The sequence below is a fragment of the Lethenteron reissneri genome, chromosome 43 (assembly GCF_015708825.2).
Source record: "Lethenteron reissneri isolate LAM-NWPU_2019-01 chromosome 43, ASM1570882v1, whole genome shotgun sequence".
Classification (NCBI taxonomy): Eukaryota; Metazoa; Chordata; class Hyperoartia; order Petromyzontiformes; family Petromyzontidae; genus Lethenteron; species Lethenteron reissneri.
Window position 1 is genome coordinate 2254218 of NC_083821.1, and position 144179 is coordinate 2398396.

General features: G+C 51.3%; 3 protein-coding genes and 1 long non-coding RNA gene across 6 annotated transcripts; 2 read left to right on the forward strand and 2 right to left on the reverse strand.

Moving 5' to 3' along the window:
• The first annotated feature begins 2579 nt into the window (after positions 1-2579).
• Positions 2580-14599, forward strand: LOC133353386 (uncharacterized). Its single transcript, XR_009756370.1, has 2 exons — positions 2580-2632; positions 9214-14599. It is a non-coding gene; the product is annotated as an uncharacterized LOC133353386 (long non-coding RNA).
• LOC133353385 (2-iminobutanoate/2-iminopropanoate deaminase-like) lies at positions 14352-21150 on the reverse strand. 2 transcript variants are annotated; one of them, XM_061569599.1, is made up of 7 exons: positions 20995-21150; positions 20096-20162; positions 18998-19103; positions 17859-17913; positions 16626-16694; positions 15712-15767; positions 14352-14706 (listed from the first exon to the last, which is right to left on the reverse strand). In XM_061569599.1, exons 2-7 carry the CDS (start codon positions 20149-20151, stop codon positions 14650-14652), a joined length of 399 nt encoding a protein of 132 aa, XP_061425583.1. In that variant the 5' UTR covers positions 20152-20162; positions 20995-21150; the 3' UTR covers positions 14352-14649. The 2 variants fall into 2 exon arrangements, with proteins under 2 accessions (XP_061425583.1, XP_061425584.1); XM_061569600.1 differs by lacking the exon at positions 20995-21150 and having other exon boundaries at positions 20096-20957.
• Positions 21151-22169: 1019 nt separating this feature from the next.
• LOC133353209 (NIPA-like protein 2) lies at positions 22170-54040 on the reverse strand. The gene is made up of 11 exons (XM_061569277.1): positions 53794-54040; positions 46337-46405; positions 44834-45005; positions 41054-41113; positions 39610-39731; positions 36952-37048; positions 34560-34695; positions 31675-31763; positions 28703-28766; positions 28283-28368; positions 22170-27327 (listed from the first exon to the last, which is right to left on the reverse strand). Exons 1-11 carry the CDS (start codon positions 53845-53847, stop codon positions 27158-27160), a joined length of 1119 nt encoding a protein of 372 aa, XP_061425261.1. The 5' UTR covers positions 53848-54040; the 3' UTR covers positions 22170-27157.
• Positions 54041-65696: 11656 nt separating this feature from the next.
• LOC133353323 (potassium voltage-gated channel subfamily S member 3-like) lies at positions 65697-85177 on the forward strand. 2 transcript variants are annotated; one of them, XM_061569463.1, is made up of 5 exons: positions 65697-65797; positions 75488-76706; positions 77718-77927; positions 79719-80046; positions 81462-85177. In XM_061569463.1, exons 2-5 carry the CDS (start codon positions 75603-75605, stop codon positions 81581-81583), a joined length of 1764 nt encoding a protein of 587 aa, XP_061425447.1. In that variant the 5' UTR covers positions 65697-65797; positions 75488-75602; the 3' UTR covers positions 81584-85177. The 2 variants fall into 2 exon arrangements, with proteins under 2 accessions (XP_061425447.1, XP_061425448.1); XM_061569464.1 differs by having other exon boundaries at positions 77721-77927.
• Positions 85178-144179: the final 59002 nt, after the last annotated feature.

A 144179-nucleotide genomic window follows, 5' to 3' on the forward strand; every position in this document is an offset into this window, starting at 1 on the left:
AGAGACACAGAGAGAGAGACAGATAGAGATAGAGTGACAGACAGAGACAGAGAGACACAGAGAGAGAGACAGAGAGAGATAGAGTGACAGACAGAGATAGAGAGACACAGAGAGAGAGAGACAGAGACAAAGAGAGACACAGCGAGAGAGACAGAGAGAGCCACACAGCGAGAGAGACAGAGACACAGCGAGACAGAGACACAGCGAGACAGAGACACAGCGAGACAGAGACAGCCTGAGAGAGACACAGAGAGAGAGACAGAGAGAGAGACTGAGAGAGAGACAGACAGACAGAGATCTCCTCCGGGAAGTCGGACGCCTCCTCGTGTAGCCGACAGAACGGGCATCACCATCATCATCGTCGCCTTCTCACAGGAGGCGCTGCTACCCGTGGAGTCGGGGTCCCTTCTCGAGGCAACTTTCGCGTTGAGAGGGCAGCGACCCAGAGGGGCCAGCGACCCAGAGGGGGCAGCCGCACAGAAGCAGCAGCAGCAGCGTCGTCCTCCTCCTCCTCGTCGTCGTCGTCATGGGCTGCGCGAGCAGCAAATCGACCCGAGTCGCCGGCGCGCAGGAGAACGGAGAGGGCTGCAGCCAGAGCCGTCGTGAGGAGCACGAGAAAGGCGAGTCCCCGGGGTCACGGGGACGATGAACCACTGCGCTGCGTAGATTGCAAATTCGTTGTGTGTCCTCACGACTTGTGGAACGTCTCCCGTTGTGTCCAGCCTTGATGTCCCCCTCCCCACCCGCCGCACCTCCGATTAGCGCGGTTGAATACGTACGGTGCGAAAGAAGTTCAACACGTGTACATGCATAGCTGCCATCATAGCCTGCACCATAGATGGCTACAGACACCACGATAGCCAATGTTGGTGGCTACAGCAATTTCCGTGACCAGCGTGCATAGCTATAGACACTGCCATCGCTAATGTTCATAGCTACAGCTTCTGCCATAGCCGACATGCACAGCAACAGATATTGCCATAGCCGACATGCACAGCAACAGATATTGCCATAGCCGACATAAACAGCAACAGATATTGCCATAGCCGACATGCACAGCAACAGATATTGCCATAGCCGACATACACAGCAACATATATTGCCATAGCCGACATGCACAGCAACAGATATTGCCATAGCCGACATGCACAGCAACAGATATTGCCATAGCCGACATGCACAGCCACAGCTTCTGCCATAGCCGACATACACAGCAACAGCTTCTGCCATAGCCGACATGCACAGCTACAGATATTGCCATAGCCGACATACACAGCAACAGATATTGCCATAGCCGACATGCACAGCCACAGCTCCTGCCATAGCCGACATACACAGCAACAGCTTCTGCCATAGCCGACATGCACAGCAACAGATATTGCCATAGCCGACATGCACAGCAACAGATATTGCCATAGCCGACATGCACAGCAACAGATATTGCCATAGCCGACATGCACAGCAACAGATATTGCCATAGCCGACATACACAGCAACAGATATAGCCATAGCCGACACACAGCAACAGATATTGCCATAGCCGACATACACAGCAACAGATATTGCCATAGCCGACATGCACAGCAACAGATATTGCCATAGCCGACATACACAGCAACAGATATTGCCATAGCCGACATGCACAGCAATAGATATTGCCATAGCCGACATGCACAGCAACAGATATTGCCATAGCCGACATGCACAGCAACAGATATTGCCATAGCCGACATGCACAGCAACAGATATTGCCATAGCCGACATGCACAGCAACAGATATTGCCATAGCCGACATGCACAGCAACAGATATTGCCATAGCCGACATGCACAGCAACAGATATTGCCATAGCCGACATGCACAACAACAGATATTGCCATAGCCGACATGCACAGCAACAGATATTGCCATAGCCGACATGCACAGCAACAGATATTGCCATAGCCGACATGCACAGCAACAGATATTGCCATAGCCGACATGCACAGCAACAGATATTGCCATAGCCGACATACACAGCAACAGATATTGCCATAGCCGACATGCACAGCAACAGATATTGCCATAGCCGACATGCACAGCAACAGATATTGCCATAGCCGACATGCACAACAACAGATATTGCCATAGCCGACATGCACAGCAACAGATATTGCCATAGCCGACATACACAGCAACAGCTCCTGCCATAGCCGACATACACAGCAACAGCTCCTGCCATAGCCGACATACACAGCAACAGCTCATACCATAGCCGACACGCACAGCTACAGCGACTAACATAGCCAACATGAATATGTAGGTCTGTAGCTACCGTGGTAAAAGTGCTGTGTGTCTTTATGGTAAACGTGCTGTGTGTCTCTATGGTAAAAGTGCTGTGTGTCTCTATGGTAAAAGTGCTGTGTGTCTCTATGGTAAACGTGCTGTGTCTATGGTAAACGTGCTGTGTGTCTCTATGGTAAACGTGCTGTGTGTCTCTATGGTAAACGTGCTGTGTCTATGGTAAAGGTGCTGTGTGTCTCTATGGTAAAAGTGCTGTGTGTCTCTATGGTAAAAGTCGCTGTGTTTCTGTCTCTCGGCTCCAGATGCGACGGATGGAGAGGTGGTGACAGCCGGCGATGGGAACAATTCAGGTGAGGACGCCGACTCATGCACACAGCACCACCCTGCACACCCTGACGCAGTTTTCTTGGCTCGAATGCGAAATTAGTCGCCGATGCTCTGCATCCACACCGCGTGCCACACGACGAGAAAGAACGAGGCCACGCTTCGTTCACCCACCAAAGCCGCACTGAGGCTTGTGAGGGTCCTGCCAAGCTGCCACGGTTGGGGCCAAAGTTGCTGCTGCTGCTGCGGTGGTAGTGGTGGAGGCGCTACCGTGGCTAGGAGATATCAACTCCCTCGCCTGGTATACAGGAGGTCGTGGGTTCGATCCTGACCCTGGTGATACATGTTGTATATTTGGGGTTTGCGGTGTCTCTCTCTCTACCCGTGGATTTTTCTCCGGGCCTGCCGGTTTTCCAACTCCACGTTTATAATCAACATCACGCGTTTCGAGTATTTGGCCGCTATAAATGTCCACGTGATAAGCCACTTTGCTGAGCTATCATTTGTGCTTCTGGAAAAATAGCTATGGAGCTCAGAGGGCATTACCTGGCAAAAAATAAAACATCGTTAAGTTCATAGTTTTTTTGTTGTTCATAGTTTAGCAGCCTAATCCGAGCTGAGTCATTTACAGATAGTTTTTCAGCATCGGGTTACTTCTGTTGCCACGTAGTATCCCAGCAACCGGTCGCTGGGATTTACGGCTGAAAGAATGCGGCCTCTGCTAAGCATCCGTTTCAAACACCGCGGGTTGTCGATGGTTCAAGCGCCACGGTGCCGATTCAATAACCTCCACCGGACGCGTCTCAGCTCTTAGGGCAATCCACTGCTGGATGAGAGCCTCCCACAAGCACACGCAGATTCGTGGCGCGGTTATTTGACCATACTTCACCAAGGCGATCAGTGTGGGTCAGTGGTTATTCATTCTATAGATAGAAACACATTTTTTAAATAATTCGTGAAATGAGAAGTTTGATTTCTTGGCCGTGTCAGGAGACAATAAGAGACTGAATGTGAATTATCTTTCGACTGGAGACATTAGAGGTTACCACAGGAAGCCGTGGAGGACAGCGAATCGAGTTGCATGGGCAATGTGTACAATCCGGACGAAACTGGGGAACATCCGATGCACTGGTCTTGGGTAACTATCACGAACAGAGAGCTGCGTGGTGCGGGGAATACCTCGATTTCCGACGGCATTGAGAAAGGACGCGGTCAGGCAGAGAGAGAGAGACACGTGCCAGCTACGTAGCTCACTTCGCCTCTCATTTGTGAGCAGACGAAGATTCCGACTGCGCCACAATTGCCGCTAACTCTCGCCCCTCGGCGGTCGAGAATGTTGCCACTCTTCAGAGTTCTCGCTTTGTCTCACCTTCCCCGATGCCAACCGCATTCCAGTTTATCCCTCTGAATTGCCGTCTTCAATTCATTATATTCTTAAACTATTTTTTTATTTTACCAGGTAAGTTCCACTGAGCTACTATACTTACTTGGCGATCACAAATGATAGCTCAACGAAGTGGCTTGTCACGTAGAAATTCATCGGAGCCAAATACTCTAAAAACGCGTGATGATGTTGATTCTAAATGCGGAGGGGAAAACCAGAGGACCCGGGGAAAACCCCACGCGACCACGGGGAGAGAGAGCGACACGCAGATTCCAAATATACAACAGGGCCGGGATCGAACCGACGACCTTCTGCGTCCCAGGCGAGGTCGTTGTTCACCCAGTTGACTCTGCAGCTTGACTCCACCGACACTGCGGGGACCGAGGAGATGGAGCGATACAATCAGCTCGCGTGCAAGCAGCTGGGCGCACTGTTACGTCGCAGCGTCCAGTAGGGGAGGTCTTATTCATCCAGCAGTGGATTGACCATGGCTGATGGTGCTGGCGGTGGTGGCTAACCGAAGCAATGAGCTAGAGTAACACATTTCGAAAGTATGCTCCCTACTCAAAACGAGCGCTCACCTGGAGGAAATTCCACATTGCTATGGCCGGGGGGGGGGATAGGGGGCAGTTTATCCATAAAACAAGACGCGCTGTGGGCACGCCACCCACTAAGTGGAACATTGGGTATTGCATTCGCAATCCCCCCGCTAAGCCCACAGACGGTGGTAGAACATAAGTTGTCCCTGGGCAAGTCACAACGTGCCTCAATACCCCCGCAGACGCCTTAAATTAATTCAATTACTTGGTCTCTGCGGGGGGCATTGCGGAGGGAGGGGGTGCAAGCGGGGGAACGGAGGGGGAGGGAGGAGGGGGTCCACCACCCCGCCTTTGTCGATACGAGTTGGGGAGGTAGGCGATGATTCTGTGGAAACAAATAGATTATCACGCGTGCGGTGCGTGCATTGAATGGTGACTGTGTGTGTGTTGTCAAATCTATCATCATCGCCATCAGCAGGCGTGGCCAATCCACTGCTGGATGAAGGGGAGCAAGTGAGGGCTTCACGATTCTGGCGAATTGCCCGATGATGCTGGATGTATTTACCAGCGAAACGTCGCACTACTCAAAAATTGTCAATGTTGTGGATTCACTCTTCAACACACCGGTGGGCTAAAGCAGTGAACTATGTCTTTTGTCAACGTGACACTTTTTTGCTGATTGGCCGTGTCGAGTGGTGGGAGGGCTACGACACATTTATAAATAACGCGATCTAACCCAAAAAACGTTTATTATGAATAATATTGGTCGCGAAAGCCTACATGTGTTAAACTTATTGTGATTTATTATGAAGGCTTCCTCTCGCGGTGTGATTCCTCCACCGAGCAAAACCCGCGTGTGGAATCATGTTGGGTCGACGCGAATCGCATGCAAACGCGGTCGCTTTTGAACAACGGTCGGGACAAACGAGACGGAGCAAACGAAGCGCGCAGTACAGACGATGGCGAGACGGGCGTCACGGTACGGACGGGACGGACACAAAATAAACGAGACGAAGCTCAGTACAAATAAATAACAAAGTCGTGATGTCATCTTCTTGGTTCTTTCAGTAAAGTCACGTAGAAGGGAAATAATAAAATGATAAAAATAAAACATAATAAAATAATTATCTGTCTCGGGGAGACAGCGTCTGAATTCAGACGCTGTCTCCCCGAAACGTCGTCTGACAGACCTGGTCTTCACCTGAGGACGGCTGCTTGCGTTGTGGCCGAAACGTCGTGAGAATTATTTTATGTTTTATTTTTATTATTTTATTATTTACCTTCTACGTGACTTTACCGAAAGAACCAAGAAGATGAATCCTTGCAGTCACGAAAGCTTTAAATCTAAATTTAAAGTCGTGATGGGCAATGCACACGACACGTGAAGGTGCTTTATGTGAACCTCGTGCACGCGCTCCTGCCAGGGAACTGCGAACCTCTGAGTCGAGCCCTCTGTGTGTGTGTCGAGGTCGCGTCTCTGTAGGACGATGGGTGGTGGTGACACCCACGCTATGGAATTCACGTCCACTGGACGTTCGATCCGCTTCATTGAAATCGCGCCCAAAGACGCGACTTCGCTTTAAAGGATTTTTAAAAATGATTTCCTGAATCGTTTATTGTTGGGGTTGGATCTGATTTGGTGGGAGCTTGCGTGTCTGTGTGTCGGAGGTGGGGAGCGGTGGTGCAGCGGTTAGCGCTACAAACCCGGTGGCCTCAGATCGATTCCTGCTCACGGCCATCACCAGTGACAATTATCTGAACCGGTTCTGGGCCTCCCCTAGGTTGACTCTGCCTCAAATGAATACCAGGTGCGGTGTGTAAACATCGCCTCTGGGGAGACAAAGGCGGCCGGGCGTGGTGCTGCTGGCCACCCACCCCCTCGTGTACCGTTCCGGACTTCACTTGCCCCTGCAGCCTGTTACAGGCTACACGGGGTGGAGTCTTTGTCTTTGTCGTGTGTTTCACACAGCGCCTCGTGACCTCCGCGTGAAAGGCGCTTTAGAAGTGTCAACTATTATTCTTCGTCGTCTTCTCCGTTGTATCATCATCACCATTATGACTATTACTACATCACCACCATCATCATCACCATCATCATCACCATCACCACTACATCGACCAACCACGCCGGCCGGTCCCGCTCAACTCTCGCCGAGTCTGCGAAAGTTGCAAAGCCGAGAATCGACGGCGTATTCCGGGCGACTCGTCAGCCGCCGCCACCACCACCACCAAACTCAACAACCAACACCACCACCACCACCAAACCTCAACAACCAAAACCACCACCACCAAAACTCAACAACCAACACCACCAAACTCAACAACCACCACCACCAAACTCAACAACCAACACCACCACCACCAAACTCAACAACCACTACCAAACTCAACAACCACCACGGGGGGAGGGCGGGAGGGGGGGAGACTCAACCCCGCCACGGTGACAGACGTCGCGGCACGCGGTGACATCGGACCCGGGTGGCCGTGGGGGTGGTGGTGGGGGTGGCCGTGGTGGTGGGGGTGGTGGTGGGGGGGTGGTGGCCGTGGTGGTGGGGGTGGTGGGGGTGGCCGTGGTGGTGGGGGTGGTGGTGGGGGTGGCCGTGGTGGTGGGGGGGTGGTGGGGGGGTGGCCGTGGTGGTGGGGGGACGACGACGCCGAGGGGGTAACCCGACACGCGACGCGAGCGCGCAGTCACGACCCCCCCTCGACCCCCCCCCCCCCGCCACCACCACCGCCGCCACCACGAGGAGTCGCCACGCGCGCTTCGATTCGGCGGAACGAAACGGAGCGGGCAGAGGGCGACAGGGAGATGAGCCGTGTCCGTGGCGGCGGTGGTGGTGGGGGAAGCAGTTCGCGACACTGAGCTACACGGAGCGAGAACTACACTCTCGCCCGACCCGCCGAGGCAACCGCACGCACGCGTGCCAGCTCTATCCCTTGGCCCGAAACAACTTTGGTAACGGGACACTTCTAGGCCAACCCCTAACCAACCACACACTGGAACTCGCGACACCCTTAACCCGAACCAGCTAGAGAACCAGACGCTTGTACTAGCTCTCCCCTCTCATCTCACTCTACTCCGCACGTTCTGCAAATGTAGATGCCACTGGTTCTTCACGCTCTGCAGATGCAGATGCCACTGGTTCTTCACGTTCTGCAGATGTAGATGCCACTGGTTGTTCACGTTCTGCAGATGTAGATGCCACTGGTTCTTCACGCTCTGCAGATGTAGATGCCACTGGTTGTTCACGCTCTGCAGATGCAGATGCCACTGGTTCTTCACGTTCTGCAGATGTAGATGCCACTGGTTATTCACGCTTTGCATATGTAGACGCCACTGGTGTTCACGTTCTGCAGATGTAGACGCCACTGGTGTTCACGTTCTGCAGATGTAGATGCCACTGGTTTTTCACGTTCTGCAGATGCAGATGCCACTGGTTCTTCACGTTCTGCAGATGTAGATGCCACTGGTTGTTCACGCTCTGCAGATGTAGATGCCACTGGTTGTTCACGTTCTGCAGATGTAGATGCCACTGGTTGTTCACGTTCTGCAGATGTAGATGCCACTGGTTGTTCACGTTCTGCAGATGTAGATGCCACTGGTTGTTCACGTTCTGCAGATGTAGATGCCACTGGTTGTTCACGTTCTGCAGATGTAGATGCCACTGGTTGTTCACGTTCTGCAGATGTAGATGCCACTGGTTGTTCACGTTCTGCAGATGTAGATGCCACTGGTTGTTCACGTTCTGCAGATGTAGACGCCACTGGTGTTCACGTTCTGCAGATGTAGATGCCACTGGTTGTTCACGTTCTGCAGATGTAGATGCCACTGGTTGTTCACGCTCTGCAGATGTAGATGCCACTGGTTGTTCACGTTCTGCAGATGTAGATGCCACTGGTGTTCACGTTCTGCAGATGTAGATGCCACTGGTGTTCACGTTGTGTAGATGTAGATGCCACCACCGCAATCCATTGACGGCGGTTGAACTTACGCCTCTCGGTCCCAACAGGCAACTGGAGACACGGACCAGGTTTGTTCGTATCTCTGAAAGTTCGTAAGTCGAATGTTCATAGGTAGAGGAGTCGCTATCATCCCAGCGATGGCACTTCAGGGCCACGCGCGGACCTGGGGGCGGGGGGGGTTAGAGAGACGAGGGGTCTCTAATCCCTGAAGAGGTCACGTGCCCAGTGCGTGTTCCCATCGGTGCTCACCAACAGCACTTGTCCCCAACAGTGCGCATGGCTCCTTGGGGGAGCTTTGTATTTGTACTTACGCGTGGCTATGCACACACTGCGCCACGCACCCGGCCACCTGAGTTCAAGTTCGATAACGCGCCACAGCTATGTATGTATGTTGAACTTCCTTTGCACCGTACGTAGCCAGCCTTGCTCATAGGAGGTGCGGCTATGTGTATCCGGGTTGTTACCGAATTTACGCGCTGACAGCTTCCTCCAGGGACTGAAGTGAGCCACCTCCTGAAAAAGCTTCTGAAATGTGGAACGAAACGTCGGACACCGTGTCTAACTGATACACGGTACCGCCCGAAAACGCAGCGAACGTCTGTACAGCAACAACCGCGAAAGCTTCCTCGGTAAGACAAACAATAAAATGAATAAATCAATCAATAATAACAAATTCGTCGTATGTTTGTTCCCCCCCCCCTTTTTCTGTCCACCACCACAGCCCCATCGGCACCGGACGCTGAATAGGATGACGTCGAGCGGCGCTGGACACGGGGAAGGAAGCGAAGGCCGGGCATGACACCGCATCGCTGCCCGCAACGGACACCCACTGCGTTTCCAATCACGAGTTAGGAGATCACGTCGCTTTTATTTTTTTTTAACGCTCGTTGGCACGAACCGTCTGCGATTTGACGGTGTTTGCCACGTGCACCCCACCAACCTTCGCCTCCTTTTGTCGCTCGTCGCGTCACAAGGTCGCTGACGTTGCGGGGAGCGCGGCGATTCGATTCGTTTGGCTCCGTCACGTGGCAATGGCGCAGGAGCAGCAGGAGGAGGAGGAGGGTTACACGACACACATTTGGCCAGATCTATGTCACGTGGCCCCAACTCGAAATGCGCATCGCCTTGAATAGAATTAGAATGCGAATCGTGGAATCGGTGTGGGTACGGCGGCGGCTGGGGGAGGACGAATTTAGAATCTTGCACCGGGGAATAAAAAAATGTCGTAGTTAATTATCCTAACCGTTTTAGCGAAATAAAACAGCACTTAGTTTAACACGTCGGCTTTCGCGACCAACATCAGCGCTTCCGTTTCCTCCTACACACAAGCATTCAACAATTGGCCAAGTAACAACTTCATACATAGAGGACCGCAGAGCTTGGAGGGACGGACGGTGTGGGGGGGGAGGTAGCATTTGGCGCGTTCCAAGTTGAAATTATGATTATTGTTAACATTCGTCATTGGAACGCCAGTGAGTGTAAATTGCGGGTTGTACACGCAGTGTGTGTTTGTGTGTTCGCGTGTTCCATTTATACTGAACGCTCGCCATGAGTGACCGTAGTCTACGTGCGGGCAGTTACTCCGCGATGTGGATTTCATGTGAAGTCGTCCTCGTCATCCCATCGGCAGTGACTCCGCGTGTGGCGTTGAGGAATGGGTGAGTGGGCAGATGCTTTAACGAAACGCGTACAGTCTGGTACATCCCTGTCAACCCCTTGTCAGCGCCCTACCTTGTTAGAGACCAATTCAGACCGTATTGGTCACCCCGTGTGCCTTATACATCTCAACGTTCATCCTACAAAGTTCCATCACGAGGGAGAAACACAAACACATTTCTCTCAAATGTAGTTCTACCTGATGATGGTTGCTTGTGTTGCAATCGAAACGTCGTACTCTATTATTAAATTTATTTTCTTTCTACGTGACCTTACCAAAAGAACCAACGAGTAATTCCTGCAGTCACGAAAGATTCAAATCAAGTTACAAACAAATACATTATTTTTTTGCCTGTATTGAAACGGCTGTACACCGTATGGCCCTGAAATACTCAATTTTCCTGTACAAGAACACGGGGTGAACCGTGTGGGTTGACAGGTATGCTGGTATGTCAATCCACTGCTGGATGAGGGCATCCCCCCACGCCGTGCCGGGTCGTGGGGGCTGCATGACCATACTTCACCACACTGGTCTCTGGGGGTTGAAGGCGTGGGAGCGCAGATGTTGGAGCATGCTACAGTACAACAATCGATTTCACTGGTCAACACATTTTTTCTGGCATAAGGTATTCCAACGGTTTTAATGTAATTTTGGGGTGCTGATTCCAAATTTGGCATCAGTTTTTGTCTATCAAATATAGCATTTTCAATTAAAACTGCAGAAGAAAAATATTCAATAAATGTGGATATCTACATAAAATGATATTATAAACACACTATCCTAAAAATACAGCACCATATTATAACACTAAAGCAGTCACTGACTCGCAACAACTTGCAATCATAAGTGACAGAGTTAATTTCTGGTAAAATCTATGAAAATGGGGTATGCCGATAGCATAAAAATGAGATGTGATAGAGCAAATCTGAGATCAGATTTGGAATCAGCACCCTAAAATTAGTCTAAAACAGCTGCAAAAGTCCAGGCCAGAATTTTTTTTTCCCGCTGCCCACAATGTAGCCCCCCCCCCCAGCAAGCCTATAGCACCCGTTATGCATGGTGTTCGCCAATCCACGCATTAAGCAGGGAGGGAAAAAACCCCGACGAGATTGCGTGCATTAAACTCTCGCTTATTTTACCAGGTAAGGCCCCGACTGAGCTAAGCAGCCTGGCTGCCACAAATTGACAGCCCGACACAGAGGGCTTACCACGTGAACATTTATAGCAGCCAAATACTCTCAACGCGTGATGTTGATTCTCAATCATTTAGAGGGCAAAAATCGGATGGACACTGTAGAGAAACCACGCTACCACGGGGAGAGAGAAGTCAGGGTGGGGATCGAACCCCCGACCTCCTGAATACCAGGCGAGGTAGTGAACATTTCGCCACCGTGGCCAGATTTTATGAAGGCGAAACGCATCCAAGTCTCCCATAATGCAATTCTTAGAGGCCTAACAGCCAAAAGCTTTAAGTGAAATGCCAGTGAATGAAATGTAACATTTCTGATAGAAGTAATGAGCCATTCGTATCGATAGTATAGTAATATGAATGCAATTTTTCAAACTACTTTTCCCAGTTGAGTTTTTAAATCGGGTGCTCTCCCTGCATCTTAACTGCTGGTCAGTTTAACCAACGATCTGGGGGAGTGGTGGCGCCGTGGTTAGTGCACTGCACTATGAACCCGGCCACATGAGTTTGATTCCTGTTCCAAAGATAACGTCAATGGTAAGTGACATCGGTGCTAGTTCTAGGCTCCCCACTTCCCAAACCCGCAGTGACCAGTGTGGTGAAGTATGGTCAAACAACCCCCATGGCCGAAAGATTCGGAACAAGGGTCTTCATCCAGCAGTGGATTTATAAAGGACTGTAGATGGCTATTATTGTTATTTTTCAAACTTAATCCTGACCATTAACTCACACGTGTACGTATGGGGTTCTTTTTGTCTGCACGCAACGGCCGTCCAACTCACGCCAACGATAGATGTCCAAGTATAATCATGTCCATCTATGTGGAGGACGCTCGGACGATATAGTAGGGCAAACTTTGGGAACAGAACGTAGCAAGAAAGTTCCACGGACGTAATCAGGAGGAGGTTGTGATGGATGGATGGGGCACGTGTCCAGGGTGGAGGATAGGGTCATCAGCTTGGAGGCGGCGAATAGGTGGTGGCACCACAGCGTCGTAGATGTAATCACGAGGAGGATGAGGAGGTTGTGATGGATGGGACATGCGTGCAGGGTGGAGGAGACCAGGGAAAGCGAGGCGAGCGGTGGTGGAGCGGTTAGCGCGCTGCGCTGCGAACCCGGCGACCCGAGTTCGATTGCCGCTCACGGCCAACACCGGTGACGATTATCTGAACTCGTTCTGGGTCCTTCCCCAAGGTTGACTCAGCCTCAAGTTAGTACCTGGTGCTGTGTGTAAACATCGCTACTAGGGAGTCAAAGGCGGCCGGGCTTGGTGTTGGCAACCAATCATCTCGTGTGCCGTGCCGGCCTTCATAGGTGCTCGCTAACAGCACTTGTCCCAACAGTATGTTAAGGCTATACGGGAGATCTTTGTCTTTCGAGAGTAGTCTACCGAGATTGGACACTGGAGTGGCACCCAGAGGTCAGCTACCCAGGGGTCGGGAAGATCTAAAGCCAGACGCTGGTGGTGGTCATGCATGAGACTAGGAGGTCAAACTTTGGAGGTCAGCTGTGGGAAGTGACCGATGCGGGGAGTCCTCGCGCCGATGACAACTGGCCGAGACGACCTCTTGACTTCACAAGGGAAAGCCTCATCGGGTCTCAAAACCGCTTTCGGGAGGGTCCTGCCCCGAGACGTTTGGCCAAATCGCCGATTGTTGATTTGATTTGTTTGGGTGGCGTGTGCGTGGCTACGGGACGGCGTTGTCCCCGCTGCCTCGCCGCGTGAGGTGCGGTGGTGTGAGGGTCGACGCTCAAAATGTAAGCGGGGAACCTTCTCCGAATGACCGCTCTGGTGGGATTGGGAACCCAAGCGGAGGCCCCCGGGGAAATGATCTGGAATCGTTCTCGCGAGAAGTCAGTCCGCTGACGGTGCCGCGATTGGCACCCGTACGAACGTACGTCGCGCGGTTTTAAAAATAAGAAAAAAATATATTGTTTTATGATATGACTTCAATTTAACTTAAATGGCGATCGTTATTAATAGGTCGTGGTTGATCGGAAATTAAGAGTTGAGATTTTAACGCATTAGGCGATATATCAGAGTGTGTGTGTGTGTGTACGCGTGTCTTCAGCAGGCCCGGACAATCTGTTTAGATTTCATTGCATTGCGACACGCAACAGCTCGTGTCGACACCAAAAACTCTAGACTCTCTAGGAAGAATACCCCTAAAGTAACACCTCCGAATCACCCCCCGCCGTCAATACATTTGTACTGAGCTGATACAACATTGCACACTCTCACATGCGCGCGCGGGGTTTGGGGGATAACAAACATTTGGCCTTTGGGATATTTTCTCAGCATCACGCGGCGGCTTACGGATGCACTGAAAAGTACAAATTGTCATGAGTTTTGATTTAAAGCTTTCGTGACTGCAGGGATTCATCTTCTTGGTTCTTTCGGTAAAGTCACGTAGAAGGGAAAAAATAAAATAATAAAACATAATAAAAATAATAAAATAATAGAATAGAATAAAAGAATATAATAATAGAAGATAATAAAAAAATATAAGAATATAATGTTTTATTTTTATTATTTTATTATTTTTATTCTACGTGACTTTACCGAAAGAACCAAGAAGATTGTCATGAGTGTTTTGTCAAAGTCTCATTTCCATCGCACATCGTGGCACGGACGGAGGCCCGTTTTATTGAAGCTACGAAGGTGTCTAGCTCCACGGCTGGGGGTCGGAATAGAAGCAAATTGCAGGAGAAGTTACATCAGTCGAAGTTACATTTGTTCCTGGGCTAATGTGGCACCAAAGCGAGGTGTCTTGTCACAGCAGAGAGGATCGTCGTCGTCGTCATTACATAATCACTCGCAGTAAATACAACTAGCTTCATCAGGCGACAGCCCGATCTGGTGTGCTGTACTAGTGACGAATTGGCACGTTCTGTTTACGTGACAACCCTTACTAGTTGGCTGTGTCGGGTAGTGGCGGGTTTTAACGACACATTTATATATTTACGCGATTTAACCCAAAAAAAAAACTCTCATGGAGAAACAGCAGAGCCCTCGTCCCCGTCCACTCGTTGCTTTTATTCGCCAGGCCACAGAAATGTTCCATCAGCCACTCTCAGGACGACATCGTCGGCAGTTTAATCACAACTGGTGAGAGCACATCGTGATCCCGGGGTAATTATGCTAAAGCCCATGCAAGCGCGATAATGACTCATAATTGGCTCTCGCAGATGACACGGGTTGATTGATACAATCAGACTGTACAGGCTTGGAGATTTCATTAAAATATACGTGTTGTTGTTGCTGCTGTTGTTGTTGTTGCTGCTGTTGTTGTTGTTGATGTTGTTGCTGTTTAGGCTTCTGAGATGGGTCCCAACACGGCCACTGCCTCAATTTCCACACTCGCTCCCTGCACAGCGCAAACAGCGTCAGCCCAGCGTCATTTCATTTGAGATGAGGTCGCATTTAGACACTACGGTACACAAATCCACATTGCATTGTATAGACGAAGAGACCCAGAGACTCACGTACATACCTGTAGACTCACAGAAACCCATAGACTCACAAAGAGACAGACCCATAGGCTCACATACAGATGCATAGACTCACACAGAGACCAATAGACTCACACACATATCCATACATTCACAGAGACAGACCCATAGACTCACATAGCGACCCATCATAGACTCACACAGAGACCAATAGACTCACACACATATCCATAGACTCACATCGAGACCCACAGACTCACAAAGAGGCCTACAACTGAACACACAATAAACATCTCCGGCTGTACACAGCGCCGAGAGACGAGGCTATGAGCGCTGTAACTCCACGCTGTTGTTGTACGAACACGGATGAGGACACGTTCAAGCAAGCCTGGCACTGCTGATGAGTCGTCGTGCGTCAAAACCCGGTCCACGGTTTGCGTGCGCTGAATCGACGCCGCCGCTGAAACTACGCAATCGCTGAAGGCAGTCGGGCCGAAGGATTGTGTAAGAAAAGTACTTTTTGGGTGAGCCACGGGGCATTGTGTATATGACGCAGCCAATATACTGGTAGGAACCACCTGGTTCCACCAGCCCACAGGGGGTTATTGTGTCCGTCCGTCCGTCGTGCATCCAAAAATGGGAGGGGTGGGGCTGGGTGGAGAGGGGAGGGTGGGGAGGGGCTGGGTGGGGTGGGGCTGGGTGGGGAGGGGCTGGTCACCCCGTGGTGCCCTTATAAAACTCAACGTTTAACCTACTCACGCCGGCTTGTGCCCGCCCTCAGTCGGGCATATTTGTGGAATACACCACGCCGCCGTTGACCCTGGCCATTGACCGAGCAACCCAACGTTCCTACCAGCTCCCTCCGCAGGACAATGTGTTTGCCTGCCCAGCTACGTCGTATCTCATCATTGTCAACGTACCCGGGGCAGCGCCATCACTTGATAGGCAGCCCGGGCTGGGAATCTGGATGAGAAAACTGCGGACATGATCACACACGGCGGCGGGGGAGAGAGAAAGGGAGAGAGATTAACTCCATCACGAACGACACGTTCACGCAGACAGCCGCCGTGTCACTCCACTGCCGGATGAGTCGTTTGACCAGACCTCGCACCGGTCGCTGAAGGCGGCGGGGAGCATGGACGCGGGAGGATAGTACAGTACAACAAGTGATTTTGATGCAATGCCCCTGCTGCCCACCCTGTAACAACAACAATCAGTAATAACGTCAACTTGCAACACCGCTACACCCCTCGCACGGGATTGGCTGTGTCGGGTGGTGGCGGGTTTAACGACACATTTATATTTACGCGATCTAACCCAAAAACCTCTATTATGGGTAATATAGATGCATGTGTCTAAGTTTGGAGCCGGAGAACAAAAAATCCACGCAACCACGGCGAGAGACACACCGCAAACTCTAAATATACAGCAGCAGCAGGCGTCAGGGTTGGAATCGAACCCCCGACCTCCTGCAGACCAGGCGAGGCAGTTAACATCTCGCCCCTTCGATATAAACAAAGTCGAGTCCAGCCACGCAGGCCAGAGGTCGCAAACGGGTTTTGATTCCTTACCCGTACCCGGCCGCACCAGGGTCGCAAACGGGTACCCGTACCCGGCCGGGTACGGGTACCCGTTCCCTACCCGTACCCTACCCGAAATGAGTGACAAACAGTTACTCACCAGTGACTCACGGCCTACCCGTACCCGTACCCGGCCGCACCAGGGTCGCAAACGGCTACCCATACCCGGCCGGGTACGGGTAGCCGGGTATCGGGTAGGGTATGGGTATCGGGTACCCGGTTGCGACCTCTGACGCAGGCTCGCTGCCACTCACACTCGGCGTAGACTTCATTGACGGCGGAGAAGTCCTTCATGTCGGCGAGCAGCACGGTGGTCTTGACCACTGCAAACGAGAAGCGTCATCAAAGGTTTATCAGCGGCGGCAGACGTTCCCTATCCACTGCTGGACTGAAAGCTTCCCCGAGCCGTCGCCGACTCGCGCGGACCCGTTCCGGCTCCCGCACGCGAGCCGTTTGCGTCGCTCCATCTCCGCGTCGGACAGCCCTCTCTCGGGTTCGTTCCACTCCCTCTGGCTGCCATTCCATCGTGAGTCTCGACCCCCCCTCCCCCCCTTCCACAGATCTAGCCGTGACGAGCCCTGGCCCAGCCCGAGTCTGCTCTCTCATGCAGGTGTTCCTCTTTTTGTCTCGTGGTGTGATTTCTATAATCGATTAAAAAACTTTTTTTTTAAACCAAGTCAGCCCCACTGAGCTCTTCATCAGAAGCGACCTGGCCACAAATGGTAGATCAACGAAGTGGCCCATCACGTGGAAATGTATAGCAGCCAAATACTCTTGAACGCGTGTTTGTAAATGTGGAGGGGAAAACCGGGGGACCCGGAGAAAAATCCATGCGTGCGAGGGGACAACACTCAATCCCGGTGTTCTTCATTATTTTCAGACGAGGTGGTAGGGGGGGTGGGGAGCTTTCACCGACAAGGCATCATCAGTGTGAGGGCCGCCACACATTTGAATCAATTGGGGGTTTGACAGCAGCACGACGAAGATGATGATGATGGTGGAGGGTGATCACTTTATTTTGTGTATTGTCGGGGGGGCCGCATTAAAGGCCACCAAGGGCCCCCAGTGGCCCGCGGCCTTGCGATGAAGACCGCCGCTCTACCCCCCCGTGGGGGGCCATGGCACTGCACCGGTGGTCCATCAACCCCTCGCCGCTGCCTCCACGGGGGCTGGGTTACGAACAGCAGCCACGTGCAGCGGCGTAGCCACGTGCAGCGGCGTAGCCACGTGCAGCGGCGTAGCCACGTGCAGCGGCGTAGCCACGTGCAGCGGCGTAGCCACGTGCAGCGGCGTAGCCATGGCCGCTCGACTCACGACTCGGGGTGCAAACGGGACTGCACGTAGCCGCACACGTGATCACACACGTGATCACACGTGGTCACACACGTGGTCACACACGTCACACACGTGATCACACACGTAACACACGTGATCACACACGTCACACACGTGATCACACGTGTCACACAGGCCGCACACGTGGTCACCGTTTTTGTAGTCGCAATTTGCGCCTTTAAGGATCATCCCGATGTTCTTCAATGCCTGCGCACGTCACACACGTCACACACGTCGCACACGTCACACACAAAGACAAAGATACAGATCCCCCGTATAGCCTTGACGGACCGTCGGGGCAAGTGCTGTCGACGAGTGCCTATTAAGGCCGTCACGGAAAACGAGAGCGGTGGGTCGCCAGCAACCACGCCCGACCTCCTTTGTCTCCCACGTGGCGATGTTTACACGTCGCACCAGACGGTCACTTGAGGCTGAGTCTACCTAGGGGGTGCCCAGGGGCCGGCGCAGATAATCGCCCCTGGTGTTGGCCGTGAGACGGTATCGAACTCGGGTGGCCGGGCTAGTAGTGCAGTGCGCCACCCGCTACAAATTCAGAATCCTTTTTCAGACTGCAGCAGGAGGAATCCGATGAGCTACGAAGCTCTTTCCACAGATGTCCAGTAAGGACTAAAGGTGTAATTAAGTAAACATGTCATTGTGTTGTTATCTGTTGATGGTGCGTTTTCCCAGGAGGGTGCCCTTGGCGCCACCGGACGGAGGAATCCATTCAGGTTAGACAGAGCTGCCCGCAGAACTAGAAATTACAGAACTACTTCTGAGACCACCTCACAAGTGACCTTCTATCCACACGAGGGGGCAGCACCTCCGATTATCACGGTGACGCTACGTGCGGTGCGGAAGAAGTTTGAACATCCACATATATTTCCATGCACCCTGATGCAGTGAGTAACATCTTCGGCGCACGCCACTCGAACGGGGAGAGCCCTAATGCTCACCGGGGTGGGATTTCGCCACATCCTGCAAAACCCAATTGTAGTTTTTGTGCAGTCAGTGATGACCGGGCCGAGAACATCGATCGCCAAACTCGCCGCTTCGCTTGACATCCCGGTTTGACCACGGGCTCAGCGGAGAACCTGGAGTCGAACCCAGGTTCTCAGCGGCGCTGACCTCCGAGCCGCCTCAAATTACTTAAAAAAATAAAATATATATCCATTAAAATTGTAAAATGTAGTTACGGAAACATCAACGCAGATGTTGGGCGATCATATCACGACGGTGGGCACCGCGTACAAGCAGACACGAAGGCACGTGACGCACGCACGTGACGCACCTGCCGAGTTTGTGCGCCCGTCCCGCCTTGGACCAACAACCCCGAGCCGGGCTCCAACCCGACCTGGCCGGACACGTAGAGCGTGCGGCCGGCCTGCACCGCCTGGCTGTCGTTAGGGGGTGGGGTAGGAGGGGGGAGCACAACCACGCATTTGCCACCGCTCCTTCTCCTCTGCTGCTCCCATTGTCTAGGCCACTTTTCAGAATTTTTTTTTTCAAATTTTCTGAAAAGTTTCAAAATTTCAAATTTTCTTGCTGTGGATTTCACACCTGATCATGATTGCTTGTGTTGCAGTCGAAACGTCGTGAGAATTTTGATTGTCTTATATTTATATTATTTTATTATTTCCCTTCTACGTGACTTTACCGAAAGAATCAAGAAAAACAAGAATGGGGTTCACCCCTTCACGGCAATAGAACGGGTGGAGTGGCAGGTGGGTGGTGTGGGCTGAAAGGCGACGGGTAAGGAGAAGGCACGGACGGTGACGATGCTGGCAGCGACGTGAGCGTGTGGGGGTTGACGCGACGTTAAATCGGGCCGCGGTGTTGTTAATAATAAGAGGGACGACGTATCTGCGAAACGACGTGAAAAGATGGAGACGTACACCGCGGCGTTATTCTATTGCGATGGAGGTGAATGACCACTGCTCTCATCCAGAGGTCGGCAACAAAAAAACGACAAGAAGAAGAGCCACTTATTTATAATTCGGTGAAATACAGGGTGCTACGAAAAACACGTTAACACTTCTGAGAATTTGCAACAACGCCACGGGAAATGCGCCTCTGGAGACCACCTGGAGAAAATTCCAGGCACGCGTTGACAACGATGGCAAACAAGTAGAGACTCATTGACTTTTTGAAACTACTAACATACATTCGTTACCATGTTACAGCGTAGTATTATCCGTTCTTTTCCCATGAAAAACGTTAGTCCCGTATAAGTGTTAAAAACAAATTTTGTGAAGCACCCTGCATTTCAAGAGCCGCAATTGCACCGTGCTGGTGAATACGAGACGGCGAGCCCTTAATAAATGACGACACGAAAGCAGCTCCTTGATAAGGAGCCGATCAAGGTTTGGCCGACCGCGTGCTCTCTCACCTGTACGGCAGCGGGTTTGGGTACGCGTTGACGATCCGTCTCTCGATTGGATCCATGACACCGATGACTGCAGCAGAGATTGCGAACGTGACACAAAAAGAGGAGACGCTGCAAGCTTTTGCGGCTAAAAACAGCTGCGTTTGGTAGGATGCGGTCAACTTAGCGCGCTATCAGCTGGGCGATTGACACACAACGTGGACAGAGGGGCCGAGTCACAAACGCGCGCACGCACAGAACCACGCACACATACAAAGACACTCCGTATAGCCTTGAACAGGCTCTTGGGGGCAAGTGCTGTTCGCGAGGAGCACTTATGAAGGTCGGCACGGCAAACGAGGGGGTGGGTGGCCAGCACCAAGCCCGGCCGCCTTTGTCTCCCCACTGCTGACGTTCACACACACCGTCCCGGGTACTCATTTAATTCCGAGTCGACCTAGTGGAGGCCTAGCACCCGTTCATTGATGTTGGACTTCAACTCGTGTCGCCGGTGCAGTGCGCTAACCACTGCGCTACCGCTCCCCAGCATACAAAGACAAAAAATCCCCCGTATAGCCTTCAACAGACTATTGGGGCAAGTGCTGTTAACCAGCACCTATGAAAGCCGACACAGCGCACGAGGGGGTGGGTGACCAACACCACGCCCGGCTGCCTTTGTCTCCCCAGTGGCGATGTTTACACACCACCCCAGGTACTCATTTGAGTCCGAGTCGACCTAGGGGAGGCCCAGGACCGGTTTAGATAATCGTCACTATTGGTGTTGGCCGTGAGCGGGAATCGAACTCGGTTCGCCGGGTTCGTAGCGCAGTGCGCTAAGCGCTACACTACCGCTCCCCAGCAACATCCGCACAGCCCCCCACACACACACAAAGGCACAGACAGCGAAAGATGCACAGACTTACACAGGCACAGTTAACTCCACGCACAGACAGCTCCGGCTCCACTCAAACACAAAGTCACGCAGACGCACAAAGACGTACACATTGACACACTAACCACACGTCACACGCGTGCACACGGTCACAACAACGGGCACAACCGCATGGTCACACTCGCAGATACGAAGACAAACACAGGCGCACGCGTTAGGAGGCAACATTGCAAGCGGCAAATCCACGCTCGGATGTGCAGGGGCGTTCCCGTGTCACTGCAACAGACGCGACCTGGGGGTCAACGGAACGATGAGCCGAACGGAATTTGGAACTGCTGACAAGAGCGCTGTTGCGGGCAGAGGATTATATCCCAATGTCAATAGTTTTGTTGTTGTATTATGTAATGTCAACATGTGGTTTTGTTTACCGTGTATGGTTTAGATGATGACTCGGCCCATGAAACAAGTGAATAGTGGTTGTCCTAAGGATGGACCATCGCACCCCCGCCATAGGAATGTGGAATTTCCACCACGGGGCCATAAACGAGAAATGAGCCACGGCGCCTCGACGCTGATTTGAACAGAACATCAGTTGGGAGTCTTGATGTTGCCAAGTCATGGCAGAGCAATTCGTGATGGCATAAGAACAAAAGTTATTGACAAGCCTACTTGCTACCATCATCATCATAATAATATGCCACGGAACTTTATCCATCGGGTTCATAATTGGGGGTATTTGGAACCGTTTCAGATTTCGCACGCCACTGATGTTACCTGTGACCGGGAATTAAACCTATCTGTGAAAGAGCTTCATAGCTCATCGGATTCCTCCAGTATAAAGATTCTGAAACCCAATGTCGCCGAGTTCATAGCAGTGCCCTATCCACCGCACCACCACTACATTCCCTACCAAGTTACTCATCTCACATCTACCCATTTATGGCTAAGTTGATCTCGGGGAGGTCCAGACCAGGTACTGATGGTACCACAGATCCAATCATCGGATTTAATTTTACTTTTCGAGACGCAACATGTGTATTTATGTGTACTGAACAAACGTCTGTTTGAGCCAAACCGGCGATACAAATGAAAAAATATGTGGGGGCGAAAGTTGCCGTGTCAGTGAATGCGCGCACAAAACGACTCTGGACAGATGGCAAGAGCCCACGAGGGAGAAATGCCAGCAAGGAGATGATGAACACGGTGTCGTTTAAACAAGATGCTTGTTTGTTTTATTGTTTGCTGTGGATTGCACACATTCATAGCAAACCGTCATCAAGTGGAACCGCGAAGCGCGCAAAAAAGTAATATAAGTTGTATACATTGGCGACAACAACAAAAACACACCAGAGGTTTAAAAGCGGTGCCTAATCTCAGCCTGAAGATTCCGGAACGCGGCTTAAATGGTCGCACGCCACATCCATCTCACCTTACTGTCTCCACAGGATGATAGGAACACATGGTACAACAATATAGTATGATGGAGAGGCGTGTCTTGGTGGTGTAGTGGTAGTGCCTTATGCCTATAAGCAACTACTCGGAGCCTCGCAGCGTTCCGGAAAAAATACCGAGTGAGAAATTAGACAGCTGCTTAGGAGCAAACTGCACTCTGTAGAGCATTTTTCTCGGCTTTCACATCTAAAGCCTCTGTTGCTCCCCATCAACATTTTACTTTTCAAAGCTTCAACCGGTTTAAAGTCTAGCATAAATAACAATTATTAACGCGCGAACAGGTTAAAAGGTAAACAAAACTCATTGGAATGCAAGTGCAATCGGACTGAAAATAAAGCCACCACCACCATCGTCATCATAATCACGAGTGCTCTTTTCTCGCTCTATCTCTCGCTCTCTTATTGCTCTGCCTGGAACGTCAATCTATTATTTAACAACAAAAACTGAAGCTACCCAGTGTGCGGGCCGTACAACTGCACCCCCCACGTGCCAGAAGGGGCCCACAGCTGCCCAGACGATGAAGAGGCAGAAAAATTGTACAGGGCCCCCGTCAACCACGGGATGGCACCACCCCTCCAATAATGCTGTATTCGTGGTCTCAAACAGAGGCGCTTTAATTACAATATCCTGTACGTGTAATAATTGATACGATTTCTATTTGTATAACATTTGAATGAAGCTGCATGTCAAAACGCTTTATCCAGTTTGAGTCCATTGCAAGGCTGCGTTAATGACACAGGTAAACGTTTGTTTTTTATTTCTGCTCGTGTAACATTTTTCATTTGTCAATGGTGATGGTGACACCTTGTCAGTCAAGTGATAAATAGACTGTCCCATTTTAGCAAATGCCTTTACAACGAAGTAATTAAGCACATTTCTAAACAATTGAAATGCATTGGGAAAAAATATATTCACTTACAAAAGCTGCTTTTTTTTCAACGCGTGTCCTTTTAAATAAACGAGTCTTCAAATTCTCCGCGACAGAATTTTACGCGATAAAAGTCAGAGGCGGTCACGCTCCGTTCGGAGAGTTCGGATCGCCCCCAGGTACTGAGACTGGCGCTAGCACGCACCGTCACACTCACCTACGGATCGTCGAGCTGGGCAAGAAGGGGGGGCGGGGGGGGCACGGGGGTGTCAGAGTGCCACACAAGCACCGTCGCGAACCTGGGTTTGAATCCTGGTCTCAGCCCTCTGTGAGCATACTGTTGTTTACGTGGACCGACCTGATGTTAGGTGGATCTGCTAACAATAAAAAAAATCCGTCCGTGCCAAGTTTGGTTTTCCCCCCTCGTGTCGCATTTCCAGCTCTCCATTTGTATTTGAGAATGAAAACCGGACAAATGAGTGGAGAGCTCAGAAATAGTCTTGTGACAATGATAGTACCTCATGGGACTAAGTATTCATTAAACAATGGCCCACAGAAGCAGATCCCACAGAGCCACCTCAGAGTACCTTCCGAGTGACTTTTGTTCCAGACTTTCCCACACTTTGGTAACGACCGATGGGACACATCACCGTCACCGCCTTAAAGCCCGAGTGTTAGCGAGGGGGAAGGCCTCGCCAACTCAACAGACGACGCGTGTGCGCACGCGTGTGCACGGGCATTGGCGCTCTCTTTATCAGAAGGGAGCAACAACGTCCACGCTGCTTCCCAGGACAACTGCTCTGGTGGGAGTCCTAACAGTGGTGTGCGTCGTCATCGTCGATTCAGGGCTACGATTCTGTCCAGACATGGTTTGCGTTCATCGTGTTTAAAAATACTCCTTTGTTGTGTCCGCCTCGCAGCTGTCTCAATATCTCTCCGTTGACGTGCAGGGTCTCCGTTTGCATATACGTCGAATGAATTGTAAACATTGGATTTTGATGCGCGCCTCATTAACTCTTAAGAATCAACTCTCATTGTATTAAACTCCATTCCCACAGCCATTCGTGCTGTCGATTTCCTTGCCCCAGCTCAAGTCAAGGCGCAAGACCTTCCCCGTATTCCGCTGCCTATGACCGACTGCCTCCATCAACTCGATAAATATAACATTGCCCCATGTTATTGTACAGTGTCTTGAGACGGTGGTGATATTTATACACTACATAAATACACACTTGAGGGTTTCTATGTAAATGTATGGGTCTCTATGTAAGTCTATGGTTGTTTGTGTCAGTCTATGGGTCTGATTCTTGGGATCCCTACGAGTCGTAGGTCTGCATGCGAGTCTACGGGTTTCTTGATCAGCCCGCGGTGGGCTGTATAGCACCACGAGACGTGGGCCCGCTCATACGCCACATCACATTGCCGGACTGACGATCCTTTACCCGACCGTTTTCCGTCACGTTCCAAATCAATGCAGCCGCCGCCGCGAGTCACGGGACACCCAACGCGGAGTTCACCCAACTCCTGCTCAAAGCTGCGCCACTCAAGTGCAACCGAAGCGGCGTTTCTGTACGACGCCCGTCGTCCGGCATCGCCGCTCGTACTCTCCGACGCGGACGCCCCACCACCGCCCCCCCCTTTGCATTCCTCATCACGCGTCCTCCCCCTCGCACGTCGACTCGAAAAAAACACGCGATCTCCGCCCGACGAACGTAAAATGTTAACACTGCGTCCACGTTCACGCTCGCACATAACACCGTCGGCGATTTGCGTAAACCGCGCCGGTGCGCAGCAGCCGTTCGTGATCGAATGCCACCAACCGGCGATGGCGACGGCACCCCCTTGCGTTGCCCCGCATTTTTTTTTTTATTGGGGACCGGATTTGAGGGTCGGGGCTCGTAAGACAGAACTGTCCCCACCTTTCCCCACATCCAAAACAAAAAACGATAAAAAAATAGTCAGCACACTGCGGTCGGTAATGCTCGCTCACCTGTGCAAAAATACACGCACGTATTAACGAAGGCACAAACGCACGCACACACGCACGCAGAGAACCTCGCTCACCTCACACGCACACCGCACTCTCACATGTGCGTGCACACACTACACTGCACCACACTCGCGCGCGCACACACACACTATTATGCACACAGAGATCCCTTGTATAGCCTTTAAAAGATGGGCATGTGCTGCTAGCGGGCCCCGTTATGGACGACAGCACACAACGGGGGGGGGGGGGGGGGGGTGTGGCAAGCACCACTCCCAGCCGCCTTTGTCTCCCCAGTGCGGACGTTGTCTACACACTCTACCAGGGTACTCATTGAAGGCTGAGTCGACCGAGGAGAGGAACAGGCCCGGTTCTGATATCACTCGCCACTGACGGAAGCTGTGGTCGAGAATCGAACCGAGGTCGCCGGGTTCGTAGCGCAGTGCGCTAACCACTGCGCCACGACTCCCCGCTTTTATGCAAAATACAAAAGATTGCCCCATTAGTCTTTCACAGACTGTTGGGGCAAGTGCCGACAGTGGGCGCCTACCCACACTCTCACGCACACGCACACACTCGCTCAAGTAATGAAAATAATGGAACCCTGTATAACGGCACCTGGATCGCATTGAAGCCGTGTGCCCAGGCCACAACCTTCAGCGCTTCCGAGACTCGACCGCGCAAATGGTATCAAGGAGGGGGATGAGGGGGAAGCCAACTCTGCTCCTGGCCATCATCACCGCAGTCGTCGTCGTCAGCCACAACACTGCCTTACAACGCAGAGCACGTGGGGCCACATTCAAAATGCGAACAAAAACTTTCGAAATGCGCTTCCTTGACGTTGTTTTTTTTTCCCCCGGGTGCTGGCGACTGGAAGACGTCGGTGCATTGTCATTGAAAAAAAAAATGCCTTGACATTGCTCTCCGATGCGTTTTTGGGTTGACATCGTGGCAAAACAACACAACCCGGAAACCACATCGCAGAGCTGTACAGAACAACGGCGGACACCTGCGCTGTATCAACACTCATGCCAGCAGCGTGTAGATTGGCCTTAATTAAGAGTTGCTTTAACTTCCTGGGCAATGGCCATTCTTCTGTGCGGAGGCAGGCCACAGCTTAAAAATATTATCCTACTTTTATATACCTCGTTATCTGGGCGATACAACAGCCACGGATTTACCAGTACGGATGTAATTAGACACTACAAAGAAGAGATGGGTTAAATTTTGATTTAAAGCTTCAAGAATATGAATAAGAGATGGGTTCTTGTGCAAATCGTGCCAATCTGCTCGGCAAAAAGGAACTCTTACGAAAGATAAAAGTCCCAAGAAATGCTCGAGTTCACGTGTGCGATGATCAGTACCGAGCAATCGGCTCCTCTTCTCGACACGATTGTCTCGGTCGAGGCTCACGACTCCATTCACGCATTCACTGTTTTTTTGTTTACATCCATTGTAGTGAGTGTAGCGACCCCTAGTGGCTGCAGGGGTTACGCTAACCCCATTGGTTAGGACGCAGAAAATCGATACGAACAACCCGACGCGTGTAATCGTGAGCGCAACATTCGATGCTTACCGACGAGCTGATGCGTCGTTACTCGGCCAATTTGCAGGTTCTGCGTCCCAACGCTGTAATTCCGCGACCGCCTAGCGTACCCAAGGTGAATGTAGGCAAAGGCAGCGATGATCATAACAGAGGCAGCGATGATCATGACGGAAACGAGGCCGTGCTTCCGACCTGCGCTCATTCACCACTGCTAATGCAGCCCGCCTCCCCCCCCACCCGCCTTGAGCGCTCACACTGCCAAGTCGGCAAAGCAGACAGTCGCAAACATTTCTACAGCGCGTCCAAGATTACACCTCCGCCACCCCCCGCCCCCAACCCACTCAATGCCGCGTGGAGCTGTAGGCGCCCGCCGTGGGGGGCAGCACGGACTCGGGGGGCGGCAGCGACGTCGCCGCCTTTTGCTGCTCCCGTTCGCGCTCCTCCTTGACGAGCGTGCGGTACGAGAAGGCGAAGGGGTCGGGGGTCGCCGCAGCCAGGCCCGCGGTCGCGCCTGACACGCGCAGGCGACGGGCGAGTGAGACAGAGAAACTCGCGCGCACGTCATGCGATTGTCCTTCCCCCACACCTCGCTGATTAGCGTGGTTGGCTGCATATGGTGCGAAACAAGTTCAACATACATACTATACTACACTACTATACACTATACACTACACCTTACACTATGTACCAAACACTGTACACTACACTATTACACACTACACTACTGTACACTTCACCACGATACCAAATTAAAGACTCAATCTTTAGAACTGCTTTTCGTGATTCTTTTGTAGTCCTTCCCCCGCACCTCCGAGTAGCACGTTTGGCTATGTACGATGCAAAAGAAGTTCAATATACGTCTATACATACTTGGCGAGTGATAACTGCACTGGAAAAGGTAAGTGTATGTATATTGAGCTTCGTACGCAACCATACGAAGCCAACTGTGGCTAATCGGAGGTGCGTGGGAAGGACAACAAACTAAACACGAAAAGCAGTTGTAAAGAAATTATTTTTCAATCTAGATGATTTAAAAGTGCATAGCTCCAGTGGCTTCCTAATATCGGAAGAGCGTTCCAGACGGCCGCAGAACCGCATCCGAAAGCGCGCGCTGCAGTGATGGCGGTGTACGATGTGTAACGAACGGACAATTAGCAAACGATGTACAATGTGCCCGATCTAGATACATCTCAGAAGCCCAGCAGCGAGCAAGCCTGGCACGTCGTGCATGGCCGAGTGAACGCCAAGCACGACCGCACTGTGATAGGGTTTGTGGGGCTACACGGTCGGCAGAAAGGAGTGCAGCAGAATAAATTGTACTGTACTTATATGCTCCCGCAACAACACTAAACCACACCCACCCCACGCGGTGAAGTATGGCCAAACCCCCAAGATTGCCATGGCGTGGGGAGGCCCTCATCCAGTATTACAACACGTCCGCAACGGTCAATCGTCGTGGCGCTCACCGGTGAAGTCGGCCGTGAGGAACGGCGATGGCGTCTTGCCGCGGTTTCGCGTCACGAGCAGCACGCCCAGAGCGCACAGCAGGCACCTGCACGTCATCACAAAAAGACAAAGGTCCCCCGTATATAGCCGACTGTCAGGGCAAGTGCCGTTACGGCGGGCAGCATCTGTGAAGGCCAGCACGGCACACTACGGGGTCAATGGCTAATGCCGCGACAGCAACACTGGTGGTGGTATCGGCAAGCAAATGCAGTACGGTTTATTCCCCCTTCCGTGCCTCTCCACTCTATAAAGTCGCGCCCAGCGATTCATTAGGCCATTCACACTTCATCGCGGTAAACGGTGATACACTCGAGAAATGATATATGGCACGGCGGGAGATGGCGATCGAAACGGCGCTCCACCACGTAACCGTCACTCACCCCAGGATGTAGAGGAGGACATTGAGAAGGGCTGCACCGTGAAACTGCTGGTAAAAGATACCACCTGTGACAAGCACACACACACGCACGCACGCGCACACAATCACGCGCACAACGACCACACGCTTAGTCTGGATAGACTTCTAGGGGTAAGCGCTCTTAGTAAGTGCTCTGGAAAAAAAAAAGGCTCCCGAAACTTGTGCCCAGTGTCAATAAAGTTACACAAATCTGGTCTTACACAGACACACCACCAAAGTTTGCTTTCAAATAGAAGGAAAAATGCTGTGCCTTAAAATCTGGAGAATATGGTCATTATCATCGTCATCATCATTGTCATAGTCTGTACCCTTTGGTCAGCTCATTAGCAATCTCACACACAGAAAAGCACACATTCATGGATGCACATGAACGCCCATACTCTTATATACACCACACACACACATGCATCAAATACAAAAATTCCCACACTCACACACAGTTGACATGGGAGAGGCCCAGGATGGGTTGAGATAATCGCCACTCAAGTTAGCCATGGCCAGGAATTGCAGTCAGATAATGGGTTTCAGCGCAGTGCCCTGACCACTACGTGACTGCTCCCGAAAGACAAAGATCCCCTACAGATCATATGGGCAGGTACTGTAAGCACGCACCTATTAAGGCCACTATAGCACATGAGGGGGTGGTGTGACAAGCACCATGCCAGGTCGCCTTTGCCTCCCTAGTAGTGACGTTTATACATATCAGGAACTCATTGAAGGCTGAGTCTACCTAGGCGAGGCCCAGGAGCGGTTCAGATATCATCACTGATGTTGGAAATTGACTCAGGTCGCCAGGTTCGCAGCGCAATGAGCCGCACACACACTCGTTCACTCACACACACACGTGCGCGCACACCAGGGGATAACGGATTTGTGTGCCGTACCTGCAATTATCGTATGCCCGAAGCACATCTTATATAAACGCAAATGCAAGGATGTAAAGCTGCAATAAAATCTGAAACTCATTAAAATCCCAAGTACGCCATCAAGAAGGGAGGACGCACCAATGCTCCTGCAATCGGCAAATCATGCAGCGTTAACAATACGAAATGGAAATTTGGTAATTAGTGTTTTCACTCGGGGTACATTAAATATGGGCAGCTCCAGAAGAAATCTTCAAGGAGGGGTGCAATAATGCCTCATAGACCGTCACCCCTACTGCCCCCCACCCCGCTTCAACCTCCAGTTACAGTAAAACTAAATAAACACGTGGATTAGAGAATGTAGAAAAGTTAACGACATCACATTCACTGGTGAGAAAAGAAAAAGCACCTCCAAGCAGAACTTAATAATCGTCCATAATACAGGGTTTTTTGGGTTAGAGCGCGTAAATATGTCGTTAAACCCGCCACCACGCGACACAGCCAACAAGTAAGGGTTGTCACGTAAACAGAACATGACAATTCGTCACTAGCACAGCACTAGTGTGTAGTGTATAGTGTAGTATACTAGTACAGCACACCGGTGTGTTGGAGAGCAAAGCCACAACATTTACAATCTGAGTACGACGTTTTGCCAGTAATTACAACCAGCTTCATCAGGCAACAGCCAGATTTGGAGACATCCTCCTGTTTCATTCTACGTCTCTACATATAAAGAAATTTTTTATCAGTTTATTGGACTCTTGGCTTTCGAGACAAATATTAACAAGCAGCATTTGTTTAAGCCAGCAAACGCTGGACCAGTTTGAACTTTCTGGGTCTCAACAGCGGAGTCAGGCTTGTTTTTACAAATTCTGCTGGTTTACGAGATATCATTTGCAACAGCACTCATTCTGAATAAGCAGATCTCCATTCTGTGTCTCCATCAGCCTTGGGGTCAGGACACTTCATCTGGAAGGGATCATTGCCGTGGTTGAGACAAGCGAAGGAGTGGCAGCCGAAAGGAGTTGAATGAGCACGACATGAGCCGTCCAGCGTGGGAGACCGAACGATGAAATCAGCTCGTACCAGAGGTCGCAATTGGGTACCCGATACCCGTACCCTACCCGATACCCGTACCCTACCCGATACCCGGCTACCCGTACCCAGGCCGGGTATGGGTACCCGTTTGCGACCTCTGGCTAGTGCACAGGCACCAGATGAGCGCTGTTATCACGTGAGCGCGACATATGGTGACGGCTGTGGGGAGGGGCCTTCATCCAGCAGTGGATTGCTCATTGGCTGATGATGAAAATCAAGACAATAATTTGCAATGTCTACTCGTCAAAAAAAACCAAGAGATTAAGAAATAAAATGCGTTCTTTAATTGACAATTTTACCAACCAAGTGAAATTGCATACGCTTGGTAATTGCATTGCGACGTGTGCTCGTGTCTGAGCCGTGCGTGCCAGGTTTTAAATTGCCCACTGCTATTAAAGCCGACACTAGGTAAGTGGCCAGGTGGCTCAGAGGTCAGAGCTCGAAGCCGCCACCACCACTTAAACCTTGCTTTTCGAATCTGGGCTTCAGACGCCTGCGATTAAACTGGGTTGTCAAGTGCAGCGAGATGGTAGTCTTACAAAAATTGGTGACCCAATGACTGCGCATGAAAATAATCTATTGATTAATTTGGAATTTTTACTATGGTCAAAAAAAAAATGTTTCGTTGCCATGTGAAGAACATGTCTTTGTAGCAGGGTGTGTGGATATAAAATGTAACTTCAAGGGATAACAAAAGTAGTTCTGAGATCTCTCCTCCAAGTGGTCGTTCTCTCTAACAAGGCGATGCGTTCAGTATAGGAGTGTCTTCTCCTTGAAGAACCAGATGGAAACCCATACAGAACGGGGGAGAAGTCCACACAGAACAGCGTCCGAGTCAGAAATCGAACCTGGGCCCTTCTCGCTGCGAGGCACAAGCGTTACCCGCTGCGACGCCACCCTGCCGCCAATTCGGAACGGGGATTGCCGATGCCGGCGAGCCAGGTGCGATGAATCACACTCCCCGAGTTTTTACCTGCAGCCACAGAGCTGATCGTGGAGAAGATGTAGTTGATGGGGATGACGCGAGTGGAGCCGAACTGCTCCGTCGCCTGCCACAGGAAGCTGCGGATTGCAGCAACGAACAAACCGACAGGCCGGTCCGGTTAGGAGAGGGCCTTCAATTTGCGAGGGGATGTAATGGTACAAACAAGTTAGACTCTCTACCTGTTGCGTGAATACGGTTACTAACTCCAAAACATGGACCATGTAAACCTTTGCATCGCCCCATCTATATATATACACAGCTCTCAAACGAAGAAATTGAATGGCTAAATCACTCAGAACCGAGTCTCGACTAACAGTGGCTCTTCACTGACCACACGAATGAAGAGGTTAACATAATAATGCAATAGCTATGGAACGCTTCCAACATGCAGATAGCCCGAAGGGCACCAAGCTCTTGCGCATATTTGCAACGTTGTGCTCTTCGCTGCGGTTTGCGGTCTACAGGTTTTGGGCAACCCCGTTAGATCGATGTGGCAAGTCCAGAACAGCGACACGTTGCAGCAAAGTTTGGTTCATATTGGGTCAGGCCCGTCGCCACCCACCCCACCTCATTCCCAGTTACGAACGGAGAGAGCTGATGCATAAACACTTTCAGACTCAGTTGGGAACGTACGTACGGGCGACACACGAGTTTGGTATGGCAGCTTACACTCAAGTGCATGTGTTCTCACGGACGTATGCTAAGGATGCTATATTGCGATAAACAATAACTTTGAACAAAGTGTGGAATGGCCAACCTTGCATAACACCTATAGAGTTTAGTATTGTTGTGGGTGAGCTGTGTGGCGAGTTTGGTACTGATTGGGTAAAGGGGTACCCCCGTTTTCTTGACAACATGTGAAGTGTTCTCAGATGGACAAATGGAAATCTACCCTGGGCATAGCAATGAGTAGCCTAGCAGCCGTTAATTACAAACTTACCTCATTGTTTTATATGTCATATTAACATTCCCTTACGATTACTATGCTCGATTAGCCAGCCAGCGAGTTCAGTTAGTACAGAACGCAGTGTACCGTACCCTACATTGACAAAGACCTTCTAGAACTCCAGTTCTTGTGACCCACAAAGGCATGTCGCTCTCCAAGTGTACCAATCTTCTCTGCTCAAATACAAACTCAGGGCCAGATTCTTAGTCCAGGCCCACTGGGATTTTTGTACACAGTGTTGGTGTACGGTGCTTTTTCTGCAATATTTTGCTGTCTTTTCTTGGATTTTCTGTTTGCATATAGTCACTTTAAGATGTTTTCTTGTTCATGTTTTTTAAATCCTTTATATTAAGTTTGCTTGCTTGCTTGCTTAGGACCGTGCAAATCTATCGGTCGTTTTTTAACCCACTTCCCGTGATCCAATCGAGCTGACATTTTGCACACAGACTCGTTGTGCGTGAAAATGAATTTTCGTGAAAAATATTTCCAAAATTTTACACTGTTTAGGGGAAAAAAAAAATGTATTTACCAATTGGTTAATGCTGGCACACAATCATCTGACCCATAGGTGGCAGCCATCTCAAGCCAGAGGACGAGAGGACTCTAGCCGCCCGTTTCAAAGACCAATGTGGGCTGGGTTGTGGCCCATTGAACACGCATATAAAGGATTTATAGTGAAAAACTTAGTTTTTACGGGTTAATTTTTTTGTTTGTTGCGGTTGCACCCGATTCAAGAGCCGAATGGCTCACAGGGCTATACCTAATAAATGAAACTTGAAATGAAACTTGAAACTTGGCTCTGCCTCTAACGCTCAGGTTCATTGTAGGCTGGAGCCGCTCAGATGCTTCCAAAGACGCATGAGCGAGTGGACTCAGCCATGGCTTGGCTTAGGCTCGACTCGGGCTCGGCTCATGGAAATCTCGAGCGAGGCCGGGACAATGATCAGAGCCAACTCTAGCTAAGCGTGCTTTGTGCTGGCTGAATGGAGCCACAGCCAAGCCTGAACCGAGCCGTGATAGGCCCAAGTCATAACTTACTATAAGGGCCTCATTATAGCTAAACAATAGCCCTATGTGACAAGGAGAGCGCCGATTCAAGTCTACATGGACATCCTGTGTGCCTGTACGCGTGCGTTCGTGATGCAGAGAGCATCGCTTCAGATTGACGTTGACATATTGTGTTGTGCGTCTCATAGAGACATAGGCCGATTCAAATTAATTAGCGCTCTCTAAAATCAAGCGGACCGCGATTCACAACCATCACGCGTGTGCCGCACATAACCACTTGATAATCTGCACCCAAACGTGGGTGAGTTGAATGTACAGAGATTGAACACGGCTATGAGTAAAATCAACCTTTTTAGACAAAGTCAAGGGAATAACCCTGCAGTGGTTCCCGCACGCGACGAGAACGAATCCGGACGAGGATCTCACCCTCGGTGACGTGGGCACAATGGTGGAAGGGACGACAGAATACTCGATCGATAGATGCAGCGGTAAAAGTAGATGGAACGGAATTGAGATTGAGCCAAGCGATCATGCCGATTCTAGAGCACGACTGAATTTTGTCCGGCCCTATTGCCGCTAACGAGCCGACGGCCAGGGACAGGATGGACGATGATGATAATTAAATTGGTGAAACTGGAATGAGGGAGCATGGTGGGTCGCAAGGACTGGAGTAGGTATGGGACCCTTTCAGCGAGGACTGAGCGTGTTTTAGACACGATCCATTACGATGGCAAGAGGTTCCGATCTTTGTATTACCAGGAGCCCCGTTGGTGTGGTGTGAATGTTTTCACGCGTGACCTGTGCGTGTGGGTCCCACGTGTGTGATGGCCACGTGAGTGACAACGGTAGCAGCTAGTAGCGCTGCGGCGTGGGCAACATTTGTGTTTGTGTGATCGTCGGCGTGAATGCCGCCACCCACTCAGCCTGGAAGAAGGCGGAGCTCATCATAGTGACGAGCAGCACGTAGAAGATGGGGTAGGTGAGCTGCATGCTCCCCGCCACGGACAACACGAGCATTCCTGCCACGCCCTGCATGGAGATCACGGCCACGGAGCCTACGCGCAAGTCGCACACACGTCGCGCAGATACGCGCGTCGGACGATGCAACGTCGGTAGAGAGTCGCAGACATCACGGCACACCGGCGTCACGTGTGGTGGCCGCCGCGAGCGCCACCCAAGAAGCTCGCGGCACGACCAGACGGGCGCACGTTGCGCATGGCACCGTTACACACACACGCCATGCACGCACAGGTCACCCACACTAATAGGACCAATAGCGCCCACATACGCGGAACGCCACCCACGTGGCCCACACACCACATGCCACACATATCACAAACCATGACACCCATGCAACACACACATCACACACACACACACCATGCAAGCTGTTACCTTTATCCACCACGCATGCCAACCCACACCGCACAAACCATGCTACCTGTGTAGCTCATGCCAAACAAGGACATGATACACACCCACGTCATCCGCGTCACCCGCACTGTGTTAACCACGCCTGCTTTAAGCCACCATTGTGGCATTCACAACCACAAGCCATATCCACGACACTTTGGGTTTCAACGTTATCACAACTGGCCGAGTGACTTGCTCCATACCATTAAACAAAGCCTGTACTCAAGCCAGGCAAAGTGAACTCCATGTATAGTCCTTTTGTGAAAAACCCACTACTGGATGAGAGCCTGCTCCATACTATGCAGATTATGCCTGACCTATCTGACCACACTACACCAAGCTAGCCAGTGCAGTTTGGTATGTATGTTGAACTTATTTCGCACCGTACGTAACCAACCGTGCTAACCACTGCCCTGGGGTTGCTGCTCTCGGTTTATAACCACCAGCTCTCGGGGGCCACCACTATTACGCAGGCGGCTGCGTAACCTAGCGGTCAGTTGCACAATGTCAGGCACGCAGTGTTCAATTTCCGTGCCAAGGGCAGAAGGGGCAATGAGAAGGCTGACCGACGGGCAAACGGTGGCCCCCCCTTGGGAGCGGGGGTGGAAAATAACCCGGCAAAAAACGATTTCAAACAAGCCGGTGCCGGCAACGGAAGCGCCGGTAGAAAGAGAAATCTTAGCCGCTAAATCATGCACTCGCATTCATGTATGTGCAGCACAAACAAAAGACGAAGATCCCCCGTGCAGCCTTAACAGACTGTTAGGGCAAGGGCTGTCAGCGAGCACCTATGAAGGCTGGCATGGCACACGAGGGGGTGGGTGGCCAGCACCACGCCCGACCACCTTTGTCTCCCGAGTGGCAATGCTTACACACTCGGATCACCGGGTTAGTAGCGCAGTGCGCTAACCACGACACCACTGCTTCCCACAAAAACAAGTAGTCACAGACACACCTACATGAACACAAAGACACGTAGTCACAGACACACCTACATGAACACATACATAAATGCACACATACAAGAAAACATCACTAGACTGCTACTTGGATTTAAGCTCTGAGCCAGTGATCTCCCAAGAGTTTAGTTCGGTGTCTGCACACAGGGTGTGGCCGACACCGATTAATTTAACAGCAGCTGTGTTTTCGGCACGAATCACACCCCTGACATCACAGCCACACCTGGCAACGACATTTTTTTGGAAAACAAGGCAGGCCAACTCTCGGCGCAGGAGTTTTATACACGCTGCGGCGATGCACACCAGCGCCCTGAAGGGTAAGGGTTTGTGGATCACATAAAGAGATTTGTCAAATTCCCTAACCCACTGGGCTGCGATGTGGCCAGGGAATGGAAAGTAGCGGGGGGGTCTGTTAGCCTGTCTCCTGAACTTGAGATGCAGCTATCCCCTCGCGTGTATGCCGTGCTGTCATTCAGGTTCTCCGGTTTTCATCCCACCATGAAGCCAAACACTCATTCATGGAATTGACCAAACATCTCAAAGCAGGACCAGCTTATAAAAGTCTTGTGAAACTTTGCTGGGTAAAAAAAAACACCCATTATTCTTATTATTGTTATTCAGCCCACTTACAGGCCCATTTTAAAAGGTCACTTTCACTTTGAAATATCAACGGCCAGGAGATGACAGTACAGCAAGTAGGTTCGTGAAGCAGTCTGCGTGGAGTGTTACCCGCCCGAACTTTGCTCACTGTAGCTAATAAGCCAGTCCAGATGATGAGGCCTCAACTGGTCTCGACGCTGGCCTCCCTCCTAACAGGCTCTCAGCCTGGGCCTTGGCTAGGCCTCGTGTTGTTCCGGCCACTACCTCAAACCCAGCCTCGTGGACCCCGGCGTTGAATCCAAGACAGACCGTTACCAATGAGGGATGGTGGTCTCTTACCGAGAAGGGCGGCGAGCGCCAGCACCATCAGCACGCTCTGCACCTCGCGGTGTCGGTAAAAATACAGCAGCAGGCTGAAGGCAACCATCTCCACTGACTGTGCGTGCGCATGTGCGTGCGTGTGCGTGCGTGCGTGTGTGCGTGTGCATGCCAGCGTCCATGCGGTGTTTAATGCCATTGTCGACAAGTGGTTGTCGGAAAGAAGATGGGCAATTTAATAGACAGGATATATTTGGGAGAGGAGACATGCAAGGAGGATGATTAGAATATTGCATAGGGAGGTGTGTATATATTTACGTGTGTTTGTGTGTGTGGAATGAGGCAGGCACAAGAGGGAGGACACAGGAGGAAGATTATGAGTTAGTTGCATTTACAGCGACATGCTGGCAGATTCTATTTACCTACAACTACATCTCCCTGAATGTGCTCAATCTCATGAGGCATCGGTAGCTAAGCAGAATCTCGCCTGGTTAGCATTTGTATTGAAGATTGTTTGGCAATACCAGGTGCTGCAGGCTTCGGCTGCAAAGTGGTTACGAGATGATGGTATAGCAATGGATATGTTTTATTATCCATCTGTGCGGCGCTTTGAGTGTTACCACCTCGTGCACATGCCACGACAGCGGGACTCTCTTTAAAAAAAAAGTCTTTAGACTTAGTGAGGCTATCCTCGATAAAGGGCGTTGTATTATTATTCTAAAACGTTACAGCGTGCAACAATAGCGTGTGTTACGTAACATCACCATGCAAAATAAGTACTTACACTGTATATATACACACACACACACACAAGCGTTATACTTGGCGAGCAGGTCATGTGGAGACAAGTCCATTCCATTAGCGAGAGCATTCAGAGACAAGCCAAGTGAGAAAAGCTGGGCTGACGTAATGGTGGCAAGTAGGAATGAATGAATGAATGACCGTGTGTCACTGGATTAGACGCCGTGGTGGTTTTAAGATATGTCCTAACAGCAAGGCACCTACAGTGTGTGGAACGCGTTTTAAGGTGCAGCAGAGCCTCTCCCAATCTTAAAAGGAAGGGTGGGGAACCTCGGGCCCGTGGCCTCTACCCAGCCCGTAACTTCACTTCATACGACGCGCGGCCACTAAACTAACCATTTTGATTTTACCAGGTAAGAGGCCCACTGAGCGAAATAGTTATTTTTTTCAGAAGCGAACTGGCTGTCACAAATGATATCTCAACGAAGTGACTTATCACGTGGTAATTTATAGCAGCCAAATACTATAAACGCATTTAGATTCGAAATGGAGGGGAAAACTTTACTCCACCACATGATATCGCGTGGATTTTTCCACACGACCAAGGGGAGACACATGCAAACTCCAAATATACAGGCGCCCGGGTCGGGGTTGAACCCACGAACTCCTGCATACCAGGCGAGGTAATTAGCATCCCGCCACCGCAAGGCCCCTACATTTACATTTAGTGGCTAACCACGACAAAGCCACTGTTTGAACTAAAGCTCGGATCTTTCCGATTGCATGCCCACTTGCCTGATCGCCGATCCACCCGGCCGGTTCGCCGCGTTGGGTTATTTTGTCAAGGCTCAGTCACTTGTCACCGCAGCAAAGGCGAACTCTAATTGTCCGCAGAGTTATTTTTGGACAACGCTAAGCCAGCGGGTGTGTGTGTGCGCGTTTCATTTGCGTGCCGCCAAAGAAATTTGAAAGTCCAACTCGGCCCTTGGGAAAGAAAAGGCTCCCCACTCTCTGCTTTAAAGGAATGCCGATCACTGGCGCTAGCTACGCTTGAGTGCAGGCCTCTGGGTGCAGTTAAGTGGCCACAACTGTGCACATTGAAGTGGCTACACTCTGCTCAGCTCTCTCTTCAAGCCCACGTGAGCTTCTCTGCAGCCATCTGTTCAAGCCAAATCTTTATAAATATATAAAACAACAACAAAAAATGCCCTGAAAGTTCAGAAGTTTAACCATGGAATACTTTTGTTGCAGTTCTATAAGCCACCTGCCACGTTCCGGCTTCCGCATATTAGGACCCGATTCGAGAGTTGGACCAATTCTGTCCGATTCTTCGCGAAGCACGTGCCCATGCCACTACCACCAGAAATGGGGAAATCACCAAGTGACGTGGGGGGGGGGGGGGCTTTGGTTGTTCTGTCCAGACGTGGATGTGGCCAATTGAGCTCCGATTCATGACAGAGTTGCTGGATGGCGTCGAGTAAAACACGGGTGCCCCCCGCATCTTGCAAGACATTAAGTCAATGGAGGAGTAGGCCAAATAGCCTTTAGATAGGGCCCTTATCACCCGCAGTGGCATGAGCAAGCATGTGGCTCCAATATAGTTTAGTCTACGCTTCATCCAGCAGTGGACTGTTAAGAGGGCAGTAAGCACGGTGGGCTAGAGCTCGACAGGTGGTCGAAAGAATTCGATACGGGCGAGCGCGCCACAACTCATTGGCTAATTACGCAACTATTAGGGGTAATTACGTAACTCGATTGCCAATTGCCTTTTCATGAGCCCCTTTGAGTGTAACGGCTCTTCAAGTTTCCCAGTTGGCAGAGCGGAGAGAGAGAGCGTGCGGGAGAGAGCGTGCTGGAGAGACAGTGCTGGAGAGAGAGAGAGCGTGCTGGAGACAGTGCTGGAGAGAGCGTGTGGAAGAGAGAGCGCTACTCTTGTACCACATAGAGGAGGCACTGCCAGCCCACGAGGCGTTGCACCATCACCGTGGCAGATAGCTCCAGCGCAGTGTTAGGCGTGAAGGCGCCAATGAGGTACACGCCAACCACCACCACCACCGGGCCTGTCCGCATAAGCACACACGCGCACACGCACACCGTGACGATAATAGCCCCCGGTGATGTCAATGACCTAACAGAGAACGGCTTGACGACCACGTAAGAGAAAGATGTGGCACTACTTGAGCATATTGGCACAAGACAGAGGAAAGTGGAATCACATGGCAACAAGTGCATTGAACACCTACTATGAGCTGCCTGCCCATGGATCATGATGATGATGTCAATGAATTATGACGATTCAAATTTTTTTCCCATGTTGTCTTATTATTACGAGGCATGTAACCATTTAGCAACACCCACAACCTCAACAAAGCAAAATCCACGAATTGTAACAATACGGGGCTAAGATTGACGTCTAAAATCAATGTGTTATTGTCTCTATTTTTAGGGATTTAAGAATTCAGCCTGGAGAAATAGGAAGGATTTTCATGAAAGGGCCTTGCAATTTGATTCCGGAATTAATTCCTTTTGTCGTAGTTTTACAAAGTGTGTAACTATTCCCTCCAACCCATAGCAATTCAATGAATTGTAACGAAACGAGGTTGTGACATGAGCCAAGATTCAATTCATTTTTGTCTCTGTTATGAGACATGCAAAAATTTGGCCCCACATGTCCACGTGTGTGTGTATGTATGTGCGGACATACACACACAATGGGTAGTGTGGCGGTTAGCGCGCTGCGCTACGAAACTCACGACCCGGGTTAGATTCCCTCTTACGGTCAACACCAATGACTGGGCCTCCCCTAGATCGACTCAGCCTCAAATTAGTACCTGATGCAGTGTGTAAACATCGTCACTGGGGAAACAAAGGCGGCCAGGCATGGTGTTGGCCACCCAACCCCTTGTGTGCCGTGCCGGCCTTCATAGGTACTCACCAACAGCACTTGCCCCAAGTCTGTTAAGGCTATACGGGGAATCTTTGACTTTGTCTTTGGACACCCGCGGAATGTGTCATCACGGGACCTGTTTGATCATACTTCACCGTGCTGGTGAGTACGGATTGGTTAAGGTGGGGGGAGGTGGGTGGCTAGCACCGGTTCATACATCACTCGTCACCGATGTTAGCCTTGGCCGAAAATCGAGCTCAGGTTGCCAGGTTCACAGAGCGGAGATGACGTATAACCACCAGCCGATGTGACATCGCAGTGATTTTGAAATGCGCCGGTGGCGGGTTTGGTGACGGGGTACTTGAAACCGCAGACCACCACTCGCTTTCGACCGTCCCCTTGTGCAGTGCGGTGACTTGAGGTCACTAAACGCACCGTGTTGATTATTTATCATTCGTTTCAGACACGATCAAGACTCCAGACGATTTTACTCACCAGCTGCGTCGAAGGGTCGCACGCATTCCTTCATGAACACAGCCCCCAGCACGCTGCTCGCTACAAGTGGTGGAGACAGACGGGGAAGAAAGATTCTATCATCAACATCATCAACATCATCATCAACATCATCAACATCATCAGCCATAACCCTGAGCGTTTTGAGATGCAATTTTCATGAATGACGCTCAATTTTTTATTATTATTTGAATGATCACTCCACTGCTGGATGAAGGCTTCCCCCAGCTGTGAGCATCGCTCGTGGTCCTACAATGCAACAGTCCAACTGGCACGTGCACACGAGCCGATTACATCGCTCCATCTCCACGATGGACGCTCTCTCTCGGGTGTGTTCCCACCCTTGGCTGCCACTCGTTTATTCTCGCCCGTCAGCCAGTGACCCTTCTTACGATGTTCTACTAATCATGCCAACTTGCCTTTCCCAAGTCAATATGATGTTTTGACTAACAGAGGTTCTCTAATCCACGTGTTGTTTTTTCTGCCTCTCGATAAAATCCTTTTTCAATATGTCTTTCTGATTCAAGTAGGATGTATTCAACTTTTCTATACTTTTGAGGACAAACGCATGTTGGAAAGCGGTGGAGAATCAGCGCATGTGCAAGATTCTTCTTCATTCTTTACCATTAGCAAAGCTTTCATGTCAGATTTTACATAATGTACTTTCAAAATTCTTGTTTTTTTATCTTCTATCTTACATTAATTTTAATATTACATGAATTTCAGTAATATAGATTTAAAATCAATCTTAGATTGCTTTCATATTATTGGTTCTTTCGGTAAAGTCACGTAGAAGAGAAATAATAAAATAAAATAAAGACAAAACAATGTGAAAAAATATTTTACTATTATTTTATTATTTTCCTTTTACGTGACTTTACCGAAAGAGCCAAGAATATGAATCCCTGCAGTCACGAAAGCTTTAAATCAAAATTTAGATTGCTTTGTTACACAATTTCAAAAGCCTGTTCACTGCACTGCTGGCAGAAGAAACTCGACTAGAACAAACTTTAGAGGGTATTTGGTCTACTCTTTCACATCGACCGGATGCATTAGAAGTGGTTGTACCCATACTTTACCCCACCGCTTGCAACCTTCTGATCAGCCGTGGTGTTACCCATTCATACCACCGGGTGGACAGAGGGGGTGGGAGGAGATTTGAGGAACCTTCCACCATCGTTTCAACCGCAAATGGAATCAAGCAAGCGACCTCTGGATTGCAAGGGGCGCCATGGTGGCAAAGAGATGTTAACTACCTCGCCCGGTATACGGGAGGTCGTGGGAGCTCAACAGAGCCACTTTGTTGAGCTATCATTTTGTGACCAGCTCACTTCTGAAAAAGAGCTATATACATACAGTAAAACCTTGGATTGCGAGTAACTTGGTCTGTGAGTGTTTTGCAAGACGAGCTACATTTTTTGATAAATTTTAACTTAATAAACGAACGAGGTCTTGCAATACGAGTAGTACGTACAGTATACGCTTTGTCTGCCGAGCGTCACGTGATCACAACTGAACCGATGGTTCTTCTCTCTCTCTCGCTGCAGGATTGTGGGTAATCGTCTCCCATGCTTGGTCTCAGCCGACGTGCCTCACTCGTATAGTCAACATCCGTGCGAGCGTACACTGTTTACTAGTGTTGTGACCACGTGTGTGTGTGCGTAAAGCATTTTATTATTTTGTGTCCAAGTGTAGTGACTATTCTTTAGTAACTGTACTGGAAAAATGGCCCCCTCCTCCTCTCCTCTCTCTCGTCTCCCTCACACCAGCCACGATTAAATGTAATTAATACATTTGATTACTTTATATTACATTTAAATAATAAAAATATAAAATGGTATTTTGTATTAATAATTTTTACATGAATATTTTGGGGTTGTGGAACGAATCATCTGAGTTTCCATTATTTCTTATGGGGAAATTCGCTTTGATATACGAGTGCTTTGGATTACAAGCACGTTTCCGGAACGAATTATGCTCGCAATCCAAGGTTTTACTGTAGCTCAGTGGGCCTTACCTGGTAAAAAGACAAATCAAAACAAAAACAGTTTAGTTTATAGTTTTAGTTTAAGTCCAATGCAATAAAAATTACACCGCAGCAGCTTCCTGAATAGTTTAACACCTCTGCATATATATTTATGACCTGCTGAAGCCTTCAACAACCCCTTCCATTCAAAGACTTGTCAAACATTGGCGGTGGCGTGGACTTTGTCACGCAAGTGTGATCGACCATGTGTTTTCCTGCACTGCATTTCTTTGAAGGCAATTGCTTTTCCAGATCAAGCAATGTTAATATCATACAGTCTACTCAAACATTATAATTCTAGCTTATAGCTAGCTAGCTTATAAGGAAAAAATACGAATACACATGTTATCCCCATGCTTAAAATGGGAATCCTGAAATTGAGAGTAACCATGTCACCTGATTAGGCTTCCTTAAATAGGTACAGTTAATATGTTAACATAATACATGAATCGATTCTAATTGTATTATGATTATTCATCAGGGACAATTATTACATTATTATAAATGATCGTGTATCTAGTAGCCTATAGTTTTAGGTACTGGTAGAGACAGGGCCTTGTAAAAATTTACTTTAATTTTGCGACATGTGAATCACAGAAGATTTGCAACAATTTTAAACTCCCTTCCCATTCGTTTTTGAGTTGCAAGTTGACCAGTAGCTTTGTAACATAATCTAAAATCTGGGTAACGTAATAATCTTCATGGGGGGAGGAAATTAAAGCGTGATGTTTCTAGTCATCATTACAATTATTACACTGCGCCTGTCCCCCATAGGGAGCCCAGAGCCATTATAAACACAGAGACCGGAGCGCATTCTGTCCCAAATGGGGTGACGGGAATTCGGTGTGAGCTTTTCTCTAAAAAGCAATGACAGCTATAGTTGAAGAATCTGAATATTTATACTGGAGGAATCCTATGAGCAATAAAGCTCATTTCCACAGATGTCCAGTAGGCAACAGAGGCGGAGGACATACGTGAAAACAGTGGAGGTATTCAAATGTAGAGGCCTGACGTGGATGCGATTCCAGCGGCTCTTCGGTGAAAGAGACAGACGAAGGACTCTATCGCTTGTTGCCCAAGGACACAGCGGCCTCCGTGGCGAGATGTTATCACCGTTGCCTGGCATGCAGGAGGCCGTGGGTTCGATCCAGACCCTGACGCCTGCTGCTGCTGTATATTTGGAGTTTGCGTCTCTCTCTCTCATCATCATCATCATCATCACGGTGGTTAGATGTTAACTACCTCGCCTGGTGTGCAGGAGGTCGTGGGTTCGATCCAGACCCTGACACATGCTGCTGCTGTATATTTGGAGTTTGCGTGTCTCTCTCTCTCTCATCATCATCACAGTGGCTAGGAGATGTTAACTACCTCGCCTGGTGCGCAGGAGGTCGTGGGTTCGATCCAGACCCTGACGCCTGCTGCTGTATATTTGGAGTTTGCGTGTTCTCCCCGTGGTTGTGTCGATTGCTCCCAAGGTCCTCCGGTTTTTCCTTCCACATTTAGAAACATGCGTTTGAGTATATGACCTGCGCTAAATTTCCACACGATAAGCCACTTCGTTGAGTTATCATTAGTGGCCAGTGTCGCATCTGAAAAAGAGCTATACAGCTCAGTGGGCCTTACCTGGTAAAAAATGAAAAAAATATATATAGCAAAGCTAGCTAGCTTATAGCTGACAATTCTAGCTTATAGCTAGCTAGCTTATAAGATGGAAGATTTGTCCACACAGGTCTTACCCACGATGGAGATGGCGGCGACGGGCGCCAGCAGGATGATGGGCGCAAACCCGTACGCGACGAAGCTTCCCGTCTCGCCCAGGACCATGAGCACCAGACCGAGGCGCCACGCGGGGCTCTTGGCGTACGGGTGAGCGCACTTGCCCAGCCCGGCACGCACGTGCACGCTCTTCTACATTGGGGCAGCAGAGGTGGGGGCAGAGGGGGCGAGGTCAGGAACACAAGGGGCAGTCAGTGACAGGGGCAGAGGGGGTGAGGTCAGGGGTCGTTGTGAACATTTGGGTCATAGTAAACATTTGAAGAATTGGCAGAATGCGAAGTCGTGGTTCAACTCCTTTTTATCTCGTTTTTAGTATTTAATTTGGATATTTTTATTGTTTATTCGGTCTCATTTATACAACTTTGTTCGCTCCACAAGCTTAAATGTAACATTAGCATGTAATTTGCATGAATTAAATATGATTAAATCTTACCCACACATCTCAATGCATTCATCTTGAGCACATAAATCTATGCTAAATCTGTGAATCAATACTGCTATATGCTTACGGTCCAGGGATACATTTTTCTAGGTCGCTGGTAGACTGGAGTAGGGGTGCATGCGACTAGAAGCCTCTCTGTTGTAGCCACAGTCATCGCGAGAGGTGTTACTGCATGTGGTGCCCCAGGTGCAGAGATATATTTGTGAGTCGCTGACCTAGACACACCCAGCTGATATGAAGTCCTGCTACTATCCGTGACCTGTGGTCAGTCGTAAAGAAAATCCCTCGAGTGCTTCGTTTTTGCTGAGTGTGCACGGAATTAAGACTGCAAACTAAGCGTAAACATTTCCCGGGTTGTTACACCACAAACCACTGCCTTTAACCCATACGCATCCTGGAAACAAACCCTTACACAAGATGCAGAAGTCAGATTAAAATCTTATATTCTTAGGTTTTCGGTAAAGTCACGTAGGTAAAAAAATTTAAATTAATAAAAGTAAAATAAAATTAAAAATCACGACGTTTCGGAGGCAACACAACGTCGTGATTTTTATTTTATTTTTATTTTACTTTTATTAATTTTTATTTTTTTTACCCACGTGACTTTACCGAAAACCTAAGAATATGAATACTTGCAGTCACGAAAGCTTCAAATCTAGATTAAAATCTCTCTCAATTCTGTGCTCATCAATCAATATTTTAACAACATGGAACTGTGCAATGCCACAGGATGAAGGCCTCTCGAAACTGCCGCCACCTCTTGGGCACCAGGGATATAATGATCCATCTAGCACCTGACAATTAGCTGATTTCATCACTCCATCTCTTCGGTGGCGGGCCTTTGGCTTAACATGAGTCAAAATGCGTGGGTTTATGCATCGCAGAGGGGAATCTATTTTATTTAAGATTCCACGACAATTGGAATCGAGAATGGATCCCGTCAAGGATGATTTTTTTTTTATAATTGTGATCATGGATGAGCAATCCTTGTGTCAAGTGGCGCGCACGCAGTGACACTCACCTGCAGAGAGAACGCCCCGCTCAGAAGGAGGTTACAGCACACGATGAGCAGACATCCGATCAGTTGGTTCTGCAGGGCACAAGAACGTTCATCATTCACAGGCTTTCAGCTGAGAAGACGTCAGAGAAATAGTTGCTGTGATAACCTGTGTTGTTGTGCCTTTTGTCTATTATTATTTTTTATTTTGCTTGGTAGTAGGATTTTAATTTGCCTGGTTGTGGTTGTATATGGGATTTGGTACAGATATATATAATTAAGGTACAGCATTGTGGGATGCTATTAGCGTGAATGACGCTATATAATAATGAAAGTATTCTTATTAATTCTGAATTATTCAGGGGAAATGGGGGAGAGGAGGGCTAGCCCAGATCAAACTAAAATATGGATAATGAAAAACATGTTCATTAGACTACAAAAGTTAAAGGTGCAGCCCTGCAATTTCCTGCTCATGCAATGAGAGGGAGCTCGAAAGAGCCCCTTTAGAGGGTATTTGGCCTACTGTTCCACACCGTCCGCAAGTCTTAGAAGAGGTAGAAGAACTAGCCACACTGAACTCCACCACACATGACCTGCCGAGCGACTGTGGTCTATCCATTTAGACTGTTTGGTGGACAGAGGCAGGGAGATTTAAGAAAAGTGTCTATTTAAATTTCGATTTAAAGCTTTCGTGACTGCAGGGATTCATCTTCTTGGTTCTTTCGGTAAAGTCACGTAGAATGGAAATAATAAAATAATAAAACATAATAAAATAACTCTCACGACGTTTCGGCCACAACGCAAGCAGCCGTCCTCAGGTGGAGAGCAGGTCTGTCGAGTAGACAGAGTCTGTGCGTTGTGGCCGAAACGTAGTGAGAGTTATTTTTTTATGTTTTATTTTTATTATTTTATTATTTCCATTCTACGTGACTTTACCGAAAGAACCAAGAAGAAGTGTCTATGTGTTTCACCTGCTGCGCTGGGAGATATATTCAGCGACCTATGAACTGCAAGTCATGTGGCTAGCCGTTATACCATGGCAGCATCCCATGCGAAAGAAAGAGTACCGTCTTGTTTTCATTGTACAGTCATCCTGAGAGCTGTATGTTCATGGACTTTATCACATGTAGCTGCTCAGAAAAAATGTTCATTAGAAAGTATTTTTTTTATTCTTCGAGCTGCAAGTTACCTTAATTGGGTGAAAGAAACAAAATACAAAGCTATGTTTTTTGTGTGCAGTTATTGGTGACTGGACTGAGACCGTGGTGCAGTGGAGAACCCGGTTCAAACAACTTTGGATCTCAGTGGTGCCGGGCTGAGTGTCTTGTTCCCCCTAAACCAGGGGTCGGCAACCTACGGCTCCGGAGCCGCATGCGGCTCTTTACGGGCTGCTTCTTGACGATGAGTACGTATGTACTCAGATGCATTGCGGCTCTTGAAATACTGCATTTTGTACCGAATTGGAAAGAAATGGCTCTTCTTGTTATTTTGGTTGCCGACCCCTGCCCTAAACCACCATCCCTTTCGCCGCGCATAACAGATGTGCACATGTTCATGCTCCTCATGAGCAGAATATTTATTTTTTGTTCTCTCTAAAGGACACACATTTTACCCCTTCCTTTCCACGTTCACATTTTTTCTTTCGTCAAAAAGTCAGCCAGGCCAAAGCCACCGATCATCATCTTGGCATTAGGGTCCTCCCCATTCCTCGATCGCCAGACTCGTGGAGACCAATCCGACCGATGCCCGTATCCACAATCGGCCTCCCCCCCCCCCATCTCGTACACTAAACACGTAAACCCAGTTACGGTGGCATGTGTTGTAACCATAATAAAACAACAATGTTCTTTCTTGATCCAGCCGCATGGCTCTGACGTCAGTGCACTGGACTAGCAAACACAAAAATATGGGTTCATCAGTTTAAACCCTGGGGTCAGGAATTGACGACCCATCATCGCACGTCTCGTTCGCTAAAATAGGTAATACGTTGTGCGAGAGAGATCAACAACGATTGACCCATGGAAAGATGAATCCTGGACTCAGAAACGTGGATTGTATCACAAGCTCGTGTCCCCCTAATGAACGTGGCGAGCATCGCCCCAAGCCAACCGAGCTTGGGAAACGCGTTGACTTTGGTCCGTACCAACCATCACCACCAATCGCTATCACCAGCCATGCTGATTACCATCATCATCATCAGCCCCCTGATGAGTATGGCCTCCAACCAACCTCGTTGGAGCAGGCACATGACGTAAATGTAACAATCTCCACCATTGCCAACAATATCATCATCACATACCTGTCAACCCCTTGTCAGTGCCTTGCCTTATTACAGACCAATGCAGACCTTATTGGTCACCCCGTGCCCCTTATACATCTCAACGTTCATCCTTTCAAGTCCCATCACAAGGGAGAAACACACAGATAGACACCTATTTTTGTGCCCGATTTGAAACGGCTGTACGCCCGTATGGACCTGAGAACTCAATCTCCCTGCACAAGAAGACGGGGTGAACCGTGTGGGTTGACGCGGTATGTCATCATCATGATCATCGTTACCGGACAGATCGTCTAAATAAGTGCGTCGCAACGCTTCGATTGGGCACGGTGCCAATTTGATTTGTGCATAACATTGCACTGTCCGTAGCTATTGCAGTAACGAATAAAGTACAACCCGTTGCTATCGCCTTCCTCAGATACATAACAGATGAACTGATTAATAATTATGGTGGTGGTGGTGGAGAGGGTGGTGGTGGCGAGGGTGGTGGCGGTGAGGGTGGTGGTGGTGGTGGTGAGGGTGGTGCTGAGGGTGGTGCTGAGGGTGAGGGTGGTGGTGGCGAGGGTGGTGGTGGTGAGGGTGGTGCTGAGGGTGGTGGTGGTGCTGAGGGTGGTGGTGGAGCTGAGGGTGGTGGTGGTGGAGAGGGTGGTGGTGGTGAGGGTGGTGGTGAGGGTGGTGGTGGTGAGGGTGGCGGTGAGGGTGGTGGTGGTGGTGGTGAGGGTGGTGGTGGTGAGGATGGTGGTGGTGAGGGTGGTGGTGGTGAGGGTGGTGGTGGTGAGGGTCGTGGTGGTGGTGAGGGTGGTGGTGGTGAGGGTCGTGGTGGTGAGTGTCGAGAGGGTGGTGGTGGCGAGGGTGGTGGTGAGGGTCGTGGTGGTGAGTGTCGTGGTGGTGGTGAGGGTAGTGGTGGTGGTGGTGAGGGTGGTGGTGGTGAGTGTCGCTGGTGGTGAGGGTGGTGGTGGTGGTGAGGGTAGTGGTGGTGAGTGTCGTGGTGGTGGTGAGGGTGGTGGTGGTGGTGAGGGTGGTGGTGGTGGTGAGGGTGGTGGTGAGGCTGGTGGTGAGGGTGGTGGGGGTGGTGAGGGTGGTGAGGGTGGTGGTGGTGGTGAGGGTGGTGGTGGTGGTGGTGAGGGTGGTGGTGGTGGTGAGGGTGGTGGTGAGGGTGGTGGTGGTGAGGGTGGCGGTGAGGGTGGTGGTGGTGGTGAGGGTGGTGGTGGTGAGGGTGGTGGTGGTGAGGGTGGTGGTGGTGAGGGTGGTGGTGGTGAGGGTGGTGGTGGTGGTGGTGCTGAGGGTGGTGGTGGTGGTGAGGGTGGTGGTGGCGAGGGTGGTGGTGGTGAGGGTGGTGCTGAGGGTGGTGGTGGTGCTGAGGGTGGTGGTGGAGCTGAGGGTGGTGGTGGTGGAGAGGGTGGTGGTGGTGAGGGTGGTGGTGAGGGTGGTGGTGGTGAGGGTGGCGGTGAGGGTGGTGGTGGTGGTGAGGGTGGTGGTGGTGAGGATGGTGGTGGTGAGGGTGGTGGTGGTGAGGGTGGTGGTGGTGAGGGTGGTAGTGGTGAGGGTGGTGGTGGTGGTGAGGGTGGTGGTGGTGGTGAGGGTGGTGGTGGTGAGGGTGGAGAGGGTGGTGGTGGCGAGGGTGGTGGTGGCGAGGGTGGTGGTGAGGGTGGTAGTGGTGAGGGTGGTAGTGGTGAGGGTGGAGGTGATGTGGTGGTGAGGGTGGTGGTGGTGAGGCTGGTGGTGAGGGTGGTGGTGGTGGTGAGGGTGGTGGTGGTGGTGAGGGTGGTGGTGGTGGTGAGGGTGGTGGTGAGGGTGGTGGGGTGGTGAGGGTGGTGAGGGTGGTGGTGGTGGTGAGGGTGGTGGTGGTGGTGAGGGTGGTGGTGGTGGTGGTGGTGAGGGTGGTGGTGAGGGTGGTGGTGGTGGTGGCGGTGAGGGTGGTGGTGGTGGTGAGGGTGGTGGTGGTGAGGATGGTGGTGGTGAGGGTGGTGGTGGTGGTGGTGGTGGTGAGGGTGGTGGTGGTGGTGAGGGTGGAGAGGGTGGTGGTGGCGAGGGTGGTGGCGAGGGTGGTGGTGAGGGGGGTGGTGAGGGTGGTGGTGGTGAGGGTGGTGGTGGTGAGGGTGGTGGTGGTGAGGGTAGTGGTGGTGGTGGTGAGGGTGGTGGCGAGGGTGGTGGTGGCGAGGGTGGAGAGGGTGGTGGTGGTGAGGGTGGTGGTGGTGGTGGTGAGGGTGGTGCTGAGGGTGGTGCTGAGGGTGAGGGTGGTGGTGGCGAGGGTGGTGGTGGTGAGGGTGGTGCTGAGGGTGGTGGTGGTGCTGAGGGTGGTGGTGGAGCTGAGGGTGGTGGTGGTGGAGAGGGTGGTGGTGGTGAGGGTGGTGGTGAGGGTGGTGGTGGTGGGGGTGGTGGTGAGGGTGGTGGTGGTGGTGGTGAGGGTGGTGGTGGTGAGGGTGGTGGTGGTGAGGGTGGTGGTGGTGAGGGTGGTGGTGGTGAGGGTGGTGGTGGTGGTGAGGGTGGTGGTGGTGAGGGTGGTGGTGGTGAGGGTGGAGAGGGTGGTGGTGGTGAGGGTGGTGGTGAGGGTGGTGGTGGTGAGGGTGGTGGTGGTGAGGGTAGTGGTGGTGGTGGTGAGGGTGGTGGTGGTGAGGCTGGTGGTGAGGGTGGTGGGGGTGGTGAGGGTGGTGGTGGTGAGGGTGGTGGTGGTGGTGAGGGTGGTGGTGGTGGTGAGGGTGGTGGTGGTGGTGAGGGTGGTGGTGAGGCTGGTGGTGAGGGTGGTGGGGGTGGTGAGGGTGGTGAGGGTGGTGGTGGTGGTGAGGGTGGTGGTGGTGGTGGTGAGGGTGGTGGTGGTGGTGAGGGTGGTGGTGAGGGTGGTGGTGGTGAGGGTGGCGGTGAGGGTGGTGGTGGTGGTGAGGGTGGTGGTGGTGAGGGTGGTGGTGGTGAGGATGGTGGTGGTGAGGGTGGTGGTGGTGAGGGTGGTGGTGGTGGTGGTGCTGAGGGTGGTGGTGGTGGTGAGGGTGGTGGTGGCGAGGGTGGTGGTGGTGAGGGTGGTGCTGAGGGTGGTGGTGGTGCTGAGGGTGGTGGTGGAGCTGAGGGTGGTGGTGGTGGAGAGGGTGGTGGTGGTGAGGGTGGTGGTGAGGGTGGTGGTGGTGAGGGTGGCGGTGAGGGTGGTGGTGGTGGTGAGGGTGGTGGTGGTGAGGATGGTGGTGGTGAGGGTGGTGGTGGTGAGGGTGGTGGTGGTGAGGGTGGTGGTGGTGAGGGTGGTGGTGGTGGTGAGGGTGGTGGTGGTGGTGAGGGTGGTGGTGGTGGTGGAGAGGGTGGTGGTGGCGAGGGTGGTGGTGGCGAGGGTGGTGGTGAGGGTGGTAGTGGTGAGGGTGGTAGTGGTGAGGGTAGAGGTGGTGGTGGTGAGGGTGGTGGTGGTGTGGCTGGTGAGGGTGGTGGTGGTGGTGAGGGTGGTGGTGGTGGTGAGGGTGGTGGTGGTGGTGAGGGTGGTGGTGAGGGTGGTGGTGAGGGTGGTGGGGGTGGTGAGGGTGGTGAGGGTGGTGGTGGTGGTGAGGGTGGTGGTGGTGGTGAGGGGGGTGGTGGTGGTGGTGGTGAGGGGGGTGGTGAGGGTGGTGGTGGTGGTGGCGGTGAGGGTGGTGGTGGTGGTGAGGGTGGTGGTGGTGAGGATGGTGGTGGTGAGGGTGGTGGTGGTGGTGGTGGTGGTGAGGGTGGTGGTGGTGGTGAGGGTGGAGAGGGTGGTGGTGGCGAGGGTGGTGGCGAGGGTGGTGGTGAGGGTGGTGGTGAGGGTGGTGGTGGTGAGGGTGGTGGTGGTGAGGGTGGTGGTGGTGAGGGTGGTGGTGGTGGTGGTGAGGGTGGTGGCGAGGGTGGTGGTGGCGAGGGTGGAGAGGGTGGTGGTGGTGAGGGTGGTGGGGGTGGCGAGGGTGGTGAGGGTGGTGGTGGTGAGGCTGGTGGTGAGGGTGGTGAGGGTGGTGGGGTGGTGAGGGTGGGGAGGGTGGTGGAGGTGGTGAGGGTGGCGGTGGTGGTGGTGGTGAGGGTGGTGCTGAGGGTGGTGGTGGAGCTGAGGGTGGTGGTGGTGGAGAGGGTGGTGGTGGTGAGGGTGGTGGTGAGGGTGGTGGTGGTGAGGGTGGCGGTGAGGGTGGTGGTGGTGAGGGTGGTGGTGGTGAGGGTGGTGGTGGTGAGGGTGGTGGTGGTGAGGGTGGTGGTGGTGAGGGTGGTGGTGGTGGTGAGGGTCGTGGTGGTGGTGAGGGTGGTGGTGGTGGTGAGGGTGGTGGTGGTGGTGAGGGTGGTGGTGGTGAGGGTAGTGGTGGTGGTGGTGAGGGTGGTGGTGGTGAGGCTGGTGGTGAGGGTGGTGGTGGTGGTGAGGGTGGTGGTGGTGGTGGTGAGGGTGGTGGTGGTGGTGGTGAGGGTGGTGGTGAGGCTGGTGGTGAGGGTGGTGGGGGTGGTGAGGGTGGTGAGGGTGGTGGTGGTGGTGAGGGTGGTGGTGGTGGTGAGGGTGGTGGTGGTGGTGAGGGTGGTGGTGGTGGTGAGGGTGGTGGTGGTGGTGGTGGTGGTGAGGGTGGTGGTGGTGGTGAGGGTGGTGGTGAGGGTGGTGGTGGTGAGGGTGGTGGTGAGGGTGGTGGTGGTGGTGAGGGTGGTGGTGGAGAGGATGGTGGTGGTGAGGGTGGTGGTGGTGGTGGTGGTGGGGGTGGTGGTGGTGGTGAGGGTGGAGAGGGTGGTGGTGGCGAGGGTGGTGGTGGCGAGGGTGGTGGCGAGGGTGGTGGTGAGGGTGGTGGTGGTGAGGGTGGTGGTGGTGAGGGTGGTGGTGGTGAGGGTGGTGGTGGTGAGGGTCGTGGTGGTGGTGAGGGTAGTGGTGGTGGTGGTGAGGGTGGTGGCGAGGGTGGTGGTGGCGAGGGTGGAGAGGGTGGTGGTGGTGAGGGTGGTGGTGGTGGCGAGGGTGGTGAGGGTGGTGGTGGTGAGGCTGGTGGTGAGGGTGGTGGGGGTGGTGAGGGTGGTGAGGGTGGTGGAGGTGGTGAGGGTGGTGGTGGTGGTGAGGGTGGTGGTGAGGGTGGTGGTGAGGGTGGTGGTGAGGGTGGTGGTGAGGGTGGTGGTGAGGGTGGTGGGGGTGGTGAGGGTGGTGGTGGTGGTGGTGGTGGTGAGGGTGGTGGTGGTGAGGGTGGTGGTGAGGGTGGTGGTGGTGATGAAGGTGGTGGTGGCGAGGGTGGTGGTTGTTGTAGCAGCAGCCGCCGGGACTCACCCACTCGTCCGCGGGCGCGGTCGGTGTGGGCGCCTCCGCGGCCTCCCCCGTCATCGCCCGGACGTGGGAACTTTAAAATCGTTTAAGAACCTTCAGCTTTGAGAATAAAACAATGAAACAACCCCCTCCAACGCGTGCCAACTTGCTAACAACGAGAGAGAGAGAGAGACAGCGGTGGCAGTCAGCCCGCCTGCCCGCCCGCCTGCCCGGCCGGCTATCACCACACTAGGCCTCGTCCCCGCCGCCCTCTTGGATTCTGGGGGCGGTCTCAGCTCGCGGTGACGTCACGCGGCACCGGTGAAGCCTCAAGCGGACAGACACGCAGAGACAGCCACACCAACACAGGGTCAACCACACCAACACAGGGGCAGCCACACCAACACACAGAGTCAGCCACACCAACACAGGGTCAACCACACCAATACAGGGTCAGCCACACCAACACAGGGGCAACCACACCAACACACAGAGACAGCCACACCAACACAGGGTCAACCACACCAATACAGGGTCAGCCACACCAACACAGGGGCAGCCACACCAACACAGAGACAGCCACACCAACACAGAGACAGTCACACCAACACAGAGTCAGCCACACCAACACAGAGGTAGCCACACCAACACAGAGTCAGCCACACCAACACAGATACAGCCACACCAACACAGAGACAGTCACACCAACACAGAGTCAGCCACACCAACACAGATACAGCCACACCAACACAGAGACAGTCACACCAACACAGAGTCAGCCACACCAACACAGAGGCAGCCACACCAACACAGAGTCAGCCACACCAACACAGAGACAGTCACACCAACACAGAGTCAGCCACACCAACACAGAGGCAGCCACACCAACACAGAGTCAGCCACACCAACACAGAGACAGCCACACCAACACAGAGACAGTCACACCAACACAGAGTCAGCCACACCAACACAGAGGCAGCCACACCAACACAGGGGCAGCCACACCAACACAGACATCAACACAGAGTCAGCCACACCAACACAGAGTTCAACCACACCAACAACACAGAGACTGCCACACCAACACAGAGGCAGCCACACCAACACAGGGTCAACCACACCAACACAGGGTCAACCACACCAACACAGGGTCAGCAACACCACCACAGACACCACCACAGAGTCAGCCACACCAACACAGAGGCAGCCACACCAACACAGAGTCAGCCACACCACCACAGACACCACCACAGAGCCAGTCACACCAACACAGGGTCAGCCACACCACCACAAACACCACCACAGATTCAGCCACACCAACACAGGGTCAACCACACCACCACAGTTTCCCACCACACCACCACAGAGTCAGCCACACCACCACAGGGTCAGTCACACCACCACAAACACCACCACAGAGTCAGCCACACCAACACAGGGTCAATCACACCACCACAGTTCCCACCACACCACCACAGAGCCAACCACACCACCATAGAGTCAGCCACACCACCACAGACCCCCCTCCCACCAAAAATCCCGCTCCCCACCAAAGATCCCCCGTATAGCCAGGCCAGCGACGGCGTACGTGGGGGAGGCCTCCATCCAGCAGTGGACAGAACACGACTTATCGTCAGCTATCAATGTTATTGTTCTCCTGCACAGAGACGCGACGCTTGATATGATTGTTTATACGAGGAGGTGCTGATAGGAAGAGTTTTGTTGAGCCATCTTCTCCATCCTCGTCTCTCTCTCTCCGTGACACTCACACAAAGACAAAGATCCCCCGTATAGCCTTAACAGACTGTTGGGGCAAGTGCTGTTAGCGAGTAGCAGCAGCACCCATGAAGGCCGGAACTGTGCCAACACCACCACGCCCTTGTCGCCTTTGTCTCTCCCGGTGGCGATGTTTACTACACACCGCGCCAGGTACTCATTTGAGGCCGAGTCGACCTAGGGGAGGCCCAGAACTGGTTCAGATAATCGTCACCGATGGTTGAGCCGTGAGCGGTAATCGATCTCGGTCCGTCGTCGGTTTCGTATTGCAGAGCGCGCGAACCGCTACTACAGCTACCGCTCACCACCACCACCACAGAGTCGATGTTACTGGTAGGAACCTCCTGGTTACACCAGCCCACAGGGGATTATTGTGTCCGTCCGTCCGTCGTGCGTCCAAAAATGGGAGGGGTGGGGCTGGGTGGAGAGGGGAGGGTGGGGAGTGGCTGCGTGGGGAGGGTGGTGAGGGGCTGGGTGGGGAGGGTGGGGTGGGGCTGGTCACCCCGTAGTGCCCTTATAAAACTCAACGTTTAACCTACTCACGCCGGCTTGTGCCCGCCCTCACAGTCGGGCATATTTGCGGAATACACCACGCCGCCGTTGACCCTTGAGCAACCCAACTTTCCTGCCAGCTCCCTCCGCAGGACAACGTGTTTAACATGGGGCGAGTGCCCCAGTCCCCGCGCAATGGGGGATCACACGCGCACGTGGGCTCGGGGCCTTCACGCGGGAGCCGCTAGGCGGCGCACGTGGTTTGACCACTGATGGGAGAGTTCAGAGTTGTCAGCCGCTCCGATCGCTAACGACGGTACATTATATATTTTTTTAAACGATCAACTATTTTTCTTTTTACCAGGTAAGGCTCGTTGAGTTACACAACTCTTGTTTCAGAAGCGACCTGGCCACAAATGATAGCCCAACATGAAGTGGCTTATCATCACTCGGTAATGTATAGCAGCCAAATACTCCGGAACGCGTGATGTTGATTCTAAAATGTGTAGCGGGGGGGGGAACCAGAGGGCACGGAGCAAAATCCACGGGACCACGGGGAGAGAGACATCTAAACTCCACATTTACAGCAGGCGTCAGGGTCGGGATTGGGATCGAACCCACACACTACTATATAGCAGGCGAGGTAGTTAACGTCTCCTAGCCACCGTGGCACCCCATTAATTATATATGAGGACCAAATCCTATATACAGCTACGAACAAGCATACTCGAAAGCAAAATAAAAAATGAATAAAGATATAAATAAAAAAATTGCACAAAAAAGTGATTATTGATTCGATTATTTGTATTGATGAATGGTGATGAGTAGATTAGTTTGTTGTTAGTGAATACTATAATTTCGTATATCGTTGAATGGTGATGAGTAGATTATAGATCATTTGTTTGATTAATCGGTTTTTTAAAATATTATTTGCATCCATCAATAGTGACGATGACGACCGCTTGTGTTGCGATCGAAACGTCGTAGTTTTTTGTTGTTTTGTTATTTTCTTTGAACCTATCTACGTGACTTTACCGAAAGACCCAAATAATATGGATTCCTGCAGTCACGAAAGCTTGAAGTCAAGGTTTAATATTTGTATGAATCGATTATTCCATAATTTCTAAAAATGTTTTCTGAATGACAAGTTTTTAAAAAATAAATAAAAACTTCCATAAAAATGTATCATTAATCAACTATTACGTGTGCTTCCCACGCATGATTTGATGCATTCATACTGAGTGTTATAATCGTAAAAAACACGAGTGGTGACCATCTCCCACTCGTCCACAAAGCGGCGCTGCACCGACACTTTTTTATATTCTTGTGTTGCGAGCGAAACGTCGTAGATTTTTTTATTTTTTGTTATTTTCTTTGAACCTATCTACGTGACTTTGCCGAAAGACCCAAGGAATATGAATGCCTGCAGTCACGAAAGCTTCAAACCCTTAGGTTTTTTCGGTAAAGTCAGTAGGTAAAAAATAATAAAATAAAATACTAATAAATGAAAATAAATCAATTAAATCACGACGTTTCGGAGGCAACACAAGTCCCCGTCTTCAGGTGGGACCGTCACAGCTAAATTTACTGTATCAAGGGTAATTCTAGATTTGAAACTTTCATGACTGCAAGGATTCATACTCTTAGGTTTTTTCGGTAAAGTCACGTAGGTAGAAAAATAATAAAATGAAATAGTAATAAATTTAGCTGTGACGGTCCCACCTGAAGACGGAGACTTGTGTTGCCTCCGAAACGTCGTAATTTAACTGATATAATTTATATTTTTTTCACCTACGTGACTTTACCGAAAAAACCGAAGAGTATGAATCCTTGCAGTTACGAAAGTTTCAACTCTAGAACGAAAGCTTCAAGTCAAAATTCACCCACACTTTCTTCCAGAAACGGGCAGATCCTCTGCTCGGGTGATTTTGTCGGTCGGCCGATGATTTTATTCTCTCGCTGTGCCGTTGGATGACGACGGCTCGATGCTGCCCTGTGAACATTGCATCGCCGATCTACTGCTGGATGAGGGCCTTCGCCACGCCGTGCGATCGTGGGGGTCATTTGATCCCTCGCTTCACCATACCTCACCACCGCGTTTGTCCGTGCGGGGTTGGTGAAGACATTGGGAGCGCAGATACGTGGAGCAGCATGGAATGCCAGCGCTGTACAACCTCAATCGTCCCTTGTGGCCCTTGTGCTCTGACGAAGGGGCATTGCCTGAAACGTCGCCAATTATATATTTGACGAATGTGTTGACGACCTGTGCTTTCGTGGTTGTGCATCACTACGGACGCAGCATTCAAAAAGTATTTGCTGCTGCATCCAGGCCAGCTTAGTCCATCATCGCCCAAGGGTGGATACAACAAATACAGCACTTTCTTTGTAGAAATGTCACGGTGGTTGTCCTTGAGAGACCACCATCTACGAGTACTAATTCTACTATAACCACTAACTAACTAGTCACTAGTACTAACTCTACCTCTAACCACTAACTAACTTGCCAACACGCCACTAGTACTAGTTCTACCTATAACCCCTAACCAACCAGCCCCAAGTACTAACTCTACTCTTAACCCTAACTAACTATCCAGCCAGCACACGAATACTCCCGCCACCACAAAACGTGACTTTTCATTTTCCGAGAATAGGTTTTCCCCTTTTTTTCTGGCAACAAAACAGGTGTTAAGATGTTAAAACAACCAATCTGAAACTTTTGACAAGAAATCATGTCTGCATTGACCACAATACTTGTGGTCAAAATGCAAAAAAAACACACTGATAATATCTGTGGCATTGTCCTTGAAACTGATTGGCCCACACCAGAGACATCTTTCTTTTGAGCCTCGTCTCAAAACGGTGTCAGACCAGAGGACGCCAAAAGGCGCTTCCTCTCTCGTCTCACAGCGCCGGTGGCTTTCTGCTGCGAGTGAAAGGCTCGTGGCGTGAGGGCACCAGCGGGTCAGAGAGGCATGTGTCTGCTGCTGCAGCTGCTGTAGTTGGTTGGTGGTGGTGTCGGTGGTGTCGCGGTTCCACAGCGCGGGTGCGTAAAGAACACATCTGTAGGCGAATGCTTACTGTGTGGGGGTATTCGCAGTCGTGCTGTGGGTAACAGCTTTGCCGTTAGTGGCGGGAGGTTGTGTCGCGTGTCGTTCCGGCAAGATGCCCCCGACGTTTCGCTGCACGTGGCTGACAGCTTCTTCGGGCACTGAAACGTCTCGACATCATGCCGGAGAAACACGCGCTAAGACCGCGGTACAACTCTGAACTAATGGACGAGAAGGATATCTGCCAATATATTATGGAAAAGGGAGATAAATATTTGTTCGCAGTGTATTATTATTATTTACCCAGCTTACAAAAACGGGGACTTTTTATGTCCCGGGAAGACTGCCAGATGACGGTGCTGGTGGGAAAACCAGCGTCAGTGGCATGCCTTATAGGTGCAATCCATACACAAAATTGTGAATCTGTGATGGTAGCAGGCGGGTCCAGCCCTTTCATGGGTCATGAAGCTCTCTCTGGAGCCTGCGAAAACATTGATCTGTGGAGGATGCTGCTGCTGCTGCTTCTGTTGCTGCTGCTAATGCCGATTCTGCCCCGTGGATGGATGAAGGCTGTGCTGTTTAATTTGCCATGAAGATAACCGAGCGTAGTTTCACGTTGTTTTCTTCAAGAGAGCTGATAGCTTCAATGTTTCTTTCTCTCTCTCTCTCCAAAACCACAGAATAAATTAGGCTGGCGCAACAAAGTTCTGCCCCGATATCGCGCGGACGGCATGCCCTTGCAATCACGTGCGTGTGGATACACAGTGGCATGAATATAACGGGATGCGGTTTGCCGAACGACTAAACATACATTTCCAAGAAGAATTGTGACTCGTACTCCCGAAGCAAACAAATCAAATCAAATACAGTTATAGCGCGCGTGCAGTGCATTGGTGGCATGTTGATAGCTACGTCTCCAGGTTCAAGGCGGTCCCAGTTTATTTTCTCCGCGTCCTCCGGTTTTCCCCTTCACATTTAGAAACATGCATTCAGGTTATTTGGCTGCTATGCATTTCCACGTGATAAGCCACTTCGTTGAGCTATTATCTGTGATGGTCAGGCCGCTTCTGAAAGAGAACTATACAGCTCAGCGAGCCTTACCTGGTAAATAAAAATGTTTTTGTTTAATTTCATAGAAACTGTGGAAGTAACACCGTGGGTTATTACAGAAAACAAACATGCCGACACATTCCACCCGTGAATTAGCCCGGTAATTCGAGGACACACCGCATTTGTAAAGCACACGCACACACACACACGGGTAGAATGACGCATTAATATTCAACACAGTCACCCTCTTTAACGATGAACCTTTCACGGCCTTCCTGAATCTTTTGGATTCCTTAAAAAAAATCACGTGGGGTGGGTGGGGGGGCAAGGGGGGGGGGGTCTTCTTTCCCCCATCTGCACCAGGGTCTACTTCCCGCTGTCCAAAGACACTTTTTATGCATTTTTTTTTTTACAAAATCCATGAAACCAAATAAGAATGTAGCATCGTATAGGCAGTATATATATCTCCACCAACCATGATGAAGGAGCAGGGGCCGTTAAGAACCACTTGTTCATGATCATACACTAAATCATATGTTTATGTATATTTAACATTTGATTGCTAATTAGCTATACCACTGCAGATTATATAGATTCGCCCCACTGTAGATCCTATCGGCTCATACTACTGCTCTATATGATACAATTCAACTCTATTGCAGAGCCGATACATGCACACCATTGTAAAATATCTCGATTTGTGATATACAGTATGTGGATTTTATGTAGATTCACCACCAACAGATGCGACAGATTCACGCGACTAAACATTCTAACCTCGCCGCCAAAAGGCGCGGACAATTGTCACATGTCATTGGCATGTCATTGACATGGCATTGACAATTGTCACATGTCATTGACATGTCATTGACATGTCATTGACAATTGTCACATGTCATTGACATGTCATTGACATGTCATTAACATGCCATTGACATGTCATTGACAATTGTCACATGTTATTGACATGTCATTGACATAGCATTGACAATTGTCACATGTTATTGACATGTCATTGACATGTCATTGACAATTGTCACATGTAATTGACATGTCATTGACATGTCATTCACAATTGTGACATGTGATTGACTCATGAATGGAAAATTAAAATACGAGGCAGAGTGCGACTTTTGGCCACGCAAACCAAACTCTGGACCAAATCGCAAACTACTGCCGTCTGCGCTCCTATCGATGCAGAGAGGTGGAACAGCACATCTACACAAACTCCCTCTCTATCTCCTGAAGACCTCTCGTGGCGAGCAGACCTATACATTGTGCATCGAGCTCCTAAACATATTTGCTGCCAAATGCAAGAATATAATTGAATGAATTAAACAAACAATGAAAATCGCGACATCGCCAAAACAAATCCGAAGCAAGACCCCCACCCCCCGCCGTACCCCATGAAAATGGAGGTTTATCCATAAAAAATGGATAAATCTACGATTAGCACGGTTGGCTACGTACGGTGTGAAAGAAATTCAACATACGGCCCATACTATGCGAGACAAAAGCCCATCATTCATTTGTCCTGAAAATAAACGACAACTTCATGGCCGACGCAATGTTGTTGTCCAAAAAGTGAGCGTATTTTTGTTGAGAGAAGATGGATTATGTGAGCCAAATAATCCCACAAACTGTTTATTTTAATTTGGTGGGGCCATCTGCGGGGAGATTAGGATTGTGTTGTTATCACGGATTGATTGTGAAGAGTTCCAATAAAGCCATTATGGGTTACCCTGCCCCTGACTCGCTGCTCGGACTGAAATAATAATTAATTCATTAATGTTATTCTTAAATTTTATATATATGTGTGGATATAAATTATGGAATTTATTTCTTCCGGAACACCAATCATTTAATTAAACTCCATGCCTGTTCATGACCTCATATAACGGTCTATAAACACCAAGGTCGTATCCACACACACGCGCACACACTCATCCAGTCCACACACACGCGCACACTCATACGGTCCTGGTTTTCCCAAATCCCATGGTGCTTTGCGCAATTAACGTGCACAAAATGCCAAGAAATCTCCTCGAGTGGCCGAGAGAAAGAGCGAAAGTCCGTGCCGGATCGGAGCCGAAGGGATTATGGATCCAAGCTTTCCTTGCCCTTGATCTGAGTGTTGTTAAGACAATGGAGCGTGACGGATTAGGTGACAATCCGTAATCCACCACTTTAATTGGAATCAATCAAATCAATGTATAATTTACTTAGAAGCAGGCGGCGATTCAATGATTGGCCAAGTTTATATATATTATTATTTTTACTTTAAGCAAGTATTGGTGTTCGAATTATCCAAACATCAGTAAAAAAAATGTACTTTGTTAATACGTGTAGGATCATCGTCATCATCAGCAGCAGCCTTAATCCACTGCTGGATGAAGGCTACTGCTGCTGTCACGTGACACAATACAACCGAGCAGCCCGCACACGAGTCGATGTCATCGCTCCATCTCCACGGGCGGACGTTCTCTCGTGAGTCTCGGACACCGATCCATCATCATCATCAGCATCGTCGTGGTTGTCATCCTCGCCAGGCCCGCCTGGTAACGTGCCCTACCCAAGCCCACTTTACTCGTCTTAACAGCCTATGAACGACAACAACAACAACAATAAACGCGGTCATTTATAACAATAATGGATTGCAAAGGAGAAAGGGGGAGGGGCGGGGGGAGGTAATACTTTGACAATGACAGCTCCGGCCGCATAGATTCGCTGATCAATTGTCTCGAACTAATTTAAGGAGCCGGTTATTGTTGCCGCTTAGGGTCGGTCGTTCTCTTTACGTTACGATCCGCGAGTTAACTTAAGGGTCCGTAACGAGTGAGAAGTCCCCGCAATGGCAAAAGTGTTTGTCCCTGTGAACCCCCCACCACCTACCAGGCCTCTCATAGCCGCACTCGTGGGTTAAATCCTCTGCTGGAATTCCTCTGCCCGTACGTCTCTCGGCATTGCTGCGATAAATTAATGTGTGCTCACACAGACTCCTTGGCTGCCATTCCGTGGTTAGCCTCGGCCACTTTCCTTCCAACGACCGTGGCCTGGGCAAGTTCACTTACTGGACGTCTGTGATTAAAGAGCTTTCTAGCTCATCGGATTCCTGCAGTATAAATAAATATTCTGATTGGTATGATCAGTTTTAATTGCGTTTCTCACCTGCGTACGTTCGCCTCGGTGGCTATGAGATGTTAACTACCTCGCCTGATATACAGGAGGTCGTGGGTTCGATCCCGATCTTGACGCCTGCTGCTGCTGCTGTATATTTGGAGTTTGTGTGTCATTCTCTCTCTCCCCGTGGTCGCGTGGATTTTTCTCCGGGTCCTCCGGTTTTTCCCTCCACATCACGCATTTACAGTAATTGTCTGTTATACATTTCCACGCGATAAGCCACTTCGCTGAGCTATCAATTGTGGCCAGGTGGCTTCTGAAAAAGAGCTGTACATAGCTCAGTGGGCCTTACCTGATCAAATAAACACCGTTTAGTTTACGTTCTCTTATACGCGCGTCTTTTTCGTACTTTTGTCAACGTCCGTGTTTCTGAACCGAATGTTGCAGCAAGGCCATGCGGACGATACATGATGTGCAACCGTGAGCCGTGGCCTGGAGTTGAACCCAGCTTGCCGGGGTTCATGGCGCAGTATGCAAACCACTGCGCCACCGCTCCCCGTACACGCATTATACCCGCACGCACACATACTCGTGGAACAACAACAACAAACACATACACTCACGTAATCAAACACGAAGATCCCCCGTATAGCCTTAACAGACTTAACAGACTGTTGGGGCAAGTGCTGTCAGCGAGTAGCACCTACGAAGGCCGGCACGGCACACGAGGGGGTGGGTGGCCAGCACCACGCCCGGCCGCCTCCCCAGGAATCACGTGTACACACCACACCAGGTTAACACACCACGCCAGGTACTCATTTAAGGTTGAGTTGACCTAGGGGAGGCCCAGGACCGGTTTGAATATTCGCCACTGAAAATTGGGTCGTGAGCGGAAATCGAACTCGTGCGGTTGGCTTCGCAACGCACCAACTACTACACTGCCGCTCCCCATAAATAAACACGAAAAAAAGACAAAGATCCCCCGTGTAGCCTTAACAGACTGTTGGGGCAAGTGCTGTTAGCGATCGCCTATGACGGCTGACACACAGTCGCAGACACACAGTCACAGACACACAGACACAGTCACACAGACACACAGACACAGTCACAGACACACAGTCACAGACACACAGACACACAGTCAAAGACACACAGACACACAGTCACACAGTCACAGACACACAGACACAGTCACACAGACACACAGTCACAGACACACAGACACAGTCACACAGACACACAGACACACAGTCACAGACACACAGTCACAGACACACAGTCACACAGTCACACAGTCACAGACACACAGTCAAAGACACACAGACACACAGACACACAGTCACAGACACACAGTCACAGACACACAGACACAGTCACACAGACACACAGACACACAGTCACAGACACACAGTCACAGACACACAGACACACAGTCAAAGACACACAGACACACAGTGAAAGACACACAGACAAACAGTCAAAGACACACAGACACACAGTCACAGACACACAATCAAAGACACAGACACACAGTCATAGACACAAAGTTAAATAAACTCTACGGAGCCAGGCCGATTGCTCAGAGAAGTGCAGTCAGCGAGCACTGAGTAAGCCTGTCACGATGCACGAGGGGGGTCGTGTAGTCAGCACCACGCAGGGCCGCCTTTGTCTTCCCAGTACCTAACAAAGACAAAGATCCCCCGTATAGCCTTTACAAACTGTTGGGGCAAGTGCTGTTAGCGAGCACCTATGAAGGCCGGCGCTGTGGCACACGAGGGGGTGGGTGGCCAGCACCACGCCCGGCCGCCTTTGTCTCTAGTGGCGATGTTTACACACGGCACCAGGTACTCATTTGAGGCTGAGTCGACCTAGGCGAGGCCCAGGACCGGTTTCAGATCATCGTCACCGGTGTTGGCCGTGAGAATCGAACCCGGGTCGCCAGGTTCGTAGTACCTGACACACACACACGCGCGCGCGTATTCCACGCACCGTACGTAAACTGTGTCTCGGCTTGAGCCGGAACAGTCCGGAGCGCTGTAACCACGATGCCATAATGTGGGAATTACCACGTCGACACGTACAATATTTTTCTCGTGGTGCTGCAGAGCTCGAAGCCAATAATTCACACTTAAAGCCAGCCAGCACTAGCAGCGTTCCGGAAAATGTCGTGATTAAAAAAAACTCAGCCATGCACGTCTATATATAATGTATATTGCACGTGAAACAGACGCTGCGTGGTTATATATTGCGGTGGTCCTCGAGTCAATTTCGTCCCAGGACCCAGATCCACCCAGCACCTCCTCCGCCCCTCCACACACGCAGCCTCTTAGACGAGTCCTCCCCCCCTCCTCCTCCTCCCTCCTCCCTCTTCCTCCCTCCTCCCTCCTCCTACCTCCCCCCTCCTCCCTCCTCCTCCTCCTCCCTCCTCCTCCTCCTCCAGCCCGACATATAACGGCATAGCACGCGCGAAGTTCCAAAAGAGAATTCGTGGTCGTGCCCGTGATCGTCATCGTCATCATGCTGTTGCGCATCTCTTAACACCGGTAAGAGATTTCTCCTCTCTGTACAAACACGCACGCGCGCACACGCGCACACACACAAGACAAAGATCCTCCGTGTAGCCTGCGCAGACTGGTGGGGCAAGTGCTGTTAGCGAGCACCTATGTGAAAGCCGGCACGGTACACGATTGTGATTAGTGGCCAGCAGCCACGCCCGGCCGCCTTTGTTTCCCTGGTTGCGTGTTTAAGCATCGCATCAGGTACTCGTATTGAGGCTGAGTCGATAGTGGGATGGCTGAGGATCCGGTTCAGATATAATCGTCGCTGTTAGCGGGAATCGAACTCGGGTGGCCGGGGGTTTGTAGCGCAGAGCGCTACCGCTCCCCATACTCGCACACGCACACATATTACTCCCCGTATCACTTTTATATCCTGTTGGGACAAGTGCTGTTATCGAGCACCCGCGAAGGTAATATTGTCCGTGTGTATCGTGTGCGTGCGGATGCACGCGCACAGACACATGTCACGTGCACAGAGACAGACACACGTACACGAGACGCACGCTCAGACGGACACGCGCGCACACGTACGCAGCAGACACACACGCACACACGCACACGCGCATTAACAACATACGCATACATATACACACAACACACATACATTACACACACATGTACATACAAAGACAAAGATCACCCGCATAGCCTTAACAGATTGTCGGGATAAGTGCTGTTAGCGAGCGTCTATTAAGGCAAGATCGGCGCACGAGGGGGTGGGTGGCCAACACCACGCCCGGCCGTCTTTGTATCCCCAGTGCTGTTGATGTACACAGAACACACTAGGTCCAGTCATTTTAGGCTGAGTTGACCTAAGTAAGCAACAGCACAGGTTCAGGTGCATCAGGTGTACAAGTGCACACACACACACACGCAAGCACACACATACACACTCTCATCAGATGTTCATAGTTAACGCTGAATCGACCCAAGGGAGGGCAAGGGTCCGCTCAGATATCACGCGCCACTGATGTTAGCCGTGTGCTTTATTAAACTCAGGTCGTCGCGATTGTATCGCTGCGCGCTATGACCTCCAGTATAAAAACCAAGAGGGAATGAGGAATGTGAGTGTGAGTGATGTTCTAGACGGGCTAGAGGGCTGGGTGAGAGTGGTGTGAGTGTGAATGATGTTCTAGACGGGCTAGAGGGCTGGGTGAGAGTGGTGTGAGTGTGAATGATGTTCTAGACGAGCTAGAGGGATGGGTGAGAGTGGTGTGAGAGTGAATGATGTTCTAGACGAGCTAGAGGGCTGGGTGAGAGTGGTGTGAGTGTGAATGATGTTCTAGACGAGCTAGAGGGCTGGGTGAGAGTAGTGTGAGTGTGAATGATGTTCTAGACGAGCTAGAGGGCTGGGTGAGAGTGGTGTAAGTGTGAATGATGTTCTAGACGGGCTAGAGGGCTGGGTGAGAGTGGTGTGAGTGTGAATGATGTTCTAGACGGGCTAGAGGGCTGGGTGAGAGTGGTGTGAGTGTGAATGATGTTCTAGACGAGCTAGAGGGCTGGGTGAGAGTGGTGTGAGAGTGAATGATGTTCTAGACGAGCTAGAGGGCTGGGTGAGAGTGGTGTGAGTGTGAATGATGTTCTAGACGAGCTATAGGGCTGGGTGAGAGTGGTGTGAGTGTGAATGATGTTCTAGACGGGCTAGAGGGCTGGGTGAGAGTGTGAATGATGTTCTAGATAAGCTAGAGGGCTGGGTGAGAGTGTGAATGATGTTCTAGACGGGCTAGAGGGCTGGGTGAGAGTGGAGTGAGTGTGAATGATGTTCTAGACGGGCTAGAGGGCTGGGTGAGAGTGGTGTGAGTGTGAATGATGTTCTAGACGAGCTAGAGGGCTGGGTGAGAGTGGTGTGAGTGTGAATGATGTTCTAGACGAGCTAGAGGGCTGGGTGAGAGTGGTGTGAGTGTGAATGATGTTCTAGACGAGCTAGAGGGCTGGGTGTGAGTGGTGTGAGAGTGAATGATGTTCTAGACGAGCTAGAGGGCTGGGTGAGAGTGGTGTGAGTGTGAATGATGTTCTAGACGAGCTAGAGGGCTGGGTGAGAGTGGTGTGAGAGTGAATGATGTTCTAGACGGGCTAGAGGGCTGGGTGAGAGTGGTGTGAGTGTGAATGATGTTCTAGACGGGCTAGAGGGCTGGGTGAGAGTGGAGTGAGTGTGAATGATGTTCTAGACGGGCTAGAGGGCTGGGTGAGAGTGGTGTGAGTGTGAATGATGTTCTAGACGAGCTAGAGGGCTGGGTGAGAGTGGTGTGAGTGTGAATGATGTTCTAGACGGGCTAGAAGGCTGGGTGAGAGTGGTGTGAGTGTGAATGATGTTCTAGACGAGCTAGAGGGCTGGGTGAGAGTGGTGTGAGTGTGAATGATGTTCTAGACGGGCTAGAAGGCTGGGTGAGAGTGGTGTGAGTGTGAATGATGTTCTAGACGAGCTAGAGGGCTGGGTGAGAGTGGTGTGAGTGTGAATGATGTTCTAGACGGGCTAGAGAGCTGGGTGAGAGTGGTGTGAGTGTGAATGATGTTCTAGACGGGCTAGAGGGCTGGGTGAGAGTGGTGTGAGTGTGAATGATGTTCTAGACGGGCTAGAGGGCTGGGTGAGAGTGGTGTGAGTGTGAATGATGTTCTAGACGGGCTAGAGGGCTGGGTGAGAGTGGTGTGAGTGTGAATGATGTTCTAGACGGGCTAGAGGGCTGGGTGAGAGTGGTCTGAGTGTGAATGATGTTCTATACGGGCTAGAGGGTTGGGTGAGAGTGATGTGAGTGTGAATGGTGTTCTAGACGGGCTAGAGGGCTGGGTGAGAGTGGTGTGAGTGTGAATGATGTTCTAGACGGGCTAGAGGGCTGGGTGAGAGTGGTGTGAGTGTGAATGATGTTCTAGACGGGCTAGAAAGCTGGGTGAGAGTGAATGATGTTCTAGACGAGCTAGAGGGCTGGGTGAGAGTGGTGTGAGTGTGAATGATGTTCTAGACGGGCTAGAGGGCTGGGTGAGAGTGGTGTGAGTGTGAATGATGTTCTAGACGGGCTAGAGGTATGGGTGAGAGTGGTGTGAGTGTGAATGATGTTCTAGACGAGCTAGAGGGCTGGGTGAGAGTGGTGTGAGTGTGAATGATGTTCTAGACGGGCTAGAGGGCTGGGTGAGAGTGGTGTGAGTGTGAATGATGTTCTAGACGGGCTAGAGGTATGGGTGAGAGTGGTGTGAGTGTGAATGATGTTCTAGACGAGCTAGAGGGCTGGGTGAGAGTGGTGTGAGTGTGAATGATGTTCTAGACGAGCTAGAGGGCTGGGTGAGAGTGGTGTGAGTGTGAATGATGTTCTAGACGGGCTAGAGGGCTGGGTGAGAGTGGTGTGAGTGTGAATGATGTTCTAGACGGGCTAGAGGTATGGGTGAGAGTGGTGTGAGTGTGAATGATGTTCTAGACGGGCTAGAGGGCTGGGTGAGAGTGGTGTGAGTGTGAATGATGTTCTAGACGGGCTAGAGGGCTGGGTGAGAGTGGTGTGAGTGTGAATGATGTTCTAGACGGGCTAGAGGGCTGGGTGAGAGTGGTGTGAGTGTGAATGATGTTCTAGACGAGCTAGAGGGCTGGGTGAGAGTGGTGTGAGTGTGAATGATGTTCTAGACGGGCTAGAGGGCTGGGTGAGAGTGGTGTGAGTGTGAATGATGTTCTAGACGAGCTAGAGGGCTGGGTGAGAGTGGTGTGAGTGTGAATGATGTTCTAGACGGGCTAGAGGGCTGCGTGAGAGTGGTGTGAGTGTGAATGATGTTCTAGACGGGCTAGAGGGCTGGGTGAGAGTGTTAATGATGTTCTAGACGGGCTAGAGGGCTGGGTGAGAGTGGTGTGAGTGTGAATGATGTTCTAGACGGGCTAGAGGGCTGGGTGAGAGTGGTGTGAGTGTGAATGATGTTCTAGACGGGCTAGAGGGCTGGGTGAGAGTGGTGTGAGTGTGAATGATGTTCTAGACGGGCTAGAAAGCTGGGTGAGAGTGAATGATGTTCTAGACGAGCTAGAGGGCTGGGTGAGAGTGGTGTGAGTGTGAATGATGTTCTAGACGGGCTAGAGGGCTGGGTGAGAGTGGTGTGAGTGTGAATGATGTTCTAGACGGGCTAGAGGGCTGGGTGAGAGTGGTGTGAGTGTGAATGATGTTCTAGACGGGCTAGAGGTATGGGTGAGAGTGGTGTGAGTGTGAATGATGTTCTAGACGGGCTAGAGGGCTGGGTGAGAGTGGTGTGAGTGTGAATGATGTTCTAGACGGGCTAGAGGGCTGGGATGAGAGTGGTGTGAGTGTGAATGATGTTCTAGACAAGCTAGAGGGCTGGGTGAGAGTGTGAATGATGTTCTAGACGGGCTAGAGGGCTGGGTGAGAGTGGTGTGAGTGTGAATGATGTTCTAGACGGGCTAGAGGGCTGGGTGAGAGTGGTGTGAGTGTGAATGATGTTCTAGACGGGCTAGAGGGCTGGGTGAGAGTGGTGTGAGTGTGAATGATGTTCTAGACGAGCTAGAGGGCTGGGTGAGAGTGGTGTGAGTGTGAATGATGTTCTAGACGGGCTAGAGGGATGGGTGAGAGTGGTGTGAGTGTGAATGATGTTCTAGACGGGCTAGAGGTATGGGTGAGAGTGGTGTGAGTGTGAATGATGTTCTAGACGAGCTAGAGGGCTGGGTGAGAGTGGTGTGAGTGTGAATGATGTTCTAGACGGGCTAGAGGGCTGGGTGAGAGTGGTGTGAGTGTGAATGATGTTCTAGACGAGCTAGAGGGCTGGGTGAGAGTGGTGTGAGTGTGAATGATGTTCTAGACGGGCTAGAGGGCTGGGTGAGAGTGGTGTGAGTGTGAATGATGTTCTAGACGAGCTAGAGAGATCACGTTGGTCACGAATCTAATTGAGTTCACGCTTATAGCTAGAACCATCCGAAACGTGTGTACTTTTTCAATTTTTGCCACAAACACGAGGGCGCCGAGGTTGATTGGTTTCGCTCTCAGGGCAGGGTCAACCTCCATCAGCACGTCTCAAGGTCCAGTCCTCGCAGCCCCCAGCACCACCCCCACATCGCCTTTCCGCATACTTCCCCGCTCAACTATAGATGTACTCCTTCCACGCCCCATGCGCCCCATGATTGTTAAACGCGTCCCACGCGACGCACGAAGCAATTGACGCTGTTTGCCTTAACGGAGCCGATTCACATGACGATTGAGATCTCATCTTCTTGGTTCTTTCGGTGAAGTCACGTAGAAGGGAAATAATAAAATTAAAATAAAAAAAAACATAATAAAAATTAAATTGAACATAATACTAATTATTTTATTATGTTTCATTTTAATTTTTTTATTTTTTACCTTCTACGTGACTTTACCGAAAGAACCAAGAAGATGAATCCCTGCAGTCACGAAAGCTTTACATCGAGATTGAGATCTCACTGCACGTGTGTGTGCGTGTGTGTGCACGTGTGTATGTGCGTGTATGTGCACGTGTGTATGTGCGTGTGTGTACACGTGTGTGTGTGCGTGTGTTTGTGCGTGTGTGTGCACGTGTGTATGTGCGTGTGTGTATGTGCGTGTGTGTGCACGTGTGTATGTGCGTGTGTGTACACGTGTGTATGTGCGTGTGTTTGTGCGTGTGTGTGCACGTGTGTATGTGCGTGTGTGTGCACGTGTGTATGTGCGTGTGTGTGCACGTGTGTATGTGTGTGTGTGTTCGTGTGTATGTGCGTGTGTGTGCACGTGTGTGTGCACGTGTGTATGTGCGTGTGTGTGTGCACGTGTGTGTGCACGTGTGTGTGCACGTGTGTATGTGCGTGTGTGTGTTCGTGTAGTAGAGCGATTAGCGTGCTGCGCTACGAACCCGGCGACCTGGGTTCGATTCCCGCTCATGGTCAACACCAGTGACGATTATCTGAACCGGTCCTGGGCCTCCCATGGGTCGACTCAGCCTCAAATGAGTACCTGGTGCACTGTGTAAACATTGCCACTCGGGAGACAAAGGCGGTCGGGCGTCGTGTTGGCCACCCATCCCCTCGTGTGCCACAGTGCCGGCCTTCATAGGTGCTTGCTAACAGCACTTGCCCCAACAGTATGTTAAGGCTATAAGGGGATCTTTGTCTTTGTGTACACGTGTGTGTGTGTGTACACGTGTTCCACGTGTGTGTGTGCACGTGTTCAACGTGACGAATTTGAGTTGGCCAGGTCTACGGCGCATGCGCTCACCACTGCGCCACCGCTCTGCCCCAGATGCATGTTCATGAATACCGATCTGTGCATATGGCGAATAAAAGTTAATCGTCTGATAACTCGCGCCCTGAAACTGGTTGGCGCATGATCCAATTGTATTGGCCATGGAAATAAATCTCTACCGCCGAGGTCTCGAACCAATAGACTCACACAGATACCAATCTACCCACATAGAGACCCATAGACTCACACAGAGACCCATAAACTCTCAGATACCGATAGACTCACGCAGATACCAATCTACCCACGTAGAGACCCATAGACTCACACAGAGACCCATAGACTCTCAGATACCAATAGACTCACGCAGATACCAATCTACCCACATAGAGACCCATAGACTCACACAGAGACCCATAAACTCTCAGATACCGATAGACTCACGCAGATACCAATCTACCCACGTAGAGACCCATAGACTCACACAGAGACCCATAGACTCTCAGATACCAATAGACTCACGCAGATACCAATCTACCCACATAGAGACCCATAGACTCACACAGAGACCCATAGACTCTCAGATACCAATAGACTCACGCAGATACCAATCTACCCACATAGAGACCCATAGACTCACACAGAGACCCATAGACTATCAGATACCGATAGACTCACGCAGATACCAATCTACCCACATAGAGACCCATAGACTCACACAGAGACCCATAGACTATCAGATACCAATAGACTCACGCAGATACCAATCTACCCACATAGAGACCCATAGACTCACACAGAGACCCATAGACTCTCAGATACCAATAGACTCACGCATATACCCATGCCCCTACATAGAGAACCATAGACTCACGCAGAAACCCATATACCTCCAATACAGCTTTCACAGTCCAACTGGCCTTCATATAGACCCATTAACCGTGGTAGCCGGGACCTGGTGGCTATGCACGTGGCCTCTAATCCAGCAGCTCCGATTACCACAGTTGGCTACGTACGGTGTGAAAGAAGTTCAACATACAATACGCTCCCTTCCCAGAGCCATACTCTGGCTTGCCAGGAGAAGGCGGAACAGCAAGGGTGGACTCTCATCATCCGTCCCATCGGTACGGGGATATAGCGTTGCCCCCTCGCACGCGTGTGTTTTCTCCGGGTGCTCCGGTGTTCTTCCCGCGTGTATGTAAGCACTCATTGAAGCAGCTGAACACATCTCAATTTATGCAATTTGCATGAACGTCGCTATGTAAATGGAAACGTTCTATATATAAATCAGCTTTAGCCTTCCGCAAATCCCGTGACTTCTGTGTGGCACTCTGAATCCCTCCCCTCTCCCCGCCGCCGGCTGTGAGGACAGACGCTGCTACTCGCTCCCTCTTGCTCCTCCCTCTCGTCTCCCCTCTCGCAGCAGCAGCATCATCATCATCATCACCCTCTCATCATCTTGACCCGCTCATTCCTTCTCCTCCTTCCTTTCCTGATGCTCATCGCGAGCCGTGCCATCCTCTTGGAGACTTCCGTCCCGGGCCTCCCTCCCCTCCTCCCCTCATCTCCCCCCCTCTCCAAACCCCCTGCCGCCCCCGTCTGGTGCCCTTTAGCCATGAACTTTACCGCCCGCTCACTGCGCCGTTCATATCAGAGCCCAATGTAGTTGAGTGTCAGGGTGACACGATGTTCATCACAAGCCGGCCAAGCCAGCGGGTTAAGGGAGCCTCCGTGGTTCAGCGTGGATCGCGTGCTAACACCCCTCACCACCATCTCTCCCAGGTGTGTCGGCAGCATAACGCGAGCGATGATTCGATCATACTTCACCGCACGCCGCATGGGCAGTGCGAGGTTTTGGCGAATGCGGGGAGCGTGGACGGCCAGTGCACAGGAGTAGAGTACAACACTTACTCTCGTGGCTGCACTGCCCGCTTGTATGTACGTTGGACTTCTATGGCACCGTACGTAGCCCGCTGGGGTTGCGAGACGTGGCCAGATTTATTTGTTTACGTAAATAATCGTAAGTACGACCACTACTTTGTTTCATCAAACCCAATGTATCCATCCACATAATACTTTGTTAGAACGATTGAAAACCGAAGGGGTGCAAGGCTGCAGTCAAGGTTTAAGGACCACAGCATGAGAGATATCCGTTTGAGTGGCGTGCGACACAGACGTTGCTCTCTGCATCATGGTGCGTTGGAATGCACACACGCATGTTGAACTTCGTTCGCACCGTACGTAGCCAACCGTGCTTGTCGGAGCATCGGCCCCGCAGCGACCTCTACACTGGACATTGGTCGCCCATCATCCAAGCAGTGTCCGGGTTCAACCCCGCTTAGCTTTATAAAGTCGGACGAGGTCGCGGGCATTTCGGGTGATGGTGCTCAGAGGCAAACATTGTTACGAGGCGGTGCAGACTTCAGACGAAGATCGCGACAGGAGAGACGAGGATGTCACAGCCGGGGTGTGTCTCACAGATAAAGCCGCTGCACTGAGCGGCAGCATGTCAGCTTCTTATACTGGTAGGAACCTCCTGGTTACACCAGCCCACAGGGGATTATTGTGTCCGTCCGTCGGTCCGTCGTGCAGGGAGGGGCTGGGTGGGGAGAGAGGGGCTGGGTGGGGAGGGGAGGGTGTGGAGGGGCTGGGTGGGGAGGGGAGGGTGGGGAGGGGATGGGTGGGGAGGGGCTGGGAGGGGTGGGGCTGGGTGGGGAGGGGGGACTGGTCACCCCGTGGTGCCCTTATAAAACTCAACGTTTAACCTACTCACGCCGGCTTGTGCCCGCCCTCACAGTCGGGCATATTTGCGGAATACACCACGCCGCCGTTGACTCTGCAGGCCATTGTTCGAGCAACCCAAAGTTCCTACCAGCTCCCTCTGCAGGACAATGTGTTATTGCGGTCGCTACACTGCGTCTGCTGCTGCACGTGGCTGCACGTGTGATCCAGCGCTGTGGAGGCAGCAGCCAGGGTTGGCGGATCACCACGCACAGATGCTGCGAAGTTCCCCTTCTTCCCGCGAAGGGGGAGGGAGCGGTGGGTCGAGGAGCCGGTGTCATGAACCCCTCGCTCGCCGGGAGAAGGCGGTACAGCAAAACAAGTGTGCACTCCGCCTCGTTCCGTCTGTGTGGGATAGAGCGTTGCTCCCTCGCACCCGTGAATTTTCTCCGTTAGCTTCGGTTTCCTCTCGCGCGTAACACCCTCGTATGCAGAGGACCGCGGAGCTCGGGGAAATCGTTGGCGCCGGCTCCTCGCCGCCGCGTGGCTGCTACTGCTGCTGCCTTCCCGCACCTCGATGGTGGTTCCTCCTCCTCGCCCCCCCCCCCTCTCTTTCCCCTCTCTACGAGAGCGAGTGAATTCCGTGCGGGGGGGGGGTCATCGCGTTGTTACAAGTTGACGTTATTCGTGTCATTATTATTATCACCACTGCCACCGTTGTAGAGTTATATATATATGTCCTTTGGAACGACCCAGCCAACCTCCCCTAAATCCCTCTCCCCCCCGCCAACTTGTCCCGGCACAGACCTCGGAGTCAGGCCGACGCACAGCGGTAGACTTCGCGTGAAGCGTCTTCGAGCCGCCTGCCGCATGGGAGTTGATCCGGCTCGAGCATTCCCGCGCCGGGGCCAAGTCCAGCCATGGTTCACGGCCACGCCGCCCCGGCACCGCGAGAGGACGAGACCGCTCGGAGCCGCCACCACCTCCGCCTCTTCTCCCTCCCCACTCCTCCCGCGCAGCCGTCCGCCGATAACGACGATGACGACGGCTACCCAACAGCAGCAGCAGCGGCAGCAGCAGCGGCGGCAGCAGCAGCGGTGGCGGCAGCAGCGGCAGCGTCAACTCCGACCACTTCCATCGACGGCAGCAACGAAGACTCCGACTCGAGCCACCTTCTCATCACGGTGAACGTCGGCGGCTTCCGCCAGAGGCTGTCCCCGGGCACGCTGCTGCGCTTCCCCGAGACGCGCCTCGGCCGCATTCTCTCGTGCCGCTCCGAGTCTGCGATCCTGCAGCTGTGCGACGACTACGTGCGCGACAGCCGCGAGTTCTACTTCGACCGCCACCCGGGACTCTTCCGACACGTGCTCGACTTCTACCGCACGGGCCGCCTGCGTGCGCTGCAGCAGGAGCTGTGCGTCTTCAGCCTGAGCCAGGAGATCGAGTACTGGGGGCTTCCCGACCTCCTGCAGGTGGCGAGCAGCTCGTACTGCTGCAGCCACCACTACCTGGAGCGGCTCGAGTGCCTCGCGGCGGGAGCGCAAGCCGGGCGGAGCGGCCGGCGCTGCCTGCGCAAGAATAACGACGACGACGATGACGATGAAGAGGAAGACGACGACGATGACGATGAGGACGATGATGACGACGACGACGATGGGAGCGACAACTCCGGCGATGAGGACGGTGACGCCCGCGGTGACGGTAGCGGCGGCGGCGAGGATGACGAAGCGACCGACGCGAACTACCGATGCTGCGCCGGGAGACGCAGGAGGATGTGGGCGATGCTGGAAAACCCCGGCTACTCGCGCCTCGCCAAGGTCTACACGGGGGTGTCCATCGCGGTGCTGCTCGTGTCCATCATCTCCATGTGCGTCCACAGCATGGGGGACGAGCGCGCCGGGGCGGCGGAGGACCCCGCGCTGCCCGTGGTAGAGGACCCCGTGCTCGCCGTGGTAGAGGACGTGTGTGTCGCCTGGTTCACGCTCGAGCTCGCCGCCAGGATGATCGCGGCCCCCGACCTCAAGGTGCGACCTCGGGGAGCTGTCTCGCCCCCTCTTGTCCGTCTCCATTGGGACTCTATGTCTGTCTGTCTCCCTGTCTCTCTGTGTCCACTGTGTCCAGTGTCTCCACTGGGACTCCCTGTCTGTCTGTCTCCCTGTCTCCTCTGTCTCCACTGTGACTCCCTGTCTGTCTGTCTCCCTGTCTCTCTGTGTCCACTGTGTCCAGTGTCTCCACTGGGACTCCCTGTCTGTCTGTCTCCTCTGTCTCCATTGTGACTCCCTGTCTCTCTGTCTCTGTGTCTCTCTGTCTGTCTCTGTGTGTCTGTGTCTCTCTGTCTCTCTGTCTCCTCTGTCTCCACTGGGACTCCCTGTCTGTCTGTCTGTCTCTCTGTGCCCACTGTGACTCCCTGTTTCTCTGTCTTTCTGTCTGTCTGTCTCTACTGCCTGTCTCCCTGTCCCTCCGTCTCAACTGGGACTCCCTGTATCTCTGTCTTCATAACCTGTACCTCCCTGTCTGTCTCTACTGTGTCTTCCTGTCTAGATGTCTCCATTCTCCCAGTCCCAACTTAATTTCTCTACAACCCCAGGGAGACAACCAGTGGAGACAGGGAAACAGGGAGACAGGGAAACAGGGAGACAGCCAGACTCGGCCGCAATTAAAAGCCGTGACGACTCCACTGCCTCTCCCCCTCATCATCATCCTCATCATCCTCACCCTCCTCCTCTTCCCCCTCCTCCTCCTCATCATCATCCTCACCCTCCCCCTCCTCCTCCTCTTCTCCCTCCTCCTCCTCACCCCCCTCCTCATCACCATCCTCACCCTCCCCCTCCTCCTCACCCTCCCCCTCCTCCTCCTCTTCTCCCTCCTCCTCCTCACCCCCCTCCTCATCCTCACCCTCCTCCTCCTCTTCCCCCTCCTCCTCCTCCTCCTCATCATCCTCATCCTCACCCTCCCCCTCCCCCTCCTTTCCCCCTCCTCCTCACCCTCATCCTCCCCCTCCTCCTCCTCTTCCCCCTCCTCCTGCTTCCCTCCAGAAGTTCTTCAGCCGCCCGCTCAACTCCATCGACCTGGTGTCGGTGACTCCGTTCTACGCGACGCTGCTGCTGAGCGGCGTGGAGCTGGGCAACGTGGGCCGCGTGGTGCAGATCCTGCGGCTCATGCGCGTGCTGCGCATCCTGAAGCTCGCGCGGCACTCCACGGGACTCCGCTCGCTCGGGCAGACGCTGACGCACAGCTACCACGAGGTGGGGGCCCGTGGGCGGGGGGGGGGGCGAGGAGTAGGGAGGGCGAGGGGCATGGAGGGGGGGGGGGCGAGGGGCATGGAGGGGGGGGCTAGGGGCATGGAGGGGGCGAAGGATATGGGGGGAGAGGGGCATGGAGGGAGGGGGGCGAGGGGTAGAGGGGGTGAGGGGCATGGAGGGAGGGCGAGGGGCATGGAGGGGGCGAGGGGATGGTGGGGGGGGGCGAGGGGCATGGAGGGGGCGAGGGGTAGGGAGGGCGAGGAGCATGGAGGGGGCGAGGGGATGGTGGGGGGGGGCGAGGGGCATAGAAGGGGGGGGGGCGAGGGGCATGGAAGGGGGGGGGGGCAAGGGGCATGGAGGGGGCGAGGGGATGGTGGGGGGGGGCGAGGGGCATGGGGGGTGGGAGTGAGGGGATGGTCGGCGGGGCAGATGTCTACTGGACATCTGTGAAAAAGAGCTTTATAGCTCATCGGATTCCGCCAGCATGAATAAAGATTCTGATGATTCTGAAGATGCGCGTGCGAGGGAAGGGATGCCCGGGACGGAAGCCCCCAAGACGGACAAAGAGGGGGGGGGGGGGGGGCACGGCTCGAGATGAGCAGCAGGAAGAGAGGAGGAGAATAATCTGAATATTTATATATCTCGGATAAATCTGATTAACTATAAAGCTCTTTTTCACAGATGTAAATTAGAGAGTGCTGAATCATCACTCACCCGGATCATTTGGTGGGCAGGTGTGAAGATAGGCAGGTGGACAGGCAATCAGGTGGGAGGGTATTCAGGTGGGAAGTTAGTCAGGTGGGAAGTTTTTGCTTTCAGGGTTTTCAAGGCGTAAGCAGACACTGAACCAAACGTGTGGCACCTATCGAGCGCACGATCAGGATTGACCGCTGCCAACGACTCGGGGCACTTTCCTCGTGCAGTGCGGTAAAGTGTGGGCACTGCCACCTCTTCCAAGACGTCTGGCCAGCGTGGAAGAGTAGGCCAAATCCTCCCTTCTAGGTGGGGCTCTCTAAAGTTCCCTCTTAGCGGAGGCCCTTCTGCTGGCAGTGGCGTGAGCAAGCAATTGCAGGGGCTGCGTCTTTACCTTTACCCCCTACGGACGCGGTCGCTAGCGTCTCTGTGTGTTGGGTGGTCACGAGGGTTGACGCCGCGCATTGGTCAGTGTTGGTTGGAGGCGAGGCTGCGCATCTCAATGTTTATTTTACATTTCGCTGGCCCGGCTGCAGAAACACATTTACATTTCACAAGGGTTTTACCCCCTCCCTCCTCTCCCCCCTCCTCCCCTCCCACCCCCTCCCTCCCCCTCCCTCCCTGTCTGGCTGGTTGCTCCCGCCCATGCATCTCCCACCCCAAACCATATGGCATTGATAGAAATGACCATGAGTCAATCATGAATCGCACAGCCTCTGATATTGTTTTTTGGGTGTCTGTGAATGGGCGACTCTCTGGGTCCCCGTGTCTACGGTTCCCCGTACATCTCTACGCGAGTCTATGGGCCTCTGTGTGAGTCTATGGGCCTCTGTGTGAGTCTATGAACATCAATGCAAAGTCGATGTGCCGTGTAAGAACGGCTGTCCCTGGCAATAGCCCTTGCTTAGCTCGACAGCAGCAGGGCATTGGAAGAGTTTAAGGTGAGAGCGCACGGCGCTCTGAGTTCCCGAGGCAATCGGATGATCCTCTCCACCCAAAATCCTCGTCCGCATCCCCCGCGGCACCGCCTGGGTCTCGATGATCACGTGGTTCGGTCTGCGACTGGGGCTGTGTGGCGGTGTGCGGGGGTCACGTGCGCAGGTGGGCATGCTGCTGCTCTTCCTGTCCGTGGGCATCTCCATCTTCTCGGTGCTCATCTACTCGGCGGAGAGGGACGAGGAGGAAGGGGGGCTCGCGAGCATCCCGCTGTGCTGGTGGTGGGCCACCATCAGCATGACGACCGTGGGCTACGGGGACACGTACCCCGTGACTGCCGCCGGCAAGGCCATCGCCACGGCGTGCATCATCTGCGGCATCCTCGTCGTGTCGCTGCCCATCACCATCATCTTCAACAAGTTCGCCATGTACTACAGGCGGCAGAGCAAGCAGCTGCGGCGGGCTGCTGCCAAGTACGCCGCCGTCGCCAAACGTACGTCGTCTGGGAGACAGCCCAGAGCCTCTGTAAACTCGCTATTTTAACCTTCTTCTTGGTTCTTTCGGTAAAGTCACGTAGAAGGGAAATAGTAAAATAATAAAAATAAAAGATAATAAAATATTATTTATTATGTTGTATTTTTATTATTTTATTATTTCCCTTCTACGTGACTTTACCGAAAGAACCAAGAAGATGAATCCCTGTAGTCACGAAAGCTTTAAATCTAACTTTTAACTGAACTCTTATTACTCTTTGGTTCTTTCGGTAAAGTCACGTAGTTAGAAATTAAATTAAATTTTAAAAATCACGACGTTTCGATCGACACACAAGCGGTCGTCATCATTATTTTATTTCTACCCACGTGACTTTACCGAAAGAACCAAAGAGTGTGGATTCCTGCAGTCACGAAAGCTTCAAATCAAGATTGAACTCTTATTTTTATTTTAAACTCAACAAATTTAAAATCTTGATTTGAAGCTTTCGTGACTGCAGGAATCCATACTCTTTGGTTCTTTCGGTAAAGTCACGCAGGTAGAATTAAAATAAAATAAATCACGCCGTTTCGAACGTCGTGATTTATTTATTTATTTTTATTTTACGAGGTAGGTGCCTGCTGAGCCATGTGGCTCTTTATTCAGAAGCAACCTTGGCTATCGCAAATGATAGCTCAACGAAGTGGCTTATCACGTTGACGTGTATACCCCTAGCAGCCAAATACTCTAAACCGTGGAACCACTGCTCTAAACACGCAACCTCCAAATAGACAGCAGCAGGCGTCAGGGTCGGGATCGAACCCACGACCTCCTGCATACCCGGCGAGGTCGTTAACATCTCCCCACCGCGACGGTTTGACCGTAGCATTCGACGTTTCCCGCTGGGTGTTGCGCCCAGCGGCTGCAGGTAGCCACCGCAGCAGCGGGCTCAGGCAGGTGGTCGCATCAAGATGCCGCGGGCAACTTCCCCGGCGGAGCATTGTGTGTGATTGGTAAAAACAACTAAATGTGGTGTGAATCGCCTCTCGACGTAGTGACCGGTTTTTTGTTGAGAACGATGTCAATTTGCGCGTTTGTTGTTCACGTGACAACTGGATTTGTGTGTGGGCGCCCGGGATAGCGAAATGTTATCCCAATTGAGCGATTCGTGGCGTAATTTTCAGATTTGGCAAATGCGGCCGTTGTCGGCGAATGACGTCCGGTGGATCTTTAACGTCCACGGTGAAGCAGAGGGAGGAGCCTCGTAGCATTGTTACGGTCATTGTCACGCGCCGCAGCATTAACCAGGGCGGCCGCTGGAATTCGAACCGCGGACTTCCGCAGCTCCTGCTGGGCCCGTGCCACCGTTCCCAATCCTCTCTCTTCGCCCCATCTCGCCCCTCCTTCCCGCACCCCCCCCCCCTCCATCCCGAGCAGGCGCTGAGAAGGAAGACTGCCCTTCGATCCGCAGCCGAAGCCCCAGCGTCGACGTGATCCCCAGGAAGGCGGCGTCAGCGCAAGGCGAGTTGCTTCTCGCCAACGAGAAGAGCTCCATGTGAAGAGACCGGGGGGGCGCGCCGCTCTGGCGACAAATCTCCCGAAGTCGAGGAACCTCCCGGCAATCCTCGCCTCGAGCTGCCCGCCGGCGCGACTCTCCGCTGTCGCCGGGCCCGCGACCCGCTACGGGCTTTGTAACGTGCGGCACGCGGCAAAGCTTGGGAGGTGGCCCGGCCAGCCGGCTGGCTCAGGGGGTGTTCATAGTCAATGGCCGTGTCGCAGTGAGAGAGAGACTCTGAGGCAGTCACCGATGAGATCACGGGCTCCAGGCGTGAAGGTTGACGTTAGGGCCATGCGATGTGAGGTTTTGTAGCGGAGGACGAGATTACCGAGGCGTCATCTAGCTGTGGATAGATGATGATGATGTTGTTGTAAGAATGAGATGCCGGGTGGTCTAGGGGTCACAGCACTGAGCCGGAACCTCTGAGATGTTCGGTTGTACTGTGAGGTTCAGCTGCTGAACGTGATTAAACGGGGTTCTACAGTGCAGCGAGCTGATGGTCTAAGTCCGGTCACCGATGATTGCTACGACAACAGAAAAGTTGACTGTTGATTTGCACTTCATGCGGCTCATTCCAGCTCTGGGAGTTTAAAATGAAAGCGGCTTTATTGAGGAACACTCTTGGCAGAGCACGTGACAGGTGTAAGAGAGAGGCCCGTTGGAGTGGCTTTAGAAGTGGTTCTGTGATGTCATCTTCAAGGCAACTTTCCGACACAAGGTGATGCACTGGCAGCACAATTATAATATTAACCAAAAAAGTAAGAGAGACAAAAAGTAGCTAAATGAAGCTCCCGAGAGCAATGTCTGCGGCAGTCGCATTAACATAGAGGGAGACGATGAGAGAGCAAGCGGCAATGATAGAACCGCTCTAGTAACGACAGCAGCAGTAGCAGAGAGATCAGTGGGGGGGGGGGGGGGGGCGGGGGGCGGACTGACGACTTTGAGTGTGGAGAGAGGTAGCCAAGAAACAAGAAAACACAAATCCCTTCCCACCTCCACCCCGATTCCCGCTCCCCCCCAGGCTACGGACACTCTCCAATTACTGACATTTGGTCACGCGACCGATCGCAACATTTGCTCTGATGCTTTAATTATCATACTCTTAGTTCTTTCGGTAGAGTCACGTAGGTAAAAAATGAAATTAAAATTAATAAAATAAAACAATAAAAATCACGACGTTTCGGAGGCAACACAAGTCTCCGTCATCAGGTGGGACCGTCACAGCTAGATTTGCTGCATCAAGTGAGGCAGGGATTCAAGATGCAAGCCCTTAAATACAAGTTTAGGGGGAGGAGAGGGGGGGAGGAGCTTATCAGAATGTGGTAGCCAATGAATGGAAAGTATCGGGAGGGGGGGGCGGGGCTAAAAGAGGGCGCGAGGTACTTTAATTATCTCCACGCACCGCGTGTTGCCTCGGGAGACATTGGCCCGTGGTGATCCCGTCGAACGCCCGAACGATTGTACATTTGAAGGGGACACCTCGCACCGAATACGATTCGATCATTTTGCAGGCTGGATATTTTCAAATTTCTGTTGTTGCTCCCGATACTCCGGCGCGCAATGGCCTCGTGCTCACGACGCCACGCGGCGTTTCGTCACGCCACGCACGGACATTCACTGCTCGGAAAAGCATGCGAGGAAGCCGCCACGGCTGAGTGACGGTTCAGCGGCGCTACGGGACTTGCAACTCCAGAGGTCGCCGGTTCGATCCCATCTCCCGGAGCGGTGGTTGAGACCCTGATGCGTGTTTCTTAAGCCGCCCACCGCCCGCGCCGCCTCCGTCCACCCGGCGGCGTGAATGGGTTGCGCCGCAGTTAGTCGATCGGATAAGTCGCGTCTGGCGGGGTAAAGTGTGGAAGAGTAGGCCAAAATACCGTCTAGAGGGATCCTTGAGGGCTGCCTTTAAGTGAAGGCCCTTCTGCCGGCAGTGGCATGAGCAGGGAATTGCAGGGCTGCACTCTTACCTTGTTTTCCTTTTAGCCGAGTAAAGTATATATGTACATATTAAAAATATATCAGCCTAATAGACCATGCACTTTACTGTCGTGTAAATAAGAACATTATACAGCCTCTTGCATTTACGGTCACGAGTGGTGAAAAACAAAGATAGTATCGGGTTGACTGCCATGCGACGAACGTTACTCCCATGTGGCAGAGCGGGTGGGGAATGTGCTGCCCTCTTCTGTGCGTGGACCAGAGTGTCACTTGAAGAATAAGAAGGAGAAGGGATCTCAGATGTAGTTCTGTGGTATCCGCTTCGGTGGACCACTTCGTAACACGAAGGTGCCACGCTGGCTTTGCGATATTTCCGAATGGATTACTCGTGCCATGACCATGTGACGTGTCATGATCACGTGACGTGTCATGCATGACCTTGTGATGTGTCATGACCACGTGACGTGCCATGATCACGTGACATGCAATGACCACGTGACGTGTCATGACCACGTGACGTGCAATGACCATGTGACGTAACATGGCCATGTGACGCAGATGGCATCTGGTGGGTAAATGACAACAAAATATAGATACATAAAAAAACATTAGTGACTGTGCAAATGCTATATCCGCAGTCCTTCTCAGAGGCAATCGGCCAACACTCTCCCACGAGCGGTGAGCATTGACCCAATAACTAGAGGTTTCTGATGTAAAATAAGAAAAATCACTTCACCCGGAACCTTTGAAATTGCATGCGGTCTGCTTATTCACAGTGACACCCGAGATGCATGTCATTGAAAACAATATATATTTGACACCCGAAGAGAGCGGGCACATTCTACATTAACTTGTTGTAGCCTGGGCCTCGAGCAAGACCAGGGACTTCAGTAGTTGTCTGTGTCGGGTGGAGGAGGGTGTACGACACACAATCTGACCCCAAACAAAATCATTACGAATCAGGAATGGGCAGGTGTTGCAGAGGTCCTCTTTTCGATTCGATCTCCCGGCGAGTACAGTTTTGCGAACAACGCGTGTCCGTTTCTTAAATCCTCGACACCACGTCGCCTCTGTTAAGGGGTTCATCGCTGTTCGCCCATCAGCAGCAGGTCGTGCGTGCGGTGGGGTAAAGTGTGGGTACGTCCGCTCCCACCTCTTCCAAGACGTACTGGCCAGTGTGAAGGGGTAGGCCAAATTTCGACAGCCGGGGCTCTCTCGCAACAGAGCGGAGGGCCTTCGGGCCAGCGGTCGCGCGAGCTGGCAATTCCAGGGCCGCGCCTTTGCCTCCGCTCAAAGCAGGGCCGCGCGTGATGAAGCGATACCCAGTGATGATAATCTTTGGTTCTTTCGGTAAAGTCACGTAGGTTAAAGAAAAGAAAAAAAGTTAAAATAAATAAATTAAATCGGTGATGATGTTTCAAGGGCTTGCGGGCGGCGCTCACGTCACAGATAAAGACACACGCAGCAACAAATAGAACTCAACTATTATTTGGGGTGATGGGTGTGCGGGGCAACAGTCGAGTGAGCAAACCTTAATGAAAGCACGCGAGTTATGTTGAATTACCACGTCGGATAACAAACAAAAAACACTTTGTCTTCCTTCATTTAAATGAATGAATTATTTTGTTGCTGCTGCTGCTGCAATTAAATTGGGCAAAGGGCCCACGCTGATCCCGAGTCTCGTCTCGTTTGTGCGCGATCCGAGTTGACCCTCCAGCCCCCCCCCCCCCCCCCCCCCCCAGCTCAACCCTCCTTCCCACTCTCCCCGCGGTACAATTTGCGTCCACGTGTGCCAATGTCTCTCTATTTAAATGCAAATTAGATCCTATTGACGTCCTCCTGCACCTCCCTCCCCCCCATTGGAATTCTAAACAGTGTTGGCGGTGGAGTGACACCGGCCGGCGCCCGGGTACTACCATCAGCGGGCGCGTGGTGTCACACTGACCAGCGTGGTGAAGTATGGTCAAACTTCTTGGTTCTTTCGGTAAAGTCACGTAGAAGGAAAATAATAAAATAATAAAAATAAAACATAATAAAATAATTCTCACGACGTTTCGGCTACAACGCAAGCAGCCGTCTTCAGGTGGAGAACAGGTCTGTCGAGAGGACAGAGTCAGGTGGAGAACAGGTCTGTCGAGAAGACAGACTCTGTCCTCTCGACAGACCTGTTCTCCACCTGAAGACGGCTGCTTGGGTTGTGGCCGAAACGTCGTGAGAATTATTTTATTATGTTTTATTTTTATTATTTTATTATTTTTCTTCTACGTGACTTTACCGAAAGAACCAAGAAGATGAATCCCTGCAGTCACGAAAGCTTTACATCGAAATTTATGGTCAAACTGCTCCCCCCCCCTCGCCCCACCTTCTTAGTGATGGCTATGCACGTGTCTGCTGCCTGGAATCTGGAGGCAACAGCGAGGGATTGGTGGATCACCGCACACACAACGCACAGATGGTGTGAAACTCCCCTCCCGTGCGCGTTGAGAAGGTGCCATACCCTGGCTCTCTAGCGAAAGGCGCTACAGCGGGTGGACTAATCCCCTGTACGGGGATAGAGCGTTGCCCCCTCACGCAAGGCGTGGGTTTTTATCCGGATGCTCCCGTTCCCTCCCCGCTCGTATTACACTGGTCAAAAAAAAAAAAACTTTTTTTCTGGCCTGGACTTTTGCAGCTGTTTTAGACTAATTTCAGGGTGCTGATTCCAAATCGGATCTCAGATTTGCTCTATCACATCTCATTTTTATGCTATCGGCATACCCCATTTTCATTTATTTTACCCGAAATTAACTCTGTCACTTATGATTGCAAGTTGTTGCGAGTCAGTGACTGCTTTAGTGTTAAAATATGGTGCTGTATTTTTAGGATAGTGTGTTTATAATATAATTTTATGTAGATATTCCCATTTATTTAGTATTTTTCTTATGCAGTTTTTATTAAAAATGCAATATTTGATATCTCAAAAACCTGATGTGATAGACAAAAACTGGATGACAGATTTGGAATCAGCACCCCAAAATTACCTTAAAACCGTTGTAATACCTTATGCCAGAAAAAAGTGTGTTGACCAGTGTTATAAACACTCAAGTTTTTAATTGTCAGCAAAGATCTTAATAAAAAAATAAACACACGATGTAGCGGCATGACCCTCCTCCAAAATAGTCTTTGCCACCGCATTCACTCTTTTTCCTGAAGGAGCTTTCAGCACGCGAGGCGAAACGTCGGACGTCACGTCGAGCAACACGATAGCGGCACGGCCTCAAGACGCGTGGGGAGTGGGAGGGGGGAGTGACGCGGTACGGCAGAGCCGCACAAACGAAACTAAACTATTGTTATACTCTTTGGTTTCATCGGTAAAGTCACGTAGGTAAAAAACTAAATAAATTAAAATGAAAGCAACTAAATTAAAACAAATCACGACGGCCACTTGGCTCCTCCCACTCTCTAGTATCCCATATAAACATGCGTCTCAGAAATAGTTCTCTTCATACGCTACAGTCATTTTGCTGGAGCAGCCAGCTGATGACGGAGGCTTGTGTTGCCTTCGAAACGTCGTGATTTGTTTTAATTTAATTTATTTTATTGTTTTACCTACGTGACTTTACCGGATCCTTGCAGTCACGAAAACTTCAAATCTAGAATTAAACGATGTTTGTTGAACACGTAGTAGCAGGCTTTCGCGATCAATATTATACATGAATATAAATGTGTCGTTAAAGCCGCCACCACCCGACACCGGACAATTAGTGGGATTTGTCAAAACATGCCAATTCGTTACAAATGTTGTGGGTTTTACTCTCCAACACACCGGTGTGCTGAACTAGTAACGAATTGGCATGTTCTTTAAGTGACAAACCTTACTCCTTAGTTGTGTCGGGTAGTGACGGGTGTAACGGCACTTTATACAGGCAGGAACAACAGGTTCCACACTGCCCACCAGGGATTATTTGTCTGTCTGTCTGTCGTGCATATCCGGAATTCCGCCCACCCATGCACCTCCCCACCGAACACCGAGCTACGCCGCGATTGGTTGACGATGTCGGGAAGGGTGGGGGGGGAAGGGTCAACACGCCCACTCATCCAACTACCCCCCCCCAACCCCTGAACGCAGCGCTGTCCAACCAAGTTCCTACCTTCCCACTCCGAAGGCGATCTAACCCAAAAACCTCTGATGGAAAAACTTTTTTTTTATTTTACCAGGTAAGGCCCACTGAGCTATACAGCTCTTTTTCAGGAGCGATCTGGCCAAAAATGATAGCCCAACGAAGTGGCTTATCACGTGGAAATGTATAGCAGCCAAATATCTCAACGCGTAATGTTGATTATTCATGTGGAGGAGAAAACCGGAGGACCTGGAGAAAAATCCACGCGATCCACGGGGAGCGAGAGACACGCAAACTCCAAATATACAGCAGCAGGCATCGTCACGTTCGGGATCGAACCCACGACCTCCTGTATACCAGGCGAGGTAGTTAACATGTCCTAGCTACCGTGATGATGAGAAAGAGACACGCAAACTCCAAATATACAGCAGCAGGCATCGTCAGGGTCGGGGTCGAACCCACGACCACCTGTATACCAGGCGAGGTAGTTAACATGTCCTAGCTACCGTGATGATGAGAAAGAGACACGCAAACTCCAAATATACAGCAGCAGGCATCGTCAGGGTCGGGGTCGAACCCACGACCACCTGTATACCAGGCGAGGTAGTTAACATCTCCTAGCTACCGTGATGATGAGAAAGAGACACGCAAACTCCAAATATACAGCAAGCATCGTCAGGGTCGAACCCACGACCTCCTGTACACCAGGCGAGGTTGTTCCACGTGGCATCGCAAATTATTTGCCGCGCCGTCGCCCAGACACTTTACAAGACGAGAGCGCGGAGGGCATGGGCACAAGGCAGCAGTGTTCGCTGTTGTTGCTGCTCACACACACACGGAGAGAGAGAATCCCACTCTCTCTCTCTCTCTCACGCACGGCTGGGCCAATTTGGTTGCAAAATTGGATGTGCAACGACTCAGCGAGAACGCGTGTGAGCAGAGGCGGCATGGGGACACACAGCAGATGGAAACACAAACAAAGATGCCCCGTGTAATGGTAACAGACTGTTGCAACGAAGGCTGCAAGCGAGTAACGCCTTTGAAGGCCGGCACGGCACACGATGTGGGTTGGTGGCCAGCACCACGCCCGGTCGCCTTTGTCTCCCCAGTGGGGATGTTTACACATCGTACCAGCTGCTCATTTGAGGCTGAGTCGCCCTAGGGGAGGCCCACTACTGGTTCAGATAATCGTCACTGGTGTTGATCGTGAGAGGGAATCCAACTCAGGTCGCTGGATTCGTAGCACAGCGCGCTAACCACTGCGCCACCGCTCCCTCTCCCCAATGTGAACAAAGACATGCCCACACACGCACGCGCGCACACACACAGAGACGCACACACGCACACACACACAAAGACGCACGCATACACACAGAGACGCACACACACAGAAACGCACACACGCACGCACGCACACACAGAGACGCACACACACACAGAGACGCACACACACACATACGCACACACACACACAGACACACACACACAGAGACACACACAGAGACGCACACACGCACGCACACACACACAGAGACGCACACACACACAGAGACGCACACACACACAGACGCACACACACACAGACACACACAGAGACACACACAGAGACGCATACACACACAGAGACGCACACACACACATACGCACACACAGACACACACACAGAGATACACACAGAGACGCACACAGAGACGCACACACACACAGAGACGCGCACACACACAGAGACGCACTCGTTGTACCAATGTCAGCCTGGCACGCGTGCCCGACATGGCGTGGCCGGTGCGCGCGTCAGCCGATGACTTTGAGCGCCGTGCGAGTGAGTGGCACACCAGAGGTGAAGAGGGGTGGCAGCAGCGATTGATTACGCTGGGGTGTTGTGTGTGGGGGGGCGTGGGAGAATGCAGGTATGAGTGGTGGGTGGGTGGGGAGTGGGGGGGATGTGGAGAGTGGGGGGGGGGGCACCGATCATCACCACATCTGTTAACGCCACGAGTGGCTGGCTTTTAATTCCGACAGTGCTTCTCCGTGTCGAACAAAACCATCCTAAAAAGACACGCAACTTGTATTTAAGAACTTGCATCTTGGAATCCCTGCCTCACTTGATACAGCAAATCTGGCTGTGATGGTCCCACCTGATGACGGAGACTTGTGTTGCCTCCGAAACGTCGTGATTTATTATTTTTTTTCATTTTTAACCTACGTGACTTTACCGAAAAAACTAAGAGTACATAATTCGAATAAACTGGTACAAAACTGACACCTTTATACCAGTTTAAAAGGGTAAAAACCTACTACTATATTTTGCCACTGGTAAAAGAGGTCTCATAGAGTACATAACTCGAAGTTTGTTGGTGTCGTCTCCATCGTCAAGTGCCCGACTGTGCAGAGGCATCGATGATGCCAACTCACCCGCGCGCACGCGCCGTGAACGTAAACCTCCGCCAGCCGCTTCTGCCGCTGGCTTCAGATTGCCGTGGTGGGGCCAATGCCAACCTTGGTTGCGTGGTGGTGGTGGTGCAGGGGCGCACTCCACCCCGGTGGGTGTCGCTTTCGTTCGGAGACCGTCTCGGTTTTCACGCGGCTCAGGGGAGTCTCTCCCGGCCAGATCGCTGCACGTCGATCGCCGCAATGTGTGAGACTGGGCATCACGGCGGCAAGTTCGCTCGCCTTTATTTTATTTATTATAACGGGGAGAGGGGGGGTTTCTTCTTCTACAAAGCGGTGTTCTTCAGGAACGCAACAACCGCGTTTTAGGAGAACGGACAAGTAGTCATTGTTCATTCTCACTGCCGCGCTAAGAGCTCATGGCAGAGGGTTCAGCAACCTGCGGCTCCAAAGCCGCATGCGGCTCTTTAATGGACCGCGCTCGTGCCGCGAGATTTATTAAGGAGCCGCCCGTCTCGTGTTCACCACCACCACCACTACCACCACTACCACCACCACTACCACCACCACTACCACCACCACCACTACCACCACCACTACCACCACCACTACCACCACTACCACCACTACCACCACTACCACTACCACCACCACTACCACCACCACCACTACCACCACTACCACCACCACCACTACCACCACTACTACCCCCACTACCACCACTACCACCACCACTACCACCACCACTACCACCACTACCACCACCACCACTACTACCACCACTACCACCACCACCACTACTACCACCACTACCACCACCACCACTACTACCACCGCTACCACCACCACTACCACCACCACTACCACCACCACCACTACCACCACTACCACCACCACCACTACCACCACCACTACCACCACTACCACCACCACCACTACTACCACCACTACCACCACCACTACCACCACTACTACCACCACTACCACCACCACCACTACTACCACCGCTACCACCACCACTACCACCACCACTACCACTACCACCACCACCACTACCACCACCACCACTACCACCACTACCACCACCACTACCACCACTACCACCACCACCACCACCACTACCACCACCACCACTACCACCACCACCACCACTACCACTACCACCACCACTACCACCACTACCACCACCACTACCACCACTACCACCACCACCACTACCACCACCACCACTACCACCACCACCACCACTACCACCACCACTACCACCACCACCACTACCACCACCACTACCACCACCACGGTGCATCGCGGCTCTAGAACACATTCCTCCTGCGGAGGGAGCTGGTAGGAACGTTGGGTTGCTCGGTCAATGGCCAGGGTCAACGGCGGCGTGGTGTATTCCGCAAATATGCCCGAATGTGAGGGCGGGCACAAGCCGGCGTGAGTAGGTTAAACGTTGAGTTTTATAAGAGCACCACGGGGTGACCAGCTGCTCCCCACCCAGCCCCACCCTCCCACCCCCCACCCAGCCCCTCCCCACCCAGCCCCTCCCCACCCAGCCCCTCCCCACCCTCCCCACCCAGCCCCTCCCCACCCAGTCCCTCCCCACCCTCCCCTCCCCACCCAGCCCCACCCTCCCCACCCAGCCCCTCCCCACAACCCCCACCCAGCCCCTCCCTCCCCACTCAGCCCCTCACTGCACGACGGACGGACGGACACAATAATCCCCTGTGGGCTGGTGTAACCAAGAGGTTCCTAACAGTACTATATTCAAGCTTCTCACCGAATTCGAGAAATAGAAATGGCCCTTTCTTGTTAATTTTGGTTGCCGAACGCTGGCCTCCAGCTTGCTGAGTTTGGATTCCGCCGGTCACGGCTCACGTCAGTGGCGAGTGAGATCTGAAGGGGCCCTGCCCCTGATCCCCCCTTCACTGACCCACACTGGCACACGGAACTGACCACTCTGGTGAAGTATGGTTATATATCTAAAACAACCCCATTATTAGACACAGCGTGAAGAGAGATGCATGCGTCCCCGTGTGGTTATTGTCTTGTCGTACACTCCGCGCTCATCGCTCCTCCGATTAGCACGGGCGGACTCCGTGTGCGGTGCGAAAGAAGTTTAACACGCGTGCACACACAAAGGGGTAAGTATCCGCCTATGTGTTGACTGTTACGAAACGCTGCATTGGGCAGGACACATGGCGCCTGCAAGACGTGGTAGCTGACGATCGAGACTGCTGATTGAATGGCAGCCGGAGGCGATTCGGCTCCCCAAGGGAATGCGACCGCCGTAGAGACGGAGCGGTGAAATTAGGTCGCGTGCAGGGGCGAAGCGGATCGTGGAATCGCAGGACCGCGACTGGACGGCCACCACATGGGGGGGGGGGGCATCATCCAGCAGTGGATAGACCACGGTTCACGATGACGACGATGGTGACGACGATGATTAAGATGGGTATGATGTCACGTTAGTATGCGAGATAAAATATCGGGTAAGTAAAATAACAAATTTTCTCGGCCGCAGAGAATGGAGAAGGGCGAAACTGATATTATTATTATTCTTCTGAAGTGTGGCTTGCACGCCACCGGGCTAATCAGTTTTCATGCCACACAGAAAGCTGGAAATGCCCCAACACCCCCCCGCCCCGCCTCTCTCTCCCCTCCAAGAATACGAAACGAGAAATAGTCGAGCAAGGAAGAGGTTTTTGTTGTTGTTGTTGAGCTAAGGGGCATGAACTCTCATGCGGAGGAATTACGAAGCGAAGCTGTTTAAGAAGCAGAAGAATGAGCAGAATATTAACGCGGCGCAGCACTCTACCAGCGGGTGAAAATGTCAGGCCGTGGTTTGACAGGGGCCAGAGGGCCTCGTCCCGGTGCCCTGAAGGTTTCGTTGCAAATCGCGATGTTGGTTTTGTCCTGGTTTTAAAATGCTCGGCTTCACTCATTTTTTTTAAACCCTTTATATTAAGTTCACTTGCTTGCTTGCTTGCGCGCTTACGGCCGTGCAAATCTTTAGGTCGTTTTTTAACCCACTTCCCGTGATCCAATCGAGCTGACATGTTGCACACAGACTCGTTGTGCGTGACAATTTATTTTCGTGAACATTTTTTTCCAAAAATTTCCACTTTTTAGGAAAAACAAAAAATTCATATTTAATTTAAAATACCAATGTGATAAAAATGAAACTCTTACTCAAGAAAAACAGAAATGAATAATAAAATAAAACCGATGCCACGCATATAAAGGATTTATAGTGAAAAACTTTGTTTTTACGGGTTAATTTTTATAATCCCCAGTCCCACTCTGTGCCGTCTTCGCGAAGCCCCACTACCACCATCCCCCTGCTGTTAACGTTCATCGCTCGCGTGTCATCGGAATGTACGTATGCACGCACGCACGTGCGTATGCGTGTGTGTTGAACTTCTTTCGCATCGTACGTAGCCAACCGCGTCAATTGTGCCAATATCACAATGGACGATCTGCTGGAGCCCTCTCTCAATCCGCCGCTGATGACCTCTTCGCGCCGTGTCGGTCACCGTAACTTGCGTGACCTTACTTCATCACGCTGGTAGACTGGGCGGTGGGGGGGGCACGGGGGGCCCGAGGTATCTCTAGGAACGGTGCATTTCTATCGCCTGCCACTGACGTCAGCCGTGACCGGGAATCGAACTCCCGTTTTGCCCGGCTTGCGGCGAAGTGCGCTACCCATTGCGCCACTGCTCCATGATATAGACATCTACATCATGATGCAGAATCGTAATTCCACATTGGGGGGGGGGGGGCGGAGTGGGGGGGCGGGGCTGGCTCGCTGAGTGTAATTTGCACCACCGCTATATTTGGCATCGACACCAGATGAATGCAGAAGGCATGACGACGTAATCATCATGGCAGGTGGCTCTGGGTTTGAGGGTGGAGGATGAGCAGGACGCGCGCAGCGTGCACAGCCCCTTTAACGATCCACTGCTGGATGAGTTGCTCCCCCCTCATCCTCCACTCCCACGCCGCGCGGGTCGCGGGGGAGGGGCCGGGCATTTGACCATACTTCACCACGCTGGTCAGTGTGGGTTGGCGTTGGCGGTTGCGTAGAATTGCAAGTGTAGATGTACAGTACAACTCTGCTGTGGATGGTGGGCGCCCATCCAAGCACTATCCAGGCTCAATCCGGCTTGTTTGCCCACCTTTCAAGTACTCGTTTTAAGGCTGAGTGGATGTAGGGGAGGTCCAGGACCGGTTCAAATATCGATCTGTGGTCGTTGACTCGCCGGGTTCATAGCGCAACATAATACAGACAAATACATGCATAATAAATACATAATGCATACATAATACATGCATACACTATAATACATACATACACAGAATCCCAGATGGCCACAGAGATAAAGATCCCCCCTATAGCTTCAACAGACTCATGGGGCAAGAGCTGTTAGCGAGTAGCGCCTATGAAGGCCCCCACTGTGGCACAGGAGAGGTTGGGTGGTCAGCACCACGCCCGCCCGACCGTCTTTGTCTCCCTAGTGGCGATGTTTACGCACAGACACACACACACACAGGGGGAAGTGCTCTCTCCCTCTCGGCATGGTTCAACACGATCACGAGCTCACGGCTTCTGCCCGGCCACTCTATAAAAAGATTCCGCGGGCGCGCCAGAGATTCAATTATTCCAAAGCGGCCACAGCTCGCCGTGGAGTCGGGAGGGGCGTGCGACGGCTGCGTTCAGGAGGCAACAATCCAATTAGGGGCGATGAGACGCGCGTTTACACAACCTCGCAAGCCCCCTCTCCCCCTTGCTCCCTCATCCTCACCCCATCTCTCCTCCCCAACACCACGAAGTCCAAAGCGATGTCATGACGGCGCACGTGTCGCCTCGTGGCAGCAATAGCTCCGGCTGTAGATCTGCGTGTGTGTTTGTGTGTGCGTGCGAGTGTGTGTGCGAGTGTGTGTGTGTGTGTGTGCTTGCGTGAGTGTGTGTGTGTATGTTTGTGTGTGTGTGAGTGTGTGTTTGTGTGTGCGTGCGAGTGTGTGTGCGAGTGTGTGTGTGTGTGTGTGCTTGCGTGAGTGTGTGTGTGTATGTTTGTGTGTGTGTGCGAGTTGTGTGCGAGTGTGTATGTGTGCGTGTGTGTATGTGTGTGTGCGCGAGTGTGTGTGTGTGTATGTTTGTGTGTGTGTGAGTGTGTGTTTGTATGTGTGTGTGAGTGTTTATGCGAGTGTGTGAGTGTGTGTATGTGTGTATGTGTGTGAGTGTGTGTGTTTGCGCTACGAACCTGGCGAGCCGGGTTCGGCCGAAACCAGTCATGATTATCTGAACCGGTCCTGGGCCTCCCCGAGGTCAACTCAGCCTCAAATGAGTACCTGGTGCTGTGCGTAAAAACATCGCCACTAGGGAGACAAAGGCGGCCGAGCGTGGTGTTGGCCACCCACCCCCCTCGTTTTCCGTTCTGGCATTCATAGGTGCTCGCTAACAGCACTTGCCCCAACAGCCTGTTAAGTATATACGGGGATCTTTGTCTTTGTTTAGGTCCAACTTCTTTCGCAGCCAACCGCGCTAATCGGAGGTGCGGGACGCGTGTCAAGTTGTGTCAAGCGACAAACGCTGCCACGTGTGAATTTCATCAACATCATTTTTAACACGTAGGCTGTCGCGACCAAAAAAACCCCTCTATTATGGATCATATTTGACATTGTAATTCTTATATTAACACGTAGGCTTTCGCGACCAATAGTATTCATAATATAGGTTTTTGGGTCAGATCGCGTTATTTATAAATGTGTCGTAACCCTCCACCACCCGACACGGCCAAACAGTAAAACATGTGTCATGTTTTTTCAAAGGACAAAATAATTCACTTATTTAGCCCACCGGTGTGTTGAAGAGAGAATCAACAGCATTTAAAAATTTGAGTACGATGTTTCGCCGGTAATTACAACCAGCTTCATCAGGCGACAGCCAGATTTGTGGAGAAGTCCACCTGTTTCGTTCCTTAAACAGAGGCGCAGATGCGATGACAACACGTGTGCGCTCTTCTTGTGCGAAGTGATGTGGTGTAGGGGGGGGTAATGAAACAACCCTGGTATTATGGATGATCTTGGTCGCGAAAGCCGACGCGTTAAACGGGCACAATCATATCGGAACACAACTCCGTTCCGCTATCTACACGTGCAAATGAAGGCATATATTTGTATTTACATCCATCACACTATTGATATCCCGGACAAATATTTCTATGCGTATGCTGAAGAATATTGGCCTGCGACACCAATAGGCTGATGTACTAATCAATGATGTGACAGAACGGCCGTTTTGTTTAATGAATGCTCTCCTATTTCAACATGACTTGCATACCGCTGTGTCGTGGGCAAGGGTAGCGACGCGTTCCTGCTGCACAGAGGCAATCGCGAGGGTTGATGGATCTCCGCGCAGAAGACGTGCAACTCCCTTCCCGTGGACGTCTACAAGGTGCCGTTCGCTGGCTCGCCAGGAGAAAGCGGTGCGGCGAGTAGACTCATCTGTTGACTACATCTGCACGGGGATAGAGCGTTGCTCCCTTGCGCAAGGCGTGGGGTTTATCCGCGTGCGTCCGGTTCCCTCTCCCCACCTTGTACAATACGCACAACTTACCATTCAGTGTCTGAAAACATGTAAATAAATAAATAACCCCAATGCCAGTAGCAACCGGACCCTCCTGATAATGATATCTACGACTCGGCGTGACTTTCCCGGATTAATCAGTGTAACGGAGTACTGGATGCACAATGCCAATCAGGAGAAGGGTGTCAATCAAGGAGACGCGCTCGTGTATGCACGTTGAATTTCTTTCGCACCGTACGTAGCCAACCGAGTTGATCGCAGGTGCGGATGAAGGAGAACAACGACTTCACGGGAGCGAGACGGATCCGTGAACGTGGAGCACACAATCAGTCGTAATAATAATTAATTATTGTTGTTATAATTAACATTTGTAAAAGTGGCGCATTGCATCCGCAGATTACAATTCGCCACCGTGAATGGGAAGCAGGAAATAAACAGAACCTGCCGAGGAAACTTCCAGAACTTATTTCGGGGGTGAAAGCCAGTTACACAGAGGTGAGTTTTCAAGGAAGGACCTCCATAGCGCCAACGACTCTGATTCTCGAATTACAAAAGGTATACCGCGTTCCATACTCTATGAACTCCACAGTGGCATCAGCCCGAACACTCACCCACTCACTCACTCACACACTCACTCACCCACCCACTCACTCACCCAACCACTCACTCACTCATCCCACAGACTCACTCACCCACTCACCCACCCACCAACTCACTCACCCACTCACACACTCACACACTCACTCACCCACCCACTCACTCACCCAACCACTCACTCACTCATCCCACAGACTCACTCACCCACTCACACACCCACTCACACACTCACTCACCCAACTACTCACTCACCCAACCACTCACTCACCCACTCACTCACCCACTCACTCACTCACCCACCCACCCACCCACCAACTCACTCACTCACACACTCACTCACCCACCCACTCACTCACCCAACCACTCACTCACTCATCCCACAGACTCACTCACCCACTCACACACCCACTCACACACTCACTCACCCAACTACTCACTCACCCAACCACTCACTCACCCACTCACTCACCCACTCACTCACTCACTCACCCACCCACCCACCAACTCACTCACCCACTCACACACTCACACACTCACTCACCCACCCACTCACTCACCCAACCACTCACTCACTCATCCCACAGACTCACTCACCCACTCACACACCCACTCACACACTCACTCACCCAACTACTCACTCACCCAACCACTCACTCACCCACTCACTCACCCACTCACTCACTCACCCACCCACCCACCAACTCACTCACTCACTCACACACTCACTCATCCAACCACTCACTCAACCACTCACCCACCCACTCACACATCCACTCATTCACACAACAACACACACACTCACACACCCACCCACGCACCCACCAACCCACGCACCTACAAGTTCGACTTAAACATCTTTATCGACTCCGATTTGTCTAATTACCAAAGGCACAAAGCGTTCTTCCATAGTCCGACAGCTGCACGGTGCCACAATCCCCACCACCCCAGGAACAGAGCCGTGACCCCGCAGTACTTAGACGAAGTCGATCCGAAGATCGCAGGGAAATCGTTTGAGTGCAAATATGGATCGGTCCATGCAATGCGTTCTCTGCGCGACGGTCACTATTCAACCGGCGCTCCGTCCAGTAGGCGGAGGCGTCATTGACTTTTACGGAGCGGTGGGTGGAGGTGGAGAGGCAGGCTGCGGCATGGGTAGCGTGCAGGAGGAATGCAGAATGCGCGCAGGGGACATCAGAGCCTCGTTTAGGAGGCGACAAGACACCGATGCACAGAGCTCGAGGTAGAAGCCGCACTTGGCCATGTGCGCGTTGATGGCTCGAGGCGCGGGGATGTGGATCTCACCGTGTGCGTGTGGTGAAATTAGTCATCCGGGGAAGGAGAGTGGGGGGGGCATTGGGGCGGTGACCGAACGTTTTGATTGGTTAAGAAGCACGAGATTAATCAGAGAATGAATACAAATGCACGTGGTGGTGGTGATGATGATGATGGAGATGATGATAGTGCAATGTATAATGTTAATGGTAATTATGATGATGATTATTACATTGGTGATAGTAATGATGATTTTACAAATGATGATGGTGTTGGTCATATGAATATTGGTAATGATGACGTTAAGGATGGTGATGATGATGATGAGTAAATTATGATGCTGATAATTACGTTAGAGGCAATGAGATAACCTGTGTTTTTTTTTTCCTTCTGTTGCTGCTGTGATGATTTTAATGGAAATGATTATGACGATGATTGCAATAGGAATGGTGATAATGATAATTTCAATGATGATAATCTCAATGATAAGAGTGATGACATTGTTCAGGATGATGATGATGAATGCAATGCTCATGGTGGTGTCAGTTGTGACGACGATGACGATGAGAGGACAATTGTGATGATCACGTGGGTGGCAATGATGAAAATCAGAATACAGCATCTGCTGATGATAATGATGCTGACGAAAGCAACGATGGCAATGTTATCGTCAATTAATACGATTGCAATGATGATGACGATGGCGTCAATGATGACGATGGCGTCAGTGATGATGTTCGTGCCAGCAATGAGGCCGGTGATGATTGTTGTTATTTAAATCACGTGACATTGAATGTGTCAATGATCATGATGATGGTGTCAACGACAATGACGATCATTTTAATATCAACAACGTCAATGATGACTTTGATGAAAATGATGATGATGACACACGGACCACCAGTCCGCTCGCTCTCTCTCTCTCGCAGTGTCTCAACCCTGCAGGGTGAAGGTTACCCGCAGTGACAGTAAGAACGAGTTAGGGGGGTAGCTGGAGTTAGGGGATTGGCCGGGTGGTTGTGTGTGGGGGGGGGGGGCGTTGTACAGACCTCGTTATGTCAGCCGCTGGGTCCGCACCAACCTGTGGCCTTTCGTCTCACTCCTCCACCCCCAACCACTGGCGGATGGACCGCTCCTCGGAGACTTCGCTGTGGTGTTGGAGCAGCGAGATGAGGCGGTGTCGGGAAGAGTGGCCGATCACGCTGGGAGCCTTAAGAGGCGAGGCCTTGGCCGATACGCCTGGTACCAGCAGCGGCAGCACGGACATCCGCTCACACCACATGTTGATCCAGACTTGCTGGCAAGCCCCTACCACGAGTAGTAGTAATAGTAGTGGTAGTAATAGTAGTAGTAATAGTAGTAATAGTAATAATAGTAGTAGTAATAGTAGTGGTAGTAATAGACCAGGTAGCGCATCTTGTGGGCTGGAGATACAGTCTATAATGCACATGCAGTATACATGTGTGTGTGTGTGAAATGTATGTGTGAGTGTAACAATATTTTAAATATTTTTTTTTACACACACTGTTAATCCGAAGGCACGTCTTTCTACTATAAACCACTGCCGGTTGTAATGATATATTGTAATACGTGTGTGTGTGTGTTTTAATATGAATGTGTGTGTATATAAAAATAAGATGGAAATGATAAATTACAAACGGATTGTCGACGAGGATGTTGGTGATCGGGCGGTGGCGGGAGATGTCTGGGGATGCGTGCCTGGGGCTATATTTAGGATCGCGTGCAGCCCGGGTTCCTCCACCGCTTCGAAGGCTCCTCGCAGCACAATGAGCAGAAGAAGCAGCGGAGACATCTCCCCACGTGGCCCCCTTTTCCGAGGAAACAACACACGTCCGTGTGTATTTATAGTTATAGCGACAACGTGAGACGTCTTTCTTTGCACCACCTACGTTTGTTATTGCCCCCCCCCTCCCCGTCTCACCTACAACGCCAAGCGGCCAGCAACAAGCAGCAGCGATACGTGGGGCTGTCACAAGTGGTCAACAGTAAACGCTGCGCGGACTTGCAATGAGTCCATCTCCTGGCGCCGCAGTTAAAGCGGTGGTGCGTTCCCCCTAACACCCATCCACTCACCACCCACCCAACTCATCACCCCCCCAACTCACCCCCCCACTCACCACCCCCCCCCCCAACTCACCACCCCCCCCCACTCACCACCCCCCCCCCCAACTCACCCCCCCCCCCACTCACCACCCCCCCCCCCCAACTCATCACCCCCCCCAACTCACCACCCCCCCAACTCACCCCACCCCCAACCCACCCCACCCCCAACCCACCACCCCCCCATCTCACCACCCCCCCAACCCACCACCCCCCCAACTCACCTCCCCCCCAACTCACCACCACCCCAACTCACCCCACTCCCCAACTCACCACCCCCCAACTCACCACCTCCACAACCCACCACCCCCCCCCCCAAATCACCACCCCCCCAACCCACCACCCCCCTCAACCCACGGCCACCCAACTCACCACCCCCCCAACTCACCACCCCCCCAACCCACCACCCCCCCAACTCACCACCACCCCAACTCACCCCACTCCCCAACTCACCACCCCCCAACTCACCACCCCCCCAACTCACCACCCCCCCCAACCTACCACCCCCCCAACTCACCACTACCCCAACTCACCCCACTCCCCAACTCACCACCCCCCAACTCACCACCCCCCCAACCCACCACCCCCCCCCAACTCACCACCCCCCCAACCCACCACCCCCTCCCCATCTCACCACCTACCCCAACCCACTGCCACCCAAATCACCACCCCCCCAATTCACCACCCCACTCCCAACTCACCACCCCCCCAACTCACCACCCCCCCCAACTCACCACCACCCCTTAACTCACCACCACCCCCCCTACCCACGCCCTCTGTCTCAGGCAGCAGTCTAAATGAGTCGACCTGCGGCTCGCGTGTGGTGGGGTAAAGTGTGGGTACGCCCACCTCTTCCAACGTGTCGGATCAACGTGGAAGAGTTCGTCAATAAATTGTTACAAACACATTGTCCTGCGGAGGGAGCTGGTAGGAACGTTGGGTTGCTCGGTCAATGGCCAGGGTCAACGGCGGCGTGGTGTATTCCGCAAATATGGCCCACTGTGAGGGCGGGCACAAGCCGGCGTGAGTAGGTTAAACGTTGAGTTTTATAAGGGCACCACGGGGTGACCAGCCCCTCCCCACCCAGCCCCACCCCCCCCCCTCCCACCACCCACCCAGCCCCACCCTCCCCACCCAGCCCCTCCCTGCACGACGGACGGACACAATAATCCCTTGTGGGCTGGTGTAACCAGGAGGTTCCTACCAGTAAAATAATTAAATATGTGCCCTGCGTGGACCGTGACGCGAAAGGTGTCACGGCAGCTCCAGGCCTATGGGACGCGTCGCCTTTGCTAATCAGGCAGTCGGAGTCACGGGGATTATTTAAATCTGTCTTTAAATGTTCAACCTTTGTAGATTGTCCTTCACCCCCCCCCCTCGCTCTGCTCCGTTTGCCCCCCCCCCCTCCCCCGGTCCCTGTACACGGTGGTGCGTTGAGATCTACCGATGCAATGAGCCAAACGAATTGTCAAACTCTTGCGATTGAATGATTGACCGCTTGCTCTTTGCGACAGTTCCAAACGTGCACGTGCGGTGCTTCGTCGCGTGACGTGACACCGAGAGCACAATGGGGATGCATGTGAGAAGGGAGATTATCATGGAGAATAGCGCAACGGCCGTGGCATTTGTGTTCAAAGCCCTTCATAAAAGGTGGCTTTGTTTGAAATTACTGCGCTTTTTTACCCAGTAGAGCCACAGTGCGCCAGAAGAACGTGGTTTTTTTAGGAGGGTCCTGCATTGGGACGTTTGGCCAACACCAATGTGTTCAGCTTTAGGAGAAAATCGGAAGAAAAAAAACTTTAGAAAACCTCTTGAAAACCCGTAGAACAGGGGGAGAACATCATCGACGTTTTTGGGTTAGATCGCGTTATTTATAAAGTGAATCCACAACATTTACATTTTTTTTGTAAATGTTGTGGCCTTCACTCTTCAACACACCGGTGGGCTAAAGTAGTGAACTATTTGTCTTTTGTCAACGTGACACATTTTTACTGATTGGCCGTGGCGGGTGGTGGAGGGTTACGACACATTTACAAATAACGCGATCTAACCCAAAAACGTTTATTATGAATAATATTGGTCGCGAAAGCCTGCCACGCGTTAAACTGTGTGGGGGGGGGGGGGGGGAGAACGCACAAACCTTGCGTGGAAATGTCCCCGAGTCGGAAATCGAACTCAAGCGATCGAGCTGTGAGGTGCAGCTGCGAGCCATGCGCCACCGTGCACTGCACCGCATCATCACACGATGTCGAGCAGTGGGTCTTCCCCCAGGTGGTGCCTCGTGCACCACCTGGGGGTGCGAGACGAGGCCAAGTTGTTCTTTAGAAGGTAAATCATCGAAAGACAAATTAAGCACGGGCAAGTAAGTAAAACTTACTTTGTTTCATCAAACCCCTTAGGTGTTTATTAACATTGAACACGTTTTGTAAACGATTTGAGAACCAAAGGGATATGCAGGCTGCAGTGAATGTTAAAAACCATTGAACTCGAGGGAATCTCAAGCCACGAATGCCACTCGATACACAAGATAAAGATCCCCCGGATAGCCTTTAACAAACCACTTAGGGCAAGTGCTGTTAGCGAGCACCTATGAAGGCCGGCACAGCACACAAGGGGGTGGGTGGCCAACACCACGCCCGGCCGCCTTTGTCTCCCCAGTGGCGATGTTTGCACACCACACCGGGTACTTATTTGAGGCTGAGTCAACCTACCGGAGGTCCCAGGACTGGCTCATATGTATGTATGTTGAACTTCTTTCGCACCGTATGTAGCAAATCGTGCTAAAATCGCAGGTGCGGTAAAATCAGACTCGGGTTCGCCGGGTTCATAGCGCAGAGTGCTAGGCGCTACACTACCGCGCCTCACACACAATAACACAACACACAGACACACAGACACACAGACACACACAGACACACACAATAACACAACACACAGACACACAGGCTGACGAGATAAGAAGCCATGTGAATGGGCATTCCCTTATCTGCTCAGACGTCCACACGCACACGCACAGAGGTACGCGCGCGCACACAGAAACCCATAGAGACAAAGATCCCCCGTATAGCCTCAGCAGACTGTCGGGGCAAGTGCTTTCAGCGAGCGCCTATGAAGGCGGACTCGAGGCACGAGGGGGGTTGGGTGGCCAGCACCACGCCCCGATTGCCCCCCAGGTTCCGTGTTTTTCTTGTGAGCGGGAATCGAACTCGGGTCGCCAGGTCCTGAGCAGCACGAGCGCGCTGACCCCGACAGAGACAGAGAGACGAAGATTCCCTCGTACTGTAGCCTTCACCGACTGTGGGAGTCGGAATCTCTTCCCCAACCATACACTGCGCTCCTCCATCAGCTCGACTCTCCGGCCACCAGACCTCTGCCCCTACCACATTCCCCACCTATCCTCATCCGTGCCCATTACACAGCTTCACGCGTGTCCCCCAATACCCCACTGCCTCTCATCCACGCTGCACCTATCAGACTTTTAGCGCTGGTACTGGTAGGAACCTCCTGGTTACACCAGACCACAGGGATTATTGTGTCCGTCCGTCCGTCGTGCATTCAAAAATGGGAGGGGTGGGGCTGGGTGGAGAGGGGAGGGTGGGGAGGGGCTGGGTAGGGAGGGGCTGGGTGGGGAGGGGAGGGTGGGAAGGGGATGGGTGGGGAGGGTGGGGAGGGGGAGGGGCTGGGTGGGAGGTGGGAGGGGTGGGGCTGGGTGGGGAGGGGCTGGTCACCCCGTGATTGCCTTATAAAACTCAACGTTTAACCTACTCACGCCGGCTTGTGCCCGCCCTCACAGTCGGGCATATTTGCCGAATACACCACGCCGCCGTTGACCCTGGCCATTGACCGAGCAACCAAACGTTTCTACCAGCTCCCTCCGCAGGATTGTGTTTTATTTTTTGTGTTTTTGCAGGCAAGTATTTTTGGCAATGCCCTTTGATCAACTTGTCCGTTTCCCCATCGGGCGAGTCCCTAAGAGCGAAACGACTTCATACTAATAATGTACTTTGTATTTATATGTGTGTGTGTTCATCTTCGTGACAGTTATTGTTCGAGGAACCGTTACAGACAGAGAGACACAGTCAATGCGGTCACGCTGTTAACTTTACGCGTAAAAAAAATATGAGCAGCCTTTAACGTCAATTGATGTGATACTACTACTGCAAATGATTTCCATACATAATGGCATATACATTAAGGCATACAAACCTCACTGGGCGCTGATTTTAATTAAGTGATGCTATGGTTGTGGCGTTGGAGTTAGCATTAAAGATTTAATTCGGCTAACTGAACGTAACTCTGAACTAATTGTATTTCCAGATAATGATGGAGAGTCACCTTGAGATGACCTTTAAACACGACTTGGTGTATTTATGTGTGAATCAAGGGAATGTTGGGGATAGCTGGGAGGCTCGGGGCGATAGGTAACAATGGAATGGGCCGGAGATTTTGAATCTGCACCGCGAATAACCTGAGTTCGACTCCCAGTTCCAGCTGTTGCCGATCACAACGGCGTCTCAGCCCGTTCACGAAACACTTCACAGACAACAACAACAACAACAACAAAACACAATCTCATACAACGTGGTGTGTTAAATCAGATTTTTCAACTGTGAAAATAACACGGTAACAATTTGGTTTAACTTACCAACGAGTAATTTTTTGATAATTGTTTTTTTACCCTTTTATCTGGCAACAAAACTGACACCTTTTTTTTACAAGGAGTCATGTTTGCATAGACCACAATACCTGCAGTCATAATGAAACAAAAAACACAACTCTGATAATGTATGCACTGTACTTGAAGTTGATTGGTCCACACCGAGACAGCTTTTCTTAGAGCCTAGTCTCACATGGTGTTGGACCAGATGACGCCAAAAGGCGCATATTTTTTACTGGCAAATGAGGTTCCAATGGTGTAAATTAGTTATTTTTTTATTTTATTTTTGTTTTACATTTGTTAATATATTGAACTATGGATTTAAAAAAAACCTCGCAGTGGGACATCTCCTATGCAATGGGTGTCCGGGTGGAGATGGGATGGCTTCTAACAGCTCCAAGCGGAGGCACAACACGACCAGCGTGACACGAACTATAAACAAACGCCACGCATTTCGATTTAAAGCTTTCGTGACTGCAGGGATTCATCTTCTTGGTTCTTTCGGTAAAGTCACGTAGAAGGGAAGTAATAAAATAAAAAAATAAAACATAATAAAATAATTCTCACGACGTTTCGGCCACAACGCAAGCAGCCGTCCTCAGGTGAAAACCAGGTCTGTCGAGGCGACAGCGTCTGAATGAAACAGCACCATGCTTGGAGCATTTCCCCCCCTTCCAATTCTCACGACGTTTCGGCCACAACGCAAGCATGGTGCTGTTTCATTCAGACGCCTGTCGCCTCGACAGACCTGGTTTTTACCTGAGGACGGCTGCTTGCGTTGTGGCCGAAACGTCGTGAAAATTATTTTATTATGTTTTATTTTTATTATTTTATTACTTCCCTTCTACGTGACTTTACCGAAAGAACCAAGAAGAAAACAAACGCCACGCACACACACAAAGAGAAGGCGCGCGCGAGAGAGAGTAACGCTCCGATCCGCTGTCGTCCCGTTGCGCGTGCTGCTCAATCGTGAATTCCGAGTCCATGCGCGTGCACGATTTCTCTTTCTTCTTAATTTTTTTACTCCGTTTAACCCCTTTGCGTTCTCCCCCCCTCCCCACCCCCTCTCTCTCTCGCTACACTCGTCACGTTCGCTGGCCCCCGTGTTGCTATCTCGCTCGCTGCCCGCCCACGTCTCTGTTCGCTCATCACTATTCCACATGGCTGCGCGCTTTTCCTGCACAGAGGGCGTTGCAATAGACGATTGTCGCTCTCTCAATCTCTCTCTCTCTCTGTCTCTCGCTGTTTCTATCGTACCAGATAAGCTCCTACACCCCCCCTCCTTCCCTATCCACCCACCCCGGCAGCATCGCATCCCCGATTAGTACAACACATATTTTCATTTGCAACGCGTGTGATCTGGCGCTTAGCAAGGCGATGGACCCTGTTGGATGCCCGCAGAGAGGGGTTCGAAACGCGGCATTGGTTCGGTCACGGGTCAGCAATTAAAATAACGAGACGAAACATATATATTAGAAATCGACGTGACAAGAAAATCAATATTCCAAGCGCCGCTACGCACTGCGGTGGTGATTGCGAGACGTTGAGACCATTCGTAAATAACGGCCACGAAACGGTTCCTGAAAGAGCCGCACGCGGTTTTTGCCGGCCCCTGCTTCAGCTGAAGCTGTTAGCGAGCACCTACAGATGCCAGCAAGAGGCATTAGGGTGTGGTATGAGCAGCACCACAGACAGATGTCTGACCGTTTTTGTCTCTCCAGCTCGAGTGTATGCTTCGGGTAGAGGCCTTCATCCAGCAGTGGATTGATAAGAGGGCAGCGTTACATGTGTGTCTTATCAGTGCGTACATGTCAGTGCGTACATCAGTGTTACATACATCAGCGTTACATGTGTGTCTTATCAGTGCGTACATGTCAGTGCGTACATCAGTGTTGCATACATCAGCGTTACATGTGTGTCTTATAATACTAAGCTTACCAACACGAGGCTCCGGCTATTGTGTTCAAATGCCATTTGGTGCTTGTGAACTGAAAGTAAAAAGGGCAAAGCGATGTTCAGCTCCTAGAGCATTGCAACGGTGTTCATCTGCCGTCTACAGCACTGAGCCAGTGCCGGAAATTCCACATTCCTATGACGGGGCGCTAGTCTCTCCGTAGAACAAGCACCGATGGCTTCCTAACAACGTGGTATTTACTGTATCGACCCCCAGAGGAAGGATGATGATGATGGGTTGAGTGAACCCTCGCAACCAAGGATTGGAACTCGAAACCTTTCGATGCTGATTCGCTAGCTCTGCCGCCGACCCACGTGGCACGGTCACCGATGACCGGGGAGGGTGGGGAGGGGCTGGGTGGGGAGGGGTGGGTAGGGCAGGGTGGGGAGGGTCGGGAGGGGCTAGGTGGGGAGGGGCTAGGTGGGGAGGGTGGGGTGGAAGTGGGAGGGGTGGGGCTGGTCACCCCGTGGTGCCCTTATAAAACTCAACGTTTAACCTACTCACGCCGGCTTGTGCCCGCCCTCACAGTCGGGCATATTTGCGGAATACACCACGCCGCCGTTGACCCTGGCCATTGACCGAGCAACCCAACGTTCCTACCAGCTCCCTCCGCAGGAATGTGTTCTCTTTGGTGTTTGAACATATCAACAACTTCTGTTGTATTATGGCCAGAAGCGATGAACGCCTATTATCATCATCATCAGCATTGTTTGTTCCATGCTGCTTGTGCCTTGTTGGGCGTTGTGCCCCAATAAACGGCACGCACGCCTCACGCCGCAGTACTTCTCATCCCCATTAAAGATCTGAGAGGACGCGGCTTGATGGCGAGTTAATCCGCTGGCGGCCGCCTTCCCACGCCATCTCTCAGACCGACTCGACGATTTCCCTCGCAGCCCTCCACGGGCTCGCCCACGCCTGAGCACTTACCCCTCTCATCTCCACTCTCCTGCCCTCTCATCTCCACTCTCCTGCCCTCTCTCATCACTCGCCCGGCCCACCCCCCTCCCTCCCTTCCTCCCGTCCGTGCCTCATCCGTGCCTTCCTTTCCACGAACCCCCAGGGGTCGGCACCCTGCGGCTCTGCAGCCGCATGAGGCTCTTTAAGGACCGCATTGCGGCTCTTAAAATATTGAAGGTTTTTTTTGTTTTACCGATTTTATATATCTAGATATATATTTTTTTAATCTTCTTGTTATTTGCGGTTGCCAATCCCTGCACTGGAGCTATGCACGTTCAAATCAAGATTGAAAAACTCATTTATTTTACAACTTGTTTTTTGTTTCTAGTTTGTTGTCCTTCCCTCGCACCTCCGAGTTAGCGCGGTTGGCTACGTGCGGTGCGAAAGAAGTTCAACATACACGTGCATTCTGAGTCCCGGCTGAAGACTCCAGCACCGGTTGAACACGGCTTCCTAACTCTCTCTCTCTTTCTCTTTCTGATCACTTGTTTCTGGAGTCTCTCTCTCGCCGGTTCCTTCTCATCACTCATCCCTTCCACCTCTACACGCGCGGCCCTCTGAGATCCATTGTTTAAGGGCACCTTCAGCATCTAGTTTTTATAACAAGCTTCATCACCGTCACCACCACCGCAAGCAACAACAGCGGGGCGATCAACAGATGCACGAGCCCAAAGACCCGAGACGCACTCCGCGTACAAAAAGCGCGTAAATAAATTATCAATCAATTAGATGTTGATTGAAGAGGTGCAGATAGATGGCGCATCAATATTTGAATTCGTTCACGCGATGTCCAAACAAGGGGGGGGGGGGGGAACCGAGTGCCTCGCGATCATTCTTGGACCACCCGTCGCGCGTGACACATCCCGTACTCTTGGGCGACGATAAATATTCCATAAAACGTTTGAACAAAAGGTGACGACGACAAGAGCGACGGACAATCCGCACGTGTGTACATTACACCGGCCGCGTGCAATTTGCGCGATGGGGCTTACGGTATCACGCGGTTTCCACCTGTGTGTGTGTGTGCAGGACTCAGCGAGTTGGACCCGGACGCTGCGATGGGGACATTAATTATTGACGCCGACCGCGTGCGAAGTGAAATCTTCCGGGCGCGCAGCGCACGCGTGTGGCGGCAGGACACGAACGGGCAATGGCACGCGGCGTGGTTAATATTCCGCTCGCAACTATTAAAATAAATAAACCACTCAAACCACATTTTTGTATTATTATTATAATACCAGGTAAGACTCCACTGAGCTATGTAAACTCCTTTTTCAGACGCGACCTGTCCATCACAAACAATCGCTCAACGAAGTGGCTTATCGCGTGGAAATGTGGGATCCATTTCATTCATGAATATCCATGTCTCTGATCCATATCTCCGAGCGGGTGATGTACACAAATCCTTCTTCTCTGGGATAAACTCAGCTTGGTTGTTGCTGCTCTCCAAGCCGCTTCACTTGCATGTATGTTGAACTTCAACTGAACTTTATCTTTAGCTTACCAGGTAAGGGCCCCACTGAACTACGCAGTTCGTTTTCAGAAGCGACCTGGCGTCACAATCGATATAGCGCAACGAAGTGGTGGTGGCACGTCGTGGTGGCACGTCGTGGTAGCACGCCGTGGTGGCACGCACCACGGCTAGCCGGGTAGCGTTGCCCTCTCGCACGAGTGGGGGGGGGGGGGTTCTACTCTCGTATGCGCAGCTTTCCTCCAACATGTAAACGCTCGTTAATTGGCCGAAACCACCTTAGTTCACAGAGGAGCGCAGAGCTCGGGCAAACGTTTGTTTTTCGTCCGGCTCCTGGCCGCGTGGCTGCCTTGCCCCGCTCGTCCTGTGGCTCACTCCTCACGCCTCTGATTCGCTCTCTCTCGTTAAGGGCGAGCGAATACCGTGCGGGCGGTACGTGACAAGTTGACATTGTGACAGTGTTCAGCGTTGTCATCGGCCGTGGCCAACTCCACTGCTGGCGAAGAGCCTCCCCCAGGCTGCCGTCTCCGCGATGGGCGTCAACACTGGCACGTGATCTGTTGCGTGGCCTCGACTCCGTTAATTATTCATCACCACGGGCCGTGAGTTCCTTTCATCTACGTGTCCTGTCCGAGTCTCACTCACTTGACGGTCAATGCGGTCTCTCTCTCTCTCGCTTGCACGCGGCCTGCAACCCGCGTGCTCCTCTTCCCGTGTCTCAATACAACTCAAAGCCAGCGCATGTTCGCTATTCGCATTTCATTCAATACTTTCTTGTCAATGTCCGCATTTCTGATTCACATCACAGCGCAGCGCGTTGACCGCTGCCCCACGAGTCCTCACTGTGCACGCGGCCTTAACACACGCAGACCGACAACACCAGTCGACATTCGCCACTTAGTGGCGTTAACGTCACCGCGGCGCTTGTGTCGGGCGCACCTTGAGGCCACGTGAAGTGTCGAAGGCTCGCTGACAGGAGGTGACGGGACAGATCCAGGTGCCGTGGGTTGACGGACTGAGATGACTGGCAGATGATGCACCAGCTGTGCCCCCTACCGTGCCAACTTGCACACACCCACACGTTACATCATTCACACACACAAAGATAACAAAGATCCCCCGTATAGCCTTAACAGACTGTAGGGGCATGTTTTATTTTTATTATTTTATTATTTCCATTCTACGTGACTTTACCGAAAGAACCAGTGGCATCTGCATCTGCAGAACACCAAGAACCAGTGGCATCTACATCTGCAAAACACGAAGAACCAGTGGCATCTACATCTGCAGAACGTGAAGAACCAGTGACATCTGCATCTACAGAACACGAAGAACCAGTGGCATCTGCATCTGCAGAACACCAAGAACCAGTGGCATCTACATCTGCAGAACGTGAAGAACCAGTGACATCTGCATCTACAGAACACGAAGAACCAGTGGCATCTGCAGAACACCAAGAACCAGTGGCATCTACATCTGCAGAACGTGAAGAACCAGTGACATCTGCATCTACAGAACACGAAGAACCAGTGGCATCTACATCTGCAAAACATGAAGAACCAGTGACATCTACATCTGCAGAACACCAAGAACCAGTGGCATCTACATCTGCAGAACGTAAAGAACCAGTGGCATCTACATCTGCAGAACGTGAAGAACCAGTGGCATCTACATCTGCAGAACACGAAGAACCAGTGGCATCTACATCTACAGGAGATTATACGACGTTTATAGCCATTCCCCGTGTTTAGTGTACACGCCGTACAACACGTTTGGAATCGACAGGAGCAAAGTTGGACTTAGGAACAAATGGACTTACAAACAGACCTCTGGAGCCGGACACACCGGGGCAATCAACACCCCCCACCGCACCTCCCCCACCCCCCTCCCCTTTGACCTCGTATAAAACTCGTGGCCACAATACCTCTTCATCCTATCCCTACCGAGCTTGAACCCCCCCCAACCCCACCCGAGACCCCTCTTCTCAACCGTAGCACCCGAAGCCCCCCCCCCCCGCCCCAACTCTTATCTCCGACGTCGACGATGATGACGACGCCGACGACACCAGCAGCAACAGCAGCACGTGGGAACGTTTCCGATTGTGAATTGATGGGGGGGGGGGGTGGGAGAGCCTCGTTGGCTCTCGCGCCTCTAATGGGGCATCGATCAGTGTCACCGCTTTCACAGAATTACCTGCTTTTCCCCCTCTCACTTTTATCATCACAGCTAAGACGCGGGGAGCGTGGGAGAGAAATGAAATCAACCGAGCAGAAAAAATTGCAGGAACACGTTTGCAGGGACATCACACGCGCGCGCCCGCGAGGCCGCAACAGCACGACCTGCCCGCGCGAATCGCCGCCCGCCACTTTGAGTTGTGACTTTATTTTTGTATTTGTTTATTTGTCGCACGGATGGTGGTCTCGCTCAACCCAAGCTGCCCGGCTATTCTTACGCGGCACGAAGTCCGTGGTGCGTGAGCACACGAGCAGCAGCAGCAGCAGCAGCAGTAGCGACAAAACATTGAAAAGAAGAACAAAAAAAAACATCCCCGCATCAATATTTCAGACAGTCGAGAGTACATCGGGGTCCTTACGGAATATTGGACGCCAGACAAAGGGGGGATGTTAAATGGCCTTGAAGGAAAACTCACGCGATAGGTCACAGTTCGTACCCACGTGGACATCCGTGCGGGGCTGGGCGGTGCGGTGCGCCAACCCACTCCTCACCGGGCCGTCCTCGACCCAGCGGCGGTGGACATTCCACATTCCCGTGGCGCAGAGCCGCTGTTGGGTCTGTCGTGGGTGTCCCGACACCGCCCAAACGCATTTCAGTTTGCATTTGTCTCTCTGCTTTCGATACACGGTGGCGCGTGGACAGCTGGCGATGTACTGAGTCAGGAGCGGCCACTGGACGCGTGAAATTACTTCTGAGTTGAGTGCAGTGGAACTCATCCAGAGTGCGAGAACCACTGCGCCACGCAGCCTCCGTAGGCGCTTTCCGACAGCACTCGCACCCAACAGATGACGCAATTGTGTTTCGGGGAACTTTTGTCTTTGTGCGTAATTGTATCGATGATCCAATGGTTCAGGGACTACACTTACAATCCTAGCTACGTGAATTGCATCCCCGAGACCATGCACATTCGTGCCAAGCGGTATCTGGACCAGTCCTGGGCGTCGCATGGGTCGGCTCAGTTTCAAATGAGTAAACTGGTGCATTGTGCGCACGCCGGCACTGACGTCGTTGTGAGAGTGTTGGAGCCTGTCCCACCACCCTCTCAGGCCTATGCTGTAGAGCAGTGGTGCTTCTTCTTCTTGTTCTCAACCTGGGGTCCAAGCTGCACCTCCCGGGGTGCGAGACATGGCCAGATTTCAATCTAGATCTGAAGTTTTCGTGACTGCAATGATAAAATGAAATAAAATATTTTATTTAAAAAATAAAATAAAATATTTGAATAAAAGATTTTATAAAATATTTTATTTTGAAATATTTTACTTTAAAATAAAATATTTCATTTTATACCTACGTGACTTTACCGAAAGAACCAAAGAGTATGGGCAGATCTGTTCAGAGGGTAAATAATCAAGATGAAAACAAATGTAAGCACGGGCACGTCAAACCCATTTGTATTAATTAACATTGAACTGTTTTTGTTTTACGATTGCGAACCAAATAGGTGCAAGGCTGCAGTAACGGGTAAGAACCGCTGCTGTGAATGGTGGTGAGGTGCCTCCTCCCACCACTCTCTCGACGCGGTCCTCCAGAGGACGGTGCGGCTTGGCGCTCACCACCCAACACCGCTGATATCCCAGCACCTTATTTTTTTTGGTCCTTGAGGCTAAATGGAGCTCTCCGTCTTTATTTGTAGCTACGGGTCCCGGTCAGGCCAGATGTAACGGACGAGGCTGTCTCCCACCCCGAGGGCTTTTGTTGCCGCTTCGGCAGTTTTCAGGGGGCACTAAATAAAAGGTGAAGCAAAGAGAAGACCGTGAGGGTGGGGGAAGGAAACGTTACCGGCGAAATGATTCACGGAATTGCCAATGGATCGTCACAATTGAGGCCACGGTGAGATTCACGAATCGATTCTTGCCTGTGCCCTTGCAGTGAGTGTAATAGAATCCACAGTTAAATTGTATAATCCGCAGTGGAGTGAGATTATCTCTCTCTCCCTTTCTTCCTGTGTGCGACTTTGGCTACACACTCCAAACCACGCATCACGAAACTTCGCACTGCCCCAAATATATACACGTGAAGGTGGGTGAGTAGCAGAGTGGGTGAGCGAGTGAGTGTCTGCGTGGGTAGGAAAGTCATTGAGTGGGTGGGTGAACGAGTAGGTGGGTAAGTAGGTGGGTGAGTAGGTGGGTGAGTAGGTGGGTAAGTAGGTGGGTGAGTAGGTGGGTGAGTGGGTGGGTGAGTAGGTGGGTGAGTAGGAGCGTGAGTAGGTGGGTGAGTAGGAGGGTGAGTAGGAGGGTGAGTAGGAGCGTGAGTAGGTGGGTGAGTAGGAGGGTGAGTAGGAGCGTGAGTAGGTGGGTGAGTAGGTGGGTAAGTAGGTGGGTGAGTAGGAGGGTGAGTAGGAGGGTGAGTGGGTGGGTGAGTGGGTGGGTGAGTGGGTGAGTGGGTGGGTGAGTAGGTGGGTGAGTGGGTGGGTGGGTGAGTGGGTGGGTGAGTAGGTGGGTGAGTAGGTGGGTGAGTAGGAGCGTGAGTAGGTGGGTGAGTAGGTGGGTGAGTAGGTGGGTGGATGTATCTGCAATCGACCAACTCTCAGATAAAGCCAATGATTGGCTACAATGACAATTGACTGCCAAATGATTGCTCTACATAAGCCGTACGTAATAAAACATAATATCAGGGTGCTTCAAAAAAATGGGGCTATCGTTCTTAATGGGAAAAAAACGGATACTCCACTGTAACATGATAACAAATGTCATGTTAATAGCTTCAACAAGTCAAAGAGTCTCCACTTCTTCGCAATCATTGTCAACACACGTCTGCAATCTTCTCCAGGTGGTCTCCAGGGTCGGGAGCCGCATTTATCGTGGGTTTTGTTGCACATTCTCAGAAGTCTTCACATTGTTGTGAAGCATCCTCTATTAGTGTGAATCTGTAGAGTCTCTAGCTACCAAAGATAAATAATCACGCATGACTCAACGCGTGTAGCGTATTTGAATTAGCGTCGTTCAACAACAACCGGTCACTCCAGTCGCAGTTTTCAGACCAGATGACCGATTCAACAAGCCCGGAATCGGGAGTCGTTTCTGGTGCGTCTTGAGTGGCGAGCGCGTCGATTGGCACGTGGGAACGTACAAACCGCACGGCTGTCCCAAGTCACCGCGTGGCTACTACACCTGTTCGCCCTCGTAGCTGCTCTTCTCCTCGGCGTAGAGGCAGTGGTCGTGCGCACACTTTGACCCCCACCAATATCTGAACCTGCCCGTTCATCCTGCCGAGTTGGACAGAAGCCGGGAGGGCAGGAGGCGGCGGGGCGTCGGAGAGATGGAATCGAAGCGGTCGACACTTAGTTTTGCAAAGCGTGACAAGGGGCCGTCCATAAATGACGTCACGCACCTAGGAGGGGGTGGGGGGGCAGACGTTTGTGATGATGTGTGACGAGGGGGGGGGGGCGGGGTTGAGAAATGTGACGTCACATGAAAATGCGCAACTTTAAATAGATATAGACAACACGTTCTACTTAATCTTTGGTTCTTTCGGTAAAAGTCACGTAGGTAAAAAATTATAAAAGTAAAAAAATAAAGAATAAAATAAATTAAATCACGACTTTTCGGGTGCAACACAAGAAGCGCTCGTCGTTATTTAATTTTAATTTTAATTTTTTTAACTTTAATTATTTTCTACCTACGTGACTTTACCGAAATAACCAAAAAGTATGGATCCTTGCAGTCACGAAAACTTCAAATCTAGAACGTTCTACTTAATTAATTAGACTTTTCTTTATAAATGTTTTCTCCTACAACATCAGAGTGCAGCGCCACATTAAATACGCACTACAATGACAATAGTTCAAAGCGATTTGAAGCATGTTTTATTTTTTTGGGGAAGGGGGGATGGGGCAGAGCTTTGTGACGTCATATTTGAGGGGGGGGGTTGACTTTTTGTGACGAGGGGGGGATCAAAAATCGTCCAAAATCGCGTGACGTCATTTATGGACGGCCCCCAACAGTTCCACGTCGTGGTTCTTCTGGTGGACGACTCTGTACGTGGCCAGCCGCGTGCGTACCGGTCGTTTTCGTGCGTGCAAAACAAAACAAAAACCCCACAGCGAGAACCATAGTTTTTTCAAAAGACACGCATCGATTAATTTGTTAACATTGATGTAACGTGTAAATATATAAATATATAAATGCTGCCCGCAACACGCTGCACCGACTCGCATGCGATGGTGACGTACGTCCCCTTTGATGTCCTCATTATCTTCTTGGTTCTTTCGGTAAAGTCACGTAGAAGGGAAGCAATAAAATAATAAAAATAAAACATAATAAAATAATTCTCACGACGTTTCGGCCACAACGCAAGCAGCTGTCATCAGGTGAAAACCAGGTCTGTCGAGGCGACAGCGTCTGAATGAGAATTATTTTATTATGTTTTATTTTTTTTTATTGCTTCCCTTCTACGTGACTTTACCGAAAGATCCAAGAAGATAAATCCCTGCAGTCACGAAAGCTTTGAATCGTCCTCATTATCCTTCACTCCTTCACGTGGCACGCCCAATGCCCGCCTTACACTCATTATGCTAATCGCTCGCTCTATCACAACATTGATTACCCAGCCCCCCCCCCCTCTCTCTCTTCTCCTGCCATCGTAACTAATTGATCCCCCAAAAGGAGACGAGGAAAAAAAATGTGCAACTGTTAACATTCAGAGCTGATCGTTGCATTTCCGTTTTGACTGAGATTGCCATTCTTTCCCAGACAACGACGTGCTTTGCATAAGCCCTTGATTCTTTTTTCTTTCAAATCTAACCACAGCGGAGTAAAACGTTGGCGCAGTGGTTAGCGCATTCATTTCCCATTGAACCCAGAGAACCCTATCCGCTGATTATCGACTCATCGAAGCTGACTCGGCGGTCGAGCACGTGACACTCGCGAATTGGAAGGTTGCGAGTTTACAACCCGATTGAGGAATCGACGCAGCAGCGAGCACGCGCACGGCGTGAGCGTCGCCCACGAGGACAACCGCATCGTCTCGACTGCGCGTGTTTATTTTTAAATCCTTTATATTAAGTTCACTTGCTTGCTTGCGTGCTTGCGTGCTTGCTTGCTTGCTTACGACCGTGCAAATCTTTCGGTCGTTTTTTAACCCACTTCCCGTGATCCAATCGAGCTGACATTCTGCACACAGACTCGTTGTGCGTGACAATTAATTTTCGTGAAATTTTTCCCCCAAAATGTTACACTGTTTAGGGAAAAAAATTTAAATATTGAATTGCTTAATGGTGGCAGACAATCATCTGACCCATAGGTGGCAGCCATCTCAAGCCAGAGGACGAGAGGACTCTAGCCGCCACGCATATAAAGGATTTATAGTGAAAAACTTTGATTTTACGGGTTAATTTTTTTAATCCTTTATATTAAGTTCACTTGCGCGCTTGCTTGCGTGCTTGCGTGCTTGCTTGCTTGCTTACTACCGTGCAAATCTTTCGGTCGTTTTTTAACCCACTTCCCGTGATCCAATCGCGCTGACATTTTGCACACAGACTCGTTGTGCGAGACAATTAATGTTCGTGAAATTTTTTTTCCAAAATTTTACACTGTTTAGGGAAAACAAATTAAATATTTAATTACCAATTGCTTAATACTGGCAGACAATCATTTGACCCATAGGTGGCAGCCATCTCAAGCCAGAGGACGACAGGACTCTAGCCGCCACGCATATAAAGGATTTATAGTTAAAAACTTTGTTTTTACGGGTTATACTTATTAAATCCTTTATATTAAGTTCACTTGCGCGCTTGCTTAGGACCGTGCAAATCTTTCGGTCGTTTTTTAACCCACTTCCCGTGATCCAATCGAGCTGACATTTTCCACACAGACTCGTTGTGCGTGACGATTAATGTTCGTGGAAAAAAAATTCCAAAATTTTACACTTTTTAGGACAAAAATATTATATTTAATTACCAATTGCTTAATGGTGCCATGCAATCATCTGACCCATAGGTGGCAACCATCTCAAGCCAGAGGACGAGAGGACTCTAGCCGCCACGCATATGAAGGATTTATAGTGAAAAACTTTGTTTTTACGGGTTATACTTGTTCTGTCCCTCCTTCCACATTGGCGCAATGGAAAAAAAACAAAGCACGGCCGCAGTGATTGAAAGGAGCCAGCCTCGTGATTGTATTGATTTTGACCTTCGCGTTGTTTATCCAGGTGAGCCCCAAGACTCCTTTTACAGGAAGGTCCTGCCAGGTTTTTGCAGCGGTGGGTAGGGCGGGAGGCGATGCTGATGCTGCAGCTGCTGTGATCTCATTGGATAATTTGCAGGTCATTTTTCCAGCACTGGGACGTTTTGGTCAATACCGGTCACGCCGTGGCGTGTGCGGTGTTTTTCTTTGGCTCTGGGAGGAAACCGCAGACCAAAGTAAACCCGTCATGCAGAACATAGAGGGGGGGTGGGGGGGAGATACAAACTCCACACTGGAAGGCGCCCGAGTCCGTGATTGAACCCAGACACATTTATTGTTTGCGTGATGCGCAAAGCGTTACCAACTGCGCCACTCAGCTGCCCATGGCATTTCCAGATCATGCAAGTCTAACATTTCACATCGGCTCAACAACAACAACGACAACGACGACAGTGACCGAGAAAGAAAACAGAGGGCACGCCACGTACGTTTTAGACAATCGGGCACGCTACGGTTTCGGCGCACCCGCGCGTGTTGGCAATTAGCGACACGTGGCAATTAGCGGTAAATTAACGGCAAATTAACGGCACGTGTCAGGCGTGACTCGTTTGTGGGACAGGGGAAACGTTCACCGCGGTGGTGGCGGCGGCGTTTGGTTCGCTGACGGTTATGAAACCAATTACGCAGCCTGATGTGGTGGAGACGCACGACGGATTGATGTGCAGGGAAGGATGGGTGGATTTGCATTGATGGATAGATATGGGTTTGTACGGATGGATGGGTGGACAGATGGCTGGGTGCGTGTTTGGATGGATGGGTGGGTGATTGGATTGATGGATAATGGTTGGTTAGATGGATGGGTGGATGGATGTGTAGGTGGCTGGATGGACATATAGATGACTGGATGTATGTATTGATTGATGGATGGAAGGATAGCTGAATGGGTGGATGGATGGATGTATGAATGGGTGGATGTATGAATGGATGAATGAAAGAAGCATGAGTCAAGAGGATGTTTAGTTTGTGATTAATGAATAAACATATCATAACTGACCCCATCACATAGCGAACAAAGGACATAATTACTAATACTGTATCTAGTTTTGTCAGGCATAGTGGAATGCTAAATCGGAAGTAATATATCCTGACTCGCATGTTGAAGTTTCGGCGTAAAAATTCTGGAATTGACAGAAATAGAGGTGGGGGGGTCAGTTCGCCGCGTGAGCACGAAGCCAATAGGTGTCGTGCACCCTCCTCCACCCTCCGACGAGCACGGTTGGCTACGTACGGTGCGAAAGAAGTTCCAGCTCCTTGCATGAATTCTTGATGAATCACATGAATGGTCGCAAAAGCCCGCGTGTTGAAGCTTCGCGTGTTTTTTTCTTCTATCGCTTAATTTTTAAAGCATCGTAGGAGGAGAGAGCGCGCGTTGGAATCGCGGGTTGCCTCTTACGCAGAGCGCAGGCTGCGGCGTGGATACAAAGATAAAGATCCACCGTGTAGTCTTTAACAGACTGTTGGGGCAAGTGCTGTAAGGGAGCGCCTATGAAGTCCGCACGGCACACGAAGGCTGGGGTAGCCAGCACCCCGCTCTAGTGCTGATGTTTATACACCGCACCAGGTATTCATCTAAGGCTAAGTCGACCGAGGAGAGAGACCCAGGACCGGTTCAGATTATTTCCCTCTAGACATTGGCCGGGTTAGAATCGAACTCGGGTGGCCGGATTCGTAGCGCAGTGCTCCCTAACCACTGTGCCACCGCTTCCAGCTTTCACGCACACGAACACACACACACACAAACACACACACAAACACACAAACACACACACAAACACGCACACAAACACACACACACAAACACACACACACACAAACACGCACACAAACACGCACACACACACAAACACACACACAAACACGCACACACGCACACAAACACACACAAACACACACACAAACACACACACACAAACACGCGCTACAAACAACACACACAATCACACACACAAACACGCGCTACAAACAACACACACACAATCACACACACACACAAACACGCACACACGCACACAAACACACACACGCACACACACGCGCGCTACAAACAACACACACACAATCACACACACACACACGCGCTACAAACAACACACACACAATCACACACACACGCGCGCGCTACAAACAACACACACACAATCACACACACACACGCGCTACAAACAACACACACACAATCACACACACACGCGCGCGCTACAAACAACACACACACACAATCACACACACACACGCGCTACAAACAACACACACACAATCACACACACGCGCTACAAACAACACACACAAACACACACACACACGCGCTACAAACAACACACACACAAACACACACACGCGCGATACAAACAACACACGCCAATTGAGATTTTAAAGTGAAAACTGCGTGGAACTACGGGGGAGGGAGGGAGGGGGGTGGAGGAGGAGGGCGAGGGGAGCGGTGTCGCCACCAAACCAAGAAGCTTGAGAGGCGCCGCGTTGTTCGAGATTCCGTTCATCCCCATTGCTCACGATACGACGCACGGCGGCTGGAAGCTGCCATCAGCGATGCTCGCTGTGGCTCGCCACGGCTCTGACCGTCCACGGTAAACAGCGCGCCTCGGGTTTACAATCCAGGCACGTGCACGCATAAAGACAAAGATCCCCCGTGTAGCCTCAACAGACTGTTAGGGCAAGTGCTATTAGCGAGGAGCACCTATGAAGGCCGGCACGGCACACGAGGGGGTGGCCAGTACCACGCCCGGTCGCCTTTGTCTCCATAGTGGCTATGTGTACCCACCGCAGCAGGTACTTATTTGAGGCTGACTCGACCTACGGGAGGCCCAGGACCGGTTCAGATAATCGTCACCGGTGTTGGCCGTGAGCGGGATTCGAACTCGGGTCGCCGGGTTTGTAGCGCAGCATAGCGCTAGCCGCTGCACTACCGCTCCCCAAACACACAGACACTTGCACACACACAGACACGTGCACACACACACAGACACGTGCACATACACACACGTGCACATACACACACGTGCACATACACACACGTGCACATACACACACGTGCACATACACACACGTGCACATACACACACGTGCACACACACAGACACACGGAGGCCAGAATTCCCCCATCAAGGCAGCTGGTGTTAATTTAAAAAGAGACGTTTCATTTCCCAGTGTGTGCTTTTATTTATTTATTTCTAGTTCAACTTACGCGATGCAAACTAATTCGCATTTAATGGATTTTAAAAGGGTACTTCTGCTTTGGAGAAAAAAAAAACAGTAAAAAAGATAAAAGCGAATTGCCAGCGTCTAACTCAGTGTAGCTGCTACATAATCACAGACTCGAGCTCAAAGGTGACTGTTGTATTCGATCAGCAGAAAAGCACCACCACCATCATCACCACCGTCACCGTCACCATGATGTTGAGTTGTTACCGTACGGGGCTCACGATTTTGATCGCGTAAATATAGTTGTGCCTTTAAACCCGCCGCCACCCGACACAGCCGATTAATAAGGCATGTCGCGTAAATAAAACGTGGCAGATTAGTTACTCGTTCAGCATAACGGCGTGTTGGAGAGTAACCCCACAACAATGCCATTTCAACAACAACAAACACGTTCCTTCGGAATGGGCAGGTAGGAATTTGGTTGGACAGCGCATTCGTGCACGACAGACAGACAAATAATCCCTGGTGGGCAGTGTGGAAGCTGTTGTTCCTACCTGTATACGTGTAGTGTATCGTGTCGTGTATAGTGTAGTGTGTAGGTTAAACGTTGAGTTTTATAAGGGCACCACGGGGTAACCAGCCCCTCCCCACCCAGCCCCACCCCTCCCACCCCCCGCCTAGCCCCTCCCCACCCTCCACACCCAACCCCTCCCCACCCTCCCCACCCAGCCCCTCCCCACCCAACCCTCCCCACCCAGCCCCACCCTCCCCACCCTCCCCACCCAGCCCCTCCCCTCCCTCCCCACCCAACCCCACCCTCCCTACCCAGCCCCTCCCCACCCTCCCCTTCCCACCCAGCCCCACCCTCCCCACCCAGCCCCTCCCCTCCCTCCCCACCCAGCCCCACCCTCCCCACCCAGCCCCTCCCCACCCAGCCCCTCTCTCCCCACCCTAGCCCCTCCCCGCCCTCCCCTTTCCACCCAGCCCCACCCCTCCCACCCCCCTCCCCATATGCACGACAGACAGACACATAATCCCTGGTGGGCAGTGTGGAACCTGTTGTTCCTACCTGTAAAATAGTCCCACCTGATGAAGGTTGCCTGTGTTGCGATCGAAACGTCGTGCTCTATTATTTTTCTACCTACGTGACTTTACCGAAAGAACCAACGAATATGGACTACATTGGCCGCGAAATCCTCCACGCTAAACGGATTTGATCGTTTTCAATGTATCCTCCGTCTCGTTTTGTGTTGTTTGTTTGAACGGTGCGTGATTATGAAGATTCTGATGAACACTCTGATTCTGCTGTAGCACCACCTTCTCCTGGCGAGCCAGAGCATAGCTCCTCCTCGTCGCCCACTTAAATGGAGTGTCGCAACATCTGTGTGTGTGTGTGTGGTGGTCCACCTACCCCTCGCCGCTGCCTCCACAGTGCTGGATAACACCCGGCAGGCAGCATCTTGCAGCAGCGTAGCCACCACCAAAGCCGGGCTGGTGGCCATTCTTCAGAGCAGAAAGAGGGCATCCGTTTAGACTCAATCATGTTTGGCGCTCGCACCTTTATCCGATGGGACCTTGGAATTTGAGGGAGGTTGGGCACCGCGGTGGCGAGGTGTTAACTCCCTCGCCTGGTCTACATGAAGTTGTGGGTTCTATCCCGACCCTGACGCCTGCTGTTGTATATTTGGAGCTTGTGTGTCTCTCTCTCATCATCATCATCATTACGGTGGCTAGGAGATGTTAACTACTTCGCCTGGTCTACATGAGGTTGTGGGTTCTATCCCGACCCTGACGCCTGCTGTTGTATATTTGGAGCTTGTGTGTCTCTCTCTCTCATCATCATCATTACGGTGGCTAGGAGATGTTAACTTCCTTGCCTGGTCTACATGAAGTTGTGGGTTCGATCCCGACCCTGACACCTGCTGCTGTATATTTGTAGTTTGAGTGTCTCTCTCTCATCATCATCACCATTACGGTGGCTAGGAGATGTTAACTACCTCGCTTGGTATACAGGAGGTCGTGGGTTTTATCCCGACCCTGACGCCTGCTGCTGTATATTTGGAGCTTGCGTCTCTCTCTCTCATCATCATCATTACGATGGCTAGGAGATGTTAATACCTCGCCTGGTATACAGGAAGTTGTGGGTTCGATCCCGACCCTGAAGCCTGCTGCTGTATATTTGGAGCTTGCGTCTCTCTCTCTCATCATCATCATTACGGTGGCTAGGAGATGTTAACTACTTCGCCTGGTATACAGGAGGTCGTGGGTTCTATCCTGACCCTGACGCCAGCTATATATTTGGAGCTTGCATGTCTCTATACATTTCCACGCGATAAGCCACTTCGTTGAGCTATCATTTGTGGCCAGGTCGCTTTCTAGACAAAATATTAATATAGCTCAGTGGGTCATACCAGGGGAAAAAAATAATATATAGTTTTGGTTTAGTTTAAAAGTCGTCTCGCGAACAGTTTTGAATTGACAGCTGAACAATTGCACCATTAGCAGACACCGAGCAGCAAACACGTCACTAGGCAGCAATAAGGCCAACTTAGACTAATCTAAATTAAGAGGCGTCTCAATTTGTCACGCGAGAAAATACATTATGCAAAGGCACCGCCATCATCATCATCAGCCACGATATATCCGCTTCTGGATGAAGGGCTCTCGAAGCCATCACCACGACCACCGTTCTGCACGATCCTGCGTCGCCACAGTCCGCACAACGAACCCGACACATCGCTCCATCTCCGCAGCGGTTGTTCTCCCAGACACGAACTCCGCGTGCACTGCATGTACGTTGAACTTCTCTCGCACCGCGCGTAGGCACCGGCGCTCAAACCTTTGGCTGGCATAGTTTTTTTTTTTACAATTTTTATTATGATTTTTTTTGTTAACTGGAATATTTTATTTTATTTTACCGGGTAAAGTTTACTGAGCGTACGACGAGCTCTCTATCACACGTGATAGCTCCTCATCAAAGTGACAGACACTATCCTCATCACACGTTCGAATTTATAGTGGCAGCCAAGTCATCTCAACTTGTGTTGCTTCTCGATGTGAAGGGGTGGGGGGAACGGAGTTACTCGGAGAAAAATCCCCACCACCACCAACGGAGAGAGAGAACACGTGGACTGAACATACTTATACAACGGGCATCGTCAGGGTCCGGGATCGAACCCAAGGACTGCATGCCAGGCAAGGGAGATAACTTCCCCCAAGCCCACACAACTCCGCACCTCCGCATAGCATGGTTGGCTACGTACGGTGCGAAAGAAGTTCAACATGCACACACAACTCTCTCAAGGCAATGTTGATGTCTCTGATTTGCATTTGTTCCCCGAACCAAATCGTGTTGCTCCCTCTTCTCAAATCTCTTCAATTCCGAGCGTGCACCTCTCCATGCTTTCTGTGGGCACTTTTCAGAATGTGTTCAATGTGCCTCCTGTCCGTGTCTGTGTTCTCTGATCCATGCATCCGAGCTGACAGCTGGCGATGGCTGAAAATCCATTTATCTGCAGGGCCGTTGGTCGCAATTGTCAAACTTTAGTGTTTTTTTAGATTCGGCTTACAGGAAATGCCAGCCACAGATGCAGTCGACGTAACTAAATTCAGGGTGGAACTTGAAGGGATTTGTGAAGCTGTAAATTGTGTTCTCTGCGGGCACACGGTTTTCTTGCCACACTGAGCAGCAGTATAATTATGAAAGAGAGTCTTGAGGCTCAAGTAAGGCTTTAGGGTTCCACTTCATGCATGAATATCCTTGCTTGTGATCCATATCTCTGAGCGGGTGGTGAACACCGGATTACAAATCTTCTTCTCTGGGCACAATCAAACTTTGTTGCTGTTGTTGCTGCTACTCTCCAACCAGCTTAACTTTTATGTATGTTGAACTTACACTAAACTATTTTTATTTTACCAGGTAAGGCCCACTGAGCCACAGATTGGACAATGCATATGTTTTCAGAGTATGTCATTTGGTTTGCATTCTGACCACAAGCATTGTGGTTAATGCAGGCATGATTCCTTGTAAAAAGGTTTCAGTTCGGGGTCTTAACATCTTAACACAGCTGTTATGTTGCCAGAAAAAAGGGGAAAACCTATTGTCATATTATGGTACTGGCAAAGGAGGTCCCATGATGTAGCCACAAATGTATTGCTCAACGAAGTGGCTTATCACGTGGAAATCTAAAGCAGTCAAATTCTCGTCTTTTGCACCGTACGTAACCAACCCTGCACTTCGAGACCACCCTTTTATTTATTTATTTATTTCCAACATTTCTAACCTGCCGAGGGCGCCTTCAATAACCGCGCTGCAAAGAAAATAAAACGTAAACAACAGACAAAGATCCCCCGTATAGCCTAAAATCAATGCTGGGACAAGTGCTGTTAGCGAGCAGCACCTATGAAGGTCAGAACGGCGCACAAGGTGGTGGGTGGCCAGTACTACGCCCGACCGCCTTTGTCTTCCCAGTGGCGATATTTACCCAGCGCGCCAGGTACTGTACTCATTTGAGGCTGAGTCGACCTAGGGGAGGCTCAGGACCCGGTTCAGATAAACGTCACCGGTGTTGTCCGCGAGCGGGAATTGAACCCGAGTCGCCAGGTTCGTAGCGCAGCGCAGCGCTCACCGGCTACACGACCGCTACCCCCTCCCCCCAACACGCGCACGAGCGGGGCACGGCACTGGTGCAGTGATAGAGGCGGGAGGGAGGGAGGGAGGGCAGGAGGAAGGAGGGACATTCATTCACCCGACGGGGGCCCCAAGGGGCAGAGAAGACGCAACAGCGGCGCGTTACGCACAGAGCGAGGGAACAACAAAGCGAATTGTCATAACCTTCACGCTCGAGTGCGGAGCGCGCCTCCACGCCCTTGTCCATCCCCTGTTCCACAGTCGGCCTCACCGCTGCGTGTTGACAGTGCTGGCTGTCTCTCCATCATCGAGATTGAAACACTCATTTCTTTAGAACAGTTTTGTGTGTGTTTAGTTTATTGTCATTCGCCCCACCTCCGCATCTCCGATTAGCACGGTTGGTCACGTACGGTGCGAAATACGTTCAACATACAGACATCGTAAATACCCCATCCCCACCTTCATCGCTCGCCCCCCCCCCCCCCGTACTCCGCACCGATGAAGCGACTGGATTCGTTCCGTGCGCGAGAGCGGAGAGCGGTGGGTGCAGTGGTCAGCGCGCTGGGCGATGCCCGCGGCCACAGGTCAGTGGCGAATACCTGAAGCGGTCCTCCGCTTCGCCTAGGTCGACTCAGACTTAAATGGCGATGAGTGGAATCTGGTCAAAGGGGAAGAGGTTAACAAACAGCCAACGGCCCAAGTTGACGCTTGATACAGTAAATTTAGCTGTGACGATCCCACCTGATGACGGAGACTTGTGTTGCCTCCGAAACGTCGTGATTTAATATTTTATTTCTATTATTACTTCTATTAATTTTTTTTTTAAAATTACCGACGTTACTTTACCGAAAAAAGCTAAGAATATGAATCCTTGCAGTCACGAAAGCTTCAAATCTAGAATTCACATAGAGGGCCGTGTCGGCCCCGCGTGGTGGCGATTTCTCTCCGCGCAATGCGAGTCGCGTAATTAATTTTGCATTTTTAATGCGGCTTTGCAGCAATAAAAAAAGAAGGAACAGAGAGAGAGAGAAGAAAAACATCCAGCGCGCACGCGAACAGGAATATTAATTACGCGGGTTCAGAACTGAGCGACTCTGGTCAAATGATTTCATGAATTGATGAACCCTTTTCAACGTCATCGCGTCGTCAATTTTCTTCCGCGGCAGTCGCTCTGACGCCGAACAACAACAACGACAACAACAACAACAACGTGGATGCTGTGAGGCGGGTGGCGGAGGACACAGGGGGGGGGGATAACAAAGACAAAGGTCCCCCGAATAGCCCAAACAGATCGTTGGGGCAAGTGTTGTCAGCGAGCACCTATGAAGGCCAGCACGGCACACGACGGGGGACGCCCGACCGCCTTTGTCTACCCAGTGGCGATGTTTACACACCGCAGCAAAATACGTATTTGAGGCCAAGTCGACCTAGGGGAGGTACCCAGGACCGGTTCAGATAATCGTCACTGGTCGGGTCTCAGCAGCGCACTAACAGCTACGCTACACAAAGACAAAGGTCGTCGTATAGCCTTAACAGACTGTTGGGGCAAGTGCTGTTAGCGAGCAACTATGAAGACCAGAACGGTACACAAGGGGGTGGGTGGCCAACACCACGCCCGGCCGCCTTTGTCTCCCTAGTGACGATGTTTACACACCGCACCATGTACTCATTTGAGGCTGGGTCGTCCTAGGGGATGCCCAGAACCGGTTCAGATAATCGTCACTCGGTGTTGGCCGTGAGCCGGGTCGCCAGGTTCGCAGTGCAACGCGCTAACCACTACACTGCCGCTCCCCACACACAGACATACAGACACACACACAGACACACACACAGACACACATAGACACACACAGACACACACACAGACACATACATACAGACACACACAAACACACAGACACACACACAGACACACAACAGAGACACACAGACATACAGACACACACACAAATACACACAAACACATACGCAGACACACACAGAGACACACAGATACACACACAGACACACACAGACATACCCACAGACACACACACAGACACACACACAGACACACACACAAACAAACACAGGCACACACAAACACACACAAACACACACAGACACACAAACACACACAGACACACACAATCACACACAGGCACACACTCCCCGTTGCTGAGCAGCGGATAGATCGGTGGTGGCTCCCAGTGTTGTTCACGATCAACCTCAACGACGTCCTCATCTTCGTCGTTAACGTGAACTGCGTCCCGAGCATCTTTCGCCTGCGGGCCCCGCCTGTGAAGGATGGCGCAGCAGAGAGGGGAGTGCGATGGGGGTGGTGGAATCGGTTGCGGAGATGAGTTGGTCGTTTATTATGGAACACAGACATCGTAACCACTGCTCCACGCCTGTAACGTTGTACATCCTACAACGGTGGTTATCTTAACCCTCGGCATGGACCTAACCCTAGCCATGATCCCAGCCCTAGCCTATTAATAACCCAACACGACAGCCCTAAGCTCGCTCCTATCTTAAAGAACAACTCGCGTATTGGCTAAAACCTATCGTCATGAACGTAATCATTCTCGGCTTAGAACGCTTCTAAGCCTGCGGGGTTCTAACCTTAATTACAGTATAACCCCAAGATAGTTCTAACTCGACACAAAACCCAAAGCTGATCCTAATCCTAGACGCAACTCGAAACATGGTCCTCATCGTAATTATAACATTAATCTTGATGCTAACTTTATACGACACCGCGAAGGCTTGCAACAGCCGTAGCTATAACCCTCGGTTCTTATTCTAGATTTGAAGCTTTCGTGACTGCAAGGATTCATATTCTTAGGTTTTTTCGGTAAAGTCACGTTGGTAAAACAATTCAAATTATTAATTTTAATTTTTATTTTTTTACCTATGCCATAGTCAATAACCCTATCCATATCCCTAACCCTGATCCGTACCTCATCCATAATCCTAAGGCTTGCCAACCCCCTAGCTATCGGGAGGTTAAACCATAGCCATAACTCAATCCGTGTCGATAGCCTCAATTCCAGAGCCACCATTCTACATCGGCACCCACGTGGCACCACCGACGCATTACGGAGCTGTGACCTTAACTCGAGGCGCCGCTTTGAAAAATCCGCGGAGTATTAATCAACGTCCCCGTTAAACGCACCACACGAATTCGTTCCACGTATTTTCTCTCTGTCTCTCTCTCTCTCTCTGCCTCTCTATCTCTCTCGTGCCATCGCAATTAATTCGGCGCGGTGGGTGGGTGTGGATGGGGAGGTTCACGCTGACAAAATCAGTCGCCTTAGAACCAGCGACGACGTTCGGATGAAAGGCGCAGGCAGGCGTCGCAGGAGGAGGACATTGCGGCATGAGTTGAAAATGTGTGTGGGGGGGGGAGAAGAAGACACGTGGCCTAGGCGCGCGTGCCTGGAATTGCACCGAGATGCGGAGAGAGGGGACAGATGGAAACGTGGCGGTGACTGGGAGAATCGCGGCGGAGTGGCGAAGCGCTGAAAAAATCGGAAGATCATCGGAACGTCAAGAACATCAGAACATTGGAAAGGTTCCTACTCTTGAGATTGGGGGGGGGGGGGCGGGGGGCATTCGGTACATCGGCGACCTGCGACTCTCTTGAAGGAGCTGCTTAGTGATGTCATGAAGGGACCCACCACCGTCTGGGGGTGGGGATGGGGGGATGGGGGGGTGGTGGAGGTTGAAGAGAGGAGAGACACGGATAGACTTGACTTTTAAACAACTTTTATTGCCGCCAGCAGCAACAGCACTGGAGGCGATTCCGATATGAAATACGCAGTCACCAGACACGGATAGAAGGGAGGAGGAGGATGACACGGGGAGGACGAGGAGTTGTGTGAGCAGGAGGGGGGGGGGGGGTGAAGAGGAGGGGTAAGAGGAGGGGGGAGGGGTAGGAGGAGGAGTTGGAGGGATGATGAGGAGGAGGAGGGGTAAGAGGAGGGGGGAGGGGGGAGGAGGAGGAGGGGGCGAAGTACACCTCGTCACCCAGGGCTGCTGTGTAAACACGTGTAATAAATCGTCGCCGGGGCAGATGCTTGGAGCATGGATTTTTAAAGAGCGGAGGTCGTTAGCGGGTCAAATTGGCCCCTGCAAAGCGTCGTGTCTGCGTTGTGTTTGTGTCGCGAGCTATCTGGTCGTGTTGGGTCGCCGCTGCTGCTGCTGCCTTGATTTGCTATCTCGGTGCCCTGCGGGTATAACTTCTGCATTATAGAAATGTCAAAGCCCTTAGGCTACTTTGTGTAGATGTAGTATATTTGTTTTTGGGAAGAAGACGATTGTTGTTGTTGTGCACGTGTAAATTAACAGTAAAGCAGTGTTGATGATTTGAAGCTTTCGTGACTGCAGGAATCCATACTCCTTGGTTCTTTCTGTAAAGTCACGTAGGTAGAAATAAAATCAAACACATCACGACGTTTCGACCGCTTGTGTTGCGATCGAAACGTCGCGATTTGTTTAATTTCGTTTCTAACTACGTGACTTTACCGAAAGAACCAACGAGTATGACTTTATGTTAATTTTTTTTCGCTGTGCAAAAAGTAACTTTTTAATTACAAGTGATATCTGTGATCGTAGCTGCGGGTTGTTGTTGTTTGTTGTTGTTGTGGTGGTGGTATGGATGTGTGTTTGATCTTTTTTTATCACGGTCGTGTTACGACTGCTCATCGTGCCAGGGCACATTACAGATTCACCACGCAGAATGCTCACAGCGCGCGGCGAAACAACTTCCAGCCAATGTAGTGTATAGTGTAGTGTATAGTGTAGTTTATAGTGTAGTGTATAGTGTAGCGTATAGTGTAGCGTATAGTGTAGTGTATAGTGTAGTGTATAGTGTAGTGTGTAGTGTATAGTGTAGTGTATAGTGTAGTGTAGAGTTGTATATAGTGTAGTGTATAGTAGTGTATAGTGTAGTGTATAGTGTAGTATATATTGTAGTGTATAGTGTAGTGTATAGTGGTGTAGTGTATAGTGTAGTGTATAGTGTAGCGTATAGAGTAGTGTATAGTGTAGTGTATAGTGTAGTGTACAGCGTAGAATGTATATATGTAAAATGTGGAACTTTTCACACCGTACGTACTGTAGTGTAGTGTATAGTGGAGTATGTATGTACATATGTGCAATGTGGAACTTCTTTCACGCCGTACGTCGTGCATAGTGTAGTATCTATGTAGTGTAGTATGTACGTGTAATGTAAGAAGTAGAGTACTCGCTAACAGCACTTGCCCCAACCGGCTAGACGAGGGATCATTTGTCAACCGGGCCGAGGCATCACTGCAACTCACTGCCCTCGAGAGCGAGAGAGCAGCACAGTTTAATCATCACGGGTGGCTGAGGTCCGAAATGAAAACCCTCGATTCTCAACGTTGCTGGATCCGGGATCTGGGGCGTGGGATGAGAGCCACCTCCCCCCCCCCCCCCCCCCCCCCCCCCCCACGACTCTGTAAGATTGGCCAGGCGAAAATAATCAACCGGGCACGTACAGAAAGAGTTAACAGCTCGAGAATGTGGAGATTGTTGCACTTTGAGATATTTAAACGGGCACATTTCCACCGCGCACTCGGACACTCAAAAGGTAGCAGGCGTTCTCGAACAGATACAACAATTACATCGCCATTCGTGGTCTGTGTTCTCCTCTGATGAAGATCATTGCCCGAAACGTTAGACTGCTGTATGTGTGTGTTTATTTTATTTGTATCAGGCAGTGTAAGAGATGACGGTGATGGGGTGTTATGATAATTACTATTATCAATTGCTCACACACGTAATTATCATCATCAATTCCTTTCATCATCATAATCGTTATTGTAATAATCACCATTTTCATTGTGATGATCATCGTCATCGACATCATCACCATTGTTATTATCACAAGAATCATCATGACCACCGTAATCATCACCATCATCATGATCAACACCATCATAATCAACACAATTGTTATCATCATCATCACCATGATTGTCATCATCATTATCACCATGACATCGTCATGATCATCGTAATCACCATTATAATCACGGCCATAATGCAATTCGCAACAGGGTCCTCAGTACACCTGTCAATGTCAGCATGGTGAAGAGTATAGGACATGCTGGGGTCTGGTTTGTTAGTGTGGTAGTGGTAGAGGCAATGCTAGGGTGTGGTTTGTTAGTGTGGTAGTGGTAGAGGCAATGATAGGGTCTGGTTTGTTAGTGTGGTAGTGGTAGAGGCAATGCTAGGGTGTGGTTTGTTAGTGTGGTAGTGGTAGAGGCAATGCTGGGGTCTGGTTTGTGAGTTGGGTAGTGGTAGAGGCAATGCTAGGGTGTGGTTTGTGAGTGTGGTAGTGGTAGAGGCAATGCTGGGGTCTGGTTTGTGAGTGTGGTAGTGGTAGAGGCAATGCTAGGGTCTGGTTTGTTAGTGTGGTAGTGGTAGAGGCAATGCTAGGGTCTGGTTTGCGAGTGTGGTAGTGGTAGAGGCAATGCTGGGGTCTGGTTTGTGAGTGTGGTAGTGGTAGAGGCAATGCTAGGGTCTGGTTTGCGAGTGTGGTAGTGGTAGAGGCAATGCTAGGGTGTGGTTTGTGAGTGTGGTAGTGGTAGAGGCAATGCTGGGGTCTGGTTTGCGAGTGTGGTAGTGGTAGAGGCAATGCTAGGGTGTGGTTTGTGAGTGTGGTAGTGGTAGAGGCAATGCTGGGGTCTGGTTTGCGAGTGTGGTAGTGGTAGAGGCAATGCTAGGGTGTGGTTTGCGAGTGTGGTAGTGGTAGAGGCAATGCTGGGGTCTGGTTTGTGAGTGTGGTTATGGGTAGGGGCAATATTTGTTAGTGTGGTAGTGGTAGAGGCAATGCTGGGGTCTGGTTTGTGAGTGTGGTTGGGCTGAGTATGAGAATGGTCAGTGCGCTGCAGCTCCTCTGGTTACCCCCCCCGCCCCTCCCCTCGATACGTAACGATTTGGCCTTTTCACTTCGCGTTCACGGTTTCACCCGCGACAATCGCATCGCACCTAACGGCGACCGGTGGCATAGACCCAATCTGACAGACACCACGGGCACCATCACAACATTCACGGACGTCCTTCCCCTCGCCTCCATCCTCCACTTCCTCCTCCCTCCCTCCCTCTCTCAGGCCTCCAGGCCACGCTCACGTCAATCCGATGTCTTCACGTGCCTCTCGGTTCATCCGCAGCCCGTCGGCTGCTCGGGGTTATTCCTGCCCGTAACTTATTTATGTGCTCGCGGTTTTGTCTCAAAGAATTACGACTCCGTAACGGCGATCGCTCGAGACGCGTGTCAGAAAGAGGCCTTTCTCTCTCTCTCTCTCCGCGGAGCCCCTGACTGCAAACAACGTTTTGCTGCTGGGCAGTGTTCTATAAACAGAGATGATTTAACTCGTGTGCCCAGCGTGCCAGCCTGCCACTGGCAGCCTGTGGAATGCACACACACACACAGACACACACACACAAACACATACAGACACACACACACACATAGACACACACACAGACACACACACACAAACACACACACAAACACACACACAGACACACACACAGATACACACACAGATACACACACAGACACACACACACAAACACACACACACACAGACACACACACACAGACACACACACACACACGTGCACACACACCACACACACACCACACACAGACACACACACACCTGCACACACAACACACACCACACACACACCACACACACAGACACACCACACACACACACAGACATACAACAACAACAACAACACTCGTGTTGTGTTTGGTTCGTCACTTAATTAGGCCCAATTCCAGCTCTGAGAATGCGACATATCTATCGATGTTGCTGTCGTGTGACGAACATCACCACGGGTTGTCTACCTGCGGCTCCGGGAGGACTGCTTCGTCTCGCTTTCACCGGAGCGCATCACGGATCTTGAAATATCGAGGTTTTTTAAAAAAAATACCGAATTCGAAAAAAAAAGCCTCTTGATTGTTTTGGTTGCCAACTCTCTATAGCAGGACGTGGGCACGGTGATGGCCTTTAGTCGTGCAGGAAAGCCTCTCCGGGGTCACCGGGACCCCGCGAGTCAAGTGCACGCGTGAAGGCGCACCGACTCGGATTGAGGGGAGACGTAAATAGGGGGCTCCCTCGGGATTAGTTCTGCGATATCATCTTCCAGAGGACACTCTCTGACTGTGTGTGGGGCGATGGAGAGATCCGAGCGGAATGTTCACTGCAACGTAAAGAAAATAGCGCTCGGCCTCCTCTTCCTTCTAAATTTCAATGGTCAAATCACAGAATTATCGGTGCTACATTTGTGATCACATTGGCGGTGAGAGCTGCAGCGGAACGCACGCTCGACGCGAGCAGATGGTGTGGATTACTCATCGTGTTTAGAATGCAACATTCGTTTAAACGTTGTATAATATTGGTTGAGTTGTATGCCTTCCCCCCCCTCCCCACCCCATTGAAACTAGGCCACCAACTTACAAGGTCACAGGGTCACAATGTCACGTGGTCACAATGTCACAAGGTCCACAGGTCACAATGTCACGTGGTCACAATGTCACGTGGTCACTGTGTCACGTAGTCACAGTGTCACGTGGTCACAGTGTCACAATGTCACACGGTCACAATGTCACAGGACGGGGCCGGCCTGCAGGCACGGGCATGTTTTTTTGGCTCCGCGGCTGCACAAAGGTGTGTGCCCATCGTTCCTGTGACCGGTCACCAAGGTCAGGACCGAGGGAGTCCTCGTGGCCAAGGCCACTGATGCCATCCATATATGTTTCGTGGGTTCGACCACGTAGTCGTTTTATGCCAAATGTTATGTCGTTAACCCTCCGCCACCCGACAAGAATTGTGATATAAGACGTCCACGTGGCCCTAACTCAAAAACAAACATGAATCCAATGCATTGGTTGAAAAAACACCACTTTTTCTACATTTATTGCATTCGGTTTTACTGACATTTTTGAGTCCACGCCTGGTGGATTTCTTGATTGTTATTTGGCTCTGATCGATCCAGCCCAGATCCTAGCGCAGTGCGAGCTCACTTCCCGGTGATGGTGGTGGTGGATAGGATGCCACCGGTGCCATCCCAAGCCCCGTTGCCCGATTGCGTGGTGGCAATAAAACTCCGCTGTCGAATAAAGGACGCCGCTGTTTCATTGCTCCACGTTGCAGGGCGAGATACGGCGTCGTGAACGACCGCCGTTTTACAGCACCCCCCCCCCCTCCCCCGTCTCTCTCTCCTCCTCCCCACCGTGTCTCCTTCCTTGTCCCTCCCCCGTGTCTCCCTCCTCCTCCTCCCACCCCCGTGTCTCCCTCCTCTTATCCGTGCCTCCCTTCTCCACAACCTCCAACCCCTCCCCCTCTATTATATAAATTTCACCCGCAGTAATAATCAGGGCGGCCTCTGGATTCAAACCGACAACCTCTACAACAAGTGGCAACTGCTGGGCCGCTTCACCGCCCACGTGACAGGGATACACTGATCAGATGTAGTTATATAAAGCTATTCGCAGCAACATCACGAGATGTTTTCCGCAAATTGGATTGGATACAAAAATAAAATACAAAAGCATGAATATAAATTGATAAATTATTACCCATCTCATATGTGATAATGTCGCTGTGATACCAATTCGTAACGGACTACAGGAAATGGATAGCGGGATGAAATAAGAAAGGTTGCAGGATGTAATAAAGGTGCTTATCAACAGTTGCATGCAACACGCGTTCATAATAAACAATTGAAGAGACATGGAGGAAGAATAGTCTGGCCAACTCCTGTGAAATATCAGTATTCGACGCCGCAATTAATGTCACGCACATTCTTGTAAGCTTACCGCACATCGGACAACCACGAGTAGAGAGAATGTTACACAAATATAATATCATCTTCTTGGTTCTTTCGGTAAAGTCACGTAGAAGGGAAGTAATAAAATAATAAAAATAAAACATAATAAAATAATTCTCACGACGTTTCGGCCACAACGCAAGCAGCCGTCCTCATTCTTCACCTGAGGACGGCTGCTTGCGTTGTGGCCGAAACGTCGTGAGAATTGTATTTTATTATGTTTAATTTTCATTATTTTATTACTTCCCTTCTACGTGACTTTACCGAAAGAACCAATAAGATGAATCCCTGCAGTCACGAAAGCTTTAAATCGAAACATGATATCTCTACGAGGAATATAACCCGAGCACGTGTTCCCAGGAGACCGAGGATCAAAGTGATGTCTTATGACATATGAACGTGTTGGTTGTTGTTGTTGTCTCTGTTGTTGTCTCTGTTGTTGTTATTGCTGTGCTCACGCGCCACGGATCTCGGGTGTAAGATATCCCTGGCAAGTGACGAAACGGGATCGTCCGTGTACAACAAAGCAACATCAACTTAAGCGCAAACGAAACGACCAACTCAAGAGGCACAAGATCGCTGCTTGGAGGGAGTAGTTTCTTTAAAAAACGTCGCTCAGATGTGAAAGGCATCGTACCGATGTGTGCGTCGAAAATCGTTCTTAATCAGTGTATGTCACTTCCGATTACGCGTGGATCAGACACATGGACATCAATACAGTGAATGACAGTATACACATCTTCTTGGTTCTTTCGGTAAAGTCACGTAGAAGGGAAATAATAAAATAATTAAAATAAAACATAATACAATAATTCTCACGACGTTTCTGCCACAACGCAAGCAGCCGTCCTCAGGTGAAGACCAGGTCTGTCGGGGAGACAGCGTCTGAATGAAAACCCTTAAATATGTATACACATATAAAAGGGTTTTATTGGGGCGTTTATATCGCGTCAATATCAACGCGTTGTTAACCCCGCCACCACCCGACACAGCCAACAATTGAGGGTTTGTCACTTAAACAAATGTTACCAATTAGTGACGACTTCAGCACACCGGTGTGTTGGAGAGTAAATCCACACCACTTACAATGATATTTGACCTTCTGTGGCAGTAAAACAGTCGTGTTAAGATGTTCAAACGCCAAACAGATGCCTTTTGCAAGGAATCAATTCTGCATTAACCACACGCACTTGTGTTGAACATGCAAACAAAAACATGCTCTGATCAACATTTGCTTTGTCTTTGAAACGGATTGCCCTGCACGAGAGACACCGTCTTCTTCAGTACCTAGCCTCACCTGCTTTATTGCCATACTTTGATACCGGCACAAAAAAAGGTCTCCACGATATTTACAATCTGAGTAACCGTAACGTTTTGGTTTGCGATTACAGCCAGTCCCATCGGCGGCGTGCAGCGCGTTCATCTGAATGTGGGAAAAGGTCGCATCGGTGAACGTGGAGAGACACGACGCTTGGTCGTGAGTGGGCGAGTTTGGGAAACCCCTGTTTTAGGGGTTCTAATCGCACTGCGACAGCTCACAGATGGAGGACTTAATCTCGCCAACACAGTGCACCGACAGAGAGAGGGAGAGGGAGAGAAAGGCCATCTCGTGTAAAACCCATAATGTCTTCACGCTACGTAATCGTGCGAAATGTGTTTTCGCCATCTGCCCTCTCGCGCGTCTTCTCTGTGCTCCAGCAGACAGGCACCCTCCCTCACTCACTCTCACTCACTCACTCTCTCTTTCATTCACTCACACTCACTCGCTCTCTCTTTCATTCACTCACGCTCACTCGCTCACACGCACTCACTCTCTCATTCACGCTCACTCACTCACTCTCACTCACTCTCACTCACTCTCTTTCATTCACTCACACTCACTCGCTCTCACTCACTCGCTCTCACTCACTCACTCTCTCTCTCATTCACGCTCACTCACTCACTCTCACTCACTCACGGTCACCTTCTCTCATTAATTCGCTCACTCACTCTCTCTCACGCTCACTCACTCACTCTCACTCACTCGCTCACACCCACACTCTCTCATTCACGCTCACTCACTCTCACTCGCTCACACTCACTCTCTCATTCACTCTCACTCACCCTCTCTCATTCACTAACTCTCACTCACTCATACTCACTCTCACTAATTAGCGTTTTGTTTACGTAACAAATCCCTTACTAATTGGCTGTGTCAGGTGGTGAAGGGCTACGACACATTTATACTTACGCGACCTAACCAAAAAAAAACTTTATTATGAATATGTACGCATGTATGTTGAACTTATTTCGAACCGTACGTAGCCAACCGTGATATAGTCAGAGGGTTATCACGGTTTGTGTTTGTGTGTACATCTCTCTCTCTCTCTGCCTCCGTCTCGCCTCTAGCTCGTCTGATGCACAATGTGTGTTTTGCCCAACTTTGACAGGGATATAATTGCAGCGGAAGATTCTCTCCTCCGGGCTATAGCTGTTGCTAACATCTTGCAGTCCATCTCATTCGTTCACCTGACCGCCACGCACTTATTGTTTTAATCTGTTTTAAAAGTCGAGTGATTCTCCGCTGAAATGAGCACGGGGCTGTGTCCAGGTCGCTCAGAGGTCAGAGCGATGAGCGCAGCGCCGCTGAGACGCGAGGTTTGAGCCATCGTGTCTGTGTGTGTGTGTGTCTCTCTCCTGATTATTTATAATGGCCATGTCAGCCACTCTTGAGAAGTTAGATTCAGATCCCAGTGGGCGAGTTTATGGTTTCAACCCGGTCACTGACGGCTTCGCAGGAATGACATTAAGTTTTGGTCTTGCGATTAATTTGGCGAAATTCCATCACCGAGAATAAACAAAAATATCACTTTGACTGCCACGTGACGAACGACTCCTCTGTCGGCGGAAATCTGCTCCAGCCGTCGTGTGGATGAGAGAGGTCACCGCCTGCACCTCCCCCCCTTATGAGTCGACAAATCCCCCTTCAAGCTGCCATTCATCACCGCCGTCTTGTGGCTTCACGGCTACGTGGCCAGCTCACGAGCCAGCAGTTCATGGGCAAAGTGCCCCTTAACCCCCCAACCCCCAAAATTATGACGCAAAATCGGATCTCTGTGTGGGATCCCAGGCTGCGGAGCGGCATCTCACGGTGATGCCCCGTTGCAGAATTCGCAGCTGAGTGATGGGCGCTCACTTAAACTATTAATTTTATTTTACCAGGTAAGGCCCACTGAGCTAAATTTTTGTTATTTTTCAGAAGTGACCTGGCTATCACAAATGATAGGTCAACGAAGTGGCTTATCGCGTGGACATTTGCAGCGGTCACATAACTCTCAACGCGTGATGTTGATTCTACATGTGGAGGGAAATACCGGAGGACCTGGAGAAAAATCCACGCGACCACGGAGAGAGAGACAACGTGAACTCCAAATATCCAACAGGCGTCACTCACTCAAGCCCTCTTACGCTCACTCACTCACTCACTCACCCTCTCACTCGCTCTCTCACTCGCTCTCTCACTCACCCTCTCACTCGTTCACTAACTCGCTCTCTCACGCTCACTCGCCCGCTCGCTCGCCCTCTCGCTCGCCCGCTCGCTCGCCCGCTCGCTCGCCCGCCCCCTCGCTCGCCCTCTCGCTCGCCCGCTCTCTCGCCCGCTCACTCGCTCTCTTACGCTCTCACTCACTCTCTCACTCACTAACTCTCTCACTCACTCACTCTCTCACTAACTCTCTCACTCACTCTCTCACTCACTCTCTCACTCACGCATTCGCTCACTCTCTCACTCACTCTCTCACTCACTCACTCTCTCACTCACTCACGCTTTCACTCACTCTCACGCTCACTCACTCACTCACTCGCCCTCTTACGCTCTCTCACGCTCACTCACTCTCGCTCGCTCGCTTGCTGGCCTGTCCAGCAGGCGAGGTAGTTAAGGGCGAGGCGCGTGCTGAGAGGATGGCGAAGTGGGCGTTGGGACCACGCGATTCTCGCCTGATATCATCGCCGCTTCGGAGGGGGGGGGGGCGATAATGGCCACCCCTTTCCCATTCTCGCCAGCCGAACGAGAAACGAGAGGCGAGCAGCTGCAGTGGCCAGATTGTCACGTGATGGGTGGCGCTCTGCCTCGTGTTTATATTTTGCCTTTTCCACGTCCGCCCGCCGATTGAAGCGTCGCGACAAGTCAAGGGCATCAGGCGACAACCCCGCCCGGCGAGCCGCAACATCCGGGGGGTTGTTTGAGCATTCAGAGCGCAAGCAAAACCACGAGCAGAGATCAAGATACCCCCCCCACGCACCCTCCCCCCCACGCACCCCTCCCCCCCACGCACCCCTCCCCCCCACGCACCACCTCCCTGCTCCTCCCACGCACCCCCCGCCCACGCGCCCTCCCCCCACGCACCCCTCCCCCGCACGCACCACCCCCTGCCCCCCTCCACGCGCCCCCCCCCCACGCACCACCCCCCACGCACCCCTTTTCCCCATGCACCCCTCCCCCCACGCACCCTTCTCCCCCACGCCCCATCCCCCTCCTCCCCCCAACGCACCGCCTCCCCCCCCCACGCACCACCCCCCTCCTCTTCCCACACACCCCCCCACGCACCCCTCCCCCCCAAGCTCACACCTCCCCCACCCCGCGCCCCCCCCCCCCGTACAGCCTTGAATACGCAGTTCTGTCGAAGGACACGGGCTGATGTTGAGGCTGAGTTGACCTAGAGGAGATCCACGATGCGCACGTTGAGATGCCGCTTGTGACGGTGGCTGCAATCTCAACGCGGTGCGTTCACCGCTGCAAAGAATCCCCGCGTAGCGTTCAAGAGACTGAAATTTCGATTTAAAGCTTCTTTCGTGACTGCAGGGATTCATCTTCTTGGTTCTTTCGGTAAAGTCACGTAGAAGGGAAATAATCAAAATAATAAAAATAAAACTTAATAAAATATTATGTTTTATTTTTATTATTTCCATTCTACGTGACTTTACCGAAAGAACCAAGAATACGACTCTGAGATCTCGAGTGCTGTTAGCGAGCGCTCGGGCATTGTGTGGCCAGCACCACCCTCGGCCGCCTTTGTCTTCACACTGTTGATTGTTTTGTGTTTGCATTGTTTAGTTTAGTAACTTTCTGGACGTGTGTGAAAAAGAGCTTCACAGCTTATCGGATTCCTCCTCCAGCCTAACGAACGATTCTGACACCCTGTACCAGGCACCAGTTTGAGGCTGAGTCGACTTAGGGAATGGCACAGGGCTGGTTCAGAAATCGGCTGCCACTGATATTAGCCGCAAATTCAACATCAATCATGAAATGTGGATCGGCGAGCGTTTTAATGAAGCGTGGGTTAGAATATTTGGCTGCTATTAAATGTCCACGTGATAAGCCACGTCCATGGGCTATCACACGTGGCCAGGTCGCTTCTGAAGAAAAGCTAAGTAAGGGCAGTGGGCCTCACCTGGTCAAATAATGAAACGTAAAGTCACGTAGAATGGAAATAATAAAATAATAAAAATAAAGCATAATAAAATAATTATCACGACGTTTCGGCCACAACGCAAGCAGCCGTCCTCAGGTGGAGAACAGGTCTGTCGAGAAGACAGAGTCTGTCTTCTTGCGTTGTGGCCGAATACGTCGTGAGAATTATTTTATTATGTTTTATTTTTTTTATTTTATTATTTCCATTCTACGTGACTTTACCGAAAGAACCAAGAAGATGAATCCCTGCAGTCACGAAAGTTTAAATCGAAATTTAATGAAACGTAGTTTAGCTTATATGTAGCGTGGGATATCACGTGGTTGTTTTTATTACTTCCGGAATTCCACTCACTTCACTGGCTGGCCGAAGGTATTTGTTTAATTCTATTTATTCGTGCATCATTAAATAGTTCCATTACGGAAATTCAAAATCTCTCAGACAAATATTGTGCGCGAGGGCTCCGGTGTCATTATCTCACAGCTAATGTGCCCGGATTAAATATGGCTTTGCATGGGATTAAACAGATTATTGTTATCATCAAACGTGGTCAGGTTTACTAAGTCTCAATATACTTTATTGTGAGAAAGCGGTCCAGAGTTTGGCTCACATTTGAATCGATGCCACTGACATTTTGCACTTCAATGCAGAAGGCCATGCGACCAATCGTTAGCACGAATAGGATTTTATTTTATATTTTTTTACGTGGCGGGACTGGAACATAAAAGGGACATTGTTATTATTATTATCTGCATTGGCATTCTCCGCAACGTACGACGCGAATGATGGAATGTTGAGTTGTTTATACTGGTAGGAGCCTCCTGGTTACACCAGCCCACAGGGGATTATTGTGTCCGTCGTGCAGGGAGGGGCTGGGTGGGAGGGAGGGGCTGGGTGGGGAGGGTGGGGTTGGGTGGGGAGGGGCTGCGTGGGGAGGGGCTGGGTGGGGAGGGGAGGGTGGAGAAGGGCTGGATGGGGAGGGTGGGGAGGGGCTGGGTGGGGAGAGTGGGGAGGGGCTGGGTGGGGAGGGTGGGGAGGGGCTGGGTGGGGAGGGTGGGGAGGGGCTGGTCACCCCATGGTGCCCTTATAAAACTCAACGTTTAACCTACTCACGCCGGCTTGTGCCCGCCCTCACAGTCGGGCATATTTGCGGAATACACCACTTCGCCGTTGACCCTGGCCATTGACCGAGCAACCCAACGTTCCTACCAGCTCCCTCCGCAGGAATGTGCTTCAGAGAGTTGGGCAATTGGAATGTTTGGACGATTACGAAGTGACAATCCTTAAAATGACACCCAACATGCCGATCAGCAACCCACGATCAACGATTCATCCAGCACCTGCACGCGAGCTGATTCCATCGCTCCATCTTCACGGCGGTGTCACGGATTGATGTCATCTCGGGCGAGTTCCCTCCTCTGACTGCCGCTCCGTCGTTAGCCTCGACCACCGGCCATCGTCTCTTCAAACAACGTGACCCTCACCACACCACGTGACCTTCACCACGCCCAGTGACCTTTACCACACCACGTGACCTTCACCACGCCCAGTGACCTTCACCACGCCCAGTGACCTTCACCACACCACGTGACCTTCACCACGCCCCGTGACCTTCACCACACCACGTGACCTTCACCACGCCCAATGACCTTCACCACACCACGTGACCTTCACCACGCCCCGTGACCTTCACCACACCACGTGACCCTCACCACACCACGTGACCTTCACCACACCACGTGACCCTCACCACACCACGTGACCTTCACCACACCACGTGACCCTCACCACGCCCAGTGACCTTCACCAGACCACGTGGCCTTTATCACACCACGTGACCTTCACCACACTACGTGACCTTCACCACACCACGTGACCTTCACCACGCCCACCACCACACCCAGTGACCTTCACACCCAGGTACTCGTTTGAGGCTGCGTTGACCTATGGGATGCCCAGGACCGGTTCAGATGATGGTCACTGGTTGTTGGTCGTAAGCGGAAATCGAACTCGGGTCTCCGGATGCTCAGCTCATGTCTTCAGAACTGCTTCTTTGTTGCCTTTCCCCGCACCTCCGATTAGCACGACGAGTACGTTGCGAAAGAAGTTCAACGTACAGGACATTGGTGCGTAGCGCAGCACGCTACACCACCACCACTCCCCGCAGAAATCCCCGTATAGCCCGAACAGACTGCTGGGGCAAGTGCTGTTAGCGAGCAGCTTGCCTATGAAGGCCGGCACGGCACACAACGGGGGTGGATAGCCAACACCACGCCCGGCCGCCTTTGTCTCTCTCGTGGCGATGTTTTACACACCGCACCAGGCACTCATTTCAGGCTGAGTCGACCTAGGGGAGGCCCAGGACCGTTTCAGTTAATCGTCACCGGTGTTGGCCGTGAGCGGGAATCGAACTCAGGTCGCCGGGTTCGTAGCGCAGCGCGCTAACCGCTACGCCACCGCTCCCCACACATACACACACACGTGCACACACACACACACGTGCGCGCCCGCACACACCCACGCATCTTGCACACCGCACCTTCTCTTAATTGGACCCTATGTGTTCAATTAAAAACACTGACAAGTGCGCACATAAGCGTGGAGGAGTCGGGGTGGGGGCGATGGACACGCATGCTTAGAATCGCATTGAAAAAGACGTAACGGATGGGAGAGAGAGAACACACGGCTGTGTAGCTTCGAGACGTCATTGCAAGCGTTAGGAAAAGCTAGGGGGCTTGGGGCAGAGCCAAGTCGATGCCGGTGATCGGAGGATATTGAGGGAGTTGCGGCAGCCGAGGGACGCGATGCGTCAGGGGCAGAGGAGGAGGGGTTCGACGGAGCAGAGATGGAGCAAGAAAACGTGCTCGTGTGCATGGTGCTTAACGGATTGTCGCTATGCCGTGAGAAGTGATGAGGCTTGGGCAGGGAGGGAGGGAGGGGAGAGTCCTTCATCCAGCAGTGGATCGATGGTGACTGATGGTGGTGGTGGTGGTGATGATGATGATGTGAGCGCAAAGATTTGAGACGTGCGCGCGGTGACTGAGG

Bases quoted from the DNA above. Each gene is read 5' to 3' on its own strand.
- LOC133353385 (XM_061569599.1), bottom strand. From the start codon at position 20,151: ATGGATCCAATCGAGAGACGGATCGTCAACGCGTACCCAAACCCGCTG. The intron at 19,104-20,095 runs GTGAGAGAGCAC...CCCTAACGACAG, and splicing joins CCAAACCCGCTGCCGTACAG to CCAGGCGGTGCAGGCCGGCC. The intron at 16,695-17,858 runs GTGACCACGTGT...TCTCGTTTGCAG, and splicing joins AAATTGCGACTACAAAAACG to TGGTCAAGACCACCGTGCTG.
- LOC133353209 (XM_061569277.1), bottom strand. From the start codon at position 53,847: ATGACGGGGGAGGCCGCGGAGGCGCCCACACCGACCGCGCCCGCGGAC. The intron at 46,406-53,793 runs GTGAGTCCCGGC...TGTGCCCTGCAG, and splicing joins CCGCGCCCGCGGACGAGTGG to AACCAACTGATCGGATGTCT. The intron at 41,114-44,833 runs GTAAGACCTGTG...CACCACTTGTAG, and splicing joins CGCCGCCATCTCCATCGTGG to CGAGCAGCGTGCTGGGGGCT.
- LOC133353323 (XM_061569463.1), top strand. From the start codon at position 75,603: ATGGTTCACGGCCACGCCGCCCCGGCACCGCGAGAGGACGAGACCGCT. The intron at 77,928-79,718 runs GTGGGGGCCCGT...TCACGTGCGCAG, and splicing joins TGACGCACAGCTACCACGAG to GTGGGCATGCTGCTGCTCTT. The intron at 80,047-81,461 runs GTACGTCGTCTG...CATCCCGAGCAG, and splicing joins GTACGCCGCCGTCGCCAAAC to GCGCTGAGAAGGAAGACTGC.